At 43.7% G+C, this 144,179-nt stretch overlaps 1 long non-coding RNA gene across 1 annotated transcript; it reads left to right on the top strand.

The window, feature by feature from the left end:
* Window positions 1-40,250: 40,250 nt before the first annotated feature.
* On the top strand, window positions 40,251-99,518 carry LOC146798207 (uncharacterized). The gene is made up of 3 exons (XR_014969127.1): window positions 40,251-40,344; window positions 77,100-77,169; window positions 99,349-99,518. It is a non-coding gene; the product is annotated as an uncharacterized LOC146798207 (long non-coding RNA).
* The last annotated feature ends 44,661 nt before the right edge of the window (window positions 99,519-144,179 follow it).

Genomic DNA, 144,179 nt, shown 5'->3' with positions numbered 1-144,179 from the left:
TTGTTGTTTGGAGTCGGATCTAGAGAGATGCCAAAGGGAGGCTTTTTCTCGGTTTTTGGTCCGTGGGTATGAACATTCTAATTTACTAAAGGCTTTGGACAAAGCCAACTCTCGACCACAGGACCTCTGCCTTCAAACTACGAAAAGCCTTAATGCTATAACTCTCAGTGAACCTACATCTGAACATGTTCAAACAATCCGTCTAATTACAACTTTCAGCAAACAAGAAAAATGTATTAGACACATTGTATATAAACATTGTCCCATTGTTCTGATGGATTTAACACTCAAATTTCTGTTGCCAGCACTCCCCAATATAACTTTCAGGAGGGCACCTTCTATGAAGGATGCCCGAGTTAAAACATGCCCGGAAGTTATAGTAAAAACGAATTGGCTATCCAAACCTGGTTTTTTCAAATGCTCGTCATGTCGAGCATGCAAGTTCGGCTCAAAGATGTCCGAATATTGTACAGCCTTCAGTGACACTCCAATCCGTATAAAAGAACATTACACTTGCAGAACTGATTTTCCTGTATGTCAATTACAGTGCACATGCCAGTTGAAATATGTAGGCAGCACTAAGCTTTTAGTTTTTAATCGGATTCTCCAGCATTTGTGAGCAATTGTGAATTCAGATGAGACCTATCCAGTAGCGTGACATTTCAAAGCAGTTCACAATAACAGATTGAGTGAACAGACATACTCTGTAATTGGGGCTGTCCCCCTCCATTTTCGGGGAGGCAACAGGGAGAAAAAGTTAAGACAGATGGAGACTTCCTTCATACTCATGTTAGATACACGTATACCGCATGGGTTAAACACCAGTGAAGACTTACATCATTTTTTATAACAAATTTGAGAATAATAGATTCTGTCTCATGTACAGAATTTAATTTTATGAATTTATCAAAGAGCTTTTTGCATATAGAGATTGAGCTGTTAGTAGTAAAGTGTTAGACTTTTGTTTGAGGCATTATCGCCTTTTCTTTCTTGGTTTTATAGATGCTTGATATGCATTTTGAACAACTTAGGGAATAGATTTGATATCCGTTAGCCATGTCACTTTGAAAGGCGATACAAGGTATGAGCAATATTCGCAGTTGATGCCCTCTGCTGCACTACCATTTTTTTAACTGTTTTTTATCGTTCTGGGATATATTTTTGCACAACTTTAGCACTTTGCACAATTTGTTGCACATGGTTTTATAAAGACATGGAACATATAAGACTGTAATAATGATACATTTTTCATTCATTTAAAAAGTAATAAAATAATATTTTGGCATGTTTTAGATTTATACCATGATTGCCAATCATTAGATCGGATGTATTTGCATCAACAGTAACATATTTGCAGTCTGTTAGTATACAATGATCAATAGGCAACATGAATCAGCAGGCACTTGCCTTGTATTTCTTTGGAAAATGCTAGCCGAGATATGCGCTACTTGGGACATGAATCAATGGGCACTAGTCGTATTATTCTTTTGTTGCCACAATTTCATTGTTGACAGCTAGATGATTGTAATTTAGTGTATAACCTCATCACTATGGCTCTCAAAACTGTACATTGTGACTAAGAAAGATGAGCATGGTTATAACTAAATAACGGTCCCCATTTCCAGGATTTGCTAGCAAGGGCATTTTTGTCGTGTACCCCACAATGCTTACCTCGGCTTGTGGAGTGATCCCGCAGAGACGACAAGAGCGCCCGCCCCTGTACCCACCTACCCCTTAAGGACAGTATAACCCAGCGGGGATGAGATGAACGCAGGGAAGGGAGCCAGTGGGAAAGCAGAAGGCGGTGTGTTGGGTCTTTGGACGGTGGCTGGAAGACAGGGAAAAAGTCCTAGTTAGCAGGTAACCCCCACTACCTCTTGTTCCACACCCCGTGATCCACACACAAAGAAGAACCCCATGTTTCCTCTTCTGAGGACTCACCAGAGCTGGACAGGCTACGGGCTTCAGTCCTTTATGCCGCTCAGGACGAAGAAGGTGAGGGGCTGTAACGCTTGTCACTCCCAATTGCCCTCCAACTGTACCTCGCTTCTGAAGGCGCACGACGGCGCTAGAGAAACAAGTAAGAACGGGCACTTCTCCTTAGGTTGTGGTGAAGCTAGAGGATCCTTCAGCGCTCCTGCGCGGTGGATACAGAAGGTCTACCTGTAGGGCGCATGCAGCGCGAAGCAAAATAAGTAAATAACCAGAAAGCGCTCCTGCACGGTACTAACAAAATAACTACGAGGCGCTCCTGCGCGGCTCTAACAAAATAACTATGAGGCGCCCCTGCGCGGTGATAAAAAAAAACAACCTGAAGGCGCTCTTGCGCGGTGAAAGCAAGCCCCGCAACACTCCTGTGTCTGCAAGGCTCCAGGTGTGAGGTAGAAGAAATACCTCGCCTCGATGTTCGGCGTCGGGCTGTCAGAAGGCTTCCCCAACGGTTCTCCAGCAGGAAGGGTCGGCTCTTGATCGACGTGGCTGGGCTCCGGAAACAATCCCCACTCCTCGGGAATCATGGAGGAATTCGAAGCAGTGAGTCGGCGGGAAGACGCGATGATATGCGTTTTCCCCGGAAGTGTTTCCCATGACCTTACGTCCGTGGTGAGGACTAGACCGGGACCCTACTTCCAACCGGAAGTGAGTCTCCCGATGGTTTCTGTGTGTGTGGATGCGGGAGCGCCGGCAAACGCCGCGAACACGACAGCACCCCCCCGAAACAGGTCCCCCACCCGTACCTCCGGAAACCCAGAAAGAGGAAGCAGGACGGGGGCTCAAGGGGTGACCCAGATAGAAAGCACGGACTAGATCGGGAGCATGGCGAACATGAGACAAAGGCTCCCAAGACCGCTCGTCCGGGCCATAACCTTTCCAGTCCACCAGGTAGTACAGCTTACCCTTTATACGACGGGACCCCAGGATGGCCCTGACCTCGTACTCAACATGATCCTCCACTACCACCGGAGATGGAGGAGAGAGAACAGCGCCACCCGGACGGACCGGCTGAAGAAGGGACACATGGAAGACTGGGTGGATCCTCATGTGCCGAACAGAGAGCCACACCTGATCTCCTACGCTGTACACAGGTTCTTTTTGACGATGAGCGTCAGCATGAGTCTTGTATGTGTCCTTCGCCTTGGCCAACTCAAACCGTGCTTGCTGCCAAAGGCTGCGCAGGGCATCGTGGTAGGCACGCACCATCGGCAACAAGCTGGCCTGGGGTACCTCCCATGATGAGGTGCGGGGGTGATGGCCGTGGAGACAAAAGAAGGGCGACATGCCGATGGCTGAATGTTTTCCGTTGTTGTAGGCGTATTCCGCCATCCAGAGTACTTCGGACCATTCCTTCTCGACCGTTAGTAGCAAACAACGGAGGTACTGCTCCATGGTGTGATTCGTTCTTTCGGCCTGACCGTCGGTCTGGGGGTGGTACGCAGAGGACAAGTGCACCTCCATGTCGAGGATCTTGCACACCTCCCTCCAAAAGCGGGACACAAATTGCGAACCCCGGTCCGTTATAACGGACGAAGGGATACCATGGAGGTGCACCACCTCCTGTACGAATATCAAAGCCAGCTCCGCCGCTGTGGGTACCTTTGCCAAGGGCACGAAATGCGCCATCTTTGATAGGTGATCGACAATGGTGAGTACCGTGGTGTGCCCTGTCTTGGTGAGGGGTAGGTCCACCACGAAGTCCATGGAGATCGTGTGCCACGGGTATGGTGGCACAGGGATGGAACGCAGAAGACCAACCGGGGGTTCTGATCTGTTTTTACTCAAGAGACAAATGGTACAGTTCTTTACATGGTTCTTTGTGTCAGACACCATAGACGGCCACCAGAACTGTCTCCGCACGAGCTCAAGCGTCTTATGGAAGCCGGGGTGGCCTGCTAAGACATGATCATGGCACAGACTGACTGCCGTCTGCTGGCTGGAACACCCAGGAAGGTATAACCTGGCTCCTCGGTACAGCAATCCGTCCACGCACGTTACCCCATCGCGTTCTGCCACCAGAGCTTCCCGGTTTGACTGCTCCGTGTCCTTTTCCACCTGAGCCAGAAACTCCGAGGATGTCACAACTCCCTGGATGCGTTCCTCCGAGAGTATGGGACCCGGCTCGATGTGGTCGGACTCCCCTAGGCGTGATAGGGCATCGGCTTTGGCGTTTTCCCTCCCGGGGCGAAATGTGATGACAAAGTCGTATTCATTGAAGAATAGGGTCCACCGAAGCTGTCGGGCAGTGAGGGCACGTGCTGATCGTAGAAACTGGAGGTTCCTGTGGTCAGTGTAGATGGTTAGCGTGTGTTTTGCATCTTTCAGGAAGTGGCGCCATTCCTCGAACGCGGTCTTGATAGCCAGAAGTTCCCGGTCGGACACTGTGTGGTTGCGTTCCGCAGGTTGGAGTTTCTTGGAATAAAAAGCCACCGGATGTAATAGTCCTGTGCTGGTGTTCCGTTGGGAGAGGACCCCATCTAAGGCGTCTTTTGAGGCGTCTGCTTCCACCACGAAGGGCTGTTCGGTGTCAGGGTGCATCAGAACAGGGGCTAGGGTAAAACGTCTCTTTAGTTCCTGGAACGCGTTGTCGGCTTCCTGATCCCAACCAAACGGCACACCTTTGCGCAACAAGCGTGTAATCGGGGTTACCATCTCCGAGAAACCTGTGATAAACCTCCGGTAGTAGTTGGAGAAACCGAGGAACCGTTGAACCCCCTTTACGGATTCAGGAGGAGGCCACGAGAGGATGGTGTCCACCTTCTTGTCGTCCATATGGATACCCGCAGGAGTGATGATGTGCCCCAGGAACTCAACAGAGGTGACATGAAAGGCGCTTTTTTCCAGTTTGACGTACAAACGGTGTTTCCTCAGTTGTTGAAGGACGGAACGGACATGCTGGACGTGTTCTGCGGTGGACTGGGAAAAAATCAGGATGTCGTCTATGTAGACAATACAGAAGATGTCTATGAAGTCCCTCAACACCTCGTCTATGAAGTACTGGAATGCTGCGGGGGCGTTACAGAGTCCGAAAGGCATGACCTGGTATTCGAACAGACCAAACTTCGTCCGAAAGGCGGTCTTCCATTTGTCACCCTTTCGGACTCTGACAAGATGGTAAGCACCCCGCAGGTCAAGCTTCGTGTATATGGTGGCGTTTTTCACCTGTTCCAGTAGGTTGGTAATCAAAGGCAGCGGGTAACGGTTTTTCACAGTAATGGTGTTCATTGCTCGAAAGTCAATGCAGGTTCTTAAATCACCCTCCTTCTTTGACACGAAGAAAAGAGGAGAGGAAACCGGGGACCTGGAATGGCGAATGAACCCGTTGTCCAGATACTCGTCCAAGTACGACCGTAGGTGGAGATTCTCTTTCTCTGTAAGGGAGTATATTCTGCTGCATGGCAGCATAGAGCCGGGAATCAGGTCTATTCGGCAATCGAATGACCGATGCGGTGGCAGAGTGTTGGCCCCCTTTTTGTCGAACACATCGGCTAGGTCCAGGTATTCCTCTGGTATCGCTGCTTGGGACACCACCCCCATACCTTGTAACGGCAGCGAGCGTGCTTGTATGGAGCGATCTCCCAGGATGTTGTCCGTAGCATAACAGGTTCCACAACAATGTTCTGAATCCAAACGTATCACTCTGGTCACCCAATCCATGCGGGGTTGTGTTTCACCAACCATGGTAAACCCAATATCACCTTGAATTGAGGTGCGTCAATGACGTCAAAGCTGATGGACTCAGCGTGGTGATTTGCAAAGGACATAGTCATGGGCTCGGTTTGATGTCTGATAGGGCCAGAGGTCAGGTCCGTTCCATCAACCGCCTTAACGTTTTCGGGTTGGGCCTTCGACACCTTGTTCATGCCCAAAGCCCTCGAGTAAACGGCATCAATAAAACAGCCCGTAGCACCGGAATCCACCATAGCAGTTACCTGCCAGGTTCTGCCCGCCTGATTCTGTAATGAAACTTCCACCCCCACGTGGTGGCTACCGTCGAAAACGGCAGGGATCGCTATGGAGCAATACTGAGAACCCAGAGGACGGATCCCTCTGTCTACTGGGTTACCTCGTTTCCCTTCTGGTCGACCTATGTGATGGGCAGGGCAAAGGGCCTTCGACCCCGAGGTTTTGATGGCTTTACGGGACATTCCCTGACAAAATGTCCGCTTTTGCCGCAGTATAGGCATTGGTCCTGCTTCCTCCTCCGTTCTCATTCTTAACTAGTCAAGGGCCCTCTTACGCCCCCGATCTGCATGGGTTCCGTCGCCTTTCCCTGGGGTACGGGTTCCTCTCTGGTTTTGTCCGTTCCTCTGTCTCCAAGGGCCAAGAACCGATTGTCACTGCCCTTTCCCTTCTCTGATCTTCGTTCCTGGAGTCGGAAATTCATTTTCACTAGAAGATCGATGAAGGGGCCAATTTCGTCCGGTGGGTTGGGTAATTGCGAGATGAGATCCTTCAGGTCATCGCGTAGTCCCCGATAGAACACCGATACCTTTTTATCCTCAGGCCAGTGGGACTCAATCACCAGTCTGCTGAACATGGTGATGTAGTGAAGCAAATCCTGGTTGCCTTGCTTTAGGTTCAGCAACTCATTGTCCGCTGCTTGCACGAAGGTGTGACGAGCGAACATACGTCGCATGGCTTCCTTGAACGTTGGCAGATGGTGTAGCATGGGATCATCATGTTCAACCAGCGCTATGGACCATTGAGCAGCGTCCCCTCCCATGTACGACAGGATGTAGGCTACCTTGGACGTGTCATCAGGAAAGGCTGCGTTTCTGGCCATGAAATGAAGGTGGCATTGATGGATGAAGATACCATACTTGGTGCTGTCACCGTAGAAACGTTCGGGTGGTGCCAGCTGTACAGGATGTGTGGCGATGACTTGAATGGCACTGTTCGGGTTGGTGGTAGTGGAGGACCCCCCAAAGGAGAACGTGGGCTGTCTCAAAAGTCCTTCTTGCATGACCCTAGGACTAGGGGTGGTTCCCCACGGGTTGGTGACCCCAGCTGCCACCTGGCCCTGTAGGGCGGTCATGTCTTGACGTAATTTGAGGTTTTCTGCCTGCATGGCAGCCAGCATAACGGCTATGTCGTTTAACGTAACCTCCGGGCCGCCCATGGCGTCCAGGCGGAATGGTAAACGTGGGCTTCAAATTCTGTCGTGTACCCCACAATGCTTACCTCGGCTTGTGGAGTGATTCCGCAGAGACAACAAGAGCGCCCGCCCCTGTACCCACCTACCCCTTAAGGACAGTAGAACCCAGCGGGGATGAGATGAACGCAGGGAAGGGAGCCAGTGGGAAAGCAGAAGGCGGTGTGTTGGGTCTTTGGACGGTGGCTGGAAGACAGGGAAAAAGACCTAGTTAGCAGGTAACCCCACTACCTCTTGTTCCACACCCCGTGATCCACACACAAAGAAGAACCCTGTGTTTCCTCTTCTGAGGACTCACCAGAGCTGGACAGGCTACGGGCTTCAGTCCTTTATGCCGCTCAGGGCAAAGAAGGTGAGGGGCTGTAACGCTTGTCACTCCCAATTGCCCTCCAACTGTACCTCGCTTCTGAAGGCGCACGATGGCGCTAGAGAAACAAGTAAGAACGGGCACTTCTCCTTAGGTTGTGGTGAAGCTAGAGGATCCTTCAGCGCTCCTGCGCGATGGATACGGAAGGTCTACCGAAGGCGTAGCCACACCACTGTAGGGCGCATGCAGCGCGAAGCAAAATAAGTAAATGACCAGAAAGCGCTCCTGCGCGGTACTAACAAAATAAATACGAGGCGCTCCTGCACGGCTCTAACAAAATAACTATGAGGCTCCCCTGTGCGGTGATAAAACAAAACAACCTGAAGGCGCTCTTGCGCGGTGAAAGCAAGCCCCGCAACACTCCTGTGTCTGCAAGGCTCCAGGTGCGAGGTAGAAGAAATACCTCGCCTCGATGTTCGGCGTCGGGCTGTCAGAAGGCTTCCCCAACGGTTCTCCAGCAGGAAGGGTCGGCTCTTGATCGACGCGGCTGGGCTCCGGAAACAATCCCCACTCCTCGGGAATCATGGAGGAATTCGAAGCAGTGAGTCGGCGGGAAGACGCGATGATATGCGTTTTCCCCGGAAGTGTTTCCCATGACCTTACGTCCGTGGTGAGGACTAGACCGGGACCCTACTTCCAACCGGAAGTGAGTCTCCCGATCGTTTCTGTGTGTGTGGATGCGGGAGCGCCGGCAAACGCCGCGAACACGACAATTTTCCTAAAAAATGAGTTTGTTTCCTATTAAGCTTCTAATGAATGACATGTTTGCCTTTAAAAATACGATTTATTTGTAATAAGTGGCTAAGAAGCACTAGGCAGCCAAAACATGATTTATTTTTATTTTTATAAATGAGAATAACAATTGTATAAGTCTGTTTTCACAACATTTGTTCCAGTCTGCCTTTCGTTTAAATGTACGTTGGTTTAATTGTTCTCACAAATTCATTGGCTGTATCTCATTTAAAAATGGGAATCCGTCACCGGCGCTTCAGGTGATCAAGATCGTGTATGCGATCGAAACGCGTCCGGGGCGGACACTTGTCTGCACACACTTCGGTGATGTCAATAAATTGGCAATGAAGAAGTAACCCCTATCTCTTGGACATTTATTTGTAATTTTGAAGACATTGGTGGTTCGTACCTGTTTTATCTCTGGCATAAATTTTATATATATATATATATATATATATATATATATATATATATATATATATATATATATATATATATCCAAACAACAGAGCAGAGGCCCAATGCTGGAAACAACTGCATTTATTCGTGGCTTAGCAGCACAGAAAACGCCTCCGTCTCCTTACGCGTTTCGGCGGTCAAATGCCGCCTTGCTCACAGGTGGAGGCAATATCACAGGCAAGGTGCAGAAGTGCATGCTTTAAAACAATGAATCACATGACCAGTCTGTTGAAACTTCAAATCCCATAATGCAGGTAGTTACGTTTTTTGAAAGTAGGTAGGAAAATCCTGGTCTTACTTTGCTTGCACTATGTTGGAGTGGAAAATTATTCTAAATGCAACTGATCACGTCCGTTTATATTTTTGCATAGTGCTCAATTGTTTATAAAAGTCTTGAAAAATTGCCTGTTTCCAGCACGATCAGAAGAGAGAGTTCTCCCTTCCGAATCCCTTCCAAGCGCTCTCTGTATTTGCTTCAGTAGCACAATCCTTGGTAGGTTACGAGATAGCAAGTGGGTCATGCTCCTCATTTAGCATCCAACGAACATCCTCTGATTACTGGAGCCCCCAACCCTTCAGGGCGGCCTCTAGAAACGATGAGCACGGAGCAGCCCACCCAAACAATCCAAACAACAGAGTAGAGGCCCAATGCTGGAAACAACTGCATTTATTCGTGGCTTAGCAGCACAGAAAACGCCTCCGTCTCCTTGCGCGTTTCGGCGGTCAAATGCCGCCTTGCTCACAGGTGGAGGCAATATCACAGGCAAGGTGCAGAAGTGCATGCTTTAAAACAATGAATCACATGACCAGTTTGTTGAAACTTCAAATCCCATAATGCAGGTAGTTACGTTTTTTTAAAGTAGGTAGGAAAATCCTGGTCTTACTTTGCCTGCACTATGTTGGGGTGGACAATTATTCTAAATGCAACTGATCACGTCCGTTTATATTTTTGCATAGTGCTCAATTGTTTATAAAAGTCTCGAAAAATTGCCTGTTTCCAGCACGATCAGAAGAAAGAGTTCTCCCTTCCGAATCCCTTCCAAGCGCTCTCTGTATTTGCTTCAGTAGCACAAGGGTTGGGGGCTCCAGTAATCGGAGGATGTTCGTTGGATGCTAAATGAGGAGCATGACCCACTTGCTATCTCGTAACCTACCAAGGATTGTGCTACTGAAGCAAATACAGAGAGCGCTTGGAAGGGATTCGGAAGGGAGAACTCTCTCTTCTGATCGTGCTGGAAACAGGCAATTTTTCGAGACTTTTATAAACAATTGAGCACTATGCAAAAATATAAACGGACGTGATCAGTTGCATTTAGAATAATTTTCCACTCCAACATAGTGCAGGCAAAGTAAGACCAGGATTTTCCTACCTACTTTCAAAAAACGTAACTACCTGCATTATGGGATTTGAAGTTTCAACAGACTGGTCATGTGATACATTGTTTTAAAGCATGCACTTCTGCACCTTGCCTGTGATATTGCCTCCACCTGTGAGCAAGGCGGCATTTGACCGCCGAAACGCGTAAGGAGACGGAGGTGTTTTCTGTGCTGCTAAGCCACGAATAAATGCAGTTGTTTCCAGCATTGGGCCTCTACTCTGTTGTTTGGATTGTTTGGGTGGGCTGCTCCGTGCTCATCGTTTCTAGAGGCCGCCCTGAAGGGTTGGGGGCTCCAGTAATCGGAGTATGTTCGTTGGATGCTAAATGAGGCGCATGACCCACTTGCTATCTCGTAACCTACCAAGAATTGTGCTACTGAAGCAAATACAGAGAGCGCTTGGAAGGGATTCGGAAGGGAGAACTCTCTCTTCTGATCGTGCTGGAAACAGGCAATTTTTCGAGACTTTTATAAACAATTGAGCACTATGCAAAAATATAAACGGATGTGATCAGTTGCATTTAGAATAATTTTCCACTCCAACATAGTGCAGGCAAAGTAAGACCAGGATTTTCCTACCTACTTTCAAAAAAACGTAACTACCTGCATTATGGGATTTGAAGTTTCAACAGACTGGTCATGTGATTCATTGTTTTAAAGCATGCACTTCTGCACCTTGCCTGTGATATTGCCTCCACCTGTGAGCAAGACGGCATTTGACCGCCGAAACGCGTAAGGAGACGGAGGCGTTTTCTGTGCTGCTAAGTCACGAATAAATGCAGTTGTTTCCAGCATTGGGCCGCTACTCTGTTGTTTGGATTGTTTGGGCGGGCTGCTCCGTGCTCATCGTTTCTAGAGGCCGCCCTGAAGGGTTGGGGGCTCCAGTAATCGGAGGATGTTCGTTGGATGCTAAATGAGGAGCATGACCCACTTGGTATCTCGTAACCTACCAAGGATTGTGCTACTGAAGCAAATACAGAGAGCGCTTGGAAGGGATTCGGAAGGGAGAACTCTCTCTTCTGATCGTGCTGGAAACAGGCAATTTTTCGAGACTTTTATAAACAATTGAGCACTATGCAAAAATATAAACGGACGTGATCAGTTGCAGTTAGAATAATTTTCCACTCCAACATAGTGCAGGCAAAGTAAGACCAGGATTTTCCTACCTACTTTCAAAAAATGTAACTACCTGCATTATGGGATTTGAAGTTTCAACAGACTGGTCATGTGATTCATTGTTTTAAAGCATGCACTTCTGCACCTTGCCTGTGATATTGCCTCCACCCGGAGGCGTTTTCTGTGCTGCTAAGCCACGAATAAATGCAGTTGTTTCCAGCATTGGGCCTCTACTCTGTTGTTTGGATTGTTTGGGTGGGCTGCTCCGTGCTCATCGTTTCTAGAGGCCGCCCTGAAGGGTTGGGGGCTCCAGTAATCGGAGGATGTTCGTTATATATATATATATATATAGATATATATATACACATCTATTATATATTTATATAAAATATATATTATATATGTATATATGTGTGTATATATGTATATGTATATTCACTGAAAAAAACATAGGTTTTAGGCACGTTATAGTTAGGAATTAGCATTTAAAAAACCTTAGAAATTCACTGAAAAAACATAGGTTTCAGGGGCGTTATAGTTAGCTGGACTTTTCACTCGTACAAAACCATTGAAATTCCCCCGTTATAGTTAGTTCAGCTAACTATAACTCGCACCCCCGCAATGCACTGCTGATGACGTCACATATTACATCACTCATGACATGGTCAGTGACATCACTCATAACATCACAGATGACATCTCAAATGACATCACTGATGACATCATCCAGTGAATGTGTGTTTTTCTGAAAATTACATATGTTTTATATATGTATATCTCAAGGTCGATGGAAGAATAAATGGGTATACAAGTGTCTAAATGGATGATTTGTTTTTGAAAAATTGATTGTATAACTGACTGATTAAGTGTATCTTAGTGAATACATGGCTTAGTGAGTAATGTTTAAATATGTAAATATCTATATCAGTCTCTCACTTTGTGTATAAGTGGCTGCATGGGTTGGTGAGTAGCTACATGAGTGTCTATATAGGTTATTAGTTGTTTTTTTGAGTATCAGTATGAGTGTCTGAGTGTCTGTATGGTTCGGTGGGGGTATTACGTAGTGCATAGGTGCATGAATGAGTGACTCACTGTTTGTATGTGTTGAAGACAGCATGTGTGCAGGACTGTATGGGTGGATGAGTGTGTGCATGGGTGTGTTAGTGAGTGAATGACTGTCTCAATAGTGTCTTTATGAGTAACTACATATGTTTTAAACTAGTATATGTGACTATAAGTGAGTATATGTGAGAGTGAGAGATTGAAAGAGTTCCTGTATGAATAAGTATGTGTTTCTATAAGTGATTGTTTAAAAGACTAAGTATGTGTAAGTTTCTGTAGAAGTAAGTGTGGTGGTGTGTGTATAACTGTATATGCAAGTAAATGGATGTTTGATTCTTTATTAGCATGAGTGACTATGTGTGTGAGTAGCTTTATGGATGAGTGGCGTTGTGTAACAGGATGTATAGGTGTATGAGTACATATGATGAGTGAGTACATGTATGAGTGACTGTTGGTGAATGAGTGTATGTGTATGTGGATCTTAGAATTACTGAATAGGTTGTTGTAATTGATATTGGTATGTCAATTGTTTTGAAAATTCCTAACTATAATGTGCCTAAGGTTTTTTAAATGCAAATTTCTAACTATGCCTACAGAGATGGGACATGTGAAGAAAGAAGAAAAAACGAACAGAAAGAAAAAAAGAAATGCAGAAAGAAGCAACAGAAGTCCTCAAAGATGAAGAAAAGTGCAGGAAGAAGGATAACGTGCAGAAAGAACAAACAGAAGAGCAGAGATAAGCCTTGTTGCAAAATCATCCTGTACCCTCAACTTTTTCAGACGGATACTGGTGGTAACTGAGTCTGACTAACCAGTCCTAGAGCCAGTGCTATGTTAAAAGACACTCAGAATACAGTGAAACCACCAACATACACTAGGGAACACTATGCGTTGGGATCGCCGTGTGATCAGCATGACCTCCTCTGTAAGCCCCTAGTATATAATAGGGCAGGGGATTAAAACTACCTCTTAAAACGCGCCACAGGGCGTGTTTGCACACGTCACCTCAGGCCCCGTCCCCTCCCTTCACCACTGTGTAAACGCGCCCTGTGGCCGTTCTGAGTTGAGAGATTAAGTCCCCTTGAATCCTAAGGGACCCTAGGGTCAAACTAGCCCACTAGGTACCTCCAGTAAGCGCCACAGAGCTGCGTTGCATAGAGGTGTAAAAAGGGGCGTGGCCTCAGAACACCTGTCTGCAACGCAGCTCCCTGGAGCATACTGGAGATACCTATTGTGCTAGTTGGCCCTCAGGGACCCTCAGTATTGAAGGGGAATTAATTCCCCAACTTACAACTGGCCAGGGAGCGCGTTTGCAGAGTGCTGCAAGGAGGGGACGTGGCCTCCGGCGTGATGCCGGTCTTTTATTTATTTTATTTTTTAAGAAGGAGGGCTGTATGGCCCCCCTTCTTTTTCTAATTTACTGGCCCTGGGGACCCCATCCCCCAGGGTCTGCACCCTAATTTAATTTGTTGAAAAAAATTAATTTGGCCCTCCCAAGGTCTTAATCGGCCCCGGGGTCATGGCCTTTTTTTTTTTTATTCTTTAGGAGGGGGCTGCGTGGCCCCCCTCCTCAGGCCACTTATGGCCTCGGGGACTCCATTCCCCGGGGCCGGCTTTTGTTTTTTATTATTTAAAAAAATATATATATTTATAGAAACACCTAGGACATGCTGGACAAACCCTATGTACCTATCACCATGACGATTTGCGTGATATTCATTAAAAGCCGACTATGCATAGAATGAATCCACATGGAATGTATTTACACCGCTAGTGAAGCTCTGCCGTGTCTGACGACCCACCGTGCCGAATCCCGGCGTCCCCGCCAGTGGGAACTCTCCAAGTAGACACCCTTGTTGTTTATTTATACAAACATGGATAGCTATTGACGGGCATATTTAATATACACGCACACCAAGCCATTCAAAGGGGATTCGACAACAATTCGACAAAACTATGCAAGAAACCCCCCTCACGGTTAATAAAATACACATCCACCACCAGATGTGTAATAGTTTTTATTTTACTCTCTGGAAAGGAGATGAATCTCACTTGAGAGTCACAGCATGCTCCGGGCTTAGCCCAATGCAGTGTTACACCCACCAGTGCCCACCGAGTGCCTCACACCTCTAAGTTGTATTCCACCAGGTAGTGCGTATGCTATGACACTCTCTAGCCCATGTGCACTGTAACACCACCCCGTGAATATGTCATGCCACACATGCCTTCGCACGGGTTATATTGCACCATCTAACGTGCCTTCCTCGATGCCTATGTTTTAACGCACAGCGCTATGCCATACATATTACAATCTGGGATCCATATCTTTGTCACAGTGCATATGCAACGTTGCACTCCCCAGCACATATTTTATATTACAACTTTAGAGACTAGTTAGGTTACACAACACTGCCCTGTGCATATTACACTCCAAGGCGCATATTGCATAGCACACGCTAGTGCCTGTGCTATCTCGCGCTCTCCAATGAATCTGTCATTGCGCACAATGTATTGCATATTATATTTCAAGCCCCGGTTCATCTTATATCACACTTTTTGGTGCATAGTTTATACCATATACTATATCTAGTTTTCATTTCCAATCGTGCTCTCAGGACTATGTTCTATATAACACTGCGTCCACCTACCCTTTTCACGGGCATTACATTTTGCGATGGGGGGTGGAGGGTCAGGGGCTGTTTCTGCCAAGTGAGCCCGGAGTCACAGTCACAAACGTCCTCCTCTTCCTGAATAAAAGTGAGATTATGCTGCATACTTGTTCATATTTTAAGTAGTTCGCATAGACACACATTTTAAAAACAATAAAGTTCCGAATGCCCACCTTCTCTGAACAGTTAGCTTGCTGCCCCATCCACCTCCTCCCTATCCTCTGTTTTCTGAATCCATGGACTAGCCTCCTCCCTCCTGCCATGCATGGTCTGATGTGCTGCCACTGCCCTCGATTTAGCATGATTTACCAGTCCACTCCACCTGCCCTCCATTGCCCAATTCTATGGCCCATCATTGACCTCCTGCTTAGCCTCTGTGCTTAGCTTGCCGCCCATATTCTCCTTCCCCCTGCCCTCCGATGTCTTTGTGCATGCCCCTGCTCCATCCTTTTTACCCACCATGTACCTTGGACCTGCCACTCCTATCTACTCTGAGTGTTCTGTTGAGCTGCCACTCCCCTCCCACCTACCTAGCATTGTCAGATGACTGTAACTTGTCCCTGCCACCTCCACCCTGCCTGTCCACATGCCATGCCCCTATCCCCTTCCTCCTGTCCTCCAAGGTCCATTTTACTGCCTCACCCTTCTGCCCTCCCTGGTCTGTTGTGCTGCAACTGCACCTCCTGCCTGCCCCGCACAGTCTGTTGAGAAGCCCCTTGCCCTGAACTCTCTTGTCTGTGCCAGGTCCTGACCCTCCCTTCTATCCTCCATGGTCCTTTGTGCATGCCCCTGCACCCTCCTTCCTGCCCATCATAGCCATTGTGCTGCCACTAACCCTCCTGCTTGCCATGCATGGTCTTCTGTGCTGCCATGGCCCCTCCCACCTTCCCTGTGTGGTCAGCTAGCTGCCCCTGACCCCCTCCCACCTTCCCTCCATGGTCTGTGTGTATGCCATCATAGTCTCATTGTTGCTCTCCATGATGTGTATTGTTTCTAGTTGCCCATCCTGCCTGACCTCCATGGTCATCTTGCTGCTCCTGCCCTGCCCCCTTGCCCCCAGCCCTCTGTTTCCATGTGCAGACCCCTATTCCCTCCCTCCTGGCTTGTCTGTTCCATTGTAATGCCCCTGATCTGTCCCTCCGCCATTTATGGTCTGTTATGCTGCAGCTTTCTCTCCTGTCTGTCCATTATGGTCAGCTAGCTACCATTGCCTCTTTCCCCTCTGTTCTCTGTTGTCCATGTACATGGTCCTGTCCCCTCCTTATTGCTTTCTATGGATTGTTGTGCTGCACTCCCGTCCCGCATGCGCTGTGTGGTGTATTGTGCTGCTGCAAACCCTGATGCCTGCCCTGTAGGGTCAGTTTGGTGCACCTCTCAATGTCCCTCCTGTCCTCTGTTATCCGAGTCCATGTCCATGTCCCTACCCCAACTCCTCCTGCCTACCATGATCCAATGTACCATACTTGCGAACATTTTGAACTTGGTAAGAGGGAGATTTTGAAAAAAACTGGGGTATTGATTTTCCCCTTTGAGTTACATTGAAAAGGAGGAGATTGTAGACAGGAGACCGATCAAATAAAGTCCATTTGAGCTTAAAAACATTGGACGTTTCCTGGCTGAAACGGGTCTGTTGGCATGTATGGTTGTACTACCACTGCCTCTTCCTTCTGCCCACAATGGTCTATTATATTGCCACAGCCTCTCTTGCAAGTCCTGTATTGTTGGTTTGTTTGGCCCTGCCCCCCTTTCCACTGCCCTCCAGAGTCTGTTGTGCTGCCACTGCCCTTCCTGCCTGCCCAGTGTGGTAAAATTGTTACCTCTGCACTCTCCTACCTGCCTTCAATTTTCAGAGTCCGTGCCCCTGGCCTCTGCCTCTCAACAGTATCCCAATTAAACTAGATTGCTAACATTCTATATTTATTACAAAAGTGTGGAACGCCTGACGGCATCTTGCTGTAATCAAAACTGTAATACCTAGAGTATTTCCTTTAGAAATTACATATATGAGAGGGTCTTATTTGCATCAAAATTATGGTTAGTGCTCTAAAAAACTAAAATGAGGACATATTTTCTGAGTTTTCAAATAGCGACAAAGAACTTTTAAATTATTTGTAATCTTTATGTTTTTTTATCCAGTTGACCACTTGATTAAATGTTGCACCTAGGGGAGAGGATGTGGTGTTACTTCAAGAGCTGCAGACTTTGCAACTGGGGAACCAGTTTGGAGTTTCTGCTTCAGCTCAACATTCTGTGATTCTGGTTAAATCACTTGATCTCCCCATGTCTACAACCAAAATGAATTTGATCTTGTGTGATGTAACCAATGCTCATGTAAAGGACTCCAATACCTGACAAGTCTGCACTATATAAAACTGCAAATACACAAAAAATAAGTGTTTTGCACACTTCTGTCATTGGGCTACATGTGGGCTACATCTTAGTGATGTTTGTGCTGCATTTGGGCTCTTTTGTCTCTGGTGGCCAACTTGGGAGATTTATTTGTTATGAAGTTTTAAGTGTTACCAGTTTATTCCAATCAAGATGGCTTCAGGTGCGCCATACTTTTGTCATAAGTAAGACAGTAAGCGCTCTAGTTGTTCTTAAGAACACTCTGGGACATTCTGTCATCGGGCTATACTTGGGCTACATCTGAGTGATATTTGGGCTACATTTGGGCTCTTTTGTCTCTGGTGGCCATCTTGGGAGATTTAGTTGTTATGGAGTTTCCTAATTTCCTCATTTACTGCAGTCTCCTCACTGGGAATACTTTCATTTTTTTATTTTGGTCATCAAGAAGGCATTCAGATGTGTCACACATTTGCCATAAATTCTGAATGTTAGCACTCTAGTTGCTCATTAGATCACTGTAGTAAAACTACTGCTCACCAGGGAAGTCTGCTGCTGGTATTCAAAGTGCATGTGTCAGTCTGCATGTCAGAATTTGTTTATGAAATAGAAGAGGATTCCAGAAGTCAAAATGTGCCCTAATTTGTTTTTCTGCAGAACTAATCCTAATTTCTATTGCAAAATGAACCCCCTCATTTTGTTCCTTTGTAAATTAAATGTTTTAAGTGTTACCACTTTATTCCAATCAAGATGGCTTCAGGTGTGCCATACTTTTGTCATAAGTAAGACTGTTAGCGCTCTAGTTGTTCGTTAGAACACTCTGGGATATTCTGTCATTGGGCTATTCTTGGGCTACATCTTGGTGATATTTGAGCTACATTTGGGCTCTTTTGTCTCTGGTGGCCATTTTGGGAGACTTCTTTGTTATGATGTTTCCTAATTTCCTCATTTACTACAGTCTCCTCAGTAGGAAAAACTTTCAGTTTTTTACTTTGATTCCATTAAGAAGGCATTCAGATGTGTCACATTTGCCATAAATTCAGAATGTTAGCACACTAGTTGCTTATTAGATCACTGTAGTAAAGCTACTGCTCACCAGGCAAGTCTGCTGCTGGTATTGAAAGTGCATGTTTCAGTCTGTATGTCAGAATTTTTTAATGAAATAGAAGAGGATTTGAGAAGTCACTCAAAATGTGCCCTAATTTTTTTTTCTGCAGCTCTAATCATACTTTCTATGGCAAAATGAACCCCCTCATTTTGTTCCTTTGTAAATTAAATGTTTTAAGAGTTACCACTTTATTCCAACCAAGATGGCTTCAGTTGTGCCATACGTTTGTCATAAGCAGGACTGTTAGCACTCTAGTTGTTCTTTAGAACACTCTGGGAAGCTGCAGTAGAACACAAAGGAATCAACTGACAGTCTCTGCCCTTGTTGGATGTATATGTTTTATTGAGAATGTCAGACTTCATTCTCACGTGACTTAGAAAGATAATGTGAATTTACAGAAAATATATTCTCAGTTTAGCTTCTAGATCACCTTCCAAACCTCTGTGGGAAAAGCATGAGAAAATAGTTTTATCTCAAACATGATTCATGATATCAGAGCAGAAGGCTTTTTCACATGGTAAAATCGACCTTAGAACACACCACAATGCCTAAAATGAGTATGGTACCATCAACAAATGATTTATAATGTAACTAAAGTCTTAAAACCTTCTATTAACTGCAATGCTTTTTAATGAGGTGCTATCATGTATATTGGTCCCAAGATGGCTGCCAACACTTCTTGGATGAAGTGCTGACAGCCCAGATATATATGTGATTTTACTTTTGATTTCCTCAGGAACTACTGAACAGATTGATACATTATATGCAAAAGGCACATGCCTGACCTGAGGACTACATCTTTGCCAAATTTCAAGTAATTCTGGTTAGCCGTTCGGGCCGTACCTTCGACTAAAGGTCCTATGGGAAAATGCATGGGGAAAACGCGTTTTGGGACCCCCCTTTTTTCTCCGCCCCCGCTGGACGAATCACCCCGAGACTTTCAGGGTAGGAGCTGAGCGGAGCGCCCCATTAGTTTTGAAAGTTTCACGAAGATAAGTCAACCGGCGCCAAAGTTATTCAAAATAGAATTTTCAGATTTCCTATGGGAACTCGGTCCTAACTATAACTATCTATCTACTGGTGACCGCCAGTAGATAATATATACATATATATATATATATATATATATATATCTTTTTTTTTATTCCATACGTTTTATTGAGTTATATAGAATAAGCAATCAAGAAAAATCCATGTATATGCGATACACATACACGGATACATTCAATGTCAATATTATACAATAGATATACATCACATCAGTAACAAAGATTGTAACGTAGCGCTACAGGAACATATAGTGCATTCGATGTTTGGATTAATGGGTAGGGAGACAGAGATGAACACGAATGGTCCCGAGAGAAGTGGTGTAGGAAACAGTATAGCGCTAAAAGAGAAATTCTGGTGAAGACAACAAGTTTTGATCAGCCTGTCAGAGGAGGAATGTCCCTGTTTGATCATGGATAAATTGTGTTCATCAGACTGAATAACGTATATCAATGTGTGTACCGCATTCTATACCATTGGCTGGGGGGGGGGGCGATGGTGAGGAGGGAACCCATTACAGAAAGAGCACTTTGCGGGAGTGCTGCTCTGATTTTTTTGATGGACAGTCATACCACTTCTAAGCAGGGCTGCCATACCTTTTATTGATGGTAAAAACTTTCTCGCCAGGCCTGCAATACTTTCTGTGAACTGTACCAATGCGTCTCAGTGAGGCTGCCCCTTTAAATAGGCAGTGAGTTACATGCGTCCCACTGAAAATGTGTTTATTCTGCTCTGGCGCTGGATCAAACCGAATAATAACTGTGATTGGTTATGATAAATGTGTATGAATATGCTTCATGCATATGTTTTGACCAAAGTGTTATGTAAATAGCAGATTGTTGCTATGACTTCTTTTTAAGTCAGGTTTGAAAAGCTGCTTTTTTCATTAAGTCATCAATCCCACACTTCCTTTAAATCCAGCACAGGGAAGAGCATGATCAGAGGTCACAGAGCTCCATTTTTTGACGAAAGACCTTATTACTTCAATCTAAACAACAGCATATTTATGTAGTAGAAAGTACCAATAGTTCCTTAGGAATGTCTTCAATCCAACACCTCTGCCAGCACGTGGATGAGAGTGAAGCACAGGAGCTGCATTGTTCATGACAAACAATATGCTTATACAACCTTATTGGAAAAAAAAAGAAATTTGAAATGTAAAGTTCCGAATAGTCTTAAGAAGTTTTAAGTGAGAAGTTATGAGTACTTCCAAGCAATTACCTTCTCTATATCAATGCTTCAGCCCTCTTATCCAGCAACGGAAATATGATCTGTCCTCTGAAATACAAGAGAAATAAAGATTTAAAAAAAAAAGATCAGCACACAGGGAACCCATCGATACGCTGCACTCCAACATCTTCAGAGAAAAATTTATCTGGGGGTGTGGCCAGGCAAGGTGGCCAGGTAGACGTGTCTCCCAGTTGCTCCCAGGGTGGAGACTAAAATCCCGCGATATTCTGTGATATTTAACCTGCTAATGTCCTTGCAACTATGCCTTTGTTTCCCTGGAGTCTAGCGGTGCCTATTATTTCAGTGACTGACCCTGCATCAGGCATCATAGCTGAGGGGACTCACGTGAGGTTCGGGGTTAGGTGACTCAGGGAGCCCGCGCTGGGCACATAGCAGGCCTGGATGGCACTTGGAGCAGGGTGATTGTGTGCCCACTGGAAGTGCAATGGACTGGGTGCCCCCATGGGGAGGACAGCCCCCAGAATGTATAGCAGAACGAAGCCCAAGAGAGGAACCAACAATTGGCGGCGGATGAGTCACCCAGTGTGCAGTGACCCATAGCATGATGGCCGCCTGACACTCGAAAGTGAGGCGCCCGGTGTGTGGAGATGTGAATGCAGGAGTGGACAGCAATGCAAAACAGTGCTTGTTTGCGGCTGCCACCCGAGTGGTAAGGCTCCCGGCCCAGACGGGGTACCTGTTGACTTGTATAAGTCAAACATCTCCCTCTGGGTCCCAATAATCGTCCAGGTAATTGCTGCTAGCTGCTGTACCCTGTTTTTACCTACCTTGGTGGAATCCACTATAGTCTCTATTTTTAAAAAGGGAGACCAGCAGGATCCAGGATGTTATAGACCCATGTTGGATGCCATGACAAAAATAGTAGAACGTATATTATTAGAATGCCTACAGGACTGGGCTGAGAAACTCAGTTTTGTCCAACCTACAAGATGGTTTCTGTTCAGGCATGGAACGGTAGAGCAGAGTGAAAATCTTTCAATTCTAGTGGGGATATACACTAGGGCAAAGAAGGGTAAGTTGTTTTTAGCGTTGTGGACCTCACAGCAGCCTTCGACTGCGTGATCCATAGTAAACTCTGGTCAACATTAGAAGATATGGGGGTTGATGTACAGAGTATCTATTTTTTGAAGAGTTTTTATATTGAAGCACAGGCTCGTGTATGTTGTGGTTTACAGGGCGAGTGCTCGGCCCCGTTTTCAATAAGAAGAGGGGTCAGGCAGGGATGTGTCTTGGTCCCTTTTCTTTTTAACCTTTATATAAATGGTTTGGGCTAGGCACTCCTGCAAGGAAATCAAGACTTTCCCCAAGTAGCTGGACACCCAATACCAGCACTTTTATACGCAGACGATGCGGTATTGGTGTCCCGTACACAAGTAGGCCTTCAGAGGATTTTAGATACTTTTTCTAGTTTTATGGGAGACCTAGGATTAAGACTGAACACCTCAAAGACCTTTATTTTGTGGTGTGGCAAAGGTAGCAAGAAGTGCAAGGATAAGTTTGAGGCAGGACAGAAGAGCAGGGTCACTAAGAGATTTTCGTATCTCGGAATTCTCTTTGACCAAAATGATACCTGGGCACAAGCAGTTTCAGCCAAACAATTGGTGTTTTTAAGATCTACAAATGCCCTGACTAACTTTCCTAAAAATCTAGGTAGAAGACCAGCAGTTGAACTGATCAAGATCTACGAAGCAAAGTGTGTCTCCTCAGTGGCTTATGAGGCAGGGTCTGGGGATTTGCTGACCTGCTTCCTATTCAAAGGGCTGAAAATTCTTTTTTAAGATACATCCTATCTATCCCGAATAGTACTTCATCAACTATCTGTCACGCAGAGCTGGTCTTCCCTTTATTTCTGATCTAATAAAACTCGAGCCAGTTTTCTTATGGCACAGGCTCTGGACCAGGGATGAAACAAAGTTAAATCAAGATATCCTGATAGATACTTTAAAACTAGAAGGGGCCCTGAAGATACCATGGCTGAGATATGTCAGGAGCTTCCTACAAGATTTAGGTCACCTAGAATATTTTAATAGTCCAAGAACTATTGACATAAGAAAGGAACTGAAAAAGGAGGCTCTGAGGCATCTGGATACTATCAGAATATCCTCAGGGATTATAAAGCCGACCGTTATGCACAATCAGCTGATTTTAACTACTCTGAATATAATTCAACCCTATTTAATTTTTGTACCATGCGTTTATGATAGATGTCTGTTGACTAGATTTAGGCTGGGGGGTTTTCATAGACTCGTCACTAGCCTCAAAATGAACGATTGGGAAGAAGATCTTGATCTGTGTACCTGTGACAATCACTCAGCACAACCCACGTCACATGTTCTACTTTTTTGTAAATGTTAACAAGATGCGCAGAAAGTCTGTTTATTACCAATTTTGAAATCATTGGGCCTTCAGCAATGCCGACCGGCTTTTCTTGCATTACAACGGCTGGACAACGTGCACAATGTTTTTAGGATTTTAACTTTTTTTAAACGAGTCTTGAGACAAAGGAAATGTATGTCAATTTAATCTCTTTTTATCTGTAACTTGAAACATGATCGATCTCACTATGTACAATATTTGCTATCATTTATGGTTGAGATTTTATCTATGAACTTGTGATTTTTTTTATTGTTTCATATGGCATATGTTTTCTATGGCAATAGAATGGAGCTTTCCTTGACTTGACTTGAATGCAGGAGTGGACAGCAATGCAGTGCTTGTTTGCGGCTGCAGCTGCTGTCAGCAAAGACTGCGGGGGTAGCCCCTGAGGCCGGGAGGAGAGGAGCCGGACAACTGAAGACACCAGTTGTGGGTGGCTGCCAGGGCCCCATGGTGAGAGTAAGTGTCTGGGTGGTGGGCCTAAAAGCTGTGATCCTTTCACCCAATACCAGCACCTGCAAGGTGACGAGGAGTGCCCCTGAGGAACTTTGGAGCTGTGGTGGGCAAAGAGAGCTGGGCCTTGCTGGGTGTGGCTAGCCGGGCGTGGGCATCTGGCAAAACAACAGCCTGCAGCTGCACCGCACCGTACTCTGAGAAGGTGTGAAACTCTAGGGTGGGGGAGGCACCGGCTGCAGCTGCGGTTCCTATTGCAGAGCAAGCGTACATTGGATGCGCCTGGTGGAGGCTGAAAACTCCACCTGCGGCTCCGTTAACCTGGTTGCCCCAGGGCCCCTCAGGGGGCTGCGGCTGACATATGCTGGCTGCGGGGGCTGCCTTACTGAAGTGGAGAAGGTGCGGGTGCCCTGCTGCAACATGGGACACCCGGAAAATGATTATGCCCCTTGCCACCCGCTGGTCAGTGCACAGAAGTAATGGAGTTTCCTGGATGGGCCACATTGAGGCATACATTGAAGCTGGTCCCTTATTGCTCCTCGTGAGCAGAAATCATTGAAGACACTGGACTGGTGCTCTAGGCCCAATGGATGGCATACTGATGAGGTGGAAGGCCTTGCACTGCTGTGACAGCCTGCTGTGTAGAGGCAATGTCTGTTGCAGGCACTAGGCTGACGCTGTGGGCCCACTGGATGGCGGACTGCTGAGGTGAGTGGCTTTGCACTGCTGTGACTGCCTATTGGTTAGAGCCTAGGGGAGGCGGACATAAGAATTGTGTTGCCATGGACTTTCTGGGGAATGGTGGTTATAAATAGTCACATTGCATCCACAATGGACAAGGAGAAAAGTGCAAAGGCTGCAGAATCAAATAAATAGACCAATGCACTGTCACTCGGACTGAGACCTCGGCACCTGAGCCTGAAAAAGGAATGCAGACCTGATACACAGGAACAAACTCCTGCCACGGTGCAAAGATTGGCAGCTATACTGCGGTCCCACTGTCATGTTGCACTGGAGGGCAAGATGGACTGGGTGGCCATTCTAATGAACCATTTTCTCGTGGACCTGCGATAAGTTGCCGACAGAGTCACAGCCTCAGAGGAGGATGGGGATGAACTGAAAAAGGAGATCAAGGCCCTTAAAGCTACTGTATCAGGTCTTAAATGTCGAGCTACACATATGCAAGAGAACTTGGATGATGCTGAAGTGCACTTCAGCTGGAATAATATATGCCTTGAGGGCTTCCCAGAGCACTCAGAGGGCTCCTCCATGGAAACATTCCTGCAGGACTGGATCCTAAATATACTCAGGCCCAGACAGCTCTCTAGGTTGAAAGGGTGCACAGGGCTCTAGCTACAGTCCCTAGACCTAGGGCACTGCCTAGGGCACTATTAGCTCATCTTTTCAATTATCGTGACGTGATGTAATATTTCAACATGTGCGGATGCATAGCCCCCCTAAGATACAAAGACAGACAAATATTAATTTTTTGGGACTACACCCTCAGGGTGCAAGATCTCAGCAAGAATTTGATACCAGTTAAAAAGAAATTGAGGGAGCTTAACATTAAACACAGTCTGATGTTTCCCGCCAAGCTCAGAATTCAGTATAATGGTTGAGTCCACTTCTACGAATTGCCACAAGAGTTCAAGGACTGGCTCGATTCCCTTGGAACTGGCCACCATTCAGGATCCCCTGGGAGGAGGACCTGGGGAAACTCTGAGCACCTATCTAGTAGGAACAGCAAGACTCCAGCTGCCTCATCTCAGGTCCTAGAGACTGCTGCTGAGGGCCGTATCATTGCCTGCCCTGATGGAACTTTGCAAATCGTCATGCTGGATACCACTGAGCAGAACTCTTTTTCGCACATCCAAGTGGTCCCTGATACCGTGAGTCACAGCATGGATGCTGGTTAGGCAATCCTGGACTCATCAAGAGCAAATGGATTGTATTACAGGGCCTGCTTGGAAATGATTGATGAGCGGGTAGAATGGTTCTCAGATAATAGGATCCAGTGGCCCCTAAAGTCCTATCTAGGTGTCATTTATTCCAGGTGGCTCTGGCCCCCAATGAGGGGGGTCTGGGCCCAGAGGGGGCAAGTCAATCAATCAATCAATCAGGGGCTTTATATAGCCTGCGACTCAACAGCGAGGGTCTCCAGGTGCTGGGGGGGGGGCAGTGGCTCCAGGTCAGTCGAAGAGCCAGGGCTTGAGGTCCTTCCTGAATGTGTGGAAGGTGGGGGTGCGTCTGATGTTCACAGGGAGCTCGTTATAGGTTTTCGCTGCGATGTAGGAGAAGGCTCTCCTGCCGGTTCTCTTTCTGCGGATGCGGTGATCCACTGCCAGGGCGAGGTCGGCGGAGTGGAGGTTCCTCTTGGGTACGTAGAAGGAGTCTTTTGTTGAGGTAATTGGGTCCAATGTTGTTGAGGGATTTGTAGGCATGGGTGAGGAGTTTGAAGGTGACCCTCTTCGGCAGGGAGCCAGTGGAGGCCTCGTAGGTGTTGGGTCATGTGCTCGTGGCTGCAGCGTTCTGAATGATTTGGAGTTTGTGTAGGAGAGTTTTGTTGATTCCAGTGTAGAGGGCGTTGCCGTAGTCCAATCTGCTGCTTATGAGTGCATGGGTGATGGTCCTTCTGCAGTTGGGGGGATCCATTTGAAGGTCTTACCGAGGATGCGAAGGCAGTTGAAGCTGGTGGAGTCAACGGCGTTGATCTGGTGGCTCATGGAGAGGGAGGAGTCAAGGATGATGCCGAGGTTCCGAACGTGGTCTGTAGGCGTGGGTGGACTCCTGAGGGTGGAGGGCCACCAGGTGTTGTCCCAGGCGGTGGTGGAGGGTGTAAGGATGAGGACCTTGGTTTTCTCTGAGTTTAGTTTCAGGCAGCTGTCCTTCATCCAGACTGCCATGTGCTTCATTCCTTCCTAGAAGCAGAGTCTTGTGCCTTTGGGATTCTTCGTGAGTGAGAGGATGAGTTGGGTGTCGTCGGCGTAGGATACGATGTTGAGCCCATGCTGTCTAACGATGGTGGCGAGGGGGGCCATGTAGATGTTGAAGAGGGTGGGGCTGAAAAATGATCCCTGGCGTACTCAGCAGCTGATTTACGTGGGTTTGGAGAGGAAGGGAGTAAGTTGAATCCTCTGGGTTCTGTCGGAGAAGAAGGATCAGATCCAGTCGGCGGCGGTTCCTTGTATTCCCGCGTCGTGAAGTCTGGCAGTGAGTGGTGTCGAAAGCTGCAGAGAGGTCTAGAAGGATGACGGCCTCGGTTTGTCCCTGATCCAGTATCATGCGGATGTCGTTGGTGGCGGTGAGGAGGGCGGTCTCTGTGCTGTGGTTGACTAATGAATAAAGGGTCAGAGAAACTTGACTTTTGACTAGTAAATAAAACCCTTTAAGAATACTCATAACTCTCTTTATTGGCTTAAATATTAATTACATTTTAATTTTTCATGTTTATGTAAAGTCTCCTGGATGTGATAACACTGTGGCAAAGGTCCATTCACTTTTACAGCGGTAAACTAGAGGTAAACAAGGTTTTGCATTGAGAAATTACCATGAAATTACCGCTGGATCAGCTGCGGAATCCAGACTGGGAGGCATCCAGGATAGAGTTCTCTTCTATGAAGGTGGTCAGCTGAGTGTTTACGATTCTCTCGGTGACTTTGGACACAAAGGGGAGGAGAGAGATGGGCCGGTAGTTTTTCAGGTCGTAGGGTTGACTGTAGGTTTTTTGAGGAGGGGTTTTACCTCTGCCCATTTCCAGGTGTCTGGGCAGATGCCTGACCTGAGGGAGGCGTTGAGCGTTGATCGTTCGTCCTAGTTCGGGTGTGATGGTGGCGGCGGCCCTGTCGAATATGTGCGGAGGGCAGAGGTCCATTGGTGCTCCTGAGTGGGTTTTCTTCATGGTAGCTTTGATGAGGTTGATGGTAATGGGATCCCAGGACGTGATGGTAGGTATGTCGGTGGGGGTCAGTAGGGGAGTGGTGTTCGTCATTGGTTCGCTGAAGTTGTCGTAGAGGGCCTTGATCTTCAGATGGAAGTAGGAACTGAGCTTGACGCAGAGTTCCTGGGGGGGGTGTGACATCTGTGGCTTCGCAGGTGGGTATGGTGAACTGCTGTATGATGTTGAACAGTTCCATGGCATTGGATACGTTGGTATGAACTTTGTCTCTTATGAAGGTCCGTTTGGTGTCTTTCATGCGTTGGTGGTAATCCTTCAGGGCGCTCTTGTTGTTCTGTGATTCCGTCGTCTCGCTTCTTGAAGTTCTGCGGTGAACCAGGTGGCTTTTAGAGGGCATTGTCTGCCGGGGGGTGGGGGGCAGAGGGGTGCGAGCTTGTCGGCACAGCAGGAAACCCAGCGGTGAAATTCTCTGGCTGCAGAGTTGTTGTCGTCCATGGTGATGGGAGGTTTTGGCGGAGGGTGGTGCTGAGGTGTTCCTCTGGCACCTTGCTCCAGTTCCGTCATGGCGGGTGCGGGGCGGGTTTGGGTGCGGTGGTGGGGTTGAAGGTGAAATGGACGCAGTGGTGGTTGGTCCAGGAGGGTTGGGGTAGTGTGGCTGAAGCGGATGTTAGTCTGTCCTGCGAAAATGGGGTTGAGGGTGTGTTGACGAGCTGCTTCAGTCCAAGGTTAGCGAGGTTGTCGAGGACAGCGGTCAAGTCGGGGTTGTTGCCGCTGTTGAGGTTGAAATTCAGGTCCCTGAGTAGAATGTAGTCTGTGGAGGCAATGACGTGGGGGGCAGTGAGCTCGGTGATGGGCTTGCTTGATGAGTGCGAGGTCAAGGCGGTCTGTAGATGAGGGTGCTGCGTAGGTCCTGGGGCTAGTCTGGATCAGGAAGTGGTGGTTGTTCTGTGTTGAAGTGGGGGTCGCTCGTGCTGCATGTGGAGAGTCAGAGGGGGGTCTTGTGTGCGATGGCGAGTCCTCCTCCTGAGCTGTGCGGATGGTCTTTTCTCTGGATCTTGTAGCCGTCAGGGATGGCGGTGGCAATGTCGGGGCCGGAGGTGGTGTTGGTCCAGGTTTCCTTGAAGAATGCGACATTGGGTGAGAGGGTGTCGATCAGGTCCCAGATCTCTACAGCGTGACAGTGCAGGGAGTGCACGTTGAGAAGATGCAACTCTGGGTATCGGTGATGCATGCATCGGGCGTTCCTTCGGTTGTCGTGGGTGATTTGTCGGTGGTGAAGGATCTGCGGCAGGGTCTGCATGAGAACTGCCCGTGGGTGGTGTTAGGTGAGGATATCGTGCAGTCAGCGTGTCTTCTGGGGTGGCGTGGAGGGTGGTTGAATCATAGCGGTGGGGTCCAGGAGGACCAGGAGTCCTGGTGCTGGTCGCGGTCGGGTTGCGGACGGGCGCAGACGTGCTTGCCTTAGGCGCACCTTTGGCACGCCAGCGGCACGCCCGGTGGGCGCGTCCACTGCGAGACCGTGCAGCAACCGCCATTATGAAGGGGAGGGGGGAGAGACGAGCAGCTGGGAGGCGGGAGCAAGGTGGTAGGGGGCAGAGTCACGGGTCAGCGGCGGCGGGAGCGGTGAGAAAATATACAGAAGGGGCACAGTGAGCACTCCTACGGAAAAGACACAGCAGCCCAATCAACAAGTTAGCAAAGTAAAATTAAGCACACATTAGGCACACAATGCTCTACCAGTGGGCACCGAGGTCAGGGTAGGCTTGAACCCTGAATCGAAGTGACAGGCTTCAGAGGCAGGCAGGCAGGCTTCAGAGGCGACGCAATGCACAGCCGAACTGCCGAGTAGAGTGAGCTCCTAGGACCGAGGTTTGTGGACTCAAGTGTCACTGAGCCATACTACTATAGCTAATGTCTTTCCTTTACGGGTGAAGTGGCCTCCTAAAGGGCTATTATTGCTGTCAAGTATGCAAGGATCCATTATGTCATCAGCTTGTAAAAGGTTTGTTTTTTCCACAACTGGGGTTTACGAGGGCCCGACATCCCTTGGATTGCTGAGTGCCAGATCTGGTCTCACGGCCTGCCGGGTTACGGTACCTTGGCTTATGACATGACTACTCCTAGCGTTCTTTAATGGTGCACTGGTTGTGGGAGGAAGGGGAGTGGGGTGGTGACTGGTACACTTTTGGCCGTTGGTTGTGCCGGAGGGAGTCCTGTATTCTCTGCCTAGCGGTGGGAGGATGAGTGGGAGACAGAGGGACTTTTACGACCTGTTGTCGTGCTACGTTGGGGTGCTCCACCTATAAGTTGGCAATATGGTGTCACACAGTGGAAGGCATGGCCCGCTAGGCGGGTCCTGATATCTGACAGCTATAGATGTGATAGACAGGTACAGGTTCCTCTCCTGTAACATACACGGGCTGAATAGACCAGAAAAGCACGATAGAGTGCCTACATATTTAAAAAGATATTGTGTCTCTGTTGCATTACTGCAGGAAACACATTTGTTAGAAGACTGTTTTGGTTGATTAAGGGAAAAATGTAGCGGTCAAATGTATACCTATTCGGGATTTGGGTGGCAGGGTCCTTCTGTAGGTAGCTCCCAGAGTCCCATTTCGGATGATGCATGTCTGGGTAGATCCGGATGGGAGGTATGTTATCTTGAACGGCACCTTTGACTCCCACTAAATTTGTCTCATTAATGGTTATGCACTCAATGTGGATAGTAATGATTTACTTTGGGATGGATCAGCAGCACAGGGCCACATGCCAATGGACGTTTTCTTGACTGGTGACCTTAACTGTGTTGTGGATGGGGATGTAGATAGGACCCCTCCTAAGCAGGACACTAAGCTAAACATAATGAAGTGCTTTAACAGACTATGGTATGCATAGGGCTGGTAGATATATGGCAGATGCAACACCCACAGACACTCAGGTACTGCTGTTATACCCCATTGACTGGCACTCATAGTAGGTTGGATTATTTTCTAAAACAGCCAAACGCTGCACAGAGAGTGATTGACTGTATATTTTGCTTGATACTTGGTGGACCACTCGCCCCTTCTGATTACTTATTTCCTAGCTAGACTAGTGCCTCGAGAAGAAGCCTTAACTGACTTCTTTGACAATAACTGGGGTAGTACACTACATGGAGTGGTGGAGTGGGATGTGAAAATAGTGGTGTTGAAAGGAGTGTGTATGGTTACTTCTACAGGTATGCAACAAACTTTAGAGAGAGACCTGACACTTCAGTAGGAGAAATTGGCTGCACTGTTGGCAGCTTTGTCAACTAATCCGGGAGCCCTACAGGAAAAGGCCCAGTTGGCAAAACATGTGCTACTCTTCTACGGGCGGAGACTGCACATCGTATGCTGGCTTGATTTGTCAAAAATGAGAACTACACACAGCAAATTCAGTCTGTTAAAGATAAGATGGGACATGAAGTCTATACCCAACAATCCATGAATGGCGTGTTTGCAGAAGACCTATGAGGGGTCTATACTCCATCCGGGTCGGCCAATGAGCCCTCAATTACAAACTACTTTGCTGTGCTGCTGCTGACATGGCTTAGCATGCTGAAGTGTGCAGAGCTCGATGTTCCGCTAACTAAACAAGAGATCCACCGTGAGATAGACTCTCTTTTTTACGACTGCTAAGGTATCGGGGAGATGGGCTCCCGGTCTGGGTACTCTGGCTGACAAACTATTGACGGTTTATATGGAGGCCTTGGGGAGGGGAGTGCTCTCGGACTCCAAGGGGGAGGCCCCTATTGTTTTGGTTTCAAAACCAGGGTAAGACTCTTTAGATGCCATCTTCTAACCCTAATTTTCAATGGTAAATGTAGATGGAGCCCATGGCGTGTCGACTTCATCAGATGCTGCTTGCCTGGGAGATTCCTGTGCTGATGATGCGATGATATATCTGCATCAGCCGGCCACATCTGTCCCGATCCTCCTGAATGCCGTGAACGGATTTTGGGACATTTTGGGGCTACATGTTACCGATTCAAAATCTACCTTGTTCCCACCTGGACAGTTGAAGGGTGTTGTGAGAAACGTTACAGAGACCACCAGACAATGGAAATCTTCTAAGTAAGATAAGATTTATTGAAGCATGCAACCTGTTGTTGATTCACTCCAAGGAGCCAGGTCATAACCGACCACCTTCGAACACTCAACACCTTACATTCTAAAAGTGCTTACGTATGCATATACCTTACATCATAACACATCCCCTCCCTTCCTCAATAACAACATGAAATAATGGAAAATATTAAATATTCCATTATGGAAAAACACAACTAATAAGGTGAGTAGAAGGAACAGTTTTCATTAAAAAGAAAGTAAACTAATAAGGTGAATAAAGAGGTACTGTTCCAAAAATTAATGAAAACAAATTACTATATAAGACATGCCAAAATCCTGGGAAAACTGGATTTACTTGCTCCTCAAATTCCACAAAATCATACACAATGTGTAGAAAAAGGTCTTATACAGACAATCATGATCTTAAAATATCCTCTAAATTAAGGGGGTGGTCTGCAAACTTGTGTTTCTCTAGAGACCCTTGAACAACTAGCTTCAACATCAACTTCTCCACCATTGATTTCTTCATCTTCCATCAACATAATACCTGAACATTCATAATTTCTTTTCTCAAACATTCACCTCTTTTTTGATATAAGGCCACATTCCTCAAATTCCACCTTTCTCTTCCTTCCACCACTACAAAAAAACTTACCAACTTTCACAATTCGAAAAGGACCCCTGAATTCAGAAATTCCTCCTTTTACCCTTTCAAATTTTATTTTGATGCAATCACCAACTTTCAATTTGATGCCATCTTTGTCCTTTCCCCATACTGCACTCTAACCCCGACATGACCCATTCTTACAAACAAACAAGAATTAAATTGGGCCCAGGTAAACACCCTTGCATCTGCTGGAAAGAACATTTCTGTGTGACACTATGAATGGTGGTGTGATACGCCATCATTTTATTTGCTCTGCACCATTAGCTTAAGCCAGTTGAATGGTGCCTTTGACTAGCATGTTGGCCTGTTCTGCCATACCATTCTCCTCAGGTTGATACAATGAAGTGAGAGAATGATTTATTCCACATTGTTCCAGAAAATTTACCATTTCACATGATGCTAACTGTGTGCCATTTTCAGTTATGAGACAGGAAGGTACACTTTCTTGCTCAAACATTTTCTCTAAAATCGCTATGGTACTCTTAGTGGTAACATCTTTCATACATTTTACAATCAACTCTCTGGAATTAGGATCCACAACTACTGCAGCAAACCTGAACTCAGATTGAAATTCCAACAGGGGACTTATAAAGTCTAAAAACACTGGGGCATATGTATAAGGGGAGAACGCCACCGGAATGTCACTTTTAGAGACGTTCTGGTGGTGTAATCCCCTTGTCCATATTTACAAAGCGGCGTTAAGCCACTTCTTGTGGCTTACCGATGCCTTGTAAATAAGGCCCCTTAACATGAATCATTTAGTGTGAAAGGGGCGTGCAATAGGTGTTGCTGTGGGCGTTCCACTGCAACACCCATTGCTTTTTGACGCTACCCCAGATTTGAAAGGAGATGTAAGTGTGTGTCAGCACCAAAAACTAATGCCATGCAAGAGCAGGCGTTGGAATGGAGAACGAGGAGAAATGCTTTTATTTCTCCTTGTTTTTACTTTTTCTAAGTGTACTGCATTGTGCAGCGCACAGACGAAGAGCAAAAAGTAATTAATGATTGTTAATGTGCAGGAAGGTGCCCCTTCCTGCACATAAACAATCATCGAATAATGATGCTTTGCTACTTCTATGTGTGCTGCACAATGCAGCACACTTTGAAGTACAAATAGCCATTATGAATTATTTATGTGCAGGAAGGGAGACCTTCCTACACATAAACATTAATTCCCTGCAACATATTGCACCCTTGCCCTATGGTGCAAGGGTGTCTGCGTTGACGCTAGGCAGTTAAATTTAGCACCAGCACTAGGGAAAATTCAGGGGCAGCAGCCGCTTTCCTTGCAAAAGATGGCGCTAGGAAGGGGTGCAGGCCTGTGCCTTGTTTTCAGAGGTGGAGGTGGCAGCGCTGGCCTTTTATGTCTAGCTCCACCTTCCCTCCACCCTGGCGGCAGGCCTGGGTCCGGACTCACGGAGCACCAGCAGCATTGGGCGAGTGTGCACCGGGCAGTGATCAGCTGCTCTTGGGCCTGCAGCACCGAGCAGGAGCTGATGCATCGGTGGTCTGACGTCCTGGACTGAGACCAGGACCTGCGGTACCTTGTAGGAATGGAGGTTGCGGGGCTTTGTGAGTAATTATTATTAATATTAATTATTTGTGTTCTATGCTATTGCTAATATTTTTTTCCACAAATAGCAAGCATGCTGGACACATGCAGGTAGGTTAAGTTTACAAATATTATTTGTTTGTTATTCTAGTCAGGTGCTCAGCACTACCTAATCGTACTTGTTGGTGCTCGCGTGGGTTGACCCTTTGTCCTGTCACTAAGATAGTGGTTGTTAGCATTAGCAATTTAGCGGCACACGTCCTCTCAATTCAGTTCTTAGAGCCTTTTTTGTAGCTTGTACAGTGGCAAGCAGCACATTTTGTGTATATTCATGCATCCATCTATGCATTTAAAGAAGAAGGAAGACTTGGTGAATTGGCTCATAAGAGGGTGTTGAGATTGGGATTGAGATGAGAAGAGGCAAACATCATTCTTTGGACCAACATTTGCCTTGCTAACTAAGAGCGGAGACTCACCGGACACACCTCCACCTCACCTCCACCTCCCTGACGCTACTCCTCGCCGGACCCGCTTCGCGGGTCCCGCTTCGCTGCTCCTGCCTCCTGGACATTTGCTGCGCTCCTGTAAACGGCGGCTGGGCTTGTCTGCCTCCTGTGCCTTCCACGGACCTGCGGCGGTGTAGCTGGCGTGACTGCGCACGCACAAGCGGGACCACAGGGCTGCGAGCTGACCCGCAGGGACTCGGTGTACCAGGAGTCCCTGCGCGAGGTCCAGACCCGCAACACCTGGGTCGCTCTCCCTGCCTGCCCCGCCCACGCTACAGCTTATTGCTGGCCACTCTTCCCGCTGCGCGGGAGCGCCCGGGGCTAAGCCCGGGCAAAGGGCGGGCCGTCTGTGGCCGTCAGGGGCCAAAGGAGGCCGGGCTGGGCCATATCCCTTACTTCTAACTTTTCAATCTGACTAAGGTGATGCCCTCACCAGGTCCGCGTGAAACTCCATCAAGGGAGGGGGGTTGCAATAAAGGGCCACTGGACAACTATTTTAAATCTGCTAAAGCGGACGCAGACAAAGAAAATTCCCTGGAGAGACGAAGGGCGGTGCGGCGACGCTCCATTGAATCTATGAGGAGCAGACCCTTGACGGAGATTATCCCGCATCCTTTGTCACAGGAGGAAGGTACGCCCCCTAATAGTTTAAATCCTCCGACCTCCGAGGACATCCTCCTTTTACTTCGGGAAATCCCAAGTTCCTCCGGGATGATCCCTGGTAAGATCACAGACGCAACTTCTCCAAAGATATGTACCACCCCCGTCAACTTGGTTACTCAAACGCCCCCTGGGAATGCAAATAAGAAAAGCAAGCAAAAACAAAGTGTTGTGTGGGAACTACTTAGGCCCCCACCAAGTAAACGTAGTAGGAAGTCAATGGGGGGAGGGGGAAAGCCAAACTATCCCATCTAGACTTTGGCAAAAAAAATACAAACTTACTTCAATCTGGGAGGGTCTCTGAGACTGTGCCTACTGCTTCTCCCTCCAAGTCCCCCGGCTGCAATATAGCTGTTGATAATAACGGCCCAGTGGACAACACACCTAGCATAAATCCCCCCATCATATCCATAGGGAGTATAAAATCCCTACTTTGTTCCCTCCTGCAGCCTATTAGCGATAGCCTGAAAAAAGTGGAGATTAGGCTCACTCTGTTAGAAACATCCCTTACTACCTTGAACACCTTAGTTAGTAAGCAATCCAAAAATATGGGACCTCATCTCCCTGTGGGTGATACTCCCAAAATAGGAATCCCACAGGGTGCTAATAAGGTTCCCTCTCAGAGCGCCCCCACTGTCCCCCCCTTGCAGCCACTAATGGCTATTCCAGTCCAGGCACCGCGTAGTAACTTAAACCATAGGCTTCCTCAACCAATAGACTATGTTCCTCAAAGTTTTCAGGTAGGGACTAACGGAGGCCAACAAGAATCCGGTAGCGCTCCTCTAAACTCCCCAAGCTGGCAAACTCCAAGACCACGGAGACCAGATCTGCCGCCAGAGGCTAATAGTCTAACGGTGGTCTTAGCAGGTGCCCCCCAGTTAAGATCAGGGGAACATGAGGACTACCAATCTCTAAAGAAAAAGGTCATTAAATGGCTAAATCTGAACCGACCCCTACCACCCCGTTTTAACAATGAGATTATCATGGTTAGAAGGGTCCCTTGGCTAGGGAAGACCAGAAAAACAATAATAGGGGACTGCATTTTGGTAAGCTTTAAGGATCCGGGCACTGTCTTGCACATCTGCGAAGGAATAAATAGATAACTGGATTCTACTATTCAGACCCTTCCAGTATCCTTCTTTTTCCCACCCAATCGCATGCACCATGTCCCATTACAGGATGAGTGGATAAGGGTGGAGCACAGACGTAAACACAAGGATTATGTACAACGTCCAAATACCCAAATGCAGGATGCACCCTATTTTTATTTCAACCGCTTTAATTGTTTGACTGATCTGGATGGGGTTGATTGACTTTCAGCTTATGCGCCAATGACCCAAGATTGTGGCTCCTGTAGTCTCCCTAAGACACCCGCCCCGACTATTGGCAAAATGCATGAGTCACTAAACAACTCAGTGCTCATGGATGATTTATCTGCCCACAATGTTGTTAATGCCCTTGGAATTTTGAACGAGCCAACACCTGTGGAGAACTGCCCCAGTGGACTCTCCGAATCTCCGTTCCGTAGTGTTGGTAATGCGTTAGAACTCCCGATTGCATGTGAGTCTGGAACCATCTCCTCTAACCTGCCAGGTACGGCATCTAAAACTTCTAATCATCTGAAGCTGATTTGCTGGAATGTTGCCGGGCTGGCTAATAAACTGGCTGACCCGGACTGGGCAAATTATATTGAGTCGGGAGACATATGTATGTTCCAGGAAACATGGGCCAGAAAGGACTATGGTCACCAAGGTTACATGTCATTCTTCATTCCAGCAAGGTGGGAAGGCAAAGGCCGTCCGTCAGGAGGGCTTACGACTTGGGTCGCATCTCATCTGGGCTGTGTGGCCATGCGCTTACCGGTTAACTCTGAAGATATCCTTGCGATTTCCCTTTTATGGCCCAACCAAGTTAAACTTGTGTTTATTAACATTTACTCTAGGCCAATGGGGATTGCTAAGGAATCACCGACCATAGATGAACTCTCTAACTTTATATCTGATTTATCGAGTGATTCATTCTATGTAGTGGGAGGGGACTTTAACTCTCATTTTGAGCCACTCCCTGGCCTTCTAGAAGGGTCATCTTCGGACGAAGAGGCCAGATGGGCAGTGCCTTTAGTGGAAGCTCCGCCCCCGAAGGCTTGGACCCCACTAGCACTACAAATCACAGCCCTCACCCTAAAATTCGGAATCAGAGCTTGCAATGGCCGAATGAAATCTGACATACCAAGTAAAACCACCTACAACAGACCGGGAAGAGAGTCCCGTCTGGATTATGTCTTGGCCCAAATAGTGAAGTGGCCGAAAATCCAGGATTTCAGGGTAATGGAAAGGACGGATAGCGATCATAACGCGCTTGAGCTTGACCTTGATTATCCTGGCCCCCAATCTTCCGCGAATAACGAGCAAGGGAATATCCCTGTGCTTCTCCTTGACAATAATAGGAGAAGGGTTAGGTGGGAGCACTTGGCTACAAGTAAGAATGAACTCCCTAAGCTTTATGATGGGTTAATTCCAATCTTGGAAACTGTGGGGTGTATGGACACTGAGGCTAACAATAAAGATTCCCAGGGTAAATTGTTTAAGGCCCATGAGGACCTGATAAAAGCTGCGGTTCCTCATTTTACTTGTAGTCTACAAACAATAAAAGGGGGACGTCAAGGCAAAACATTATGGTATAACCAAGCCTGCAGAAGGGCAAAAACAGAACTCCTTAGAACAATTAAAGAGGGTTTAGGGGGGGACAGCATTAAAAAAAGTAGGCAAGCTTACAAGAAACTTATTGCCCACGCAAAGGTAGAATGGGAGGAAAACCAGTGGGAAAAACTCACCAAGGCCCTAGCGACCCAAAACCCTCGTTTATTTTGGAGGATTGTGAACGGGGGGTCGGGGAACTTAAAATCGGCACTAGAGCCCAATATCGCCCCAGGGCTGTGGCAGGCTCACTTCCAGACCCTATACAGCTCTGAGCCGGGAGAATCTTCACCTCCTGTTGAGATGGGCTGGCCGGACTATGCAGGGGACCCTATAACGCTGGGCGAGGTTACCGCTGCCATCTCAGGACTGGCTTCTGGAAAGGCGCCAGGACTGGATGGATTACCAGGCGATATGTTTAAACAGGAGCCCAGAGTTTGGGCACCTTACCTTACCGCCCTTTTTAATGGAGTTCTTGGAGGCATGGAAATCCCTAGTACTTGGCTGGGGGCAGAGGTGGTCCCCATCTTCAAAAGGGGCTCGCCTCTCCTCCCAGCCAACTACAGACCAATCAGCCTGATAGACGTGGCACAGAAGCTGTTTGGTAGGGTGTTGCTGAACAGGCTCCAGGACTGGATGGAGGAGGTGGGTGCCCTTAGTCCCTACCAGGCGGGATTCAGGAGGGGAGTATCCACAGTGGACCAGGTTTTTAGATTGAACCTGATCTATTGGAGGGCAGCAAAATTCGAGGGCGGTAGTCTGTACACAATTTTTGTGGACTTACGGGCCGCCTTCGATTTGGTGCCCAGGGGGAAACTTTGGAGCGTCCTGGCGGGGATGGGTCTTCCCCCGGACATCCTATTGATCCTACAGAGGCTGCATCACAATAATTATGCCCGAGTGAGGTGCGGGCGCTCGGGGGAATTGACTGAGAGATTCCCCGTTGGCCGGGGGGTAAGACAGGGTTGTGTGTTAGCACCGACCCTGTTTTGCCTCTTCGTCAACGGGGTAATCGCCCATTTGAATGCCACTAAATATACTGACGCCCCGAAATTAAATGGCAGCAGGGTGCCCGCAATTATGTTTGCGGATGACACCCTGCTGCTATCTAAAACCCCTATGGGTATACAGAGGATTCGCGATTCCTTTGTGGCCTTCTGCACTGACAGGGGGCTAGAAATTAATGCGGCAAAAACCAAATTCATGGTTTTGAACCCGAGACAAAAATTGCGACCAAATCCACAATTGGGAGCTGTACGGCTCGAGAGAGTGGCCACCTTTGAATATCTGGGTGTGACCCTCAACAAAACGATGACTTGGGGATCCCACCAGAGTAGGGCCAACCTTAAACTTATGCAAACTACTGGGGGTATCACCCGGATGATGACTGGTTCGTCATACCGTCCATTGGGGGCACTAATCCAGATATACAAGGCCCAGGCCAGGGGAGCGATAATGTATGGGGCGGAAATATGGGGCCACACGCCTTGCGGGAGCCTCTCAATAACGGAAAATAAGTTCATAAGACAGATAACCGCACTCCCCCCCAGCACCCCGCTCCTCCATCTGAGGCTTGATTTGGGCCTACGACCGTTAGCTGATGAAATAAGTCTGAGACCCATAGCATTCTGGCGCAGGCTGTGGAGCAGTAACGATCTTGCAGAATATCGGGCGGAATTGGTCGAACTCTTGAACCACCCAAAAGTGCTTAACATCCCTTGGGTCAAAAATATCCAAGCCACTTGTATGGAGATAGGGCTCCCCGATTTATGGACCGATCCAGCGAAAGCAGCACCAAAAATTTCCAAAAAATTCCTGGCTAATGTATATCATGAACACAAAATAGCCAGGACCCAAGCCACTCAGGCACAGGGGTCCTTATCCGTCGTGTTTCTGCAAAGTAAGGATTCCTACAGGTTCGAGAAAGTATTAGACCCCATTTCCCCTGTACTGGCGCGGAAGCTGTTTCTCCAATGGAGATACAGCACACTGCCTTTCCATTCCTTCACATGCACATGGTCAACGGCTCCTACTACAATGCAGTGCCCGGCTTGCGATGCTAAGGAGGAAACTGATTTGCATGTGGCTTTCTTCTGCCCAGCCTATAAGGCTGCACGAAAATACTGGCTTCTTCCGCTGATAAGGAATATGGGCTGCAGGGAATACGCACCAATGTATAGGATTTTGAAATGTGATGTCTCTGGTCCAACTGTCTTTGCGCTAGCAAAATTTCTTACCAGTGTATGGCATACATGCAACCGCATTCTAAAGGCGTTGGGTCCCTCTTAGTGATTGAATATGTTTACTGTTCATTGTTGCTACTTTGATAACTGTTGTTTAATAACTTTTTATCTAAATGATGATTATTTATGTATTTTATGTTTATGTAAATATTTTATCTGTGCTTTTATGGTCATTGACCGAAATAAAGCTATCAAAGTAAGTAAGTTCTTTGCAATTTATTAGTAATTCCAAAATCTAGTTTACTAAATTTGGAACAGAGATAGGTAGGTTTAGGAAATTTGGAATAGGATTGGATGGACCACGATATTACTGGTCGAACTGATTTAGAACAGTTCCATGGTATTATGATTGCCTGCCAACAAATATTTTTGGAGAGATTATTTATTTATTATTTATTCACCTACAAGTTTTTTTGTCTTTCTGTTTTACATCAGCATCCAGGTGCAAGAAGGTTGCAGAAGAGGGTGAGGGAGCTGAGGTGCCTCCCAGTCCCTAAGCACCTCGGCCGATGGCTCTGCTGGCCCCAGTAAGTCCACCTGTTGTTAATATGAATATTTAATTCCTTAACTTTTACTGCTCCTTATTGTGAATTAATATTTCCACCCGTTTCCTAATTTCTTCCAAAATTCTCTTTCATCTACCTATTTCTAAATTATTGTTATCCCTGCGCTATCCTATTTACTTATTTTCTACATTTCACTTTTCTGTACTTTACTTCAAACTGTCTATGTACTTCTCTGTCTGTAGTTTCCTTTCTTCTGCTTTGTCAGTCAGCTTTCTCCCTCCCCTTATATATTTTGTGGACTGCCTAGTGGTGGTACTGGAAGATTCAGAGAACCCATTGGTCACATACTACTACTCTGCTGTTAAGGTTGCATGCCCAAATAAGGTATTCTACACATGTTTGTTGAGATGAGAAGGCGTCTTTTACTTGCTCATGCTCTAGCAGTAAAACAAGAGAGTGGCCATGGTCACGTTGGACACCCTCATGTTGTGTCTTAGCTAGGCCTAGTATTATTAGCAGAAGTTGGTGAACTGATGACCGTGCACCATGGTTGGAAGGAAGCATGAGGAGGACAACCCCATTGCATCTGCCAACCACGAGCATATGCTCAGTTGTCCACTCTTTTATTTCTTTTAAAAAACTTAGATTCATGAATAGCTCTGCCACTCCATTACAGTTTGTATTGAGGCTTTTCAAAAATTTCCACCAGCAAAACCCCCAACCTGATATTTTTGAGAGAAGATGCTGAATTGTAGTGATGAGTGTGGTTGTATTTTTGCTAAATTGAATTAATCAAAACAATGGTGAGCTAGTAAAAGTTGCAAAATGAAGTCGACTCAAGCTACAAAGTGGACAAGGATAAGCTTTGATGCAATACAGTGTCTGAATTTTGATGATGGCAATGATGTCCCTTTGAAAATATCTAATACTGTTTTTTATGCTTGGGTGGGAAAATAATAAATATGGCCAGTGTGGGCTATGCTTAGAGTTGAAGATCCTCACCCTGCACTGAATTTGTGTTGCTTTCACCACACCTACCCCACTAAGTACCTGATCAATTAATGGTGTAAAATATTAAGTCGTGCCACAATAAATCACACAGCCTGGAGGAAGAGGGTTAGGGGTCTGATGAATGGATGGGAAGGGGGATTTTGGTAAAGATTTGACAAAGACAAACACTACACAAGGACAACATTCATCTTGGCAATGAGCCGCCAACCATCATACATTTGTTATGTGAGGAAAAGGAAAACAAAGGATTGAAGAGTACAGCTAACCCAAATTGCAATCTAACCCCAGAGAAACCCAAGTTACATTATATATCTAAATGCTCTGTGTTGCTGAGATTTGAAAGATAACAAATATATTACAAATTGAATTATCTGTAGGGGTCAAGTATACAAGACACAGTTCTAATGAATACTAAAAGAACAAGCATTTGCAATGCAATCGGTCTCACCTTTTGGGACCTTATATGTATTTAGCTATGTAGCACATTAGCCTAGGAACTGAAATATCTACTGTTCTTTACCATGGAGGGAAAGTAAGCACCAAACTGCATGACACACCAGGTATTCGAACACATGGAAAGAGATATTGCCTTTCAGTGGAAAATGGTATAGTGCAAAGCCCTGTTTTTAGTATAAAATCAGGGCCTTCGTTGGTCATATCACTGGAAATACAAGTTTTGTAAAAAATATTATTGTCTACGGCTGCTCGTGGAAGTCAATTTCTATGGACTGGAATCTAGCGAATACTAAATGATTCTGGTATTTTACTGACCTTTGCTGGTTGTTTTCTATCAAGATAGTTAAATAGAGGCAGTTGAATGAAAAAAATGGCCCTAAGCGGAAGCAGACAAGGCCCACAAACTACAGACACATATAAGTATATATTAAAGTACATACTAAAGTATATACTAGAGGTCTCGAATGCTCCACCTAAAAAATTATACTGTATTGCCAAATTAGGAGTTGCATCTGATTTCCTCTTGGACTCTGCCTCAATCTTGGGTGCCTGGCAGTTGCTGTTCGGTGAGGTAAGCTTGAGTGTTATGTTGGTTTTCCAGTTTGGCGCAGGGTAAGAGGGCAAACAGATTGAAAAACAAAAATGATATTGTAGAATCAAGGAGAAAAAAAGAAGTTAAACTTCATCGGAAGTGCACCGAGAAGACTCAGAGGCAGCGCAAGAGAGAAGAGAAGAATAGTCCTTTTGCAATCATTCAATTATGCTTAGTGTATGAACAATCAGGTGAGGGCAATTTGCAACAAATAGAAATCTGTAAAAAAAAGTAGCCGCATGTGGATATAGGTATCAGGCTGATCAAACTTGCAACTGTCATCATGATGATCAATTCATCATCATGAATCATATAACAATAATATGTAGCCTAACAGCACATGCATAATGTGATCATGACTAAATGTCTGTCTCCAGTTATCTTCTACCACAGGCCCCCGACCGAACCACCACTTAGCTTCAAATTTGAGCCAGACTGCACTGAGCACATACACACCCGGCAACACTGCATTTTTCCAATCAAGTAAAATCAATGCACCAATGTCACCACTCACCACCACTACATAGAGTTGGATAGGCCTGTTTAGGCCACTTTAAAGTCATCACCCAATCGACTGGTTTCAATTAAGTTGAGAACTTCCTTCTTCTGGTGGCAGTTCTTGAAATAGTTACACCCATGCCCAGAGTTATTCCGTCACCACTGATCCTCCTGACACTGAGTAAGGTGTCCAACTCCGTACTGACTTTGTCCCGACTTAAATGCAATGCATCAACATGTAGTCCAATTTTATTGTTGCACAACAAGAGAAACATTGAGTCATTTTGTGTGTAGACTAGATGTGTGTTTGCGTTACCTATTCTAAAGGGACTGGCAAGGGTTGACTCTTTGAGGAGTTTAAAGTTGAAAACAATTAAACAAGGCAGCGTGCAGTGTACCCGGTGAAGAAATCTTGCTATCTTTCAAAGGGGAAACAAAAAAAGATCACCTTCGTGGGAAAAATCATCAGCCGCCGTTAGGCCACCAACATTGTGAATCATCACAAGCACATTTAAGCGTAATAGTTACAGATAAACAAACACCCAGTGCCACTGGCTGCCATCACATGAATCATCTCAACACCATCACAAACAACAATCACTCAGCGTGCACTGCACGTCATTTACCTGTTCTTCTAATTCAGGCGTGATCACCATGAGCGTGGTACATTGCAAATCCATTGTTCAAGCAGCAGACATTGGTCAGTCTAAATCAAATGATGTGGGGCAGTCTTGCTAGGGTAATAATAAACTAGGAAAAGATAGATAGTCACTGCCCAGGGTAGGCGGCAGGCACACATTTGTTTGTATCTCTCCATCAAATGTCCTTGAGAGAAATAGGTGGGGGGGACTTCTTCAGACACACTGTTTCAACTCCAATCCAGCAATAAAATGTGGGGGTGAATTAGTCAATCAGACACAAACAAATGAAAGTAACCATGTCATATCTTTTTTTTCCCTTTGGCGTCAAAGAAAGAAAGCAGACCAGTGCTAGAGACCGAGAGAGAAAGTTCTATGTTTGTTAGACCATGCCTAGTAGTCAGGGAAGTAGGGCTAATCCTCAAACACTTATGGTTCACCCAGAGGTGGGCCATCTAACATACTACTTCCATGACCTGGTTCAGGTATGGAGTAATCGGGTGGAACAAAGTGCTGATTTATTTTAATTATGGTTACTCTCTCCACATTTTGGGGTGAGAGACTGAACGTTCTCACTGTGACAATGGCACCAGCAACACTTAAAATATGCTCAGCAGAGACACTGGTTACCAGGCAAGCCAGATCGTTTATTGCCAGCCTGCTGAGCACTGGCCATTGGAGTCTCTTCCCATACCAATGCTCCAATGGGTTTTGATCAAGGTAGACCTCTTTTGGGTCATCCAGAAAAGTCTTGACTATCCGCTCAATGGTCATTGCTGCTCCACCTTAAATGACCTCTTTTACCTTTGCCTCTACAGTGGAATTAAGCTCTACCAGTAGAAACCATTCTGTTGCAGGTTTGGGGGCTGATGCTCCTGTTCTTGTTGATGGTGTTCATGGTTTTGGCTGCTGTGAGCCACCAGCACTGCACTCAGGCTCTGAACTTGAAGGCTGCCCCACAGAACTTGTGCCCCTGAGGAGTGGGGGCCTCTAATACCCTGCCATTCTTTTTCTAGCTCACTGACTGGCTCAGCTATCCATGTTTTGTATTTTGCAACATCCCCGCCTGAAAAAGGAATGAAAGTGGACAGTAATGGTTTGTACCGTGGATCAAGAATTGTGGCACAGATGTAATATTTGGATGACACTATGTCTCTTTTCACCCTTGTATAAGCGAAGTATTAAGCTCTCCACCAAGACGTGCGCATCTTAAATTTTCTCTACACCTGCGCACATTGCAGACACCTCCTTCAACTGTTCCTGTAGAATGTGCAGCAACGGAATAGCTTGGCCCATGGTACTGTCCTCCTTGCTGACTTCCCATCTGAACACCTCAAAAGTGAGTAGCATCTCTGTCAGGCATTTGACTAGGCCCCATTGGTCCATCTCAATGATCGTGCTTTTCACAGTTGCATCCCCTCTTTGCATGGCATAATCATTGATAGGTCTGTCCTGCTCAAACAGGCAAGCATGTTAGAAGTTGAGTTCCAACATGTTGGCACATGCTGTAAGAGTGCTTTGACTGGCATTCTATTATCTTGCTGAATTACCCTCAGCTGTTACCAGGCTTTAAATGAATGGCTGAAATGAGTGCGGATTCTTCTGCAGGTGGACAGTAAGTTGCTTACTTGGTCTTCTTTTTTGAGAAAGTCCTGTTCAATGATGTTGATGCAGTGCGCCAAACACAGGACCCTGAAATAGCCACCATCGGCCCTGGCCTTAACTATATTACTGCCATTGTCCGTGGCAACAAATCCAATTTTAAGCCCTCTTTCTTACAACCATCCAAAGGTCTTGTTAAAGTCTTCCAAAATGTTTGCAGCAGTATGGGATTTCTCTATGGTGAACACTGTCACATGCTTCCATGTGGCATTAAAAATCTCAACAGTGTCAAGATCTGCAGATATCTTTTCCTTAGCCCCCACAAAAGAGATCCAGGGGCAGATTTACAAGCCCCTTGCGACACTTTTACGGTGCCGTTGCGTCACTTTTGTGACGCAGCGGCGGCGTAAACCATGCGCCACGTTGTGACTTATTTACAATGTGACGCATCTAGGCAGATGCGTCGCGTTGTAAAGCCCTACGCCACATGAAACCTGCGTCAGGTTTCATGTGGGCGTTCTGTGGCAGGGTGGGCGTTCCCTTGCAGGAAAGCCCCGTAAAACTGACGCAGTCAAATCTACAAGATTTCACTGAGTCAGTTTTAAGATGCTGCTGCATCAAATCCTTAACCACCTGCTTGAAGCAGGTGTAAGGAGTGACGCACCACGTGAAGTATGGGTGGCCCCTGTGCATTGCAAGAGTTGCGTCGTGCTTGCAATGCAACTCCAGCAATGCGCCGCCCGTACGCCACAAGATGTGTCGCACATCTTCCCCTCCTTGCACCATGGTGCGCCACATTGTAAATGCGACGCATCCGTGGTGGGGCAAGGGGGGGGATTACGTGATACATCTGTTCTGGCGCATCCCTGCTGATTTGCAGAGATGTGCCAGAAGTTGTAAATATGCCCCCCAGTGTGCAGTGATGCACATGTAATCAGTGGCTTTGCATCTGGTCCACCTGTCTGTCGTCAGGTGGATAGTGGGAACAGCACTCTGCTGCAAAGCTTGTCCAAGCAATTCCAGAACATCGTGATGTAGTGCTGAAACAGCAACTCTGGCGAAATAGGACTGACTGGGAACCTTCCATTTCGGGCAGATGGCGGCCACAAATTCAAGAAAACCCACCTCTTCCACAAAAGAAAAAGGGAGTAGGTTCAGCATTAACATTTTAGCTAGCTTTGCGATGGGTCGTTGCGTTCATACTGCCCCTCCGGCCTAAACATGCCAGATATAGTAACCTGGATTTTTTTCTTTTCTGGTGCCACTGATGCAGGTGACGACTTTAGAGCAGACAGTGGTAGGCTAAATATGCTTTTCAGTGGGGCAGTCACTGTCCTCTCAAGCCTTGGTGTCTCAACATGAGTTTTGTGCAATTGAGATGTTGCTGATGTGGGTGATACAACTGTACCACTGGGGAAAGAGCTTCTTTGTTTAACAAAAATGTCTGCCTCTTCTTCACCTTCCACCGTGATTGGATCAGGTTCCCTGCTCAGCCTTTCACCAACAACAAGTTCAGTTTTTTCATCGCTAAGGTGCTCCTCCCACTGGATCATATGGTGCTTTATCAAATGGGTTATTTGGCCCCCGGTACCATCGTTTTTATCAAGCTTACCCCAACTAACACTTGCTCCTCAAAGGGAGCATATGGCAATATGCACCTCCTTCTTGCTAACCGTAAAGAAGTCCCAAACTGGGGAGGTCAACTTTCTGATGCTGGTGCTACTTCCAATGTCTGATGAACTGGCAGTAGATGAGCGTTTTGACCTTTGACTCTATACAGTACCTAATTCTACTGAGATGGTTGTGGATGTAGGTTACTACCGGACTGTGCAAATATGGCAGCTGGCTGTAATGGTGGTGGTATCTGTGATGCCACATCCCTCCCAGCAAGTTGAAATGGGGTAACGTTTGCCTCCACTGGGGCTGGGCTAATATCAATGATGACTGGCTCATTATCCCCCTCGTCTAAATCTGCCTCCATAACTCTAAGACTTTCAGGAACCTTTCATTTTTCCTAGCCTTGTCTCGTGGTGTGTCTCACTCTCAGACTCAGGTGGGATCCAAGTGGTATCTAGATCATCAGAAGGGGAGCTTGGAGAAGAAGATGATGCACTAACCCTCCTTTTTCTAGCCTGAGATCTGGAAGATAATGGATCTTCTAAAAGAGCAGCTTCCTCTCCTTCCTAAGCATGAAGCTCAATCTCCTGAACTGCTCCTGCTTTGAGAGGAACTACTATTGGTGGTTGCAGCTGTTGTTGTTGTCCACTTCTCTGAGTCTCCTGCAACAATTGGGTACTACTTTGCAATAGAGATAAGTCAATTTCAACATCACGCTGGTCTGTTCTCCCATGATTAGACTGCCTGTCTCTTTTACAAACCTGAGCTTGGGCCTAGATTGGTGTCAGTTCACTGATGTGGTGGTGCTGATTCCAGCTTGCTCCCCATAGGCCAGTGCGTAGGCACAGTTTTCTTTTCCCCCAAAAAGTCTGAGTTGAGATACTAGAAGTGGGTGAAGCCGCGATTTGAGTCATCTGAAGTTCTGAAGTGTTCTTCGCCCGGCACCTATGGAAGCTGGCTCCTGTTGGATCGTGTATACGGCAGGCAGCCCTTTCGTAAGAAGGGGAAGGGAAGGTGAATACTTTCTGCTGGCTTTTGCGCGGTGTGGTGAGCTTGCCAGGTGGAAGTGCACCTCTTAAAACAAAGGTTCCGGCCTAATCTTCGTGGTTGCCTGCACTGGCCCTCTGGATAAACGGATTTTCTACAGGGACTCCAGGTTTCTCTCCAAAAAGGTGCTAAGTGAATTTTTCCTTGCCCATTTTGGTTGAGGGTCGCTGGGAAGGTCCCCCTTTTTTTGTGCCTTTTTTTGCAGTTTGTGGCTGACGGAAGACTTTGTAAGTGAGACACTATGAGGAAACCTATTAAAGGGGCAAAGGGGAATACTCAGGTAGAGTCTCCGACTTTAGGTTAAAAAGTATTAAAACGTGCTGTCCAGGCTATGGCGCGGTCTAACCACACAGCCACTTTTAGGAAAGATCTTCCTCGTCCATTAGATTATGTTGAGATGTCGGATGCTGACGCAGCTAACCACGACCATCGTGAGGTAGCACTGGCAGACTCAGACTCCTCCCCCAGTCCTAGTGAGATGGTTTCACTAAGGGCAGACACACCAATCTCCGCTGCCACAGCCAAAGAGACTTTAACTGGGGGAGTGAGGGAATGTTTAGGGACTAGGAAGTACTCTATCTTCTTTAAATCTAAACAAGGTGGGCCTTCAACTGGAGTAGAGCCAGAGCAGGAGCAGGTGACGGAAGGCAATAACCTTTTAATAGCTGGAAATCTTTCTGACTCAGGTCCAGAAACATTAAGCTTAGAGTCGAGTAATCACCCTTCCGTTTTTTCCCCTCCCTCGTCAGGTTTAACAGGTCCATCAATCGGGGGGGGGGCCCATACTGCATTCTATGCCGGCGGTCTTAGAAGCCTCTATGTCAACTTTACTAGAGGTCCCTGCTCTGACTAATCAAGAGGGTCCCCAGACTGATGACAGGCCCAATGTAAATCGGATTGTTCCTCCGTTTCGCACTGGCCCTTTCTCTATGCAATGGGATGCAAAAACCCTCCTCAATCTGATTCTGGAAGAAATTCGCGATTTGAAAACCTCTCAACTGGCTGAGATCGCCGCAATTAATGCTCGTTTGACAAAGATAGAAGAAACCGTGGCTAAGATCCCAACGCGGCTCTCAGAAGCTGAAACTAGGATATCTGAATTGGAAGATCAAATGTCATCCTTGAATCTTAAAGTTGCCACTTCCCAGTCTCAGAGATCTGCGTTGGATCTTAAATTGGAGGAGTTAGAGAACCATTCTAGACGCTCAAATCTCCGAATTTTGGGTATTCCGGAGGGAGGGGATCGAGGGACAGCAGACATAATATTGGATCGATTCCTTCTTAAAGAAAAATGTCCTCCCAGAATTCAATGGGGATCTCACAATAATGAGAGCGCACCGGGTTCCAGCTCACCTCCCCCCCCCCCAATGCCAAGTTTCCACGGACAATTTTGGTTAATTTTGGAGACTTTAGGGTCAAGGAACAGATTTTGTCAAGAGCTATTAAACAAAGACAGTTTTCTTCCGCAGAAGTGCCATCATGTCGTATTTTTTCAGATATGTCGGCTTCCGCAGCCAAAAGGAGAAAGGAATTTGTTAAAATGCTACATTTGTTTAAGGCACAAGGGGCGCAAGCAATGATAGCCCAGCAGAGTAAGCTGAAGGTGCTAGTCAAAGGCAAATTTCATATTTTCTGCAATGTTTCAGAGGCACAGGAATTATTACATCAGATCTCGACGGTTAAATCTTAATAGTCATGTAATGAGTTAGAAAGCTCTCCTCTTCTTTCATTCATTAGAGTTTACTTTTGCTGTATTCTATGATTGAAATTTTTCTTCATAGAGATGTTCATTGCAGGTAAAAATTGTTAAATCACTGTTGGTGTTATTTTGGAAAGGGGAGGTGGGGGAAGGGGTGGGGTCAATCAGCTGCACTAGGCACCAAGTCATTGTGCCTGTAGAAAAGTGGGTGGGGGGACAGGTTGTTGGACTCTGAGCAAGGGCGGCCATCTGCTCGGGCAACAATGGGTCAAGGAAGGAGACATGGGGGGGATAGGGAGCACTGAGAGAAAAAATGAAAACCATATGTTAGATTTTTATACATCCGTTTATCCTTACTTAGAAAGGAAGAAGGGAGGAAGAAGGGGGGGCAGTCACATTGCTGGTCGTCAGGTGTACACTGGGTGTTTAACTGGGAACTCTATTATTAATATATTTTCTTAAAGGTAAATGGCAAGATGGGAACATGATAAATGGGAGATAAGTCAGCTTTAAAGGTAGTTTCCTTCAATGTAAACGGCCTGAACAATAAGAGAAAAATAAAATAAGAGCCATCGAAATGTGGATTAAGACGGAGAACCCGTCAGTTATCCTGTTACAGGAGACCCATATACCAGCAGGGAAAATAGCCGACTTTTCAATGTTTAAATCATGGGCGGCATATAGGGGCTTTTCTTCATCCTCTGTAGCTCACAGAGGAACAGCAATCTTCCTTAATAAAAAATTCCAGGCTGAGGTAGTCAATTCAGCGAGCGATCAAAGTGGTAGGTGGTGTTGGGTCACCTGTAAATCAGGAAATAGATTATTGACTCTCGCCAGTTTATACGCCCCGGTAGAGGATAATCCCACTCCATATGAGGAATTCTTTCAATCTGTAATTGAGGTTTCAGGGGAACTAATAGTGGGAGGGGATTTTATTCTGCTGATGAATCCGAAATTAGACTTTTCATCTAAGGTGAAAAAACAATTAGAGCAAAAATCCTTTAAAGTGGTTCAAAGCTACAGCTCAATGTTGGATATAGTTGATCCTTGGCGGGTGGCATTCCCCACTAAAACTTCTTATACCTGTTTTTCAGGGAGATTTCATACTTTCTCACGTATTGATTTTTTTTTGGTTTCTAGAAGTTTGGTTTTTAACTCTCCAAAAACTCTGCAGAACGGGCTTTCGGATCACGCACTGATCGTTTTAGAATTGGAATTGGGTGAATGCAAGAAAGTTACTAAAAAATGGCAGTTGAATCGACAATATTTAGGAGAGGAAAACTGGGTATCTAGTACTAAAATCGAGATAAGTAAGTTATTTGAGCGTAATTTTGGCTCTGCCCCATTAGATGTTGTATGGGATTCATTTAAAGCGTTATTTTTAGACGCCGAAAAGGCATTCGATTTGGTTATCTGGAAACTTTATTTAGCATTTTATCGAAATTTGGCATACCCTCTAAAATTACTGGGCTAAAGACACGGGGAATTCAAGGGCCAGGAAGGAAGAAAAACATTTATTGGAGCAAAAAGTGCAAAGGTCCCTTGATAGATTCCTCTCTAGCCCCTCTATGGCAAACCGTCACCAGCGCGATCAGGCTAAACGGGACCTGGCTAATAATTACTATGTTAAGAGTGATTTCTTATTTCAGCAGACCAGGCAAAAAATTTATGAGGAGAAAAATTATACTGGTCGATTTTTGCCATGGCAGGCAAGAGAGCGGGCTGCAAAGAATCAAATACTCGCACTGAAATGTCTCGATTGGAGGATATAGATGCTGTTGGAAATATTATGGTTCAACATTATGAGAGGATTTATGGCAAACTTCACTCCATCGATAGGCCATCTTTGGGGGAGTTCCTTCATGCAAATGAATAACTGCATTAGCAGAATTAGATAAAAGGAGTATGGCAAGACCATTTACAAAAGAAGAGTTAGGGGAAGTTATTAAAAACCTTCCAACTGGGAAAGCCTGTGGCCCTGATGGCCTTCCAGCAGAGTTTTTTAAGACGTTTATGAGTGAAATTGAGGATTTTTTTCTTTTATTGGCAAATTCAATTGTTGAAGGAGGATCTATACCTCTCTCTTTCAGAAAAGCGAATGTAGTCAGTTTTCTAAAAAAAGGTAAAAATAGTGAAGACCCTAATTCATATCGCCCGATAACGCTTTTAAATTCAGACTACAGATTAATTACCAAACTTATAGCCAATCGTTTTAATAGGATAGCTTCACATTTAATACATTCTGATTAGAATGGTTTTATTGCTGGGAGGCAGCTTGGAACCAATACACATTTTTTAGTGGAAGCACTAGACTATTTTGAGACCCGGAAAATTCGAGCATTAGTATTATTTTTAGACGCCGAAAAGGCATTCGATTTGGTTATCTGGGAAACTTTATTTAGCATTTTATCGAAATTTGGCATACCCTCTAAAATTACTGGGCTGATTGAGAAGTTATATATGAACGCAGAGGCCAATATCATTATCAATGCCGCTCAGGTGGGCCAAGTAAAAGTCAAAAGGGGATCCCGGCAGGGATGCACGCTTTCCCCCGTTTTATTTGCTTTTTTTATTGAGCCTCTCGCGATTGCAATTCGGAACAACGGAGACATTCGTCCTCCACTTTCAAATATGAGCAAAATCAAATTATATGCAGATGACATCATGCTCATTTTAAAACCAGAAGATGAAGTCCAGGTTAGAGCTTTCCAGATGTTTGATCTTTATGAGTCATTCGGCGGCTATAAAATCAATAAAAGAAAAACAGAGATTATTTTATGTGGCTGCGCATCTAGGGTTGTGCATCCAGACATTTTCTCGTGCCTTAATTCTAACCCCAAGAGATATCTGGGGATTTATTTTTCGTCATTTATTTTAGAATTATATGAGTTGAATTTTGTTCCATTGTTACAAAAAATTCAGGATTTATTTGCACGATGGAGCTCTCTCCCTTTAACCATTCTTGGTCGGGTTGCCTTGATCAAAATGTCGGTGCTTCCACTGTTTAATCTTCTTTTTTCGACAATTCCTTGTGTGTTAGTTAATTCTTTCTTTTTGAAAATAGAGTCATTGTTTACATCATTCCTCTGGGATAAAAAAATCCCTCGTATTGCACTTAGCACCTTATATGAAAAGTTGGAAGATGGTGGCCTTGCCCTCCCTAATCTGAAGGAATATTATTTTGCGTATTTTGCACAATATATGTCGAGATTTAAGCAGGGTTTACAGTCAGGTCTTTTTATTAATTTTTTTATAAATTTAATATGTAAGGAAAATCAGATTCACTGTCCATTATCAATATTTAGATCTCCAAAATTAGTTAGATATAAGTGTATGGACTGTTTTTTTCACAAGCGTCAGGCATTTTTTAGACGGTATTCTTTCCCTATAATCAATGCCATAACCCCAATTTCAGATCTTTTTATTTCAGTAGGTATTAGAGATTCACTTTTGTCTATACAAAACTGGACAAAGGCTGGGTTTCACAAACTTTAAGATTTTCTTCAGAATGATAGATGGTTGACTATAAGGCAGATGTCGCAATTAGTTCCCGTCAACTTCCTTCTCCTTGGTTCTTATAATATTATCATAACATTTTTAAGCAAGCTAGATCTCCGTCAGATTATTGGTCAGAAACAGCTAGTATTAGACCTGCTGGAAGAGAGGGTAGTTAAAAAGCCGGGGGATTGGAAAAAATGCCTAGCCGTAATTAAAGGGGCACACTTGGCGGATAAGGCCGCAACAAAATGGGGTAAACATGAGGACCTGGAAATCTCGGTAAACACATGGACCACAATTAATAAACTAAATTTCAGTGCAGTGAGAGGGGCCAACTGGAGGAGGATGCTATATTTTAGCAAGTGGTTATTATATAGAACCCCTTGTTTTGTAGCTAAAGTCTATCCCCATCAATCGGGACATTGTTTTTGGTGTCATACTCACCCTGCAGCCAATTGGACCCACATCATTTTACATTGCCCCAGGATCCAGAAGTTTTGGAACAACATCTTTGAATATCTGGCTATAGAATTTTCAATGTCTATTGGATTTAATGATCGACTAATAGTTTGGGGCTATGATTCAGATCTAGGGCTCCCCATGAGGGTGATTAAATTGTTATATATTTGTATGGCAGTTGCTCGATCACTCCTTCTTCAAAGGTGGCGGACTGATTTAATACCAACTAAGATCGATTGGGTTCGGAAAATGAGACAGGTTAAAAGAAGTGAACGAATTTATGCTTCGCGGATAGGAGGACTGAAGCAATTTGAGAAGATCTGGCAATGATATTTTGATTCTGATTCTTAAGTCAGTATTTTATTGTTTGTATGTCATGGACTGTAAAGGATGTATATTTGTATTTAATGCTATTTGATATTCAAAAAGTCAAAATGGTCTTTATTCGGATAAAAATATCCATAAAAGTACAATTCATCAACACCAAAAGAATATAAATACAGCTTAAAAACAGTAATAAAAACAAGAGCAATTTCAAAATTCTAAGTGCAGGTATAGGCAGAGAAGTACAGGAGGAGCAAATAAAGTGCAAGTATATTCAATGCGTGTAGCATGTAAACATCAACAGTTATATCATTTTGGCAAGCAACAGTCAAAAACATGTTCTAAATATATTAGTGCAAGTTGTCCACCCAAATTCGAATAAATCAAACTTATCCAGACATATAATCAGGGTCATGAGGAGATGTACAGACTAACAATTTCAATAGATGTGCCAGGCATGTGGTAATCTAACGATGGCCATAGGTGAACAAGGACAACTGATGGATGCAGTCTTATGTAGTAACCATCGTATTCCGCGAGCGTATCGCCGACTGCAAAAATGAGCTTGCTCTGAAAATCATCTCATCGCTTCCTAGCTGTAATATTTCGATATATGCCAGTTTATGGTCAGTGATAGCTTGTGACCTGAAATAGGGGATAAAATACTGTTTTGTGCATCGAATGTAAAAATTACAAAAAAGCAAAAAATGTATGGTTGTTTGTTTTAAACCATTACCACAGGGACAGGGCAAGTGTTCAAGATTTTTATTAAAACCAAGTGGAAAGCAAAGTGAGTATTTTATGCTCCCATCCCTAAGGCGAAAGAGAATGCTCCTGTTCCATCTACCGATATTTCTTTTCAAATATTCCTGTGGGGAGGTTATGTTATATCCCGGACAGGACAAAATGGAAATATATCTAATTATTGATGGTTTAGGAAACTCTGAGCGTTCTCGATCCCTTCGGAATGAGTCATATAGTAGCTCTCTCACTGTCTTGATATTCGTGCTCTCTGCATTGTGGTGATGGTAGAAGATGTGTTCCAAATCCACACTAGATAAGCTTTCTTTTACAGCATTCAACCATGGTATAGACCTACCCCTATCGCACTTAAGGCAATCACTGATTATTTTCTGTGTTAAGGTTGCTGCCGGGTTTTGCCAAATCTACAACCAGAAAAGAGCTGGCCGGGATTTGATGAAATCCTCAACATAGTGCAGATTTAGCTCTTTGTGGCAGATGTAGGTGGGCGAAGATATTTGGGCCCCCAGAACCTTCCTACAAAATCTGTTTTCTTCAGTTTGGATGCCACTGCTATTGGCGTACTATTTGATATTGGTTTTCAATAAAAGAAAAAAAAAAGAGATACTAGTGGTGGTAATAAGCTCCTTCTTCTCCACACTGGACACTTTCTTGGTAGCACCTTTCTTTGGGGCCATCATGAAACTGTCAGTTAGCAGTGGCACTTAGCTTCACACCAGTTGATGTGTGGGTCATGTGTCACGTCGTGCACAGGCCTTCTGTCTGGAAGTACTGTGAGTGATGTTGTCTCTTGTGCACCTAAAAGAAAAGAAGCAAGAAAAACATCAGTGAAATGTGGCATTGTTGCAGTTCAATTGGTAGTACAAACAAACAATATTATTTAGTGTGGTCACTGGTTACTCTTATTATACATAATTACCAATACAGTTTAGCCATTCATAAAACCGAAAACCACACCAACATAAACTTTCATGGTGACTGACTGTACACTCAAGAAGGATAATAAAGAGCAACAACAACAAACAGATGTAACTGTTTGCTCTCTGTACACCACGTGGGATGTGGCATTCAGAGAGGTGCAGCTGACAAGTGACAATGGAATAATCCTTAGATAATGAATGCTGTTGTACACTATAGAAGACATGGGGTTTATTCATTGATACCAGATGTATTGAAAATGGTTTAAAAACATCTTTTAACAAAATTATAATAATTTAAAAATGTTCAAATAAGTTTCAAAACATTAATTAAAAAAATAATAATTAATAAAGAAATTCATATAAATACTAACATGGAAAAACATAAAAATAAAAAATATATAAGTAAGTGAAGTTATCCTCAAAGATATAATAATAATTTATTAAACTGCTATCTCATTGCTCAATCATCCATGCAAGCATAAGGCATAGCAAAGGGCCACACTGGCTAGATGCACAAAATCGTCACCTGCCATTGCCACATGGTCAGCAACAACAACGCTGAGCAAGAAGGCATTGGGAACAAAGAGAAGACATGCAGGCCTATGACAAAAGCTCCCTGACTGGCTACACAAAATGGCTGCTAGCCACATGGTCTCAAGCAACAACTAGCAAGAATGGATAGGGAACAAATTAAAAAGAACACTTGCAGGGCTATGGGGAAAGCTCACTGGCTGGCTGCACAAAATGGTCGCCAGCCACATTGCCTGTGGTCACACAACAAAAACCAGAACAACAAACAGCAAGAAGGCATGCCGACAACAAAAAAGACATGCAGGCCTATTGCAAAAGCACACTGGCTGTCTACACAAAATGTCCGCCAGCCACATGGTCATAACAACAAGCTGGAGGCCTGGAAAACAAAGAACACATGCAGGCCTATGGACACTGACAGTTATAGAAAAAGGCCCCCTGGCAACATGGGGAGTAAAGCCAAATGGTGGCCTATGGCAAACACACACACCCACGGGTCAGACTAAGGAGACACTGGCAACACAGGGAACACAGTATTAATTTAGCAATGCCAAAAAAATGTCCTCCGGAAGCATTACCCCACCTAAACACTGTTTGAAGGAAGAAGAAAAAAATGTAAATGCCACTACATTTTTTATGTATTTTAATCCAAATCCATCCATGGCCTAAGTGATGTTTCAAATCAACAGACTCCACAGAAACAGTTGTCATGCACCCACAACTAGCACTGGGCCTACGTGTAAAATCTCAAAAACAAAGTCCTTAAATCCAATGGTGTATGCAGCAGACACAAAGAGTAATCCTTCCAGCTCCAAATCCAACTGAAAAGTGACCAGGAGATGGACAAAGCACTGGGAGGAGCATGCTGGACAGTAACAGGAAGTTGGAGACTCTGGGACACTTCTTTCCAGTTGGGAAAAAAGATTTAAAAAAAAGAAAAAGAAAGGACTCCTCGCACAATAAAAACAATGCCAAATGTCCATTTGAGGTTTTTAACTCCAAATTGTCATTTTGGGAAGATTTTAATGCTTCTCGAGGAGAGAATCTTCCCCAGATTGCAGCCATGGTAGAACCTGTGCTTTCCGGATCGCATACGGCAGAAAACATTCCCCAGAAGTCGCTGGCACATGGCGTGTTGGCGACCGCAAAATCTCTCAGGTGAACTTTCTGTCAGCTAGCATATCTCGTGGCACCCGCAAACAGCTATGAAAATCTCGTGGGCAATCCTGATTGCCCGGCAAGTCACTCCCGCACACGTTCTGGAGTGCGGAGCTTATCGGTAACTCAGAGTTACCAAATTTCGCAAACTCTGCAGGAGAAGCAGAGTTTTATGCCCAGACCTAGTTTATTTTCCATGATTTACCTACAAACATGTCCTGTGGGCATTTGGAATTACCGTTTTTATTTTAAAAAAGGAAATCACTTGTGGTGTATAATAAACCAATATTTTTTACTTTGATTAAGCTCTTTTGGGGTTTCCAGGAGTGTTTCTTTTTTAGAAACAATTTTATGAGGTTCTTATGGTTCTTAGATACTTTAATTTGCATTGAGGGATGTCTATTGGATTCATTTCATTTTGCATTTTGGGGGTCTTTTTTGGACACATTTGTTCCCATTTTTGCTGGATTAATATTTTAGACTACATGGATACAAAGGAAGATCTGCAGCTACAGAACAGTAGGTCTTATTTATTTCAATTTTATTTCCTTTATTTCGGATTGGAAATGTTATATTTTATAGATTGTGAATATATTATGTGATTTTTATTTGTTTTGTGTGGTTTATGGCTTGCATTTATTGTACATGGTGGATTGAGTTTGTTCTTTAAGAGTTTTGGTTAGTGAGCTTTACATTTTTTCTGTAAATTATTTAGGGGAGAGGAGTTGGCCTAACGGCAAGGGCGGTCGATCTCAAATCTGGGGAACCAGGTTCAAGTCTCGGCAAGGACGCGCAACATCCTGTGATTTTGGGCAAAACACTTAATCTCCACGTGACTAACGAAAATGAATGTGTCCTCATGTAACGCAACTGGTGATCATGTAAAGTGGTCTGATACCTGATACCTTCGAGTCAAGTTTGCGCTATATAAAACTCTGTAAATAAAAATATGTTATTTTATTATCTCAGTATTAATTAACATTGGAGTTGTATTCAATTTTTAGACTGATGTTATAAATATTATGTTTATTATTTGTTCAAGAAATGATTTGTCATGTTGTTTTAGATTTTGTTACAGTTTTTGGGGACTTCTGTATGTTGTTATTTATTTTATGATATGCTTTTGGCCATTATTTCTGAGTAATCTACTCCTTTGTTGTTTATGAAGAATTTGACTGTAAATTGTAGCATGTTGTGCATTCTTTTGGTTTATTTGCTAAGTTTAGGTGCAATTTGGCTGACAGATTGCTCCATTTATATTTACTGGTAGATTTGTTCTTTTTGTAATGCTTCTATAAATTTAAAGCATTTAGTTTGGGTTCTGCCTAGTGTGGATTGGAAGGCATTGTGCCACTCTTGCACTGCATTCTTTGTTTTGGCTTCCTATATCGAGGTGCTGTCATTGACATTACACCATAGTATTTGCAATTTTGTTTGGTATATTTGTATGGAGGGATGCAGTCTACCAACTCAATATTTCATTAGGGGGCTTAGTTTGTCTTCGTTTTGTTGGCAGGAAGGGCTTTTTATTAGTAAACGGTAGTTTTGTTATGTTATGTTATGTTATGTTATGTTAGCAGAAATTTCTAAAGCGCACGGACACCGAAAGGTTTCATGGCGCTGACTTTGGGCAGTGTCAAGACGGAGACGGATTACGCGTGGGCTTGCTCGAACAACCAAGTCTTAAGCACTTTCCTGAACCCCAACAGGTTATCACAGGACCGGATCGCTAGTGGTAGGGAGTTCCAGAATTTACGGGCAAGATAGGAGAACCTACACCCTCCCTGGCGTTTGTGCTTAAAGGCAGGGGTAGTCAGTAACTGAAGATGGGCTGACCATAGGTTGTGGTGTGGGTCATTCCTTGCAATAATGCCACTGATTAATTTGGGGATCCTGCAGTGCAGGACCTTAGAAATTAAGCACCCTGTCTTGAAAGCTGCGCGTTGGGCGATAGGGAGCCAGTGAAGTTTAGATAGCAAGAGTCTGGCAGATTGCCATCTAGGTTGTCTGTGGATTAGTCTTGCAGCCTGGTTCTGTACCATCTGGAAATGTTTGAGTAAAAACAATGGCAGGCCGCGGTAGATGGAGTTAGAAAAATCGAGACGAGAGAGGACCAGGGCTATCACAACCTGTATGAGAGCGGAGTGGGTCAGCAGGTGGGCAATCTTCTTGATTTTGCGCAATTGGACGAAGCAGGTAGAGACGACTGCCCCTACTTGTCCTCTAAGCGAGAGATTGGCACTTATGGTGACCCCAAGGCTCTTCACGGAGGGGGAGGGAGTGGGGGGAGGTCCTAAGTCGGTCGGCCAGTAGTGTGGGCCCCAAGAGATCTTGCTCTTCCCTGGCAAGACTAATTCGGTCTTGCCTGGATTGATTTTAAGGTGGTTGAGGTCCATCCAGCTCTTGATGTGGATCATAGTGGCTTGAAATTCATGGACTGAGTCTGGGGAATTGTCCAAAGTGAAAACAAGCTGCAGATCATCAGCGTAGTTAAAGGTTGTTACCTTCCTGTTTCTTAAGGAGTGAATCAAGGGCAGAAGGTAGAGATTAAACAGGTGTGGGGATAAGGACGTACCCTGTGGGACCCCGCACATGGTGGCGATCTTAGGGGCAGTAGAGGGGGCCAGTCGTACTGCTTGGGTTCGACCTTCGAGGAAGGACCTAATCCAATTGAAGGTGGTTTGCTATCTCTGTGACAGGGACATAGGCTAGTGCTATCTTTTTTTTAATTTCAAAGGCAAATTAGCTGTTTAAGAATATTTTACACTTAGAGCTCGATTACGAGTCTGGTGGTCCACGGACGACCAGACTCGCGGAGCGTGGCAGTCTTCCGACCGCCCTATCACAATTAGGGTGGTCGGACCACCATTGCCCCATCGCAGCCACCAGGGAACCACCATTCCCTGGCAGTGTAGAGGCAGCAATATGCTTGGTGTGACTGCTGAGGTACCACCAAGCTCATTTCAAGTTACCTCTCTGACACAATTTTCATGCGGTTCCTCCTCCATTAAAAGCGTGGTGGAAAGGAAACAAAGGGGGCCATGCCTCTGGGCCATGGAGTGTATGCAGGGGTGCCACCCTTTGTGCATGCACCCCAGTTCCTCCACAGCATGGACTTTAAATGGTTAACATCTCTCTCATTGGTCAAAAGCCTAGTTTCGCTGCAAACTTAAAAACCCCATGAGCCCTTTGATTCATTTTGGATTGAACGTTTGTGATTTCATAAGACCATGACCCATTCCTGCAAAGGTCACAAATAGAAAAAGGAGTCAACAGTAATTACCAGGGTGTTATCAATATAAAAGGTTTTGCATTTCCTTGGCTTAGGCCCGAAGACCATTGTATATGTCTTTGATTTATTAACTACAATTTCCTTGCCGAAATAAAATCCCCAAAAGTATTAATTAGTCGCTCTAAGCCCACTGGGGTGCTAGATAGCAAGACAGCATTGTCTGCATCAAGCAGCACTGGAATAGGTCTTTCGGAAATTTGTGGGGCATCTGCTTGAACTCTGTGTAGGACCTTGTCCACCTTATTAATAAATAATGAAAAATATAGCAGAGCAAGGATACAGCCTGGTTGTATACCTCGTTTCACTTTGAAGTTCATCGTGAATTTGCCCCGTGGACCAAATTCCACGTTGCTTGACAAATTCTCGTATAACCTTGCAAGGAAAAATATAATCGGGCTAGGTAGATAGGATCGGCCAGAGAATAGAGTGATCAACTAGATCAAAGGCACTACTTAGATCTGCAAAACAGAGGTCCAATCTACCTCCTTTAGCACACGTGTATTTATCTATTAACAGGTCCAGATTCACACATTGCTCTATGGTCCCCACCCTGTGTCTGAAACCAAATTGCACAGGGGAAAGTATTGTGTTTTCACATAACCATTTTTCTAATCTCTGTAATAGCACTTTACTCATCACTTTAGCTGAATAATCCAAAAGCGATATTGGGCGATTACTCTTTGGTTCTGTTTTATTACCCTTTTTGTGAATGGGTATAATAACGGATGTCTCCCTCGATGGGGGAATCCAGTCTACTACTCCTGCGTTGAACACCCTGGTTGAAATTGGTCTCCACAAATCAACCGCAGCTTCAAAGACGTCCACTGGGACTCCATCATGTCCCTGGGCTTAACTTCCTTCACATCCCTTCAGTGCAAACCAAACCTCTTCAATCGTGATGTTAAGTTGTAGGGGGGCCAACGCCTCTCTAGTTCACTTAGTGAGCTCCTCCTGTTGCATCAGGTAGATAAAAAATATCTGAAAAATAGGCTGCCCAGGCTTTGCACATGGCTTGGGATAACATCTCAGGGGAGGAGTCACTCTTTAGAAATGGTGAATTGAATGTCTCCCAAAAACGTTTCTTAGCTGCGGAAACCGCAGCTATGGACAATTTAGCCCATGCTGCCTCTTGTAGTTCTTTTTTCAGATGCAGAGGGCTGTTTTATAGTTAAGCAGAAGGGTCTTAACCAAGACATTATCTCTGGGTTGGGAAAGTAGGGCCTGTTTCAGTTGATGGGAGGCCGAAGTACATAAATGATCGAACCAACCTCCATGTTGGCCATGTTTAGGTTTACGAGGGAAAGATGAACACATCATTGTTTGCATCATTTATTTAAAATAAAAACTGATTAGGAACTGGGTTGAACTAGCTTCATCATTAAGACAATATCAGCAAGGCATCTAGAAATGATATCATATAAGGTCTTTGAGGGATCAACTCCCACCCACTTGATACATACCCTATTCAGTCTTATAGGAGCATTATTAGCAATGGTACTCAATGGAACTTCAATCATCTTGCACAAAAAGAGGACAGTCAAAATAATACAATTATGGTCACTCAGCGTTGGCTGAGCAACCCTTGGTGTTAGACGCTGATTGCTAGCACAGTAGCTGAGATCAATACGTGATCGATAATGGTTGAAGCATTTCTTCCTATGAAGGTTCGGTATCAGGTCTCCGTTATTGTCCCTGGTACATTGTAACAACTCTAAGTCATACTTGGTATTCTTTTAATTCAGTGTACCCCCCCAATAATCATTATGAGGAAATTGAATATACCCCTCTCCATCTGGATTGTCTTATTTTATTGGTTAAAGTTGTTTTTAGTTTGAATTTGTTGGTAAGTTCAGTTTTTGTAGGATTTATTTTCAGTTATGTCCTTCTGTGGTAAATGCTAATATAGGTCATATTTCTAATGTATTATAGATAGCTTAATAGTTTTGAATATAATTACATATATATATATATATTTCCCAGACAAACCGGGAAAACGGCTCCGTAAGTGGCGTTGTCCAAAATGGGGAGGGTCCCGTGTGCTGGTCGTACGTTGCCACTCGACCACAATATATCAGTTCAATTGCATCCCTGGCAGGGCAGCCTCCTCGTAGCCCCCGCGCAACAACACAAACACGGACCACCTTCTTTAGTGCAAGGAATTTATTCGCTCAACTGCTTGATGTCGCCATAACGTTTCGGCTCCCCTTGAGCCTTGATCACATGACAACAAATGAAAATACATCACTTCCTTAAATAGGAGGAACCTTGAAAAGCACGTGATATCATTAGGGTATAGGAATGGAAGACAGACTTGAGTTTGGTATGTTGCTATGAACCAAACGATATTTACATTTTGATTTTTGTAATAAACACCCAAAGTTGTTTACTAATTGGATTAATATCCACGAAAAATATCCGATTTTTGTATATATTATTATAAAGTCAGCTATCGGGATAAATCCCACATCATCCTCCAAATATAATTCCTAATGCCTTCATTTAATATTCATTTAACTGCAGCTCCCTGCGGTCGTGCTTAAGGTTTGAGGTAGTTAGCTGAGTGCAAAATTTATGCTAATAAATTAACACAGAATTCAATAATTTAACACTCAAATACAATGCATTAAAAAACAGTTATACATGAAAAAAACCTTAAAATCAATTAAGATACGTTAATAAACATTGGCAATTTCATAAAAAACAACTCTGTGCAATGTAAGTGCTAATGGGGAAAAGATGGCCTTAGCTGATCCCAGCTGTCAAATTGTTGTTGATTGACCTCGGACCTGCCTTCCCGGTCTGTGATACTGGATACAATGCTTATGAGTAGTCCAGATTATTGATTTAGAGTGATGGAAATAATCAACATCATGGGTTTGCAGTATTTAAAGATATCAAAAAGAATAGGCTGAGATATACCTAATGAGAAAAGATGGGCGAGTGCATTCCATATATTAGTACATATAATTCAACATACCATCAACCCTAGGGAACCTAATTGGTGATGTGGTATGTATTGCTGCGCAATCTTATTGATATGATTCTGGCATAATTCATCCCAAGGAATGGTGACTTTGTTTGTTCTTTTAAAACAATAAATAAATTACAAAAAGGTAAAAATAATAATTTCCCCCTTTAAAATAACCTCTTAATACAAACCCTCAATGGTTTATTATAGTCCCAAACCTTGGGCCAGACTTCATTCATATTGCTACTAACGATTGCACTCTATTAGTTCCAATAAATATTTGAATACATAAATAAATAAATATGTGTCCTGAGAAGGGTTTAATGTAAGATAGTATGCAAATCTTCAGTGACGTTAAGTCCAATGGGGGATTTCGAGTTCAGCTGGAGTATATATCTAGTTTCCATCTGTCTCAACCTCGCTTCACGATTTCCCCCACGTCTACTCGGTGGCACCGAGTCAATGACAAAAAAAGATAGGTCCTTGTTGTTACTACGGTGTACCTCCTTAAAATGTCGTGCCACCGGGTAGGTGTTGTCCTGATTTGTGATCGCCCTCAAGTGCTGGAGGATACGTTTGTGTACCTCCAGTTTCGTACTCCCTACATACTTAAGTGCACATGTGCATTGAAGCACATATATCGCGTATTCAGTTTTGCAAGTTGCTTGGGACCAACACCTACCCCCTGCCTGGAGGCGAGGAATTTAGGTGTCTGGTTCGACTCCGATCTTACCTTTGGCCCCCAGGTCAACCGGGTGGTCGGCACCTGTTTCGGGATCCTTAAGACTCTCAGGAAGGTTTTGGAGCTCCTTCCCGTTAGAGCCCGCCGAACATTAGTGCATGCTTTAGTCACGTCCAAGATGGACTATGGCAACCTTCTCTATCTAGGTATCCCCGAGAAGAATCTGAGCCGCTTACAGGTCCTGCAAAATGCCGCTGCTCGGCTAGTTCTCAAACTTCCTAGAAGATCAGCCTCCAAAGCCGCGCTCCAAGCCTTGCACTGGCTTCCGGTCAGGAGCAGGGTAGAATTCAAGGCCCTCTGCACCTGTCACCGGATCATTAATGGCAGGGCACCCCCTCCTCTTCAGGGTCTCCTGACACAATACGAGCCATCCCGCGCGCTGAGATCCTCTGGTTCAGGGCGCCTAACTATCCCAAAGGTGTCCAGAGCAAGGATGGGTGGCAGGTCCTTCAGGTACCTCGCCGCATCATGCTGGAATAAACTTCCAGTAGCACTGCGTCTGGAACCATCAGAGCTTATCTTCAGAGCCAAGCTGAAAACATATCTGTACACCAGATAGTGGCCCTCCCCGCAGGACTCCCTCTGAACACGCTCACACTCTCAGCGCGGGGACACGCCGTTGTGCGTCACCATTGCGCTCTACAAGACCCATTATTATTATTATTATTATTATCAAGTTAAAACCTTCTCTATATTATATTTCTTGTCACTAAAACCATCTTTAAAATACTTAGTGTTGACCCCATGTGTGCAAGCTTTGCACGTTTTGCATCTAAAAAATCCTCCATTTGATTGGAGCCAACCAGTTTTTTCCATCACCTCCGGATTGGTATCTACAATAAGATCTTTTAGGGAGGATGCCCGACTGAAAGTTATAGTAGCTCTGCGAGGTAAAGTTGGACCTATAATAGGGTCACTTAGCAAAATGGGCCAATTGCGATTGAATATGCGATAAAGATCAGCATGTTGTTTACTATATCCTGTTATTATCCTGAAAACATTTTGAGGTTCAGATTGAGATGGGTTAAAGGGCTGAGTGACCTTAGTTGTGTCATAATTATTGAGTAGATCTTGTCTAGATTTCATTAGAGATCTGCCAATGGCCCCCTCAATAGTTTTAACAGAATACCCCCTTTGCAAGAATCTCGATTTACTGGATTCTTGGGCCGCTTTTAATTCAGTTTCGTCACTGCAGACCCTTCGAATTCGAAGCATCTCACCATAAGGTGTGCTCATGATGAGATGTTGGGGGTGTGCACTAGTCGCGTGCAGGATAGTGTTGCCAGCTGTTTTTTTTCTAAACAGTTTAGTTTCAATGGTCCCATTCTGGATATACACTACAGTATCCAAAAATGTAACCTCGGTCTGACTGAGATTCACCGTGAAATTGAGATTGTAATCATTGGTATTAATTAGATCCACAAAATTGACAGCTGCTTCTCTAGTGCCGTCCCATACCACAAATAAATCATCGATGTACCGATACCATGCTATAACATTTGTGTCCATTATGGCCTTATATTCCCTTCTGAGGACCAGCTCCTCCCAAGCCCCCATGTGTAAACATGCGTAGCTTGGAGAGAAGCTGGCCCCCATGGCTACTCCTTGGAGCTGTCGGTACATCAAATTATTAAACATAAAGATGTTGTTATGTAGACAGATTTTCACCATTTCTAAAAGCATTTTGGTATGGTCAGAAAAGTCATTGTCCCTTTTAGATAAATAAAAATTAATCGCTGCCAAGCCATCCTTGTGTATTATGCTGGTATAAAGGGACGATGCATCCAATGCTAACATCCAATACCCTGTTTTCCATTCAATTTTTTGGAGTTTCAATAAAAAATCACCCGTGTCCTGAATGTAAGAATCGAGCGACTTGACATAACCTTGTAAAAAATAGTCAATATATACAGAGGTTTTTTCCAAAAGGCCTCCCCTGGCTGATATGATAGGCCTGCCAGGGGGATTGATCATATCCTTATGTACCTTTGGAATGAAATAAATGAATGGAACTCTAGGAAAGTCAGTTTTCAAGTATGCATATTCATCATTGGATAGGAGAGATTTATTTTTCCATTTCAGAAGATTCTTGTGATATTCCAATTGTAAGGTCTTCAAATCGGATATGTTGCATCGTTCATAGTGTTGTCGATTGTTTAACTGAGAATATGCTTCTTTATCATACAGTGCTCTGGGCATCAGCACGATATTTCCTCCTTTATCACTGCCCCTTATAACCATTTTTTTATCCTTTTTTAATTTTTCCTCAGAAGGGAATATAAGGCCATAATGGACACAAATGTTATAGCATGGTATCGGTACATCAATGATTTATTTGTGGTATGGGACGGCACTAGAGAAGCAGCTGTCAATTTTGTGGATCTAATTAATACCAATGATTACAATCTCAATTTCACGGTGAATCTCAGTCAGACCGAGGTTACATTTTTGGATACTGTAGTGTATATCCAGAATGGGACCATTGAAACTAAACTGTTTAGAAAAAAAACAGCTGGCAACACTATCCTGCACGCGACTAGCGCACACCCCCAACATCTCATCATGAGCATACCTTATGGTGAGATGCTTCGAATTCGAAGGGTCTGCAGTGACGAAACTGAATTAAAAGCGGCCCAAGAATCCAGTAAATCGAGATTCTTGCAAAGGGGGTATTCTGTTAAAACTATTGAGGGGGCCATTGGCAGATCTCTAATGAAATCTAGACAAGATCTACTCAATAATTATGACACAACTAAGGTCACTCAGCCCTTTAACCCATCTCAATCTGAACCTCAAAATGTTTTCAGGATAATAACAGGATATAGTAAACAACATGCTGATCTTTATCGCATATTCAATCGCAATTGGCCCATTTTGCTAAGTGACCCTATTATAGGTCCAACTTTACCTCGCAGAGCTACTATAACTTTCAGTCGGGCATCCTCCCTAAAAGATCTTATTGTAGATACCAATCCGGAGGTGATGGAAAAAACTGGTTGGCTCCAATCAAATGGAGGATTTTTTAGATGCAAAACGTGCAAAGCTTGCACACATGGGGTCAACACTAAGTATTTTAAAGATGGTTTTAGTGACAAGAAATATAATATAGAGAAGGTTTTAACTTGCAAAACTGAATACGCGATATATGTGCTTCAATGCACATGTGCACTTAAGTATGTAGGGAGTACGAAACTGGAGGTACACAAACGTATCCTCCAGCACTTGAGGGCGATCACAAATCAGGACAACACCTACCCGGTGGCACGACATTTTAAGGAGGTACACCGTAGTAACAACAAGGACCTATCTTTTTTTGTCATTGACTCGGTGCCACCGAGTAGACGTGGGGGAAATCGTGAAGCGAGGTTGAGACAGATGGAAACTAGATATATACTCCAGCTGAACTCGAAATCCCCCATTGGACTTAACGTCACTGAAGATTTGCATACTATCTTACATTAAACCCTTCTCAGGACACATATTTATTTATTTATGTATTCAAATATTTATTGGAACTAATAGAGTGCAATCGTTAGTAGCAATATGAATGAAGTCTGGCCCAAGGTTTGGGACTATAATAAACCATTGAGGGTTTGTATTAAGAGGTTATTTTAAAGGGGGAAATTATTATTTTTACCTTTTTGTAATTTATTTATTGTTTTAAAAGAACAAACAAAGTCACCATTCCTTGGGATGAATTATGCCAGAATCATATCAATAAGATTGCGCAGCAATACATACCACATCACCAATTAGGTTCCCTAGGGTTGATGGTATGTTGAATTATATGTACTAATATATGGAATGCACTCGCCCATCTTTTCTCATTAGGTATATCTCAGCCTATTCTTTTTGATATCTTTAAATACTGCAAACCCATGATGTTGATTATTTCCATCACTCTAAATCAATAATCTGGACTACTCATAAGCATTGTATCCAGTATCACAGACCGGGAAGGCAGGTCCGAGGTCAATCAACAACAATTTGACAGCTGGGATCAGCTAAGGCCATCTTTTCCCCATTAGCACTTACATTGCACAGAGTTGTTTTTTATGAAATTGCCAATGTTTATTAACGTATCTTAATTGATTTTAAGGTTTTTTTCATGTATAACTGTTTTTTAATGCATTGTATTTGAGTGTTAAATTATTGAATTCTGTGTTAATTTATTAGCATAAATTTTGCACTCAGCTAACTACCTCAAACCTTAAGCACGACCGCAGGGAGCTGCAGTTAAATGAATATTAAATGAAGGCATTAGGAATTATATTTGGAGGATGATGTGGGATTTATCCCGATAGCTGACTTTATAATAATATATACAAAAATCGGATATTTTTCGTGGATATTAATCCAATTAGTAAACAACTTTGGGTGTTTATTACAAAAATCAAAATGTAAATATCGTTTGGTTCATAGCAACATACCAAACTCAAGTCTGTCTTCCATTCCTATACCCTAATGATATCACGTGCTTTTCAAGGTTCCTCCTATTTAAGGAAGTGATGTATTTTCATTTGTTGTCATGTGATCAAGGCTCAAGGGGAGCCGAAACGTTATGGCGACATCAAGCAGTTGAGCGAATAAATTCCTTGCACTAAAGAAGGTGGTCCGTGTTTGTGTTGTTGCGCGGGGGCTACGAGGAGGCTGCCCTGCCAGGGATGCAATTGAACTGATATATATATATATATATATATATATATATATATAAAATCCAAAAGGCTGTCTCCCACTTCCAGTCGGCGAGGAAGAAGCACACGGACACCAGCTCGTGCTTCAAGGTCTTTAATAAAAGTCAGCACCCACACAGCACGCCATTACGCGTTTCGGCCACCAGATGGCCTTGATCACATGCAGTAACTGCCGCTTTTACTGGCCTTTATATTGAAAGAGCACTCTATGACCACGTGATCTTTGTGATAATAAACATAAAAGAAATATGCTGGTTTAACAAGGCAAATGCAGAAAAAGCTATACGTGCAAATACACTGGTAATAATAGCAGCTGAGGTCGAAACCATGTACAGGCAATAAAGGTTCCATAAAACATAAGAACACGCAGTTGGCTGTGCAAATACGCAAATTGTCAGTCTTTGAAGTGCAAGATATGCCTTTAAAGTGCGAAGAAATACAAAGTGCAAAATACGCAACAAAGATGCAAAAGATGCAAATACATACTGAATAAATATGCACATAGCAGCTATAATGTGACCTGATTCATTCAAATACATAATACAAGGTCTAAATTCATTATAACTGTTCAACAGGTGTTAAAAGTGTGTCTACTGGAGGAATCAATACATGGGACCCTAAAATCCTTTACAGAACATATGCCATTGTAAAAATCCTAAAAACTGGTCAAAAAGTGAGGAAAGTGAAAATACTAATAAAATAGCTAGGCAAACGGGAAAACGGGCACACGGAGGAAGAAAGAGGGGGGATTTAAGACACTTATCGTGTTTATACATTTGATCAGGAGAACTGGAACACCTCAACAATCAAGGAAGGAATTTGTGTTTTTTCTTTTTCTCTTTTTACTTGTTTTTTCTTTTTTTTCTTTCCCTTTTCTTTTTTTCTCTTTCCTTTTCTTACTTCCTGAGAAATACCCCTTTAGATTCGAAAGACACAGACAAAAACAATAACAACAAAGAAGACAAAGGAGGAACAGTTTAGTTCAAACGGCCAGTCAAGAAGTCTACTCTTAAATAAACACAGTATAAATCAGATTGATGAGGTTACAGATTAAGCAATTGGACTAATCTAACAGGTGTCATCGGTTAAAATGGTTTCTTATGCACTCATAACAAATCTTTAACAAGTATTGAAAGAGTAGTTTAAGATTGTTAAAAACCGAGTGACATACTGCTACTCAAATAAAATTATGTAAGTCCTCAGTGTTGTTCAACCCCATGGGAGCTTTGCTGTCGAACTCTAGTATATATCTCGTTTCGAGTTGTCTGAGAATTTTCTCTCTGTTGCCCCCTCTTCTCTGTATGGGGACACTGTCTACAACAAAGTATTTCAGGCAACTGAGATCATTGTTGTGTTGTTTCCTGAAATGACGTGCCACCGGGTAGCTGGAGTCATTGTTGACAATTGCCCTTAAGTGTTGTAAGATTCTGACATGGGCTTGTAATTTGGTGCTACCGATATAATACAAGCCGCATGTACAGAAAAGGGCATAAACCACAAATTCTGATCTGCAGGTAAAGTGGCCCTTAATTTGTCTGGGGTTTGTACTGAACGGGACTGAATATTCGGTGGTGTTATGACCGAATTTGCATGCTCTGCAACTGGTGCATTTGAAAAAAACATTTTTGGGTTTTAACCAAGAACTATTGGCCTGGTTCGCAGTGTTTGGTCTCGTAAGCTCCTCTTTCATAGTTCTTGACCTTCTGAACGTCAGTACCGGTTTGGGGGGTAACATTGGAGCCAATACACCATCAGTTAGTACAATGGGCCAGTTTTTGTTGACAATGGCCCTGATCCTATGGTGCTGTTTGTTAAATGTAGTAATCAGTCGGGGAACATTGGAGGTTGCGTTATCAGGTGTATCAGCTGAATTGCATTCAGTCGTTCTTGCTGATTTATCTTTGAGCAGGGTGTCCCTAGAAATGGATTCTACTTTCTCATAGGCTTCCCTGAGGATCCCCTCAGAGTAACCTCGTTGCCTCATCCTACACATTGCCTCTTCTGAGTATAAAGCTCTCTCCTCCGGAATACTGCAGATGCGTTTAATGCGGAGGAGTTCCCCGTAGGGGATGCTTTTTATGAGGTGAGGTGGATGGGCGCTGCTGGCGTGTAAGATGGAGTTGCCAGCGGTGGGTTTTCTGTACAGACAAGTTTCTATATGGTTCTCAACAATCGTGACTTTTGTGTCTAAAAATTCAACTGATGTATCATCAATATTAAAAGTGAATTTTAGATTAAAAGTGTTAATGTTTAAAACTTCAATAAAATTTGTCACACTTTCACGATCACCTTTCCAAACCATAAAAACATCGTCGATGTATCTAAACCACTCAACGATATTAGCTCTGAACACATCGGCATGGGTTCCCATGAGGACCTGCTCCTCCCACCAGCCCACATGCAAGCAGGCGTAGCTGGGGGAGAAGCAGGCCCCCATAGCGACTCCCCTCTTTTGGGAATACAAATCGTTAGCAAACATAAAATAGTTGTTGTTCAATGCCCAGTGAATAAGTTCTAAAAGCATGGCATTATGACTGTAAAATGTAATGGGTCTGCAGTCCAAATAGTGTTTAATAGCAGCAATTCCTGTGTCATGTTCTATACTCGTATACAAAGACTCTATGTCAAGAGTCACCAACAAGAAATCCTCACACCATTGAATACTCGCTAGTTTCCTGATGAAATCACCAGTGTCCTTAACGTAAGTTGGTAATTCACGGACTAGTGGCTGTAAAAAGTAGTCCACATACTTACTTGCATTCTCACTGATGCTCCCAATAGATGAAATGATGGGTCTGCCTGGTACCGGCTTCACTCCTTTGTGGATTTTGGGTATCAGACGGAACGAGGGAATGATCGGAAATTCGTTGAAGAGAAAATTGAATTCCTGGCTTGAAATTAATCCCTGCCTTTTGTAGGCATGTAGCATTTTCTTCAGGGATTCCTTGGAGGTATTATAGATTTTCATACTGATCCTCTCATAACAGTTGGTATCCGAGAGCTGCCTTTTAACTTCGGTTTTATATAAATATATATATATAACCTACTGGTGGTCGCTAGTAGGTAGTAATAGTTAGGACCTATTTTCCATAGGAAATCCGCAACATTCTACTTGGATAAACTTTGGCGCCCGTTGACGAATCTTCACGAAATTTTCAAAACTTTTGGCCAGCTCCTGTCCGCTGTGGTTGTAATTTGCACTTGCACTGTTTGGCGGCATTTGAGAAAGTCAGCAATTGACGAAACACGTCATGCCATGGCCGAATAAAGAGCTTTTTTTCAGTGATCCACGAGTGCTTCAGCTTCTTGGGTGTTCCTGAGGAGTGTGGTTTTGAGGTTGGGATGCGGCTACAAGCATCGAGGAGTACCCACCCCACTAAGTTGTTCGGTGGCTGTGTGGCAATCTTTTGGTAACATTAAAAACGTTTTGAAACAAGCTGAAACACCGCCTCTCCGTAACAGTGCCCTACCGAACATTGATTTGGACTGCTATCGCACAGGAGGTGAAGACTTACTAAAGTTGGCTCCAGGGGCTCTGTACGTGAGTGTATTCGGAGGGGTGAGGATCACAGAGAAACGCTCGCCAGCCACAGAAAAGAACAAGGAGGCGTGGGGAGTCAGCAGGGCCCAACCCACTGGGGAAGTACTTACGTTAGAGGGCCTGCTCTGTTTGGACTCGGAGGTCTGAGTCCTGACACACCCCCTGCTAGACTGCACCGATGCCTCAACCAATCGTAGCGGGACATGAGGTGTTTAAATGTGGTTGTAATTTGCACTTGCACTGTTTGGCGGCATTTGAGAAAGTCAGCAATTGACGAAACGCGTCATGCCATGGCCGAATAAAGAGCTTTTTTTCAGTGATCCAAGAGTGCTTCAGCTTCTTGGGTGTTCCTGAGGAGTGTGGTTTTGATGTTGGGATGCGGCTACAAGCATCGAGGAGTACCCACCCCACTAAGTTGTTCGGCGGCTGTGTGGCAATGTTTTGGCAACTTTAAAAACTTTTTGAAACAAGCCGAAACGCCGCTTCTCCGTAACAGTGCCCTACCGAACATTGATTTAGACTGCTATCGCACAGGAGGTGAAGACTTACTAAAGTTGGCTCCAGGGGCTCTGTACGTGAGTGTATGCGGAGGGGTGAGGATCACGGAGAAACGCTCGCCAGCCACAGTAAAGAACAAGGAGGCGTGGGGAGTCAGCAGGGCCCAACCAACTGGGGAAGTACTTACGTTAGAGGGCCTGCTCTGTTTGGACTCGGAGGTCTTAGTCCTGACACACCCCCTGCTAGACTGCACCGATGCCTCAACCAATCGTAGCGGGACATGAGGTGTTTAAATGTGGTTGTAATTTGCACTTGCACTGTTTGGCGGCATTTGAGAAAGTCAGCGATTGACGAAACGTGTCATGCCATGGCCGAATAAAGAGCTTTTTTTCAGTGATCCACTAGCGCTTCAGCTTCTTGGGTGTTCCGGAGGAGTGTGTTGATATATATATATATATATATATATATATAACCTACTGGTGGTCGCTAGTAGGTAGTTATGGTTAGGGCCTATTCACCATAGGAAATCCGCAAAATTCTATTTGGATAAACTTTGGTGCCCGTTGACGAATCTTCACGAAATTTTCAAAATTTTTGGCCAGCTCCGGTCCACTCCTATCCTGAAAGTCTCGGGATGATTCATGTAGCGGGGGCTGAGAAAAAAGGGGGGGGTCCCAAAACGTGTTTTCCCCATGCAATTTCCCATAGGACATTTAGCCGCAGCTACAGCCCGAACTGCTGAACGGAATTACACCAAATTTGGCAAAGAGGTAGTCTTCAGTTCAGACTCATGCCTTTTGCTTAAATGGTGCAAATCCGTTCAGTAGTTCCTGAGAAAAAGATATTTAAAAGTACATATATATCTATGGCCTCGGAGGATCCGCATACCGTATGCGCACCCAGCGCGCACCCTGCCGTGCATGAGCTGCTTTCTAATTGGCTGTCAACACTCCAAATCAGGAAGTGTTGGCAGCCATCTTGTGCATCAGTAGAACCGAGGCACAAGAAACCCCACAAAAACACCTCGCAAAACGCGAAAAAGGGGCAGGGTAGAAACACCCTGCCCACCCTAAGCCTGCTCAGGGGGTCCCACAAGGCCCCCAAGGCCCAAAAAAAATATATATATTTTTTCAAACGGGTGGATGTGTGCTGGAGGCGCGCATCCTGCCGATTTAAAAAAAAAAAAAAAAAAACCACGCTTGTTAGGTATTTAGCCCGCGGGTGGCCAAATCCTGGGGGCAATGATCATTTATGTAAAGGGGGGCCCCTCTGGGCCCCCCAGCCCCGGGGACCGCCACCCCCGGGGCTTTTTAAAATTATGTATAGGGGGGGATGTCAGGCCCCCCCGCCCCGGGGACCGCCACCCCCTGGTGCTTATTAAAATTGGGTGGAGGGGCTCTCAGGCCCCCCCAGCCCCAGAGACCGCTATCCCCTGGGGCTACTTAAAATTGGGTGTGGGGGTGCTGTGAGGCCCCCCCGCGCCCTGGGGACCGCCACCCCCCGGGGCTTCTTGCAAATGTGGGAAGGGGGCCACATAGCCCCCCTCCTGGAGCCTTGTACAGGCCCTAGGAACCGCCACTCCCCAGGGCGGCTCCTGCAGTGTCCCGGGGTGCCCACCCCCAGGACACTGCCATTTGCAATGACAGGGCAGGAGCCTCGCGGCTCCCACCCTGTCATTGCAAACTGCTTTGCTATTTGGAAGAGAGAGCAGGAAACCTGCTCTCTCTTCCAAATAGCAAACCAGATTGCTTTTCCACATGGGGAGCAGCATGTTAGCTGCAGGATGCTGGGAGCCGGCTGGGACAATGGGGGGATTGGGGATCCCCCACAGTCCCCAACGGAGTGGGCCAGCCCCGGGGGATGGGGTCCCCGGGGCCGTAAGTGGCCACAGGAGGGGGGCAAGGCAGCCCCCCTCCAAATAAAAAAATAAATAAAAAAAGGCCCATGCCCCGGGGTATGGGGTCCCCGGGGCAGATTATGGCCTTGGGAGGGGGGCACACGGACCCCTTCCCAGATTTTTTGTTTTAAAAAAAAATGAGGGGGCAGGCCCTGGGGGATGGGGTCCCCAGGGCCAAAAAATTTGAAACAGAAGGGGGGCTACAGAGCCCCCCCTTCTTAAAAAAATAAATAAAAAATAAATGGGATCGCGGACAGAGGCCACCCCCCTTCATTGCACCACTCTGCAAACGCACCCCCCGGAGGTACCTGGTGGGCTAGTTGGGCCCCAAGGACCCACAGGATTGAGGAGGAGTTAATTCTCTAACTTAAAACGTGCCAGAGGGCGTGTTTGCACACATGTGAACTCAGGCCCCACCCCTCCCTTCACCACTGTGCAAATGCGCCCCGTGGCGCGTTCTAAGTTGGGGAATTAATACTCTTTCAATACTGAGGGTCCCTGAGGGCCAAATAGCCCAACAGGTATCTCCAGTATGTGCCAGTGAGCTGCATTGCAGACAGGTGTTCAGAGACCACGCCCCATTTTGCACCTCTCTGCAACGCAGCTCCCTGGCGCATACTGGAGGTACCTGGTGGGAAAGTTGGCCCCCAGGGCACCTCAGGATTGAAGAGGAATTAATTCCCCATTATATAACGCGCCACAGGGTGTGTTTGCACACATGTCACCTCAGGCCCCGCCCCTTTCCTTTACCATTGTGCAAACGTGCCCTGTGGTGCATTTTGAGTTGAGGAAATAATTCCTCTTCAATCTTGAGGGGTCCCTGGGGGCCAACTAGCCCACCAGGTACCTCCAGTATGCACCAGGGAGCTGCGTTGCAGACAGGTGTTCAGAGGCCACGCCCCTTTTGACACCTCTCTGCAACACAGCTCTGTGGCGCTTACTGGATGTACCTAGTGGGCTAGTTTGACCCTAGGGACCCTTTGGATTGAAGGGGACTTAATCATTCAACTTAGAACGGTGATAGGGCGTGTTTACACAGTGGTGAAGCGAGGGGACAGGGCCTTACGTGATGTGTGCAAACACGCCCTGTGGCGCGTTTTATGTTGGGGAAAAAATTCCACTTCAAACCTGAGGGGCCATGGGGGCCAAGTAGCCCACCAGGTGTTTCCAGGAAGTGCCACTGCGCAGTGCTGCGTTGCAGCGGTGGTGCAGGCCGTGCCCCTTTTGACATCTCTCTGCTACGCAGCTCTGTGGCACTTACTAGATGTACTACGAATTCCGATTTACTCACTTGTTATCAGGAGAGACCTCAGTGCTGCATCTTTGAGCCCAGTACGGATCCTGAAAAGTAATTCTAACCATACTTACCAGTAACTTGAATTTCCTTCCATAGGCTAACATTGACTGGTTTCACTTGGAAATTCTTGTGTGTGTGGAGTTTTGGAACTTTAAAATCTTCACCTAAAATCATCCGAAGAACGAATTCCGATTTACTCACCTGTTATCAGGAGAGAACCCAGTGCTGCATCTTTTAGCCCAGCATTGACCCTGAAAAGTAATTCTAACCGTACTTACCAGTAACTTGTATTTCCTTCCATAGGAATCCATTGTCTGGTTTTCAGCAGAAAAGTTTCTAAGTGTCTATTTTCACAAACTAAAAAAAAACCTAAAAAATCACCTGTATGACTTAAACGCATTCTTTCAACTGTTTACAGGAGATGCACCAGTGCTGGATACAGGATCTACCACTGAGTAAGAAAAAGTAATGATAACACTACTTACCTGCTAAGTGAGTTTCCTTCCATAGGGTAACATTGACTGGTTTCACTTGAAAATTCTTCAAAGTGTGGAGTTTTGAAACTTTAAAATATTCCTATAAAATCAGCAGAACTACGAATTCCGATTTACTCACCTGTTATCAGGAGAGACCTCAGTGCTGCATCTTTGAGCCCAGTACTGATCCTGAAAAGTAATTCTAACCGTACTTACCAGTAACTTGGATTTCCTTCCATAGGCTAACATTGACTGGTTTCATTTGGAAATTCTTCTAAGTGTGGAGTTTTGGAACTTTAAAATATTCACCTAAAATCATCCGCAGAACGAATTCCGATTTTGTCACCTGTTATCAGGTGAGAACCCAGTGCTGCATCTTTTAGCCCAGCACTGACCCTGAAAAGTAATTCTAACCGTACTTACCAGTAACTTGGATTTCCTTCCATAGGAATCCATTGTGTGGTTTTCACCAGAAAAGTTTGTGTCGATTTTCACAAACTACAAATATTCTTTAAAAATCGCCTGTATGACTTAAACACATTCTTTCAACTGTTTACAGGAGATGCACCAGTGCTGGATCCAGGATGCACCACTGAGTAAGAAAAAGTAACAATAACACTACTTATCTGGTAAGTGAATTTCCTCCCATAGGATAACATTGGTGATTCGATGTGAAAAAGTTTCTAATTGTCAACTTTTAAAATACAATAATATTCCTTAAAAATCACTACTGTAACCAAAATGCTTTTACTCTACTGTTTACAGGAGATATCCCAAGACTGAATCTAGGATCCAGTCCTGTGGTTAGAAATTGTGTTGCCCATTGCAACAACTGTAACTACTGTACTTAAAAGTCTATTGCCTATTTGCAAAGTATTTATACTAAAGTAATTTGTTCTGAGAAAGTATATGTTGTAATGTAATGTATAATGTAATTGTTGTAAATACACTCCGGAAACGGATAGTGAAGAAGTTCTAGTTTATTCGTGTGGATCCTACGGCCTCTCATGTGAGATGCCAACATTCTAAGAGGAGCTTCAGCTCCAACATTCTAAGGATGGGCAAGCCCATAAGGCGAGGGAGAGAAGGGGGGAAAAGGTGAAGAGGGAGACAGGACCAAATTACAACACATCTCCCTGCAAGGCAGAGAAAATACACATGACTTAGAATTTTCAGATGGACGTACCCCATAGCCAAAAGGGCAGATGGGGGGAAATATATAACAGAACATTTTTTCCGCAGACTAGAGCACCTGGAATAGCGTTCCCCCAAGTATAAGGTTGGGTAGAGAAGTACAAAAATGCAATCCCACAACAGTTCCCCGCACCTGAAGGCTATCTAACCCATGAGGAATGGGAGGCTGGGACGTGGGAAAATTAAGGTCCCATTTTGTAGTCTGATTGCCAACTTGGAGGTTTACGTACCCTTGCCACTTTGAGTTCCCCACTATTGGACGTTTCAGGACTACGCTCTTTCTCATCAGTGTGTTTGGAACCAGTAGTGCTTGGACAACTAGCTATGTTGTCCATACTCCACGTGCCTCCGTCTTCCAGCACAACTGAATTGTTGTTAACCCGTGTTATCCTCAGTGGTTTGGAAAATGAGGAGATCTTGGATTTAGACAGGGACGGCCTCTTAACGACCACCCACTGGCCTTCACTCCACTTCTTTTATGAGACTCCCCAATGACTGTCGTACCTGAGCTTGTACTCTTGTTGATGTTTGTGAGTTTTCTCCAACACAGCGTCTCTATCCACCCACACCAGAGTTCCTCCATTTAGCCAGTTAGGAGTGAGTTTGGAACCCAGGTTCCTGCCTTTGAGAGAAACAAATGGTGACACTCCGGAGACAGCATTGTGCGATGTATGATATGACCACAGCATTTTCCTAATGCCTTCCTCCACCGGAACCTGGGAGCTCAATGCTAGTTGGATGGTGTCCTTTAACATCCTGTTCGCCCTTTCCACCAGTCCATTGGCTTTGGGACAGTAGAGTGGGGCCTTGATGTGTGAAATGGACAGCGTGGACATGAACTGCTTCATTTCCTCTGAAGCGAATTGAACTCCGTTGTCCGTTATTATGACACCAGGTATGCCTTCCTTGGAAAAAGTGTCCCTCAAAAAATTCAATAGCGACGCGGTGGTGATGGAAGATACCATTCTCGTTACAATCCAATGAGAGTGGTAGTCTATAAGAACAAACATGAACCTATGAAATTGGTTCAGTAGGTTTAAGGGACCAATTATGTCCAAGCCCAACTTTTCCCATGGTACGGTGGGCACCTCCACAGGGATTAACGGTGCTTTGCGGACAACTTTGGTTTTGTCACAACAACCGCAGGCTGCGCAATTCTTTACTTGATCTTCCACTAGAGAATCCATCCCGGGGAACCAATAGTGTTGCCTGATTTTGCTTTTCGTCATGCTCCTCCCTGGGTGGCCCTCATGGGCAATCTGTATTATTCTTTCATACATGTTCTTCGGAGGAATGATCTTACTTCCTCTGCAAATTTAGTTCTCAACAATAGATAATTCATCTTGCACCGGCCAAAAATGGCGCATAGACTCCGGCACCTCCTGCTTGTCAACAGGCCAACCCTTTCTAAACAAGTTCCTCAGTGTAGCAAAATCACTTTCATCTCTTATGGATTTCTCCCACTCCTCCCGATTGATGGCTGGAATTTCAACCAACAGAATTGTCTCCTCCGGTGGGTTTTGCATCGGGTTCCCATTGGTCATTGGTAGTCTGGAGAGACAGTCCGCTACCCTATTTTCACTTCCTGGGACGTATATCATGGTGTAGTTGAACCCTTGTAGACTCAGCACCCATTTCGATATGCGTGGAGTGGTATTTTCCAAGCGTTTAGTGGAGAATAACGGTATTAAGGGTTCGTGGTCCGTCCTCAACACAAAAGGGATGCCCCATAAGAAATACTTGAACTGGTTTATGGCCCAGTAGCATGCCAAAGCTTCTTTTTCTATAGTTGAGTAGTTCAGCTCGGCATCTCTCAAAGTTCTAGAAGCAAAGGCGATCACTGTCTCTTGACCGTTAGTCCTCTGCGTAAGTGAAGCTCCCAAACCCTTCGCGCTGGCGTCTGTGGTGAGAGTTGTTCTAGCATTGGGATTGAAAGCACTCAGAATGGGTGCATCAACGATGGCCTCCTTGATGAGTTGGAAAGCTGATTGGTGATCTTGCTTCCAATCAAATTCGGACCCCTTCTTCAGCAACTCTCTGAGGGGACGCACCTGATCCGCAAAGTTTTTGACGAACTTTGACATGTATTACGCCAGCCCCAGGAATGATTTGAGTTCCTCCTTGTTGGTGGGTGCAGGGGCTAGTTTAACGGAGTCCACCAGACTGGATTTGGGTTTGATTCCTTCGCTTGAGATGGTGTGACCTAGATAAACTACAGATTCCACCCCAATTTTACATTTGTCCTTCTGAGTGGTGAAACCTGCCTTACTAAGTCTGGTCAACACTGCTTCCAGGGTTTTATTGTGTTCTTCTGCTGACGAACCGTGAATCAGGATGTCGTCCTGGAAACAGAGAACTTTTCCCAGACCTTGCAGAATGTGTTGCATGACGCGTTGAAACACTGCTGCCACAGATGCCAGGCCGAAAGGCAGTCTGGAAAATTGATAAGCTCCATGCGGGGTTATGAAAGAGGTGAGGGGCTTAGAATCCGGGTGGAGAGCGACTTGGTGGTACGCCGATGATAGGTCTAGCACTGTAAAAACTTTGGCTCCATGGATGGCAGACAGCATTTCATTGAAGTTGGGGAGGGGATGTCGGTCAACCCAAATGTTGGAGTTCAAGTCCCTGAGGTCAACACACAGACGAATCCCTTTGTTACCACCTTTGGCTGCTACCACGATGGGCGCCAACCATTCAGAGCTCTCAATCCTCTCTATGATCCTGCACTCTTCCAACCTGTCCAGCTCCTTCTTAAGCGGTTCCCTCGTCAACAGCGGGATAGACCTAGGTTTGTGGATGATAGGTCTGGCATTGGCTTTAAGCTTGATTTTGTGGAGGAAGCCTTTTAGGAGTCCGAGTTTGTCTGTGAACACCTCTGGGAAACGATTGCAGATTTCCATTCCGACACAGGCCCTGTCGATCAGGTACACAGGTTCCGGCACGTTGGGGTCTAGTTTGATTCCTAAATCCTTTTGGTGTTTCCACCCTAGTAGGTTGGAACCATTCCTTGTGATGTAGACTTTTCCCACGGTTGATCTGTCCTTAAAGTTAATGTTCATGAGTCGCATTCCAATCACAACTAATCACAAAATACCAGTGATACAACCCTCTGTGCAATGAAATAGAGGAAACAAATACAAAAATCCATAACTTGCGTGAGCTGAGCCTGTCAGCGATAAACTCGAAGCAGGCTGGATGATGTTAGAAAAGGTTGGATTGTTCAGTTAATGTTTCCCCCAGCAGGGGGAGCAGTACTGGAGAAAGCAGAGAGCAGTGTCTTGTCACGGAGCGGCCTCCGAGGCGTTCAGTCAGAGGAAGGGCGGAAACGCTGGCGATGGAAGTATCTCCAGAGAGGAAACGAGGAACGACGTCGCCTCCACGCTGACAAGATAGGGACCCCGAAGGCAGAGACACCACCGCTGAGGAAAAGCAGCCCACAAGTACCGGTACACAGCTTCGGAGACACCACCGCTGAGGAACAGCAGCCCACAAGTAGCGAACTCAGGAGCGCCGATCACCACAGCTGCCAGGGACCCACCAGCAAGGAGTCGCCAAGGAAAACAACCCCAGGCAATGTCCCAGCAACCAGCGACAGCAACCGCCAACTCGGGGAGCCACGCCTAGAAGCTTGACAGGCAACTCTCCAGCACGGGGTCAGCAGCGTATGCAAGAACTGATCCCCCTTTGAAACGGTCAGTCTTAAAATTGAACGGAGGTAAGGGGGAGAGACCACCGCCAGGCAGAAGGCACTGGGGGAAGGATCCAGACCGTCCCCAGCACGGTAAGATATCTCGTCGCCAAAATTGATGTTGTAAATACACTCAGGAAACGGATAGTGAAGAAGTTGTAGTTTATTCGTGTGGATCCTATGGCCTCTCACTGTGAGATGCCAACATTCAAAGAGGAGCTTCAGCTCCAACATTCTAAGGATGGGCAAGCCCATAAGGCGAGGGAGAGGAGGGGAGAAAAGGGGAAGAGGGAGACAGGACCAAATTACAACAGTAATTATATAATGTAATTTAAAAAATAAAATATCTAAAAACAATGTTTTAAAAAATGTAGGAAATCAATATAAAAAAATCAATATAACAATTAATACATTTAACAGTTGTCATTTACGAAACCTTTGAAATTCACTCAAAAAACCATAGGTTTTAGGCACGTTATAGTTAGGAATTGGCATTTAAAAAACCTTAGAAATTCACTGAAAAAACCATAGGTTTTAGGGGTGTTATAGTTAGCTGGACATTTCACTTGTACAAAACCATTGAAATTCCCCCGTTATAGTTTTTTTTTTTTTCAAGTCTGTTTATTCTTTTGAAATACAATACATCTCGCTGTCATTTTTAACATCGTAAACATAAAGAACACAACGTTTCAACAACATTACAGTTCCAGATAGATTTATGGAGCTCAGAGTGCACAACATGAACACAGTGCAGGCCCTGCGGTAACCCCACAGCAAGTACAAACATATATCAACAACAGCAGCAATATAAATGGTGTACAGAATCAATCGACATCCACAGATGTTGACCCTGGAAGGAAACTTTGAGCGGCCCCCATATATCCTTCGGTTGGGAAGAGATAGGTAACTCTTCTGCATATAGTTCCAAGTTTTCCCTACAATATTCCATATCCGACATCCACCAATTTAACTTCGGATGCGCTGCACTGTCCCATGTAAACAAAGTGTGCCGTTTGGCCAACAATAGAGCAACCCTCACAAATCTGCCCGCGATGCCTTTCATTTGAGGTACATAAGTCAGCAGACACACCGTAGGCGTACAGGGAAGCAAAGCCCCCGTCATTATGTGAATGTGGTCCAGCACCTCTCCCCAGTACTTAAGCACCGGTCCACAGCTCGCGGCAAGGAGCAAGAAATCCGCACCCGACTGTCTACATCGTTTGCATTGATCTAACTCCCTCAGACCCATTTTGTGTAGTTTGGATGGGGTGTAATATACCTGATGCAGGAATTTGAAATGAATAATGTGTAAGCTCCCATTAGGAGTGAGGCGGCCCGTCAACTGACAGATCCGCTCCCACTCCTCTCCCATGAGTTGGGGGTCCAGCACATCATTCCATTTTGCATGACTTTTATTGTGGCCACTAACCGTCTCCTCCTGCACAGCCCTGTATAGTTTAGTAATTAGTTTTTTCTTAGTTGGAGTCACTAGCATTAGCTGTAGGGACTTGAGCATTGGAGGTTCAGCAGGAAAACATGGGTAGTGATCTCTCATGGCGCATTTTAGACGGTGGCAAGTGTACAAAAACAGAGATGTGGGGTTCTGTATGTACTCCAAATCGCTCTTTTCAAGATAGCGTCCTTGATTATATAAGTCCTGCATATGAATAATGCCAGCTTCTTTTAATGATTTTAGGGGACCTGCCTCCTGGGTAACTGACAGGGCAGCATGATGCGCCAATGGCAGTGCCGGTGCATACAGCGGTAGTTTGTGCGCCCTGCGTCCAATCGACTGCCAGGCGTCAATAGTCACATCCAGTGTGTTAATTTCCGTGTGTGGCTTGTGCCGGGCAGTATGCGTAAGTATTCCTCTAAGTGGGTGGGAGGGGCATCCCCATCCTCCACCGCTACATGTGGAACAAAGTCGTGTGGCCTGAACCAACAGTACGCATACTGGGCTTGCCCTCAGAGATAGTATACGTAGAAGTCTGGCGCCGTGAACCCCCACTTGTCATATGACAATGTTAGTGTTTTCCAGCTAATTCTAGGATGCCGTTCCCCCCAAATTAATCGCAGCAGTTGGGTACGCAGTGTTTTAAAAAATTGTAGTGTCAGTTTGACCGGTATATTGCAATATAGATCTAGAAAGCGGGGAGGATGACCATTTTTAACACGGCGATGCGATCCGCTAGGGACAACGGGAGATGCAACCATCCATCCACCTGTCGCACCAGTGTGTCATAGGCTCTGCCATAATTTTCTCTGATCACAACCTCGGGATCACGATGTACCCATACCCCGAGATACTTGACTGGTTCCGTCCATAGTAATGGGTATTCCAGTTGGGGCTGGGACGTAATCGTCGTCAGCGGTATAACATCCGACTTGTCCCAATTGATCGGGAGTCCCGAGTACAATCCGAATTTAATATACTCCCGGAGGATTGGGGATAAATGTGTTTGGGGATCTCTTATAAACAAAACCATGTCGTCAGCATACATCGATATGCCGACTGGCCGGTGGTTAAAGTTGAGGGCTGATGCTCTATGACATTGTCAAATCTTGCAAGCAAGGGGTTCAAGGACAAGGGCGAACAGAAGAGGGGACAGCGGACATCCCTGCCTCGTACCTCGCTCAATCCGGAATGGCGCAGATGTATGGCTACCCACGCGCACTCTGGCTGATATCCAAGTGTATAAGATCCGTATCCCCTGTATTATGACCTCTGGGAAACCTATTCTGCATAATATGTGAAACATATAGTGCCATTCTATGGAATTGAATGCTTTAGCAGCATCGAGCATGACAGCGGCCGCTTGCAATAGAAAAAATAGTGCGCAAATTGTGGGAGGTGGATCTTTCAGGCACAAACCCGGACTGATCGGGGAGCACTAGGCGGGTCATCAGAGGTTGGATCTTTGTGGCTAGTATCTTAGCCAATATTTTTGCGTCTAGATTAATCAGTGACAAGGGGAGGTAGGACTCACAGAGAGAAGGCGGTTTGTCCTTCTTAAGAAGGGCTATGATTATGGCCTGTCTCAAAGACGGGGGTAGGGTGCCTGCCTCGTGCGCTTCAGCATACATGTCCAGTAAATGTGGGATTAGAAGGTCTGCATAAGCCTTATAAAATTCTGCCATTAGGCCATCTGGTCCCGGTGCATTATTGTTGGGGAGGGAGATAATAGCATCTCGGACATCACTCTCACCTATGGGCATAGATAAGTATTCCCTGTGGGCATCCGAGAGCCATGCACATGCTATGTCAGACAGATATTTCGTCATGGCATTCCCATCCACGTTGCCCTGTGTGGTGTCGAGCGTCTTATAGCAATCCCTGAATTGGCCCACAATGGCCTGTGGAGTGAAGTGTTCCATCCCATCTCCATCCACAATCTTGTCGATCTGCTGGTAGTGAGCTCGAAATTGTAATTTGGTGGCTAAGTTTCTACCGGGCCGACCCCCTCGCCATATGCTCTAGCCACATATCTTTTCCCCTTATACTTTGCTTCTGTGTCCGCTAATTTTTCATACTCCCTGAGTAGTTTCTGTATGCGTGCGAGCGTGGCATTAGATGGTGCTGCGCAGTATTCCCTTTCCAACTCGCCAAGAGCAGTCTCAGTTTTAGCAAGCTGACCTCTAATATCTTTCAAAATGCCTGAGGTGGTACTAATGCAAACTCCCCTTATTGTCACGTTGAACGCCTCCCATAAGGATGCCTGACTATCCACTGATCCCGTGTTTTCAGCGAAATAATTCGTGATGGCAGTTCTAATGGTGTCTGTATAAATAGGGTCTCGCAATGCCTCAGCTCGAAAGCCCCATGTGAAGGGGCAATGCGGATTAGTAGGGATTTGCAAGTGTAGGTACACTGGGTTATGATCTGACAGGGTACGGGGTAGACTGCTGACATGAATCACCCACTTGTTCGCATCTTCATTTAATAACCAATAGTCTAGGCTGGACCAGCTGTTGTGGGCAGGTGTGATATGTGTGCCTACATGTGCCTGCTCATTCCGCAACCTCCAAACGTCCACCTATCCTAGTTCTGTCATAGCCTCGCGGACACATTGGGCCACCTTAAGCGTATGGGCGCCTGCTGGGTTCGATTTGTCAATCTGTGGGTTGAGATGTGTGTTGAGGTCACCCCTCCAAAGAACCGCTGTGTCTGGCAGGAGCGTATCTTAGTAAGCATCTGTATAAAAGGTGTTGGGTCATCTACTACCGGACCATACATATTAATGATCGTGACATAGGTCATGCCTAGCTTGCCCTGCACCATAGCCTAGCGCCCCTCCGAGTCCGTGTAAGTTTGTGTAGGCAGAAATGAAATACCTCTTTTGATCAATATAAGTACACCTCACGCATAAGCGGAATAGGAAGATGCAAGCCGAAACCCCGCCCATCTATGAGCCATCTTAGTTTCCGTGTGTTTAGTCAGATGCGTCTCTTGCAAAAGAGCAATTTGTACATTGTGCCTGTCTAAATAGTGTAGTACTTGTCGTATCTTTTTGGGGGTGTTAAGTCCGCGTACATTCCATGTCAGGAACCTATATTCGTCACCCATTATCTTTGTGTGAGGGCATTGCTTTAGACCCGACTGTCTTCATCCGCCCCTCATCGTACTGAGTACCCTGTGTCTTTTCCATGCCGAGCACTCCGACCATATTCCCCACAAGCACCTGGAACCGTATCGAACACCCTCCCCCCACCCACTTTAGCAATCCAATTTTGCCAAAGACAGATCCCATTAACATATTAAAAAAAAAGGAAACATAACAGAAAACAAACCCACAACACATCAGTGAGAAATAGAAGTGGGGAACACCCAATGGGGGGACGTAGCGGCCTCAACCACCTCCCAAACTAATGGGGAGGGGGCCGCCGTTCTGTGTCTAGTGCTCCTATCGGTTAGCCCACCCAGATAGACGCCCAGCAGTTACAGAATGTACAGTTCGGTCGCTGTGATCCCATTAGCAAATTGACGCCATATAAAAGTCAAATAATGATACACAGCAACTTTGCCAGCTCAATAGTAATCCGGTTACAGAAACAACATTCACTTAATATCTATTAGGTCCCTGTAACATCATTTCTCATTTATCTCCAGTATGATATACAAATCTGTCTACATCGGGTTATATCGGAAAACAGCGCACATGCATCTCAGTAACTCAGTGATTATCACAATTGAACCATCAGGAAAACGACCAACAGCAACTGTGCGCAGTCTCAGGTTACCAGTCCTCAGCCTGGGCATCACAATAGCCAACAGCAGAGTGAGAGCCACAATCAGTCATCAACCCCAGAGGTTGGCTGGAGGACCGCTGCCTCCGTCCCAGCGACCTGGCGTGGTCCATGGCCACTTTCGGGTTAGTGAATATCTTGGTGTCATCATCAGTACCAATGCGGAGGCGTGCCGGATACAACATTGCAAAGGGGATTCTTTCTTTCATAAGGAGTTTTTTGACTCCTAGAAATTCTTTGCGCGCCGCTTGGACCGTGGCGGTAAAGTCGGGAAAGAAAGAGAGGACATTGCCTTGCTAATTGATAGTGCCCTTCTGTCGAGTGATACTGAGCAGTGCATCCCGATCTCTGAAATTCAGAGCGCGTAGCCAGAGACCTATGGGCGCGCTCAATGGTGAACATGGCTGATAGATTCTTAGGCTCATAGATGTCTCTTATCATAGCTTCGACATAATCCTCAAGTCTTCTCACATTGGTGAATTCGGGCAGGCCCAAAAGACATATGTTATTGCGCCTAGAGCGCGCTTAAATGTCCTCATTTTTCGCCTGTATCACCGCCAGTAGCTGCGTGATATCTGCGGTTTTGGCAGCGAACTGTTTTAGACCATCCTCATTATCCGATATGCGCTGCTCCGCCTCACCAATCCTCACTCCCTGCTTGTCTAACTTTGCTGAAATGTAATCCATGCAGCCATTGAGGGCCTCAATCTTCCCATCAATAGATTGCAGGCTGGCTTGAATTGCAGAAAGTGTTGCCTCCAAGGCCATAGGGGTCGGCGTGTTAGAGTCCAGCTCTGAGTCCGATGCCCCAGTTTGTGAGGTTTTACCCCCTTTGCGTGCTTCAAACGTTAGCCTTGGTTGAGTTTTATCAGGTTTGCCCATGTCTGAGGCACTGTCTCTACAGGTCTTTATCCGGAGAGTGCAAGGGGATATTCAGGGGTCGGGGTGTAGCGAGGTGTAGTCCTGGCAGTCCCAGTGTGCACCCAGTCTGGTCCGTAGTGTGTGGAACACCGGGTAACAGTAATCCCACAGTCCTCCTCAGTGATGAGAAGAGCTCCAGCGAGAGGAGTACCCAGGAGAGGGGGCAGAGTCTGAGCGCCTCAGCTGCAGATCCCCCCGGGTTATGGTCGCAATTGGAGTAGGCCCCAACAACGCGCCTCGTGTAATTCCAGCAGATTTGCGTGGCACCGTCTCTAAGGGTCAGTTCCGATCAGACCCCCCACCTCACCGACAGCAAGGCAGTCATGCGCGGCCTGAATCAAAGGGTCTCCCTAGACCCACGGGCGCAGAGTCCAGCGAGGTCCAGTGCGCCGCCCCCCATGTAGCACATCCGTGACGTGATCTCAGCCGCAGTCAGCTCCCCTCTCAGGTCCCTCCCAATGCCCCGCAGCCATCGCATGTGTCTCCCCCGGAGCCCCGGTGTCAGTGCCACTCGTCGCTGCTCCTGTCCGCCGCCATCGCCCTCGGCCTCAGCACGAGAGACAACGTCGCGCCGAGCTCCACCTCGGAGTCGGCATGAACTGCTCCTCCCCCTGCTGCAAGCATCCAGTATGGCGGGCGATCTCGGCAAGCTCGCCGTTCGTGTTCTTGGTCCCTTTGGCTGCCCACCGAAACCAGCCTCCGACAGCTCTAGTCCAGGAGCATCAGATTACCATACTAGCGTCCGGTTATGGGCATCCGAGGAGCAGGATATTGTAGGATAGTTAAGGCGGCCGGCAGAGCAACACTACAGTGCGGCCATCTTGCCGTGCGCCTAGCAACGCCCCCCTCCCCGTTATAGTTAGTTCAGCTAACTATAACTTGCGTGCCCGCAATGCACTGCTGATGACGTCACATATTACATCACTCATGAAATGTCCAGCTAACTATAACACCCCTAAAACCTATGGTTTTTTCAGTGAATTTCTAAGGTTTTTTAAATGCTAATTCCTAACTATAACGTGCCTGAAACCTATGGTTTTTTCAGTGAAATATATATATATATATATATATATATATATATATATATATTCACTGAAAAAAACCATAGGTTTCACACAAGTTATAGTTAGCTGTACATTTCACTCGTAAAAAACCAATGAAATTCCACGTTATAGTTAGTGCAGGCAACTATAACTCACGCGACCGCAATCCTCTACTGATGCTAATACTGTATTTAGACACTTATTTGCCCATGTCTTCTTCCATTAAATTTTAGCTATACATATATTACAAATATTTTTTTTTCATAAAGACACATATGTCATCAGCAGAGGATTGCGGTCGCGTGAGTTATAGTTGCCTGCACTAACTATAACGTGGAATTTCATTGGTTTTTTACGAGTGAAATGTACAGCTAACTATAACTTGTGTGAAACCTATGGTTTTTTCAGTGAATTTGCAAGGTTTTTTAAATGCTAATTCCTAACTATAACGTGTGTGAAACCTATGGTTTTTTCAGTGAATTTGTACGGTTTTTTAAATGCTAAGTTACTTTACGCCGTTCGTGCCGTGCGCGCCCACTTCACGCAGTTCATTCCGTGCGCGCACCGTGCGCACACAGTAAGCACGCAGTGCGATTCGCGCACCACCCGCCCACTTTACGCAGTTAGTGCCGTGCACGCACGGTGGGCACGCGGTGCGCTACACGCACCGCGTGCCCACGTTACGCTGGATGGGCCATATACGCACGATGCGCTTAGCGCACCGTCCGCACACGGAGGACATATTATGCGCTTCGTTGTGAAAGGTTATCTATTAAATGTTCGGGTGTTTAATATGCCATGCACAAAAGGTGCCCAGCTGGCACCTTTTGCACACGGGGGAGGGAAAATGTGGATTGTTTTTTTTTAAATAAATTTTTTGCCGTACGCGTACGGTAAGCGCATTCGGCGTTTTTTCAAAAAAAAAAAAAAATTCTTTTTGCCCTTGGGGGTCCTTCTGGGACACCCTAACCAAGGCTAGGTGGTTAGGAGCTGTCTAGCCTGCCCCTTTTCATGTTATCCAACTGTTTTTCCTCCCCCCCTCAGAGTGCGAGAGAGAAAATGGCGGCCGACACTTCCTGGTTTCGACCGATTCGAATGTTTACTTTGATCTAACAACCAATCAGAAACGCGCTCGCGCACGGCACCGTATGCGTACGGTAAGCTTACCGTAAGCGCACGGTAAGCGCACGGAGCGCTGCCACAGATATATATATTGATTTAAATGCTATTTGCTCAGGAACTACTGAACAGATTTACACCAGACCTACAAAAGGCACTTCCTTGACCTTATGGCTACCTCTCTGCCAAATTACAAGTAATTCTGTTCAGCCGTTCGGGCTGTAGCTGTGTCTAAAGGTCCTATGGAAAAATGCATGGGGAAACGCGTTTTGGGACCCCCCTTTTTTCTCAGCCCCCGCTTGACGAATCACCCCGAGACTTTCAGGGTAGGAGCGGAGCGTAGCGCCCCATTAGTTTTGAAAATTTCGCGAGGATTCATCAACCGGCGCCAAAGTTATTCAAAATAGAATGTTGCGGATTTCCTATGGAAACAGGGTCCTAACTATAACTACCTACTGGCGACCGCCAGTAGGTAATATATATATATATATATTGCTCCACCAACTCCGGTAAAGAACCAAGGGCTGTCACGGGCGGTCCGAGTCAGGATACCGGAACTCCTCACACAAACTCCACACTGTCCCCTTAATGACAAGGAAACACTCGGACACTCCGTAGAAAGTAAATCCTTTCATCAAGCAAGCAGAACGACGCGTTTCACCATTATGGCTTTATCGCGCTCATATAGTCGACATCACGCCATGTTTAAATATAACATGAAAGTAAATTAACAGTAAAAACGGACTTCTCTTTCAAGTATAGCACAATGAAGGTGCTAATAGAGTGGCCATTTTGCAATGTTACATATGTGTAGAAATGTAAGCATGCTAATCCCAAGTCAATGCAGAAAACAGAAATTAATAGATAGCTTTCACTCTGAATTCATAATAATTTGATTGAATTTCAAAAATCGGCATTATGATACAGCGTTCATTACAAAAGTGTTTTTTTTACAAATGTAAAAACAAATACACATTGCAAACACTGGAATTGTTGCGTTACCGGATAAGGGCTGTTAAACCATTAATAAGTGGAAAAATAGACGAACCACATCGTAATCGTCGTCCCAGTGGACAAATTAACAGATCAGCTAACCGGCACCTACTGCATGATTAACATAGTAAACAATGGCCACACAGATTGCGTATATAGATCTAAATGTCGGAAATTAACCAAACAGTCTCTGGAAAATACTTGTCAGCTCAATATGTATCAACGAAGACACAAAAAAGGGGGGGTTTTTTCAACAAAAACATTTTTTTTTACCTCACACCTCAAAACTAATGAATTGAATTCGCCAAGGAGATTTGCAGTTTTAAAGCTGGTTTAATGGACTGCACACACAACGCGTTTCAGCTTTCGCCTTGTTCACGCTAGAGCAAAGTGTTTTCAATAAAGTTAAATACAATTCATTATGCGCAAAATACACAACCAACTTCTTACAACAAAGCAATGCAATGCAAGAGAATGGTAAAATGGCGGCCATCTTAGCCTAATGCGAATCCCACATAATATTGGGCAATATATCATAGAAACTGGGGAATATGAGCATGGTAACAAATATAGAGCTCAATTATCACCAAATAATTTGTGTAGCCAATCTAGTATTGAGTAAATTGTGCAAACTAAGTCATGCTGCACGGGCTACCAATGGTGATAACAGGTGTTTGAGCATACACCCATCAAACACAATCGTTCAGCCCTAGTGGGCACAGCTCTAATGATCTTAATTCTGGGGTAATCAATATACACCCCACCGACTTTGTAATCAAATGGAAAACCTTGCCCAAAATAAAGCCCCAGTGGGCATAATGGAAAGAGTGCAACACTCTGACAATTTAATTAAGCTTGACTCGAAGTCCCAGTTTATCAAAGGCCACAGCATATTTTTGATACCAATCCCTGAAAAATATAATAAAATAAACCAAATTTTAGTATAACGAAATCATAGCCACAGTATATACAATATCAATCCTCAAACTTAGTTGTGTAAATGTACAGATAATTCTTCACTAGAATTCAACCCTTTAGGGAACATTGTATCGAAGTCCACAATATATCTAGACTCCAATTGTCTGAGGTGGAGCAATTTATTACCTCCACGTACAGTGTCAACGACAGCATCAATTACCACCATCTTCAGCAGTCGTTCATTTTGAGCATGCTGTTCGAAAAAGTGTCGTTCAACAGGATATTGTTTGTTGTTGTGGCGTAGAGCCCTTACATGTTCTAACACTCTTTTTTTCACACGGTGAATTGTGCTGCCAATATATGCCTTGTTACATGGACAGGGTAATGCATAGACACAGTACGTCGTGTTACATATCAGAACTTTCTTGTTGGTAAACTTTTTGCTCATACTCGAGAAATGTACCTCTGTACAATCCACGCTATTTCTGCAAGCCTTGCAGTTTTTGCAACAACAAAATCCTGGCCGACAACTACTCTTAAGGGTTGTCAGGCTGGTTATTACATTGGGACTTAACTCATCTCTCAGAGAGTTACTCCTCTTGAACGTAACTTGCGGATGATTAGTCAAATGTTTTTTGAGATTATTGTCAGTTAGCAAAACATGCCAATGTTTATCCAAAACCCGGCGCAAATCATGCGCTTGTCCTGAATACGTATTAATGAAACGTAGACTTTCCATATCCGATATTCGTTGCACAGGGTGCAGCAGCTCATTGCGTGCAATGTCATCTACCTTCCTACATGCCTCTTTGATGGTACAAGGATGGTAACCTCTCTCTTTAAAGCGTTGTATCATATTGTCTTTTTCAATTGCATAACTGCTCTCCGTGCTACCGTTACGTTTCGTGTGCAGTAATTCCCCATATGGGAAAATGCACACCAACTTGCGAGGATGAGAGCTGGATGCACTCAAAATACTATTACCGGCGGTCTTTTTCCGGTAAAGGTATGTGTGCATGGATTGTTCTTTGATCTCCACAGTAACGTCGAGGAACTCAACAGAGGTCCTACTGACATGCTCAGTGAAGACCAAGTTGTATGGGTTGTCATTCAGTTTTTTAACAAATGCATTGGCAGAGTCCAAGTCCCCTTTCCAAATTAAAAAGATGTCGTCAATATATCGGAGCCACAGGACACAGTTGGAAAATTCGTCCAGCTGTGAGGCCACCTGCTCCTCCCACCAGCCCATGACAAGATTGGCATAGCTGGGGGCGAAGCAGATGCCCATCACTGTGCCCTGTGACTGCCGGTAGACGACATCATCAAATAGAAAACAATTGTTCATCAGACAATATTCGATCATAGCCATGATCATCTCTGAGTGACACAGGAGAGAAATGGAATGAGTCTTAAGAAAATGTTGCACAGCTCTCAAACCCAGTTGATGTTGTATGCTGGTATACAGGCTGCCAACATCCAAGGTGACCAAAGTATAGTCTGGTTCCCAGTGAATCCCATCAATGATAGTTAAAAAATGGGTAGTATCCCGTAAATAAGCTGGTAACGCAATTACGTAGGGTCTTAAATAATGGTCAATGTAGCAAGAAGTATTCTCCAATAGAGACCCAATGGATGAAACTATGGGTCTGCCAGGCGGATTAACCGGGTCCTTGTGCAATTTAGGGAGTAAGTATAACACAGGTATCCAGGGGTAAGGGCATCTCAAATAGTTGAATTCCTCCCACTCTAATAACCCCTTCTCTCTCCAATCTACTAGGAGTTCCCCATACTTCACATTAGATACTGATATGGCCCTTCTGTCAGAAATCGCATAACATGTCTGGTCACTCAGTTGCCTGAGTCCCTCACGCAAATAGGATGATTTGTCCTGGATCACCACATTACCACCCTTATCCGATTGTCGGATATCGATGGTATTGTCTGCCTTTAAGTTTTCTAGTGCTTGAATTTGACACCAGTTAAGGTTTTTCTCAGACATCGGGATTTTACCATGCCTCATTCTCTTTAGGTCATTTAAAACACCCCTCTCAAATACCTCAATGGCATCACATTCAATGTTCGGCAGAAACACAGATTTGGGTTTAAAATTACTGCCTGGATTAATGTTGGTGTCAATCGAAAAATCATCCAAATTCAAACATTCATCAACATCACAATTTTCCAAATTAGACATGGTAGATATTGCATGTAAGACCTCAATGTCATCAACATTGAGGGTATTCAAAGGCACAATCACAGGTGTTATATCTGTTTTGTTGTGTTTGGTTTCAAACCATTTCTTCAATTTTAATTTGCATGAGAAGTAAAATAAGTCAATTCGTATTTGAACAAAATTAAAATTGGAAGTAGGGCAAAAGGACAAACCTAGGCCAAGGAGGTCTCTCTCATCTCCCGATAGAGATCGTTGGGAGAGATTGATGACAGTCATTGTTGAACTTTTTTGCCCCTTGTCATCATTCCCATTGGGCTTCCTACTTCTTTTCTTGCTCCTCTGTTTGGGCTGTTTGTTCCTCTGATTTTTCCTCTGCCGCCTCGCCCTCTGCCTCGCTGACCAGTTTGGTCTTGATATTGCTCTGTCCGTCCCTGGTTTAGCATTTGGAACTGGGCTAAAAAATTATTCGACTTCTTTGGAAGATCTTGACTAGCCAGACTTGTAGCCACTGACATGGGTATATCCGATAAGCTGCCATCTGAGACGTCACTCTCAATAATATCTACATTAACAGATGCTGTGGATGGTGGTATGGACACAATTCCATTTATATCAAATAAATGATCATATTTTTTATGGAAGGTAAGGGTCCGGCCCGACTGATAGTCCTTAAAGTCTCTTAAGAACTTACGTTGTTTTTTGGCCGTAATCTCTTCCTCTAATTTGTCCATTCGTTGCAATAGAGATTTCATAAAAGTCTCCAATACATCTTTGGCCACCAATTTTTCAAGTTGGGCAGATAACTGGTCAATCTCTGCCAATAATTTGCTACGGTCTTTTAGTGCAAATTTGACTAAAATACGCATCATAGTTATGGAACAGGCAGCAGAATTATTGGACCATTCCTCCAACATCTCCGGATCAGGGTCCTCATAAGTAGGAATGGTAAAAATGCGCAGCCCTCGAGGCACTCGGGCTACATCTATATATCTTTGTAGGGACTCTGCTTCCCACTATTTGGAGAGTTCTTTTTTATATAATTTCTCCAACTGAATATAAAGTTGCTGGATTTTTACTTCCTCCGTAATAACAGTGGCTGGGCTGGTTAGATCCCCACTAGCATTGCTTTGTGCAAAAAAGGTTTTATTTTGGGTAAGGTTTTCCATTTGATTACAAAGTCGGTGGGGTGTATATTGATTACCCCAGAATTAAGATCATTAGAGCTGTGCCCACTAGGGCTGAACGATTGTGTTTGATGGGTGTATGCTCAAACACCTGTTATCACCATTAGTATCGCGAGCAGCATGACTTAGTTTGCACAATTTACTCAATACTAGATTGGCTACACAAATTATTTGGTGATAATTGAGCTCTATATTTGTTACCATGCTCATATTCCCCAGTTTCTATGATATATTGCCCAATATTATGTGGGATTCGCATTAGGCTAAGATGGCTGCCATGTTACCATTCTCTTGCATTGCATTGCTTTGTTGTAAGAAGTCTGTTGTTTATTTTGCGCATAATGAATTGTATTTAACTTTATTGAAAACACTTTGCTCTAGCGTGAAAAAGGCGAAAGCTGAAACGCGTTGTGTGTGCAGTCCATTAAACCAGCTTTAAAACTGCAAATCTCCTTGGCGTCCGTGTATACTTTCGGAAGAGAAAAGTGTGGTGTTTCATAAGTGGAGCTGCCGATTACCCCAACACGGACCGTCCTGCTAGACAGCCTTCATCATTATCGGGATTGTTTGTTGATTGAAATTGAACGAAGGCTGACCTCGTCCATCTCCCTTGCCATTTCCGTGCCGATCTACGTTGACTCTGGTATCACGGAGGACACTGTGATGGTTACCGAAGCACCGCTTATTTGAAATATCGTGCGGTGAGTGACTACGGCATTGTAAAAGTTCTTCTGATATCTGTGAGGGACTGTGAGGTTCCACTTTACCCGAGTTGCTGATTCTTTGTGCTAAGGTGGCGGAGTTCGTTCCTCTAACGAACAGCTCTGTGGCGTGAGTTTCAGCTCCGGTCCGGGTTTTGTGGTTACCGCGTTACCTACGCAGCGAGGTGTGTGCGAGAAGGGAGCTGACTCGATTTTGGAACTAACAAGTCTCAATTTTTTCAGCATTGGAGATTTCGAGCAAAACAACTTGGTGATTATGGCTGCAGCTTTAGAAGCAAAGCGCAAAGTAACGGCCAACAGACTCTTTTTTGCACAAAGCAATGCTAGTGGGGATCTAACCAGCCCAGCCACTGTTATTACGGAGGAAATAAAAATCCAGCAACTTTATATTCAATTGGACAAATTATATAAAAAAGAACTCTCCAAATGGTGGGAAGCAGAGTCCCTACAAAGATAACTAGATGTAGCCCGAGTGCCTCGAGGGCTGCACATTTTTACCATTCCTACTTATGAGGACCCTGATCCGGAGATGTTGGAGGAATGGTCCAATAATTCTGCTGCCTGTTCCATAACTATGATGCGTATTTTAGTCAAATTTGCACTAAAAGACCGTAGCAAATTATAGGCAGAGATTGACCAGTTATCTGCCCAACTTGAAAAATTGGTGGCCAAAGATGTATTGGAGACTTTTATGAAATCTCTATTGCAACGAATGGACAAATTAGAGGAAGAGATTACGGCCAAAAACAACGTAAGTTCTTAAGAGACTTTAAGGACTATCAGTCGGGCCGGACCCTTACCTTCCATAAAAAATATGATTATTTATTTGATATAAATGGAATTGTGTCCATACCACCATCCACAGCATCTGTTAATGTAGATATTATTGAGAGTGACGTCTCAGATGGCAGCTTATCGGATATACCCATGTCAGTGGCTACAAGTCTGGCTAGTCAAGATCTTCCAAAGAAGTCGAATAATTTTTTAGCCCAGTTCCAAATGCTAAACCAGGGACGGACAAAGCAATATCAAGACCAAACTGGTCAGCGAGGCAGAGGAAAAATCAGAGGAACAAACAGGCCAAACAGAGGAGCAAGAAAAGAAGTAGGAAGCCCAATGGGAATGATGACAAGGGGCAAAAAAGTTCAACAATGACTGTCATCAATCTCTCCCAACGATCTCTATCGGGAGATGAGAGAGACCTCCTTGGCCTAGGTTTGTCCTTTTGCCCTACTTCCAATTTTAATTTTGTTCAAACACGAATTGACTTATTTTACTTCTCACGCAAATTAAAATTGAAGAAATGGTTTGAAACCAAACACAACAAAACAGATATAACACCTGTGATTGTGCCTTTGAATACCCTCAATGTTGATGACATTGAGGTCTTACATGCAATATCTACCATGTCTAATTTGGAAAATTGTGATGTTGATGAATGTTTGAATTTGGATGATTTTTCGATTGACACCAACATTAATCCAGGCAGTCATTTTAAACCCAAATCTGTGTTTCTGCCGAACATTGAATGTGATGCCATTGAGGTATTTGAGAGGGGTGTTTTAAATGACCTAAAGAGAATGAGGCATGGTAAAATCCCGATGTCTGAGAAAAACCTTAACTGGTGTCAAATTCAAGCACTAGAAAACTTAAAGGCAGACAATACCATTGTTATCCGACAATCTGATAAGGGTGGTAATGTGGTGATCCAGGACAAATCAGCCTATTTGCGTGAGGGACTCAGGCAACTGAGTGACCAGACATGTTATGCGATTTCTGACAGAAGGGCCATATCAGTATCTAATGTGAAGTATGGGGAACTCCTAGTAGATTGGAGAGAGAAGGGGTTATTAGAGTAGGAGGAATTCAACTATTTGAGATGCCCTTACCCCCGGATAGCTGTGTTATACTTACTCCCTAAATTACACAAGGACCTGGTTAATCCGCCTGGCAGACCCATAGTTTCATCCATTGGGTCTCTATTGGAGAATACTTCTCGCTACATTGACCATTATTTAAGACCCTACGTAATTGCGTTACCAGCTTATTTACGGGATACTACCCATTTTTTAACTATCATTGATGGGATTCACTGGGAACCAGACTATACTTTGGTCACCTTGGATGTTGGCAGCCTGTATACCAGCATACAACATCAACTGGGTTTGAGGGCTGTGCAACATGTTCTTAAGACTCGTTCCATTTCTCTCCTGTGTCACTCAGAGATGATCATGGCTATGATCGAATATTGTCTGATGAACAATTTTTTTCTATTTGATGATGTCGTCTATCGGCAGTCACAGGGCACAGCGATGGGCACCTGCTTCGCCCCCAGCTATGCCAATCTTGTCATGGGCTGGTGGGAGGAGCAGGTGGCCTCACAGCTGGACGAATTTTCCAACTGTGTCCTGTGGCTCCGATATATTGACGACATCTTTTTAATTTGGAAAGGGGACTTGGACTCTGCCAGTGAATTTGTTCAAAAACTGAATGACAACCCACACAACTTGGTCTTCACTGAGCATGTCAGTAGGACCTCTGTTGAGTTCCTCGACGTTACTGTGGAGATCAAAGAACAATCCATGCACACATACCTTTACCGGAAAAAGACTGCCGGTAATAGTATTTTGAGTGCATCCAGCTCTCATCCTCGCAAGTTGATGTGCAGTATCCCATATGGGGAATTACTGCGCGCAAAATGTAACTGTAGCACGGAGAGCAGTCATGCAATTGAAAAAGACAATATGATACAACGCTTTAAAGAGAGAGGTTACCATCCTTGTACCATCAAAGAGGCATGTAGGAAGGTAGATGACGTTGCACGCAATGAGCTACTGCACCCTGTGCAACGAATATCGGATATGTAAAGTCTACGTTTCATTACTACGTATTCAGGACAAGCGCATGATTTGCGCCGGGTTCTGGATATACATTGGCATGTTTTGCTAACTGACAATAATCTCAAAAAACATTTGACTAATCATCCGCAAGTTACGTTCAAGAGGAGTAACTCTCTGAGAGATGAGTTAAGTCCCAATGTAATAACCAGCCTGACAACCCTTAAGAGTAGTTGTCGGCCAGGATTTTGTTGTTGCAAAAACTGCAAGGCTTGCAGAAATAGCGTGGATTGTACAGGGGTACATTTCTCGAGTATGAGCAAAAAGTTTACCATCAAGAAAGTTCTGACATGTAACACGACGTACTGTGTCTATGCATTAACCTGTCCATGCAACAAGGCATATATTGGCAGCACAATTCACCGTGCGAAAAAAAGAGTGTTAGAACATGTAAGGGCTCTACGCCACAACAACAAACAATATCCTGTTGCACGACACTTTTTCGAACAGCATGCTCAAAATGAACGACTGCTGAAGATGGTGGTAATTGATGCTGTCGTTGACACTGTACGTGGAGGTAATAAATTGCTCCACCTCAGACAATTGGAGTCTAGATATATTGTGGACTTCGATACAATGTTCCCTAAAGGGTTGCATTCTAGTGAAGAATTATCTGTACATTTACACAACTAAGTTTGAGGATTGATATTGTATATACTGTGGCTGTGATTTTGTTATACTAAAATTTGTTTTATTTTATTATATTTTTCAGGGATTGGTATCAAAAATATGCTGTGGCCTTTGATAAACTGGGACTTCGAGTCAAGCTTAATTAAATTGTCAGAGTGTTGCACTCTTTCCATTATGCCCACTGGGGTTTTATTTTGGGCAAGGTTTTCCATTTGATTACTAAGTCGGTGGGGTGTATATTGATTACCCCAGAATTAAGATCATTAGAGCTGTGCCCACTAGGGCTGAACGATTGTGTTTGATGGGTGTATGCTCAAACACCTGTTATCACCATTGGTAGCGCGTGCAGCATGACTTAGTTTGCACAATTTACTCAATACTAGATTGGCTACACAAATAATTTGGTGATAATTGAGATCTATATTTGTTAACATGCTCATATTCCCCAGTTTCTATGATATATTGCCCAATATTATGTGGGATTCGCATTAGGCTAAGATGGCCGCCATGTTACCATTCTCTTGCATTGCATTGCTTTGTTGTAAGAAGTCTGTTGTTTATTTTGCGCATAATGAATTGTATTTAACTTTATTGAAAACACTTTGCTCTATTGTGAACAAGGCGAAAGCTGAAACGCGTTGTGTGTGCAGTCCATTAAACCAGCTTTAAAAATGCAAATCTCCTTGGCGTCCGTGTATACTTTCGGAAGAGAAAAGTGTGGTGTTTCATAAGTGGGGCTGCCGATTACCCCAACACGGACCGTCCTGCTAGACAGCCTTCATCATTATCGGGATTGTTTGTTGACACATATATATATATATATATATATATATACATTATATTCACACACACATATATATATATATATGTATTTCTTTGTATTTAGATTGTTGTCTAAATGTTTTTAGTTAATGCAAATATATATTTGGGTTGTATTGTTATGATTTTAGTTATATATATATTCACTGAAAAAACCATGGGTTTCACACACGTTATAGTTAGGAATTAGCATTTAAAAAACCTTGCAAATTCACTGAAAAAACCATAGGTTTCACACACGTTATAGTTAGGATTTAGCATTTAAAAAACCTTGCAAATTCAGTGAAAAAACCATAGGTTTCACACACGTTATAGTTAGCGAACATTTCACTCATAAAAAACCATTGAAATTCCCCCGTTATAGTTAGTTCAGCTAACTATAACTCGCGCCCCCGCAATGCACTGCTGATGACGTCACATATTACATCACTCATGACATGGTCAGTGACATCACTCATGACATCACTGATGACATCTCAAATGACATCACTGATGACATCACTGATGACATCATCCAGTGAATGTCTGTTTTTCTGAAAATTAAATATGTTTTATATATGTATATCTCAAGGTCGATGGAAGAATAAATGGGTATATAAGTGTCTAAATGGATGATTTGTTTTTGAAAAATTGATTGTGTAACTGACTGATAAGTGTATCATAGTGAATACATGGCTTAGTGAGTAATGTTTAAATATGTAAATATCTGTATCAGTCTCTCACTTTGTGTATAAGTGGCTGCATGGGTTGGTGAGTAGCTACATGGGTGTCTATATAGGTTATTAGTTGGTTTTTTGAGTATCAGTCTGAGTGTCTGCATGGTTCGGTGGGGGGTATTACGTAGTGCATAGATGCATGAATGAGTGACTCACTGTTTTTATGTGTTGAAGACATCATGTGTGCAGGACTGTATGGGTGGATGAGTGTGTGTATGGGTGTGTTAGTGAGTGAATGACTGTCTCAATAGTGTCTTTATGAGTAACTACATATGTTTTAAACTAGTATATGTGACTATTGGTGTATATAAGTGAGTATATGTGAGAATGAGAGATTGAAAGAGTTCCTGTATGAATAAGTATGTGTTTCTATAAGTGATTGTTTAAAAGACTAAGTATGTGTAAGTTTCCGTAGAACTAAGTGTGGTGGTGTGTGTATAACTGTATATGCAATTAAATTTATGTTTGATTCTTTATTAGCATGAGTGACTATGTGTGTAAGTAACTCTGTGGATGAGTGGCATTGTGTAACAGGATGTATAGGTGTATGAGTACATATGATGAGTGAGTACATGTATGAGTGACTGTATAGGACTGTTGGTGAATGAGTGGATGTGTATGTGGATCTTAGAATTACTGAAGAGGTTGTTTTAACTGGTATTGGTATGTCCATTGTTTTGAAGATTTTAGTCTCTATTTTTGAATGTGTGTATCAAAGGTTATATTAGGGTGAGAGGAGGTCTGCCACTCTATCACAAGGATGATGTCATCAGTGATGTCATCAGTGATGTCATTTGAGATGTCATCAGTGATGTCATGAGTGATGTCACTGACCATGTCATGAGTGATGTAATATGTGACGTCATCAGCAGTGCATTGCGGGGGCGCGAGTTATAGTTAGCTGAACTAACTATAACGGGGGAATTTCAATGGTTTTTTATGAGTGAAATGTCCGCTAACTATAACGTGTGTGAAACCTATGGTTTTTTCAGTGAATTTGCAAGGTTTTTTAAATGCTAATTCCTAACTATAACGTGTGTGAAACCCATGTTTTTTTCAGTGAATTTGTATGGTTTTTTAAATGCTAATTCTTACCTATAACATGTGTGATTCCCATGGTTTTTTCATTGATTTTGTATGATTTTTTTATTATAAATTCTTATATTAAAGGTGTTTTTTTTTAAAAAAAAGCAAGTTTTTTTTTTTACTTTATATTCTCTTAAAACACTATGTTTATTTTTTTTAAATTCTGCAATATATTAATTTTTCTCTGTTTTGTTTTTACCAAACAGGTAAGATATATTAGTATAACATATAAATTCTTTTTTTCCTTTTTTTTTTTTTTTTTTACTTTATATTCTCTTAAAACACTATGCTTAATTTTTTTTAATTCTGCAATATATTAATTTTTCTCATTTTTTTTTTACTAAACAGGTAAGATATATTAGTATAACATAAAAATTCTTTTTTTCCTTTTTTTTTTTTTTTTTTTTAAGTGCGCGTACGGTAAGCTTACGGTAAGCGTAATGTTCGTAATAATACTACTCATTTTGCGTATGGTTAAGCAATTTACGTAGCCGTGCGTACTGCGTATGGGGCGCGTAAGCGTGTACGCTACACGCGTACGTTACGCGGAAGTGACTGTTATGCGCATGCGCGCGAGCGCGTGTCTTTTTTACGCGCATGCGTACTTTTACCGTAAGCGCACCGTAAGCGCTCCGTAAGCGTAACGTAAGCGTAACGTACGCGCACGGTGGGTCATGTCATCATGAAACAAAACTTTTGATTGGTTCAAAGTAGTTTCAGTTCTAGAACTCTCCTACACCACACCCATTCCCCTCATTTCTGCTTGTGATCCCTTAGGAGAAGGAGCTGACTTGTCTTTGTGACACGATGGCAGACCAGCACTCTTCTGCTGAGAGTGAGGCTAGCAGCACCACCATCAGGCAGAGAAAGAGGAAACAGAAGAGCTCTTTTATATGGGAGTATTTTAGTTTTCCTGAGGGTGAGAAAAAAGTCAATGCTGCTTTGGTGACTTGTAAGCTGTGCCAGCGTGTACTTTCAAGAGGTAATCCCAACAAGAAGTATTCCTTCGGGAATCACACTATGTTGAGACACCTTGAGGATGTACATCCTAGGACACATGCACGACATACTAGAGGCAACCCTTCATTAAGTCGAGCAAGCACATCCACAGCAGCTCAGCCGAGTCCTTCTTCGGAAGCTCAGCAGAGCCCTTCATCTGTGGGGGCAGATTCACCTTTTTCTGATCCTGTGGAAACGAACCATCGGTTTGCGAGGGTTACAATGCGGTGTTCATTTTGCCATGGTCTAATTGTTCATAGGGAGACCAGTCTTCCCCTCATTAACAACAAAATAGACCAGCACATTTGTCCTACCAGCTAATGTTCCCATTCTTCCTTTCCTCTGTCCCTGCATGAACACAACGGCTCTTTTAAGAGCCAACCTTACCTCTCAACTTTTTTTTATTTTTTCTTTAAAATTTTTTTTTTTTTTTTTACCGTACCGTAAGCGTAATTTGTTTTAAAAAAAAAAAAAAAAAAAACTAAAAATCAATTACCACATTTCAAGATCCTTGAGGGATTAATAACTAAATACTGAAAATCTGTTTGAGGAGAAGTGGAAGAAAGGGACCATCTAATTTCTGACTTACCTGACCCACCCAACAATTTAATTTTTAATTAAAATTTAATTGAAATTACTTGTAAAAATGGTTGTTTTTTTTCGAAAATATTCTTTCACAATCTGAAAAAAAAGAAAAAAAGTATTAATATTTAATAAATCATTATATAACACAGTACACGTATTTACATATTTTCCAAAAACAATTTTTTGCCTTTTTTTTGCTGTTTTCAGAATATATTGCATTTCACTATAAATCGTGAAAGCAATTGCATTCATCACTTAACAGCGGGCAAAAAAAAAATAACAATCTCAAAGATTGTTTTAAAAAAGCCCAGAATCTCTTTTTACTTAAACATAACATTATAGAAATGCATAATATTCTAAAAACATATCATCTAATAACAATAACTATTTCTTTAAAATACTGTCTGACAATTTTGGAACAGAAGCATAATCTCAAAAATAATATATCTCAAATAACTCCACAATACATCTGGTTACATTTCCTTTAGGCCAAATAGTAATTTTAAAATTCTTTTTTGATTAAATTTCCAATGGTAATCTAATAAAATTCCAAAATTTAAATTGTACAGATGTTACCGATTCTCTCTAACATTTTGGTTTCCGAAAGATTAATTAATAATTAAATAAGTCCACAATACAATTGGTTACCTTTCCTTATGGCCAAATAGTAATTTTAAAAATCTTTTTTGAATAAATTTCGAATGGTAATCCAATAAAATTCCAAAATTTAAATTGTACAGATGTTACCGATTCTCTCTAAATTTTTGGTTTCCGACAGATTCATTAGGAATTAAATAAGTCCACATTACAATTGGTTACCTTTCCGTTAGGCCAAATGGTAATTTTAAAAATCTTTTTTTTTTTAAATTCCAATGCTAATCCAATAAAATGGTAAAATTGTTTTGTACAGATCTTGCCCAGTCTCTCTAAAATTTAGGTTTCAGGAAGATTAGATAGGAATTTGCTAAATCAAAAGGCAAACGTTGCTTGAAAATCAATTGGGAATCATTACACAGTGTCCAGCCTTTTTCACATTTAAGATAAACTGTGTAATGTCCAGAAGTTACAGTAGGTCCTTCATGGAAAATTATTGCAACTGTTACAAAAGTTTTTCCTGAAATTGATAATTGCTGTCCTATAAACTTCTTTATTAAAGTATCCAATTTTGAACCATCAGCTTTACATCGTTGCATCATTAAAATTACATACTGTCCGTATTCCTTTAAAATTAACGTTGAAAACATGTCAGATTTACACTCACCGCATTCCATGCTATGATTAGTATCTTTAACTAATTTAGCAAAAGTGACTGTTTTACTGTCTGGCAATGTTAAATAAATAAACCTTTCAGAATCAACATTAGAGCCACATGTATTGAAACAGTTTTCACAACTATGTTCCCATTTATAAGGGACACCAAACATATTTTCAATTGGCACCCCTTCTTCTTCCAGTACCTGAAGAAAATACATCAAGAATTCCTGTGCGTCTTGCTGTACATTTTGAGAAAACTGTGTTCGTCCTGAACATACATCTAAAAGTTTTCTAATTTCAGTAGCACTTTCTATTTGAGTTTTATCATTACTCAGCTTTTGAAAAAGGAGACTCAACTCAGAACAGAATCTTTTTCTCTGATTTACTATTATCTGCTCTTGCAAACTTTCCAGATAAAATGCAACATTCAGCACTACATTAGCGTAGCAGTTGACACCAGAGCTATTTTCAAAATGACATCCTACAACCTCTTCAACATTTTCCTTTTTCTTTTTGCTTGCAATTACATCACTCCTCTTTTTTTTCCTCCTCTCTACATCCTCATTACAGATATTCTCAATTCTCCTTTTTCGAGAAACTACACATTTCTCTAACACAGGATACTGACCTAAATGAGGAGCATAGGTTCTTCTTAATCTATTATACTCCTTTACACAGTTTGTATCAGCACTAACTTTTGAATCATCAAAGTCTATCATGAATAAACCAGATAATGTTTTCACTCGTGACAAAGCTACATAAGCCATACCTTCTTTGAACACAGTTTAACCAATGTTTACAAATGCACAATCTACAGTCAATCCTTGAGACTTGTGAATAGTTACAGCATATGCTAGAGAAAACGGAAACTGTTTCCTTTGTACATATAAGTCTTTCACAAGCATGAAACGAACTGTACAACGACAAATGTCTATAACTTCTTCTATCTGATCAAATTTTATTTTTAAACATTCAATTCCATCTTTTTTCTGATAATTAATAAACCCCACAACTCTTCCCATAGCTCCATTAACTAAACCTTTTTCAACATCCAAATTTCTCCTTAAAAATACTCTACAGTTCATGCAAACATATAGATTTTTTCTAATCCAGCAGTTTTGGAAATGTTCTTCTCTAGTGAATCCAATTTATTTTTCAGTTTGCCTGTTATTGTGATAGTAATTCTTCCATCCTGAATTTTGTCCACTGCTTCCAATTTCCTGATATCTTCCTTTTCCAATTTCAAAAGCTCCTCATTGAATATTGAGCATTCACGTAGAGTTGGCATTAAGCAGATGACACTTTTCTTTTCTGCAATGTTCTTGTATATCTTCTCTGCAACTATTTCTTCCTTTGGAAATAAATTATGTAGCAACCGACTCTGTAATGCTTTTGTGCCAGCTTCAGTGAGTAGTCCAATTCTGATATCTTTCAGAATACTTCCATATTCTTCATCGTTTGCTTGCCTCATATTAGTAGTAAGTTCCTTGTACTCAAAGAAGGACCAAATATTTGCATTACCAATGCTTCCCAATGACTTCTTTGTGTCTTCATGTGTCACAGTATTAAACACTGGTTGTCCTTTAACTGGAGTAAGCTGTAGAAGATCCCCAAAAACTATGACATGTTTTCCACCAAATAACACGTCATAGTCTGTCCTTAGAATTTGCTGCATTCTTAAATGCACAAAGGCAAGCATTAAGTTTGATACCATGCTCACCTCATCAATAATGAGAACTTGCATCTTCTTCAATACTCTTGAAACTTCCAAGCATGCTTCTCCAGTTAGCTTGTGGTATTGTATTTTGTTCTCATGCTCCACTGGTAACATTAGCAAACGATGTAAGGTGATTCCTTTTATGTTGTATGCTGCTAACCCAGTTGGAGCAGTAACCACACAAGACAAAGTTGAATCCGTTTTTTGCTGTAGGTAGCTTCTGATGACTTTTATTAAGAAACTTTTTCCAGTTCCAGCTTGTCCGCTTACATACATCCTGATTGGATGAAATGATGTGCATGAGCACTCTTTTTTTTCATGTAGTAATCCGTGATCAATTTTGTTTCTGATCTCTTCATAAATTGGTTGCTGCTCTTCATTCAGTTGTATTTCCAAATTTGGTAAGTCTATAAATTCTTCTTGAGCTTGATTCATAGCCGTTTCCACTTCATTCATGGCTATTGCAGCTTCATTTTCTACGATCGGTTGTCCTAGGGGATCTTGACTGAGTGTTCCTGAACTTTGGCTGTCTTGAGAACTGTCTCTAGCTACTTCAGCTGCAATTGTAGTTTCCTGTTCAATTTCTTCATTTAACATTTGCACATAATTTGTGAATGTACTGCATTCTATGCTGTCTTTGCAAGCATTAAATGAATCTTCATAGCTTTGAAATTCTCCCAGTAGTTCATCCTCTGTACGCCATGGTTTAAACAGCTGTAAAAGAGCCAAGTAGTAAAATTCCTTTTTGTCAGTAGTGCCGCAACTCAGCTTCCAGTGATTTATCAAACTTCCTTTTGTTTGCTTCACCAAACATCCTTCCTCACCAATGACTTTATATTTTCCATTGTTGATGTCTTCTGTGGCTTTCCGTGAATAAATGTAGTTCTGCAGCACTTCATACAGACACATGTTTTCTAGATGAAGACTTCTCTTGGGATAATATGTGTCCAACATGTTTGATTTCAAAATATCTGTACTTTCTGGGTCACTCTCGGCCAAATATTCAATTTCTCCAACAGATTTCAGTACCCGATTTCTCATTGCTGCAAGGCCTAAACTTACCCAAATTATTCTTCTTGATTTCGAGTAGAGACTTGCAGAAGATAACCTATCTGAACATTCATAGGATCCAATTTCTCGATGCGATAACATCTTTAAACTGAAACTGTACAGCTTCTTACTGACAGTCTTCTCGTGAGAAATCTCTTCCCACATTTCTTTCAATTCAGTTTTTTCTGATTTAGTAATGTAAGACGTTACATATCGAGCAACAGCAATGGAATTGTCAGCTACATACTGTATATCCATGTTAGCATTCCACATGGATAAAATGACTGGGTTGTAGTCATTTATATTTTTTGATTCTTCTTTTCTTTTAAGGTTGTAGGTATTCTTAGGTGATTTTCTTGTAATAGTATGTCTCACAGATGACATAAAACTGTTTACTCTTCCATTTGAAAGAACAGGTCTAGGAAATCCAAATCGACATTTAGTGTAGTATTTATCTTTGCTCTTGTATTTCCGTCGACAGTATTTTCCACACCGATGACTTTGGAAACGTAAAACTTGCTCCTTTAACTTTTTCTCTTCTGTGCTTTTCGGTATAGCACATGTTGCATATTCTTCAATGAAAGATAACACTGCTTCATCAGTATCTGTTCCAAACTTTGGGGCATCCTTGATCCACAACAGCATATGAATATGAGGAGCACCTCTTGCCTGGTACTCTTTTCTCCAAAAGAAATCCACTACTTCTCCAAGAGGTGGATTTTTTTTATTGCAGATGAAGGACATCATAGCCTCAAATCTATGATTGAAATATCTGCAAACATTAACCGGATCCAATGAGCACAGTTCTCCTGCTGTCTTGTATTCGATGTTTTTAATGTTTGAATTTGCCTCTCGTAGAAAATCCAGTAAATCATCCCAAGCGTACTCCGCACAGCTTAGGGTAAGGAACCATGTTGGTGTTCCTAAATTCCGTAACATGCATTTTAATTCACCGTGGCGTCGGTACCAATATTCATTTGTCCCACGCTGACAAGCCATCAGATTGATCAGTTGTGTTTCCAAATGATCATATCGGTGCTGCACTTTCTCCATAAAATCCTTAGCAGACACATTTGGAAATGTACTCCACTTTTTAAAATGTGATTTACTGCATATGATAATGCAGACAAGTCGCTTTCAAATAAAAGATGGAACAAATAAGGAATACTTTGTCGAAATCTGGGATCTTCTGCATATAGTCTTGTAGTTCGATACTCAGAAGCTGGAATCTGTTCTGGACGTTCATCGTATCGTCCTCCTTTTCCTGTAGGAAACAGCTGGGGAAAACATCGAGCTTCTAAGCTCTCCTCCCATACACTCACGGGAGTTCCTTTTGCTTTCTTCATCTGAAACAGATCAATATTGTCTCCCATAACTTCTTTTGAATGAAGAGGAAGTATGCTAAAATGTTCATAAATTTCTTCTTCCTTTGACTTGTCCACTTTTTCAATTTGTCCAGTTGGTGTTTCTGTGTCTTCTTGTAAATATTCTTCTTCTATATAAATTGATTCATACCATTTGTTATTCCTTTTCAAATACAAATTTGCTCTTTGTACTTTCCGTACATCTACCAGCTCCTGCCAAATCTTCTTATTCTTTGTAGGTACACCATTAACCAGAATAACTAATGGTTCAGTTTCCAAAGTATCTGCATCAATAGTTTCCATATTTTTTTTCAAATCCAAGGGCAAATACATCACTCTACCTTTTAAACCTCTCAGTAAATCTGAAGGAGGTAATTTACCAGTGTTGGGCTCCATACGTACTATGGTCTGGAACGGATGAACACATTGAATAAGTATAGACTCATATGTATTTAATTCATAAAGTTCAGCAGGAATAGCATCCAATTCTAAATTATTATGTACAGCTCTGGTGGGCATTCTATTTTCCTCTAACTTGTTGTAATAGTATTTACAAATACGCTTATCTTCACCCAATTCAAAACAATTTTCAAGAAATATATATGTGGCAAAATCCTTCCACTTATAATTATCCTCATTTTCACTTTTTCTGTAGAGATCAACATTCCTGGTTTGTTTTCTATAATGAGTTCTGCGGCAACAAATACAAGTAATATTTGGTCTTTCATTAGAGATTATTGCAAATTTTGTTATGTGATCATTAAATGTCTTACTCACAGAGGGTTCTACATTCTCTTCCACTTCTTCCTCATTTACTGTGTCCTTTTCTGCACTGTCTTGTTCAGGACCAAAGTAACAAAACTGAATTTCATCAGTAACCTTCTCTACATCTGATACCGATCCACGGAACAGAGCCCTATTCAATTCATCTAACTTTATTGCTGGACTTTTAGCAAAATACAACCGTCTCACAAACTTTCTCATTTCAGTATGATGAACAGCCAGCATCCTAAAATGATGAAAAACACTTTTACACACTTTTCTAGACAAGCCAGAAAATGTCCCTGCAAACCAGTATTCTCTCTCACTCTGCATGGATCTAGACTTTGAAGCACCTTAATCTTCTGTTTAACACTTTTTTTACTATATTCTCTTAGAAACTCACAAAATTTATCAATAGATTCCTGACGCACAGTGCAAATACTACTACAATTCCAAGTGTACACTGGGGCTTTAGGACGTCTCCCCATAGCCTCATCCGCCATCACTTGTACCTCATCTCTTGGAACCATTTTCTCCTTCTCCATTATACAACCATTTTTCACTTCATAAGCACGACCTCTGGTGTCAACTGCATGCAGCAAACTATTACTTTGAAAATAACTCTCTTCATTAAAAAAAGGTTCACTACTTGAACTATGCATCCATTCTCCTAAAAACACTTTACAAAAGTTTGTTCTTTTCACTACTCTTTTCCTTTTGCTTTGTGATTTCAGTACATTGACCATTTTATCTAATGTACGCATCCTATTCAAAATTAAAATGAATAGTTTCCTTTTTAATTCTAATGCCTTTGCTGCAATGGCTTCAATTTCTTTTTTTCTCTTATAAAATTTAGCCTTTTGCTTATTTTTCTTCACATCCTTTATCAAATTGGACATAACTCTTCTCTGAAACATTTTTCTAGGTATCTCTTTAAACGCTGTTTTTCTTTTTAAGTTAATCTTTATTGTTTCTGAAGGTATATTTGCATTAACTAAATGCTCAATTTTTTCCTGTTGTTTTCTATTTAAAACATTCTTTCCAGTACAGACATTTTGTACATTTTTCCTTTTTTTGGAAATGTTGTTTAAAAAATCTTTTGTCTGCTTACCAGAAGACTTACTCTTTTTCCCAACATGAGCATCTCCAACTAACTTAGGTCCTCCAGTTGTCTTCAAATATATATATTTTTTTGTGGTTTTTCCTTAGTCTGGATTAAAAAACTAAAAAAAAATTCCTTTATTTTATTTAAATATATTACTACATTTTTTATGATCTTTTCAAATCTTAAAATACTATGTACCCCTTTCCTACAAGTGAAAATCACAATAACACCTTCACAAATTAAATATCTAAAAACAATTCCTGTGTGCACACAGAGTCATGCTTTGATATTAGTCAGAAAACGAAATTTCTTTACCAATTTGAAAGCACACTTACTACTCTTTTTTTTGGCAAGTGATAAGTACTTTTACAGTCTGACACATTTTGAATCCACTTTTCAGATTCTGTAAAAAGCACATGTCCAAACAGCTTTTTCAGACCAGAAACATGTGTAACCTGGGTGACTGACTACACTCCAGCAAGGGCAACCAGCATTAGTGATGCTGAATGTATTTGCATTACAGACTGCAACCTCAAACCCCACTCAGTTGTGAATACTGTGCATGATTCCACAGGATAAGCAGCTGGGTGTGTGCTAAGAGTCTGCTTCTGCAGAAAAAAATAGCTCCCCCTTTCCATCTAATGCAAATGTAAAATTACCAGAGTAATACGCAATAAATCTCTTTGTGTAATTCCTCTTTGCACACAGAGTCATGCTTTGATATTAGTCAGAAAACGAAATTTCTTTGCCAATTTGAAAGCACACTTACTACTCTTTTTTTGGCAAGTGATAAGTACTTTTACAGTCTGACACATTTTGAATCCTCTTTTCAGATTCTTAAAAAAGCACATGTCCAAACAGATTTTTGAGACCAGCAACATGTGTAACCTGGGTGACTGACTACACTCCAGCAAGGGCAACCAGCCTTAGTGATGCTGAATGTATTTGCATTACTGACTGCAACCTCAAACCCCACTCGGTTGTGAATACTGTGCATGATTCCACAGGATAAGCAGCTGGGTGTGTGCTAAGAGTCTGCTTCTGCAGAAAAAATAGCTCCCCCTTTCCTACTAATGCAACTGTAAAATTACCAGAGTAATACGCAATAAATCTCTGTCTATAATTCCTCTTTGCACACAGAGTCATGGTTTCATATTAGTCAGAAAACGAAATTTCTTTGCCAATTTGAAAGCACACTTACTACTCTTTTTTTTGCAAGTGATAAGTACTTTTACAGTCTGACACATTTTTAATCCACTTTTCAGATTCTTAAAAAAGCACATGTCCAAACAGCTTTTTCAGACCAGAAACATGTGTAACCTGGGTGACTGACTACACTCCAGCAAGGGCAACCAGCCTTAGTGATGCTGAATGTATTTGCATTACTGACTGCAACCTCAAACCCCACTCGGTTGTGAATGCTGTGCATGATTCCACAGGATAAGCAGCTGGGTGTGTGCTAATAGTCTGCTTCTGCAGAAAAAATAGCTCCCCCTATCCTACTAATGCAACTGTAAAATTACCAGAGTAATACGCAATAAATCTCTATCTATAATTCCTCTTTGCACACAGAGTCATGGTTTCATATTAGTCAGAAAACGAAATTTCTTTGCCAATTTGAAAGCACACTTACTACTCTTTTTTTTTGCAAGTGATAAGTACTTTTACAGTCTGACACATTTTTAATCCACTTTTCAGATTCTTAAAAAAGCACATGTCCAAACAGCTTTTTCAGACCAGAAACATGTGTAACCTGGGTGACTGACTACACTCCAGCAAGGGCAACCAGCCTTAGTGATGCTGAATGTATTTGCATTACTGACTGCAACCTCAAAGCCCACTCGGTTGTGAATACTATGCATGATTCCACAGGATAAGCAGCTGGGTGTGTGCTGGGTGTGTGCTAAGAGTCTGCTTCTGCAGAAAAAATAGCTCCCCCTTTCCTACTAATCCAACTGTAAAATTACCAGAGTAATACGCAATAAATCTCTGTCTATAATTCCTCTTTGCACACAGAGTCATGGTTTCATATTAGTCAGAAAACTAAATTTCTTTGCCAATTTGAAAGCACACTTACTACTCTTTTTTTTAGCAAGTGATAAGTACTTTTACAGTCTGACACATTTTTAATCCACTTTTCAGATTCTTAAAAAAGCACATGTCCAAACAGCTTTTTCAGACCAGAAACATGTGTAACCTGGGTGACTGACTACACTCCAGCAAGGGCAACCAGCCTTAGTGATGCTGAATGTATTTGCATTACTGACTGCAACCTCAAACCCCACTCGGTTGTGAATACTATGCATGATTTCACAGGATAAGCAGCTGGGTGTGTGCTAAGAGTCTGCTTCTGCAGAAAAAATAGCTCCCCCTTTCCTACTAATGCAACTGTAAAATTACCAGAGTAATACGCAATAAATCTCTGTCTATAATTCCTCTTTGCACACAGAGTCATGGTTTCATATTAGTCAGAAAACGAAATTTCTTTGCCAATTTGAAAGCACACTTACTACTCTTTTTTTTTGCAAGTGATAAGTACTTTTACAGTCTGACACATTTTTAATCCACTTTTCAGATTCTTAAAAAAGCACATGTCCAAACAGCTTTTTCAGACCAGAAACATGTGTAACCTGGGTGACTGACTACACTCCAGCAAGGGCAACCAGTCTTAGTGATGCTGAATGTATTTGCATTACTGACTGCAACCTCAAACCCCACTCGGTTGTGAATACTATGCATGATTTCACAGGATAAGCAGCTGGGTGTGTGCTAAGAGTCTGCTTCTGCAGAAAAAATAGCTCCCCCTTTCCTACTAATGCAACTGTAAAATTACCAGAGTAATACGCAATAAATCTCTGTCTATAATTCCTCTTTGCACACAGAGTCATGGTTTCATATTAGTCAGAAAACGAAATTTCTTTGCCAATTTGAAAGCACACTCACTACTCTTTTTTTTGCAAGTGATAAGTACTTTTACAGACTGACACATTTTTAATCCACTTTTCAGATTCTTAAAAAAGCACATGTCCAAACAGCTTTTTCAGACCAGAAACATGTGTAACCTGGGTGACTGACTACACTCCAGCAAGGGCAACCAGCCTTAGTGATGCTGAATGTATTTGCATTACTGACTGCAACCTCAAACCCCACTCGGTTGTGAATACTATGCATGATTCCACAGGATAAGCAGCTGGGTGTGTGCTAAGAGTCTGCTTCTGCAGAAAAAATTGCTCCACCTTTCCTACTAATGCAACTGTAAAATTACCAGAGTAATACGCAATAAATCTCTGTCTATAATTCCTCTTTGCACACAGAGTCATGGATTCATATTAGTCAGAAAACGAAATTTCTTTGCCAATTTGAAAGCACACTTACTACTCTTTTTTTTTTGCAAGTGATAAGTACTTTTACAGTCTGACACATTTTTAATCCACTTTTCAGATTCTTAAAAAAGCACATGTCCAAACAGCTTTTTCAGACCAGAAACATGTGTAACCTGGGTGACTGACTACACTCCAGCAAGGGCAACCAGCCTTAGTGATGCTGAATGTATTTGCATTACTGACTGCAACCTCAAACCCCACTCGGTTGTGAATACTATGCATGATTCCACAGGATAAGCAGCTGGGTGTGTGCTAAGAGTCTGCTTCTGCAGAACAAATAGCTCCCCCTTTCCTACTAATGCAACTGTAAAATTACCAGAGTAATACGCAATAAATCTCTGTCTATAATTCCTCTTTGCACACAGAGTCATGGATTCATATTAGTCAGAAAACGAAATTTCTTTGCCAATTTGAAAGCACACTTACTACTCTTTGTTTTTGCAAGTGATAAGTACTTTTACAGTCTGACACATTTTTAATCCACTTTTCAGATTCTTAAAAAAGCACATGTCCAAACAGCTTTTTCAGACCAGAAACATGTGTAACCTGGGTGACTGACTACACTCCAGCAAGGGCAACCAGCCTTAGTGATGCTGAATGTATTTGCATTACTGACTGGAACCTCAAATCCTAAAAGTATTCCTCATTTATACCAATACACCTTATTTTATGGTGAAAACATAGTCCATATTATTTTACATGTTCCTCACATTTAAATTTCTCCCAAAACACAAAACGATAAACACAACTTCAACAAAAGGAATTCCAATTCTATTATTCATTTCATTTTCTACCATATACATTCCCTCTCAAACTCATAACTCACCTTTAAAATTAGTTAGTTGTGAAAGAAATGTGGCACTCAAACAGCAGATTATCAGAGCCAGGATCTCTGTTCTGTACACCTCTCTCCTCTCAGCAGAACCAGATAATGGCAATGTTTCCCTCTCTTTTTCCACACATATACATGTTAATTTCAAATCTCAGTGCTTCCCCCTTTTTTTCAAATGTAATCACACATTTCTATTGTTTGAAAACCAACCCTTTTCCAAAATTACCCTTCCCCCAACTTGACTTCAGCCTAGTACCCTTCCCCCAACTTGACTTCTGCCTGCTACCATAGCAACAGCTCTTGAAACACTGCTCTGTAGAGTTAGGTCAGAAGTTCACCACACAATGTTTCATTTCCAAAGAGCAGGAGTGCTTGACTTTTCAAACCTAACAGCAAATCCATAGTACTGTTCTTTGGTAACACATTTTTCTGTACCAATACAAAACATGCTTCTATAAATTTGCACATACAGCCTAGTTTTTAGTGTAGAATGGTATGAAACAGCCAATCAGTTCTTTTTTTTAAAAAAAAAAATGTATCCCTCCATTTCCAAACTGTCTTTCATTTTTTTTCCCATTCTACTGAAAGACACCTCCTGAGTGCATCCAGATCTCCTTTGAAGATGTTCACAGTGTGGATTGTAGGGCACAGCTATGTCTTCTGGAGTGAAAAGTATGCAGAGAAAACAGGTATGGTGAGAGACCTTGCTTTGCAAAATGTAGACATTAAATGGATTGGTCAGAGGGTTAAAGTGGCACCAATTGATGCCATTGGTGAAATCCTTCATGCAAATCCAACACCCTGACCTCATAATAGTGCACTGTGGTGGCAATGACCTAGGCACTTTGACTGGGGTAGGTCTGGAAATGCTTATGAAGGAAACATTTGCACAACTGTTTTCACTTTTCCCTAAAACTGCCTTTGTGTATTCTAACATATGCCAAAGGCAAAAATGGAACTGGTCCAATCATTTTTGTCCGCAGATTGACAAAGCAAGAAAGCACGTCAACAAATCTGTTTCTGCTTTCCTCCGAGACTATGGTATGGGTTCCATTTACCACAACAACTTGCGTTACAACATGCAAAACATTTATAGAGGAGATGGTGTACACTTCACTGATGAAGGGAACAGAGTCTTCCTCTTGAACCTTAGACTCTGCATCGGTACTTACTTGTAGGTACCACTAAAAAATCAAATCACTTCATAAACACAACGGCTCTTTTTAGAGCCCCCTAATATCTAAACACTTAAATCTGAATTTTATTTCTTTTTTTCTTTTTTTTTTCTACCGTACGCGTACGGTAAGCTTACCGTAAGCTTACCGTACGCGTACCCCGCGATTTTTTTTTTAAATTAATAAATGTTTTTTTTGTACTTTTCTGTCCTTCTTTGACCCCCTTTCAAATGTTAGGGGGTCTGTAACTCTCTTCCTTGCCCCCTTTTCAAGTTATCACCCTTTTTTTTTCTGAGTGAAACACACAAAATGGCGGCCGCCGCTTCCTGGTTTCGACCGATTCGAATGTTTACTAAGATCTAACAGCCAATCAGAATCGCGCTCGCGCACGTCACCGTACGCGTACGGTAAGCTTACCGTAAGCGCACGGTAAGCGCACCGTAAGCTGCCACAGATATATATATTGATTTAAATGCTATTTTCTCAGGAACTACTGTACAGATTTACACCAGACCTACAAAAGGCACTTCCTTGACCTGAGGACTACCTCTCTGCCAAATTTCAAGTAACTCTGTTCAGCCGTTCGGGCTGTAGCTGTGTCTAAAGGTCCTATGGAAAAATGCATGGGAAAAACGCGTTTTGGGACCCCCCTTTTTTCTCAGCCCCCGCTTGACGAATCCCCCCGAGACTTTCAGGGTAGGAGCGGAGCGTAGCGCCCCACCTATTTTGAAAATTTCGCGAGGATTCGTCGACCGGCGCCAAAGTTATTCCAAATAGAATGTTGCGGTTTTCCTATGGAAACAGGGTCCTAACTATAACTACCTACTGGCGACCGCCAGTAGGTAATTATTTGGTATTATATGATGTAATATATTTATGTTTAATTTAAACATGTGTATACATGTTTATTTTAAATCATTGTGTTACAATAAAGGAGTTTTTTATCATTATTAATTATAAAGTAATGTTTTTGGCAATATTATTGTAGTCGATATTGTGTAAATCAATATTTTTGACATAATATATGTTTATTAAAGGTGACAATATTTTTATTTCCCATTTTTGTTTTTTCAATATCTGTAAAAATAGATATTTTTAGCAACTATATTTGTGGTTTTACTAGTTAAGTATAGGAAGTTGGTATTTTTGAGAACAATATGTATTTTCTGATATTTTTGTTTTTCAATATTGTTTGCGTCGATATTATGTCAGTCAAGCGCACGAGAATCTTCCAGTTAGTCCATTAAGGCACCTCTCCACGCCATTCGAAAATGCCCTCAGCGCCGGACGGTCCCACAGTATGAATAGGAGGGCCTCCTCAGGTTTTCCCAGCCACAGTTGTCCCTTTTGAAGCCCCTGTTTTTCACCTCTGCCCAAGTGAGTCAGTTCTCTTTCATGGGCCCTCAAGCACCATCCATTCTCCGCAACTTTCTCCATCAGCAGGAGTGGTAGCAGAGTGGGTGTGCTGTGCCTATTCTTTGTTTTCCCTGTGGTCCACTACCTCTTTGCCCTGGGAAACTCTGTCCGCAGTGGCTTCCACCTCCACCTGTAGCTGGAGAGCCATCCAGCCAGGTCCACCAACTTGTTGCTGCATTCGGTGGCAGTAGTGTATCCTAGTCTAGCGCCCTCCCATGACTCCTCCCTGCAGTGGCCAGCACACAGACTTCTCCTCTCCGCAGCCTACACAGCCGACATGGGTCACTGGCAATCTCGGGTAGAGTTCCCTGAGACTACAGTTGGGGTTCAGCCTGCAGCCCCCTGCATGTCCAGGTTTTTGTCCGACACCCCTGCTGACTCTAGGTCACTGAATTTCTTCAGGATCTAGGAGTGTTTCACGGTTCCGGGGGCAGCTCTTATCTAGTGTGCCGTGTTGCTTCGGCGCCTCATCGTTCCCCCCAAAGGAATCAATCTGCGTTGATACCTTCTACACTTTAGGAGCCTCTCAGCCTCCTGCCAAAGACATGGGATCCCAACTGGGGGAGATGTGGTCAGGTTGGAGGCAAATGGAGAAGCTGTAAAGTTTAGCCATCCAAAACCAAACCACCAATATAAATGAGCTATCACGGTAATCTGGGTTTATTGATAGTAGTAGAAAGGAAGACAAAAGCCTTTTCCTGACTGAAGCCCTCTTCTGAGTGGACTGACAAAACTAGGATTGGGATTATTCCAAATTTTGTACTTTCGGTTTCTCTGTTAATACCACATACCCAAGATTTGTCGCTCTGCAAATTTCACCAGGAAATGTCAGATAAAATGTTAATTGGAAAAATCTTTAGAATGATGGTTAGTGTTCAGAATTTAGGAAAGGGTACTCTAATTCCGCATGCTCATGTTTTTTCTGGGCACTACCCACGGAATGGTCTCAGGGTTTATCCCTGGGGCAAAATTTAATGCTACATCAGTCGATTTTCCTCAGGGTGAAGTTGCTGCATGGTAAACATGGCTGTCTCAGAATGAAGGCTTGAGTATTCTGTTGCCTGAAGCTGCTTGTTCTGATTGTGGAACGGTTGGCTGATCCTTCTTGATAAGCATTCCTGGGAGGAGGGAGTGGCAGACAGTAGTGCCTCATTTTGTCTTGGGTAGAGGGAAGGAGGAATTTCTCAGGAGGGGATGGGGAAGTGTGCAAGCATGAGACCCTCAGAGGAGAAGGGGAACAAGATCCCATCACATAGCTGAAGGAGGTGGCAAAGAGGGCCATCACCTGTGATTAGGGGGGAGCAGCTGGCAAGAGTAGCTGACTGGATGAGTATTGTGGGAACTTTCCAGCAGAGGAGCATAGTTCCCGCCAATGGGAGAACCACTGGCCTGGCCGTCAGTTTCACTTCCAGCAGAGGGATTCTTTTTCTGCACACCTTACTTGAAAGGCTAGAAAAGGGAAATTGTATACCATTTGCTATGCATAAACTAGGTTTGCTACACTTGAATATTAACAAGTTACTTAGTTTCTCCCTCATGATATGCCAAGGAGTCCCTTTTTCAGGAATTTCAACAGAAAGCTTCACCTCAAGGTGCTGCTGTACAATGCCACTGGGTTGTAACTTAAAAGGGAGGCCTGGCAGCAGTTTGAGCATGCGAATATTTTCAACTGTTTACGCATTGCAAATCTTGTTACTGCTTTAACAAACAGGTTGTCATCACTGTCTTGGATACAATGATCAAGCTACATTCAATGCACCCTATCTTGTCTTTACCTTCGATAACCCAAAAAAATAAATGCCCCACGCTAAATGGTGGGGTTTGAGATGGCAAGACTACCTTTTCACATTGCGCACAGTCTGTAGAAGGCCCACAATCCTACTGGTTTTTTCACAAGGTTGTTCCAGACGCACACACCTATCAGCCTTCAATTGTGGATGAATACATGCCTTATGCAAAATATCATGCCCAACTGGTGGAAACCCAAACAAGCTTATATCCCACAAGCCGCCATAGAAAATCCTAAATTAGAGTCTGTGCCTCAGCTGATCCTATGCAGTGATAAAGAGAACTGGACAGGGTGAAGATGTTGACACTAGGGGTGGCCGGAATTTGCGAAATTAACTTTCGCAAACTATCGCGAAAATGCTAAAAATCTCCGCAAACACGCCGGAAATATCGCGAAGACGCGGAAGTTTTTTTCCCGCTTGTTTGCGGTATTTTTTGCGTGATCGCAGGTCGACAACTTACCCATGCGGTTGCTCACGGGCGCGGCCATCTTGTTTTCATTTGTCCCGCCCTCTCGCAATGCTTACTTCCTGTTCCGGGTCGTGCAATGCATGTTCGCGCCTGTTTCGTGGTCGATATTTCCTGTTCGCGACCGCTTTTACTTGATCGCGTTGCTTTTTGCTTGCTCGGGAGAAAATATCGCGCGAACTTGCGCACGTGGTCGCAATGGGTGCGGCCATCTTGTTTTTCACTCTATTGCATGGTTCTGGGGCCTGATTTTGAATCCTCCCAAAATCTTTTCAATCCTTTGTTTATAGCCACTTTTTTGGATCTTTATTACTTATTATTTCTCTAACTATTTTCCTGCCTCTATATTTTTGGTTTTTGTGTACTTTTGTTTTGTTTTTAGCTACTTTTTCTCTTTCCATTGCCTGCTATTTATTTCCTTTACTCCTTTATTTATTTTACCTTTTATTTCCCGCCCCGTCCCCAGAACCATGTCCAAGGGTAGGGCTGTTCGCCGGCGCAGCCAGAGCCGCGACCGCCTACTTTGCAGAAGGCAGCGCCCACAAGGGGTGCAGGCACGGGCCTTATTTGGGGAGGTGGAGTTGGCTGCACTAATTTTCTTTGTGCAGCGCCACCTCCCCTCAACCCTGGCAGCAGGTGGCAGGCCTGGGTCCGGGTACGGCCTCCGGGAGCGTCGGCAGCGGTGGGGGAAGGTGCGCCGGGCAGTGTCACGCTTCTCTGGTTTTCGGCGCACCCAGGCGCAGCTGACACACCGGTGGTCCGACATCTTGGACCGTGAGCAGCACCTGCTGGACCTGCTGGGAGTGGAGGTCCCAGGGCTTGGTGAGTACCTATTTAATTATTACTACTTTGTGTCTGTTCTTCTGCTCTGTGTTATATATTGCGAATATCTTTTTTTTCTTCCAACCAGCTAGAATGTTGCTGCTTACATTCCAGGTTAATTACGTTTAAAAGTCTGTGATTTTTTTGACACAGGTGCTCTTCTGCGCTACTACTAATCTTACTTGTTTGCAGCTTTGCGTTTGCGCTTGCTTAGCGTGATTCTTTCCGAGTTCATTTTAGAGAAATTAAGTTACGTAATGCTACAGTGACTCTAGTCCACTCCTTACTTTGTCCTGTCACTAATAGATAGGGGCGGATTGATACTTCGGTTTAGGTACTTTGTATGAGCTTCTAATTTGTTAGTGGTATGCGTGATACTCCCTCACTCAGTTACGTGACGTGCTGGTAGTTCGGCTGTCTTTATTAGAACCTTTTCTAGTTTGTTCAATGAGTGGTGGTAGGCTTAGCAGTTACTTAGCACTAGCAGATCAGCATCAATCAATCAAACCCAAATTTGGTGTATACAAAGTATGTATTCATGTTCATGTGTCCTCCATGATTTGACCATATGCATTGTTGAGGAATACAGTGGAAATGCATACTTAATGTACAATTGGCATGCCTGGAATAGGTGGGCTAGGTTGGGTGGTACGCTGTACTTAGGCTTAGTTGTAGCTTGGTATTCTGGAATCAGAATGGAAGACTGGATTACTGTTGATAAATAGTAACTTAAGTAGTCGAACTGCGAATCCCCCGATATTACTTGTTGACCAGATGAGATCGGTCAATTTAGTTATTGCAATTGTTGTTTACATAATTGTTTTTTGACCGGTTTTGAAAAATATTGTATTTGTTTGACACCATCCATCAATGTTTGTCTCTTTCTTATATCTTTCCTGTTCATCAGCACCCAGGGGCAGACCGACAGGGACTGGGCAGTCGGCGGGACACACAGAACACCACCAGGAGGACACCGCTGAGGGCTCCTCTGCTGGCCCCAGTAAGTCTTCTTGTTTTTAATAATATTTCTTATTCCATAACTTGTACTGCCCCATATTTTTCCCGAACTATTGTTTGTTTCAAATGCTATTTTTTTTACCACCAATTATCCTTTGATCTGTACGGTTTCAAAAATCTTATCCCTGCCTCCGCTATGATGACTCTGAGTACTACTACTACTATATACTATCAGTTTGTCTGTACTGTAGTAGCTAGTCTTGCCCAGTTGGCCAGTGCCACTCTTTGTGAAAGGTTGTAATATAAAACTCATATTCACCAGTAGCTCGAGCCATTGAGTCCAATCCGTTGGGTCGTTGTCTTGTACTACTTTTACTCTTATAGATCTTGAGGTTTTGAAAATTCACAGCAACAGCCCTCCCAGATTTATTACTATTTTGATATGATACCCTATAGGACATACTACTGTTGTAGGGATCTTGCACATACACAGACATTTGCACCAGAAAATAGGATGTTGGTGATGGTATGTTGGACCTTCCTTGCACACCTCAATCAGAAATTCCGCACCCACCACAATTCCACTGCTTGACTATAGTACTGTCTTGTCATACCTATTAGGTCTCGGAACCCTCCCCCTAAGATACCCAACAAGTAGACAACCCAGAACATAACACACCCAACCTCTCAGTCGTGGAAGCAATTCACATGCACACCCTTACTTTAATTTGCTCACTCGTGTAAGTTAGTCCACACCAAATACCACCAAGTCTATGTAAGTTCAAAATGTTTATTTCAATTTGAGAAGGTCTGTACACTTGTTTTCTTATAAATGCAGCACCAACCGGAAAATCAATAACATTAAAACAATATACATTGTTACACTTATACAGTTGGGAATTAAATCATGATAACTGAACAGTGGTGGAAGGCAGCACCACCATCCCATAGCAATTTAGTTTATATAAATTCATAAATGAAGATGTGAGTGAAGGGACCCCTCACCTTAGAAGAACCTAGTACTGGTAGTTGTTGCATCATTCAGAAGCTCTGGTTCGTAGAAGGGAATCTCGCGTCTGTAATGCGAAAAAGGAAATGGTGTGCGTTAGTATATTGCAACTTGCAAGCATTTCTCAGCCGTGTAGCATTTATGGATAAGCAATATGGACTAACAGTAACAGGAGTACACCAGTACTTCCTAAAAAAGTGGCTTGTTAATGTTTGTTGACCGCTTGTACGCAGCAAGTAGACTAGACAGTAGCAGTGTGAGGCAGGTCATGTGAGCTCAAAGGTGTCTTAAGCTGCAAGGTAAAGGTAACGTCACATGTGCAAAAATAAAAGACACAAAGGTAAAATGGTAGCATAGCTAGGGCTAATTAAGCAAAGGTTACAATGATCATATATAACTATTAGTGTCTACTCTACTACTACCTGATTTGTACTAGTGATGTATGTTAGTATTAACTCATTTTTCAACCTTGCTACTGATCAATAGGGGGGAGGTGTATATGACGCCTAATAAATGTGTAATGTTTTCTAGGCGCACTACCGACCACCATTGCCGGGGCCAGCGAAGGCGACGCGGAGGGTGAGGATGCGGCAGTTGCTGCAGATAGCAACAGAGCGGTAGGGGGAGTGGCAGCACCAGTGGCAGGCGGTGGTAAGTTAGATTCATAATCCTTAACTATTGTTGAACTTGACAGTACACTCACTGCAAGGGTGTACTGTATGTATATGTATACTGTACTGTTGAGACTTAGGGCCCCATGAGGATGGCGGGCATATTGCCCCCGCTGGGCCAGCGCTATTCACCGCCGACACCACAGGGACAAACCTCCCACCATCCCTGTAGAAAAGAGTCAGACCCCCCATATGTCGACCAGGCCGAAATGGGTTCAATATGGCGGTGGTGTCTCTCTGAACACACCGCCAGCCATATAATCTGCATTTTGGAATGCCTTTGCATGGCGGCATTGCCGTCCGCCACGGAAAGGCATGCAGACATTGCCTATGCTATGGTACCCCCCCTGCCTTTCAAAGCAAAACGTGACAGGCTCGGTGCGGGGCCCATCATGTTGTGCTTGGAAAAGCAGCACAACATGTATTTTTAGCATTGCTTTCGGCACCGCCAACCAGAATGTAAAAAAAACAGGATGCGCCGCCACTGTGCCGGGCGCATCATCCTATTTAATTGTCCCCACGGGACCCCCACCCTTTTTAGCGAGAGGATGGCGGGCAGATAAAGTCTGCCCGCCATCCGATGTCGTAAGTAAGTATGAGTTGTTGGGGACGTTTGAAGAGTGAACTCGAAGACTAGAATCCCTTTAATTTGCATAGGAGCGGGAGTATTGAGTAACCAATGGCCTCATCTATCTGATTTCAACTCCGCTTTGAAAGTTTTATGGAGAAGAGCACCTGGTGCACTGTTCAACTAAAAAGTGAAAGACGGGTGGAAGTAAGAAGGACGGGCGAGATTTAAAATGTTATGTACCACCGTGCTTTATAGTGCTACTCTACCATGCCACTATGTGTATAAATAATTAACTTGTCTTACTGTTTTTCTAAGAGTATATTTTACAATTGTCTTGTTTTTTTCTTTTTTGATACACAGCTACTCCTAACCTAAACCGCAAGGAGTTGGCCGCCAAGGCACGGCGCCGGAAGCTGGAGGCAATCCAGCGAGAATACCGGCGGCTGGTGGTCTTAGCCGAGGAGGAGAAGGAGACTGCGGCTGCAATTGTTGAAGCCTCCTCCAGTGGCCCGGGCCCCAGCCACCGCCCTCCAGCGGTACGGCGCCACCGTCTGGCGACTGCCGCCGCCACCGTTCCATCTCCGGTGCCCCCCCCACTGTGGATGCAACTGCCTCACCCTTAGACGCCGCGTCGCCCGTTTAGAGGGCGAGATGCGCCAGATGCGCGTCCTCCTGGAGTCCCACCCCACCACTTAGTCCCCTCATCCTGTTCTGCCCCTTTTTTAATTCTTGTTTGGGTGGGTGGGTGGGAACTTGTTTGGGAGTTACGGACTTCTTTGGACATTGGTTGGGGTTAGGGAGGGGGGTGGTTCAGCTTTTTTGGGTTTCGTTTATTTGTTAGGGTAAATTAATATTTTTCTATGTTACATGCAATGTTGTTAATGTTTTGTAGGTGGGGGTAACTGTTTTACAGGACACTGTTTCCTTGCTGGTTCATGGCCGCCCATAGCCTGTGTTTGATTTCAATAATTGGCTGACTGTATAAGACACAGATAGATGCGACACACCTCACTCATTGACTGGTCCTTCTAGTACTTTCAGTCTGTCCTCTAGTCTATGCATTCTTTGTACTGGTGTGTGAAAATGAAATCATTGACAACATGTCCATTTTTAATTTTGCCTCCCCCAAACTTGTCTCTTACCGGTGCTTGATGTTTATGTCCAACTGTGGCACAGCACTGGCTGCATGGTGAAGATGGTTTCCTTTTTCATACATGCCATGATTGGGGTGGTGGTGGTGGTAGCAGCATAGTAGTAGTAGTAGACACTGGCAGGGCGGCAGCATTTGCAAAAAAAGAGAAGGAGACAGTCAATCGCCTTTGAGAGACCGTTAGGAGTAGTTGAATGAAGTACAGTACAGAACTTACCGAGCAACAATAATATGCTCAAATATTTGACAAAAAAACAGAATAGTGGTTAGGAGGATAGCCTACTAGACAGAGTTACAAACTATAGTTGTGTCGAGTCACTTGACTAGGCCTACAGCCTAACAGTTAGTGCTGTATATGAGGAATGACAAGAAACAAATCCAATCAATGCCGGCAATTCATGCTGAGGTATATGTTCCTTTGTTAAAAAAAATAACCTCTGAAATATCCTACTCATGGGTGGCCAAGCAGAAGAAGATCATCGCTCTGCCTTGAAATTGAAGTAGTGTTGCTTTCACCACATCCGCCCCAGCAAGTGTGTGATTAAGTATTGGTGTACATTTAATTTAGTTACACCTCGACAATAAGTCACACAGCCCGGGGGAAGAGGGTTAGGGTTTGTTGAATGGATGGGAAGGGGGTTTTTGGGAAAGGTTTGACATAGAAAAACAGTATGCATACATAGACAAACAAACGACAATCATTGAAGACTACCATATCCATATGTTAAGGGAGAAAAAGGCAATGCATGCATGATGATGAGAGACCCGTATTACATACACTTCTAGTTCTTGTTCTGTTGTTCCGGCCTTAATACTTTAACAGATAGCAATTAGAAATTTTAAATATTGGTAGGGAAGAATCGTAAACACAGTGCAAACCTAATGATGATTGATAATAACAACTCCAAGAACACACTGTTGTAAAGATTGTATACAAGATATTAATCAAATTATTTAAAAGAAGATAAAAGTGGATACTGTTACTGTCTTATCCTGGTCAAAAATGTGGACTGGATTTTTGCATCTCGGCATTCCTCTTGCTCCTCTCGTCCATCAATCTTGGGTGTGTCGCCTCACCACTCGCCACTGCCCGGCTGGAAAAAAAAACAGGTGATTGATTGGTAAGGTAATTAAAATGCATTGTAATGTTTTACAAAGTTTCGGGCAAGGCCCGGCCTGTAATTGTAGATTGAAAACCAAAGGGGATATTGAGAAAGAAAGTTAAAACAAATGCACAAGTGATGGTGTAGTGCAACAAGAACACTTTCCGAGGTGGCATCTATGCATCATCTCTACTCTAGTCTGTTTCCAGCATTGACCTTCAACAGTAACAGGAGAGAGCAGGCCCACAGTGCTTAGCATTAGCACATCTTACGTTAACACTTAAAATTCTTTTTTTTTTCTCTCAAAGAGTTGGACAAACGCAAAGCACATTATCCATTCCAAACATAGCATTTTACAGTTTAAGTTAGTAAAATCAATGCACTGCAGTCATCCCACCGCTAGACTCTATTCAACTTCTACACAGACATTTGGGTCTGCTGTGGTTGTTGTTGTTGAAGTGTTTACCTTTTGGATTTTCCGTTTTATGACACTCATGATGAAACGCCCTCCTGAGTCCTGACTTAATCATCATCATCTCTGATACTTTTACTGACTGACTGTGAAGATCGGCCTGCAGTATAAGTAAAATTTTTATGACACAACAAGAGTAGAAATATAAATATTACTGACTTGAGTCATTCTTTATTGTGTACAGAAAGATAGATTACTAGTACACTTTGATATCACTTTGTGCACAACAAACAACGCAAACACAAACACCAATAGCTTAGAGTCAGGTGTCCAATGCATGCCATTAATTGTCATCATTACCTGTTCCTTCTCATCTTAAGTTAACGGGCCGTCTATTTCGCCATCATCATGATGGACGGTGCTGTTGTGTCAATCATACTCATTGTGCAGATTGAGTGAGTCCCCTTCCTGTATTGAATTAAAAGCAATGGGTCACCAAGCTGCAGGAGAAGTACCAATTTCTTATTTGCAAGAAGGGGGAAATTAGTGTGTTCTGTAGAAAGTTGATTAGTGGCAGTGCACAATTACATAAATTCAGGAACAACAAACACAACAAAATCTAAATCATTCAGTCTGCGACTCTGCATCCAATGCATGGCATCAATCATTACCTGTTCTTTCTCATCTTAAGTTAACGGGACGTCTATTTCGCCATCATCATGATGGACGGTGCTGTTGTGTCAATCATACTCATTGCGCAGATTGAGTGAGTCCCCTTCCTGTATTGAATTGAAAGCAATGGGTCACCAAGCTGCAGGAGAAGTACCAATTTCTTATTTGCAAGAAGGGGGAAATGAGTGTGTTCTGTAGAAAGCTGATTAGTGGCAGTGCACAATTACATAAATTCATGCACAACAAACACAACAAAATCTAAATCATTCAGTCTGCGACTCTGCGTCCAATGCATGGCATCAATCATTACCTGTTCCATCTTATTTTCAGTTAATGGCCAGTCTCTCTCGGCTCTGAAAGGAGGATAGCTATAGTAGTCATCTGATTCATGGTCCACTTCTTTTGAAAGGACTAGGAAAGTTTGAATTTGTTGTTACCATCATCCAATCATCATTCATGAGGGAAATGGAATTGAGCAGGAGATTCAGTATGATGGAGCGGAGGAGCTGGATTCGGAGGACTGTACTGTCAAATAGCAGACACCTGAAACATGTATATTAAATTAGAAGAGTAGAAGACGGTGGTAATGGATTTGTTGTGATTCACAAGTTTATAACCGGAACAACAGACACGTAAACAAAGGGGGAAAAAAGGGAGGAAGACAGTAAGTGCGAGCCTAATTGTCAGGTAAGTATAGCTCGTCCGCAAACTCTGAGGGTTCAGCCAGTAGTAGGTAATCATCTGACACAATACTTCCGTCACCTGAGCCGCTGTCCTCATCTTCCTCCGTTGATTCATGTAATGTGTAATTCGGTGCTGATTCATTTTGATCATTGTTAACCTCTCCACGTTTTTTGGAGATAGACTGGTCCTTCTCAATGTTACAATGGAACCAGCAGCACTGAAAACACGTTCGGAAGAGACACTTGCGACAGGGCAAGCCAGATAGCTTATCGCCAGCCTGCTGAGCTGTGGCCATTCAGACCTTTTCCTATACCAATACTGCAATGGGTTTTGATCAACGTACACCTCTGTTGGGTCGTCCAGATAGGCCTGGACCATCCGCTCAATGTTCAGGGTTGCTGCTGGTAAGCTTTTGTGCTGTTTTTTCTGTGCATCAGCACTGTGCTTACAATAGCCCATCTTTACATACCAATCCTGTAATGATAATGATTGTACTTGGCCTAATGATCCAGTTATTGTTTCTGTAGTCGATAGTGATGGTGAGTGTTGTGTTTGTGAGCCAACCGTACTGCCCTCAGCCGACGAAGTTGCACTTGATTCTGCATGGCCTGCTTCAGTATCAGTATGTGTTGTGGGTTGATTTTGGGGGCTTTTAATTAGCAGCCTAGCAGCCATTCGTTTTCCAACTTACTAGCTGCTTCAGCTATACAACTTTTGTAGCGGGCAACATCATTGTCGGAAAAAGCAAGGAATGTCTTCAGTAGTCCCAATTTTGCACGTGGATCCAGAATTGTGCCACAAATGTAATGTTCTTGTGACAAAATTTTATTTTGTAACCTTACATTTTCAGTTAAGCGCTAGGATAAGCTCTCCACCAAGTCATGGGCTTGCCTTCTGTCCTCTACACCTTTGTATGATTCAGACACATTATTCAGCTCATACTCTAGCATTTGCAATAATGGGATAGCTTGGCCCATTGTACAGTCCTCCTTGCTGACTTCACGTGTGAAGCCCTCAAAAGGAGAAAGCATCTCAGTCAGGCATTTAATTAGGCTCCATTGCTCCATTTCAAGGATCATGCCTTTAACAGTAGCACTAGCATCCCCTCTTCTTTTCCAGACATATTCATGGAGTGACATGTGCTGTTCGTACAGACGATCAAGCATGTAATACGTTGAGTTCCAACGTGTTGCCACCTCCTGGATGAGTGCCTTGACTGGCATCCTAAATTCACATTGGATAATCCTCAGCTGCTTCCGAGCTTTAAAAGAATGGCTGAAATGAGTGCATATTCTTCGGCAGATGGCCAGTAAATTGCGGACTATGGGTTCTTTTTTCAGAAAGTCTTGAAATGTAATGTTTATGCAGTGCGCCAAACACGGAACCCTGAAATAGGAACCAAGTTCCATGGCCTTAAGTACATTACTGCCATTGTCTGTGGCAACAAAACCAATACGAAGCCCTCTGGGCCGCAGCCATTCCAAAACCTTGGTGCGAAACTCGTGTAAAATGTTTTCAGCCGTATGAGATTTCTCCATGGTGAACATGGCTACAGTTGCATGTTTCCGAGTACCTTCAAAAATCACAGCTGTGTCAACAACACCTCGGGCAGATAGTTTATCTTTAACCCCCACAAAAGAGATCCAGTGTACAGTGATGCACATGTAATCTGGGGCTTGGCAACTGCTCCACATGTCTGTTGTCAGGTGGATATTGTGCACAGCACTCTTCTGCAAAGCTTGTCCAACCAATTCCAGCACATCATGATGTTGTGCCGGAACAGCAATTCTTGCGAAATAGGACCGGCTGGGAACTTTCCATTTCGGGCAGATGGCAGACACAAATTCAAGGAAACCCACCCCTTCCACAAATGAAAAAGGAAGAAGGTCCAGCGCTAACATTTTAGCCAGCTTCGCATTGTACAATTGTGCCGCTGGGTGGTTGCGTTGGAACTGCCCCTCCAACCTAAACATGCTCTCAATGGTAGGCTGGCTTACTTTCCTTAGTGGTGCTGTTTTCATTAACCCACTACGGCTCAACGACACAGATTGTCTCATTGAGGTACTCGCCGGTCGCCTTGGTGTCTCACACAGACTCTGAGTATGGCTCTTACTGCGGTGCCACTCTGATGTTACTGAGGAGGATGTGGGCGTTACCACCACTGCACTACTGGGGACAGGGCTAGAAATGCCTCCCTCTTCTTCACCTGCCACCGCAATAATATCGCTCTCTGATTCCTCCTGACCAACTTCAATGGGTTGACTTTTTCTACTTTCTTTTAACTTAAGTAGGTGATCCTCCCACACGATAGTGTGGTGTATTCTGAGATGACTTGCTTGTCCTCCGGTACCATAATTTGTACCAAGCTTACCACGCCGAACACCTTGCCGACAAATTGAGCATATAGCAACGTTCTCCTCCTTGGCGCTAACAGAAAGAAGTCCCAAACTGGGGAGGAGAACTTTCTGACACTGCTGGATGTGCCACTTTCAACACCAGATGCACTTGAGGGGCTGTTTGAAAATGTGTGACCCTGTGCACCTACACTGTGACTTTTACTACCACTACCTACTGAGATCGTTGAGCTGGATGTAGGTCCCTGCCGGGCCTTGGAAAATATGGCAGCTGGAGGTAGTGGTGGTGTAACCTGTGTTGGTGAGATCCGTGCTACATCCCGCTCAGTAGCAGCCTTTCTGGATAGGGTGAGAATGTTGGTCTCCAATCCCTTTGGGGCGGGAGTAATGTGCGTGATGACTGGCTCGTCTTCATCAACATCATCACCCCCCTCTTCTACATCTACCTCCATAACTCTAAGTTTTTCTGGGAACTTCCTTTTCAGAAGCATTGTCTTGTGGCGTATATCACTCTCAGACCAAGCTGGTGGGACCCAAGTGTCATCACGATTATCAGAAGCGGGGCTTGAAGAAGAAGATGATGGACTAAGCCTCCTTTTCCTTGCTGGTGGTCAGGAAGACAATAGATCTTCTGAAACAGTGGTTTGACTTTGCTCCACTGTGTCTGCAGGAAGCTCGATTTCCTGAAATGCCCCTACGTCAGGAGCAACAACTACTATGGTGGGCTGTTGCGGCAGCTGCTGCTGTTCTTGTTGCGGCGGCTGCTGCTGTTCTTGTTGCGGTGGCTGCTGCTGTTCTTGTTGCGGCGGCTGCTGCTGTTCTTGTTGCGGCGGCTGCTGCTGTTCTTGTTGTGGCGGCTGCTGTTGTTCTTGTTGCGGCGGCTGCTGCTGTTCTTGTTGCGGTGGATGTACACTGATCTGCTGAGTTTGCGCCTGCGTTGAACTTGATTGTGTACTACTTTGCGGTAATGACATTTCTTCAACATCGCTGCTCGTTAGAAGACTGGCTACCTCTGCGACACTAAAGCCCTTGGGCCTAGGTTGGTGTGGTTGGACCACTGTGCTGCTCCCAGCTTGGTTCCCGGACAACGCTGCTGCAGGTGTAACTTTTTTGGTGCCAAAAAAAACATTGGCAGGCACACCACCAGTCGTGGTTAATGGCACTTCCTTTTTCTGTTCCTTCTTCTCACCGGCAACTTTCTTGGTACTGGACCTGGTACCTTTCTTTGGGGCCATCTTCTTCAGATGTCAGGCAGGATGCAGATGCACAACAAGTTCTGGTCACACGTGGACGTGATGCGCAGCAGGACTTCTGTCTGGCTGGCAGTACAACGGGTAGCCGGGTGATGCTGATGACACCTCCTACTCTGTCTTTTGTGCACCTAAAAGCAAATAAGACAGGAGAAGAACATCAGTGAAATGTTGCATTTGTTGTTGTGGTTCAGTTACTTAGTACTGTACTAGTGCAAACAAAAGATAGTCTAGCCATTTATGACTTTTTTTTTTAACTAGAGCTATGTTATACTACTGTGTACAGCCACACACTACACTCTCAGGAAGGATAGGAAAGTAAATAATAACCACCAAAATAAAAATGTAATGAAAGTGGGGTGGACCATTAAATTATTTGAGCATCTCAGCATCCATGGAGCTGCTGCTGGCAAAGGGGGTGGATGGATGGAAGCAGTAAGCCAAATAGCCAATAGGAAAACCATGCAGGCCTCTGGCAAAAGCAGGACACTAATAACTCACAGTCCAAACACAAAAAAAAGCCACCACCCACATGGACACTCACAAATCACAAACAAGCCGGGTGCCTGGGAAACACCAGGAGCTGACAAAAGGCCTATAAAAGCCAGGTAAAGGATGCATGCTAAAGCACACTGCTCTGCCTTTTTAATGCAACAAAATGGAAATACGAACATTCACAGGCCCCAAAAAGGTCTGCAGGGTGCATGCATTGCACACCAACACACCAGACACATACAACAAAAGCATGTCTTTAAGACAACCAACATCAGAAAGACCACCCCAAAAAACACACTTCCCCAACTCAATCCAATGCCATCCATGCCCTAAATGATGTCTAAATTCAACAGATCACATAGAAAACACTTGCTCAATAAAGCTGTGGCTACCTGCTCTGATCCTAGTGGATGAAAAAGCAGGCCTGTTGGCAGACAAGGCCAGGCAAGCTTGCAGGCCTAGGCTTCAAAATGGCCACCAGCCACATGGCCAGGCCCAACAACATCACATAGGCCACCCCCAAAAAACACACTTCCCCAACTCAATCCAATGCCATCCATGCCCTAAATGATGTCTAAATTCAACAGATCACACAGAAACCACTTGATCAATAAAGCTGTGGCTACCTGCTCTGATCCTAGTGGATCAAAAAGCAGGCCTGTTGGCAGACAAGGCCAGGCAAGCTTGCAGGCCTAGGCTTCAAAATGGCCACCAGCCACATGGCCAGGCCCAACAACATCACAAAGGCCACCCCAAAAAAAAAACACTTCCCCAAATCAATCCAATGCCATCCATGCCCTAAATGATGTCTAAATTCGACAGATCACACAGAAACCACTTGATCAATAAAGCTGTGGCTACCTGCTCTGATCCTAGTGGATCAAAAAGCAGGCCTGTTGGCAGACAAGGCCAGGCAAGCTTGCAGGCCTAGGCTTCAAAATGGCCACCAGCCACATGGCCAGGCCCAACAACATCACAAAGGCCACCCCCAAAAAGCACACTTCCCCAACTCAATCCAATGCCATCCATGCCCTTAATGATGTCTAAATTCAACAGATCACATAGAAAACACTTGATCAATAAAGCTGTGGCTACCTGCTCTGATCCTAGTGGATGAAAAAGCAGGCCTGTTGGCAGACAAGGCCAGGCAAGCTTGCAGGCCTAGGCTTCAAAATGGCCACCAGCCACATGGCCAGGCCCAACAACATCATAAAGGCCACCCCCAAAAAACCCACTTCCCCAACTCAATCCAATGCCATCCATGCCCTAAATGATGTCTAAATTCAACAGATCACACAGAAAACACTTGATCAATAAAGCTGTGGCTACCTGCTCTGGTCCTAGTGGATGAAAAAGCAGGCCTGTTGGCAGACAAGGCCAAGCAAGCTTGCAGGCCTAGGCTTCAAAATGGCCACCAGCCACATGGCCAGGCCCAACAACATCAGAAAGGCCACCCCCCAAAAAAAACACTTCCCCAACTCAATCCAATGCCATCCATGCCCTAAATGATGTCTAAATTCAACAGATCACACAGAAAACACTTGATTAATAAAGCTGTGGCTACCTGCTCTGACCCTAGTGGATGAAAAAGCAGGTCTGTTGGCAGACAAGGCCAGGCAAGCTTGCAGGCCTAGGCTTCAAAATGGCCACCAGCCACATGGCCAGGCCCAACAACATCACAAAGGCCACCCCCAAAAAACACACTTCCCCAACTCAATCCAATGCCATCCATGCCCTAAATGATGTCTAAATTCAACAGATCACATAGAAAACACTTGATCAATAAAGCTGTGGCTTCCTGCTCTGATCCTAGTGGATGAAAAAGCAGGCCTGTTGGCAGACAGGGCCAGGCAAGCTTGGAGGCCTAGGCTTCAAAATGGCCACCAGCCACATGGCCAGGCCCAACAACATCACAAAGGCCACCCCCAAAAAACACACTTCCCCAACCCAATCCAATGCCATCCATGCCCTAAATGATGTCTAAATTCAACAGATCACACAGAAAACACTTGATCAATAAAGCTGTGGCTACCTGCTCTGATCCTAGTGGATGTAAAAGCAGGCCTGTTGGCAGACAAGACCAGGCAAGCTTGCAGGCCTAGGCTTCAAAATGGCCACCAGCCACATGGCCAGGCCCAACAACATCACAAAGGCCACCCCCAAAAAACACACTTCCCCAACTAAATCCAATGCCATCCATGCCCTAAATGATGTCTAAATTCAACAGATCACACAGAAAACACTTGATTAATAAAGCTATGGCTACCTGCTCTGATCCTAGTGGATGAAAAAGCAGGCCTGTTGGCCGACAAGGCCAGGCAAGCTTGCAGGCCTAGGCTTCAAAATGGCCACCAGCCACATGGCCAGGCCCAACAACATCACAAAGGCCACCCCCAAAAAGCACACTTCCCCAACTCAATCCAATGCCATCCATGCCCTAAATGTGCTTGAAAATGAAATACATTCAAAAAACAACAAAAGGAACAGTTGCTTCATCATGCTCACACCCATGAGGCCATGCCCATGGCTAGCTCGGGCCTACTACTACTACCCACAAAATAAAAAATAAAAAAGGAATGATGATAATTAATTATCAAAAATAAATTGTAGTTACTTACAACAACTGCAATACCCACAATCAAACAGACACAACAACCACTTACTTGTAAAATATCCTATTCCAAAAATCCTCAAATCCAATTGCAATGATGCAGCAGACAAAAAGAGTGATCTTTCCAGCTCCAAATCCAAAGGCAGAATGTGCAGGAGATGGACAAAGCACTGGGAGGAGCCTGCTGGACAGGAACAGGAAGTTGGAGATTCTGTGTCACTTCCTCCCTCTCTCCACCTTTTAAAAAAAGGACTCCTTGCACAGAAAAGGACAGCCAAATGTCAATGTAAGGAGTTGTTTTCATCCAAAATCAGCATTTGCAGAAGGTTTCATGCTGCTAGAGCTGATATTCCACTCCAAATTGAACATTTTACATGTTCGAGTTCTCGAGCTTTACATTACTTCCGCCGGCGTGTCGAAAATGACATGATCGCGTTCTCTTTGTCCATGTCGCGTTGGATATGAAGTGTTTGGGGTCTCTATCTCCTGTTCGCGTTCTATTACACGTGCCCGCGTCCTCACCCTCTCGCTCGCGATGTAGAATGACGTGTTCGAGATGTCAATTGTCTCATACTCGCGCGGTTCATGATCGCAAGAAGAAAGACGTGATCGCGCGACAAATGATGTGATCGCGCGACAAATGACGTTAATGCGGCCGCGAACTGTCGCTAGACAGCGCAAAATGGCTACCAACATCCAACATCTCGTGGAGAACGCGACCGGGTCGGGAAAACTTGTCGGCGAACGCGGGGATTCAGGTAAGGCGATCGCACGCACGCGAGAATGTATTTTTTTACAGCGCGAGCAAGAAACAAATTATCGCTAAGCTGCGGAATGCGGAAATTTTGACATTCTCGTGCTTTCCGCGAAACCCGAAAATGCCAAAATATCGCAATTTCCGCGAACGGAGCGGAATTTTGGCCGAGGCCTAGTTGACACACAGATGCAGTCTAACAGAATTGAAGTCTTTTTAATATGAACAAGGTGAGTTAGCATGTCACTGGGATAGATTTATCTTGAAGGGAATCCTGTAGGTTATTCAAATCCCTGTGAGAATATGTTGTATACTTTGCCCCTAGAGGTCACTGAGCATGTAGATTTTAAAGCAAAGCGAGAAAATTAGTTTCCCTTCCTGCGTGATATTTGTTGATATGTTGGCTAGTTCTCTTGTGTGAAAAATCTCTATAATTTCTCCTCTCCTGAACCTTGGTCAAAGATAAATGGCATCAGGGACGAGGCAGCCATTGATCCAAATAATCACAACAGAAATGTATTTCCTTGTTGGCAGGAATGAATACTCTTGGGGCCAGATGTAAAACAAGTCCATTTTGCAGGTCGCAAATTGTAATTTTTTGTGGCTCGCAAATTGATACTCACAAAACGGAATGTACTAATGTGTCTCCGCACATTTAGTGATTCCCAATGGGGTCACAGCTGACCTAGAAGTAACAACACAAAAACCTAGGGTCTATGCGAAATGAGCACTGTAAAAAATAATAAAGCAAGTTATAATCTCAAAAATTAAAGACAAATCCCATCAACCACCGAAGTAGCATATATCATCATTTGGGATTCATTAACAGTTGTAATGCCCTCCAACAAGTCAGGGCTGCATACTCAGTGAGCAAAAAACTCACCAGTCTAGCAAAGATGAAGTCTATGCTAGAGTACTTCTTTCATAACATGAATTCTTGTGATTTAACAATGCAAATGTAATTGGTGGTGATGGATGCAGTGCAGGTGAAAAAAGTGCAATTGTTAAAATTATCTACCGGGACAGAAACACCATTTTAATAGACACAGTCCGGGTGACAAGATTAAAAAGCCAGTGCAAATGCAGTTTGAAAAAATAACTGCTCAAGTCCAAAAGAAAAATGTCTACATATTTCAGCATCCAAATCAACTTTGATCAGGCTTTCGTCAGGACCTAGAAAAACGTCTGCTACTGCAATCTGTGTATCAGTGATATTTCAAAAGTAAATAACACAAGTGGTGCAAATTATAAGACCTACTTTACTCTGGGGTTTTCAGAGACTCTCAGAAAGTTTTTCAGGAGTATCAACCCAACTCCTACAAAAAGAAAAAAATTATACAATAACTTTGTTAAACCTGCTTAACTATTCGAACAAGTGCTCAATGTATACTAAAACATCTGTTATTAGTATAAGATGCTCTTCCGTCATCTAATGTACCGCAAAACATGTACCAATAAAATTAAGTATACTCTTACCCGTCTGTGTACGGGAGCTCTCCTCACCTCACCTGGCATCCGCTCTGGAAAATTAGCCCCCGCTCTGTATAAAGGCAAATGGGTATGACACAATTCTTATATTAAAACCAAATGTCTTTATCTCTAATAATAACATGCACATCAGTATCAACATGCTACAGTATGATATGGCTGTCCCGGAATAAATTGTACGTCTGTAAAGCATCATCATATACATAGGCACTGGGTCTTAGTGTGCCTATTATAACAAAAATCTATATTACATGCACAGCTTGACTGCATGTAATCATACTAGATATCAGTCTAATATGAAAAAGATGTCACTTTATATTTGAATAACTGGCAGAAGTAGAACAAACAATGCTCATGGCAATGTACTAGTTGAACCTACCAATAATCCTAGTTTTATATACAATCCTTATGTTGCGTGTGGCTAAAAATGTATTAATACCCCGCGCCGGCTAAGCAAGATCTATAGTGTAGCAAATCTTAAGCACACCTCAGTAAAAATAGCCAATGGTATCTCCAAGGATAGCCGTGTTTCTATAAATCGAGCCAGCAATACCATGATCAAAATGTGCATCTTACAGATACATTTGTTTAGTATATAACTCTTTCATAGCGAATGGGTAAACACTTGAAAACAGGACGGTTCATGCAACAGTTTGAAATGTATTGTCAATAAAGTTATAGTGTACTTCAAAAGCTACTAAGGTCAACATATCGTAGTGAGTTTGGTTCTTGTAACTATTTTTCGCGGGCACTGGATTGCTTCTGCAATCTGAATAATGGTTAAAAATAGAGGCCATTTGGACACAAACCCGAAAAAACAAACCGGAAAGACAATGAAAAACACTGACGCTCTATTTCTTACTTGAAGATTCGAGTCTATCGCATCTCATCGTTATGAATCGCCTACCTGTCCGTCGGTACCTCGTTCTTTACAGAGCTGGATGGGAAGGTGCCGGCGCGGGTTTACTCGATGCTTAAATAAACAAAACCTTTAACGTTGTAAAAGCGTGCCAGGGCATCATGGGATATGTAGTTCGTTACAAGCTCGATTCGATTTTGTACATGCCATTGCTGGTAAAGATAGAAATGTACTCAAAAAGACACACAATTGAACTGATCAAATCAACGGAAAGACTCTCATATTAGATAAGTCGACCGTCTTCCAGCTAAAATAGAATTTTTCACTAGTGGGACGAGCGCTCATGGAATAAGATTATGTCTATAATGACTTGTATATGCCCCCTGGTGGCCGTTTCAAGATTATTTGTTCGAGAAATCTAATACTCATATCTTATTAATCAAGAGCATTTCGGAAAGATAAATGATTAAACACAAGATTAAGCAAAAAGCATTGAACCAGAATTTTTATAAACCAGAGAAAAATATATAGATATCACACTTAGCTGGCTATAGTTCTCATTTATTCTTGCCTATTACTGACTTATATGCAACATTGATCTAAAGTGATCTAAAGTGCTGTCCAAGGAATATCATCGTTCAGGCCCAGTATGTCGCTCTTGAGTTTAAAAATCAATTTTTGTTCTCTTCTAAACAGAAATCGCGCGATATTGCTTATGTGTGTGGGAATAAATGGTTGTTCTAATACTGTCCACCTTAGTTCTTCTGCTTTATGTTTGTGTGTGAGAAAGTGATTCGTAAGTCTTGTTACCTGTTTGAGTGACCATGGGCATGTGATGATGTAAATCACTCTCTCGGAATTGCAGTTAGTGTTTTTCGTTAACACCCATGGTCTTCCTGTACCTATATCTACCATTTTGAGTCTGTGGGCACGCCGTGCAAGAACCACATGGGAAGTGTCCCTGCACTGCTGGCAAATTCCACAACGTATCTATTCTCGATGGTGTATAGGTTTTTGGTCTGGTATGTACCAAACCGTCTCGTAAATTAGATCCTCTTTTATATGAAAAAAGGGGTGCTGGTATAGTTTCAGAGCCTATATTCAAGATGCGCCAATGTTTACGGATACTCTTTTGTACTTTGTTGGTAAGGGTGCTGTAGGTATGTACAAAGTTTAATCTAGTCAAAGGAGGTTTTTGTACTGGAGGCTCCAAGAGACCTTCTCGATTGGTTAAGAGGGCATGGAAGAGAGCCTCTAACAACAGATGTGATGGAAAATGACTATCACTTAGTTGTTCAGATAAATTCTTAGCATGTTTTTGAAAAATGGCTGTCTCCAAACAGTTTCTCCGGGCCCGGAGAAACTGGCCTACTGGCAGATTTTCTCGAAGTGCCTTGGGTTGATGACTTTCAAAAGTGAGTAGCGAATTCTTAGCCATGGGATTTTTATATAATTCGCTACCCAAATGTCCTTGTAAAGGGTATATACGAATATCAAGGAATGGCAAACTCTGTTTGCTATATTCGAGCGTGAATTTCAAAAAATTATTCTGGTTATTAAGCCAAGAATGAAATTCTAAAATGTCTGGTACAGTACCTCTGAAGACGACAAATATGTCGTCTATATATCTTCTCCACAGCAAAATCCAATCCCGGAATGGATTGCTGTGAATGAGAACATGATTTTGTTCAAACAAATGAACATACAGATTGGCTAGAGATGGGGCAAAAGTACTGCCCATTGAAGTGCCGGAGATTTGAAGATAAATATTATCTTCAAATCTAAAAAAGTTTCCTGTCATAGCCAGTCTTGCACATTCTAAAATAAAAGATACTGGTGTAATCGTATCCAGATCTTCTGCTTTGCTATCCAGCAAATCACGTACAGAACCTAAGGTTTCTTCTTGTGGAATAGAGGTGTACAATGATTCAATGTCAAATGACACTAAGAGATCCAAATCAATGTCAAATGCTGTATCAGATAATAGTCTTAGGATGTCTTTGGTGTCCTGTAGGTAAGACGGCATTGCTTTAACCATAGGTTTCAAAAAATGATCCACAAACGTGGACAAGGGTTCTAGCAATGAACCAATTCCCGATATAATCGGACGGCCTGGCGGTGGCCTCTGGGCCTTGTGAATTTTTCATAGGGTATAGAAATGAGGCATGACAGGATATTTTGTCATCAGAAAGTCAGCCTCATTTGGTGTTATCCACCCTTCTGTTTTAGCTTCTTCGACTAAGTCGTTGATTTCTTTAGTCAATCTCAGGGTAGGATAAATTTGGAGGAGGCGATAGGAGCGAGAGTCACCAAGTTGGCGGAGGCATTCTTCCCGATACGCCTGTGTCTTGAATCACAATCGCTCCACCTTTATCTGTAGGTTTTATTGTAATATTGGCATCATTAGCCAAAGTTCTTAAAACTCTTTTCTCAATGGAAGGCAGATTTTGGTAAGGTTTTTGCTGTGTAGCACAGAGATTAACCATGTCTTGTGTGACAGCTTTCTCAAAAGTCAACACTTGATCAGGAATCAGATGGTGAGGTGACCTGCCGCATCACTAATATAAGCCAGGTCACAATTTGAGACCCATTGGGAATGACCAGAACTCACAGGGATGGTGGCCTGCTGGGGACAGCAGTCCACCGTGTCTTTGACTGCTTTTTAAATAAAGCAGTCTTTTTTTTAAAATGCAGCCCGTTTTCCTTAAAGGAAAATGGGATGCATTTAAAAAAGAAAAATGAAACGTTTTTGTTTCATTTTTTAAGAGTAGTCAGTGGTCTGTGGAACCACTGCCGTCTCTCCAAAAATATTTTCGCTGCAAACATAAAGTCTTTTACGACTGGCTGGTAACTGCGATTGTAATGCGATCGCATTTGATTTGCGGTCGCAAAACTATCGTACATACCAGTGCGACTTGCTATTAGGAAGAGACGCCCTTGGCACGCCCCCTCCTAATAGTGACTCACAAACCCTATTTTGTGAGTCAGTAATAGGTTACCGACTTGCAGAGTAGGTCTATATATACCACAATCCTTTTCAACCCTTTTCAGCGGTCACAAACGGGCCGATTTTTGAGGTTATGGATGTTCTATGCACATCTCCTAATACCATTTCAGCCCTCAACAATATTTTCCCCACCTTTGGTATAATTGTGGTTGTAAAATCTGGTAACAGCCCTCAGTTTAACAGGGGCTTACCTGTATCCACGGACTTTAATCACAGGAGTGTCAAGCCCCTGGTGCTGCAAGAAAATGGTAATGTTGAATGCCTCATAGCAACATCAAAGACAGCCATTCGAGTTGCCAGCTCACAAATAACTTTGTATCTCAGGTACTGTGCTAAATATTTACAGATTTAAGGACCTCTCAGCACAGCTTCATAAGGAACAGATGAACCCACATTTTTCATGTATCCAGAAATTCAATAACAGGATCATCTGAAGGAGATAAAATCATAAATCGACTGCATAAGGAGATCCCAAGTGCTGTGCCACTGTCAAGGGCATTGTGTCCTGGCCACAATGAGAGACTAAGAAAAGGCTGTTCACTCTTCAGTCTTGTTTTGTAAATTGGCACAGGCATTGGTGAGCCTTTGCTCACAATACCGAGACATGACTCAATGTAGCCATGATCCATTATGGAAACATGACCAGTATAACTCAGAACGTTTTTATTTTTCTGACAGCTTAAGAGAGAACCATGTCAAGTGTCTTAGAAAGGTGAGAACACTGGCTCAGGAGGACCTCTTGAAGAGAACTCACGTACTGATAACTTTACCCTCATTACACTCCCCACCATCGTTCTCCTCAAAGTTCTTCCTGGGTTTCACTTTCTAGTTGAAATAATAAGACACCCCTAAGGACGTATCACTTTACAACCCAAAGTAAGGTCCCATATTGGTTCTTAGGGGGTAGAGACACAGTAAATTGTTATTACTTCAGATGCAGAACACTCTGAGAATGCATGAATCATAAGTAAGGGTGCAGAGGAAGACGGACTCAAGCTGGAAACTCAGGTGATCAGACATGTTCAAACCATCTCCCGTTTCAGAAGCTGCTGCTGAACTGCATTACTAACAAATGTCCTTATGCCGTTTTCTTCTTAGTAGTTAAGTATGCTGCTGATAAGAACTGATTTCTACAATTCATAATTTTAAAACACACTCCTTAGTCAATAATTGTTTTGTTTTTCCAAGACTTTGACTGGTTATTGAAGTTTTGAATGCCCTAATACTTTCGATGTACTTATAAGAGCAATTGACATTTATAGTCACATCTCTGCTGTTGACGCCATGTTGTTAGCATTGACCCTTAGTGATGAGCCTGGTGAAGAAAAGAGCCATGTGCAGGTTGACGCACATGCACCAGTGTAATGGACAGCAAAAGTAAGCAGTGGCCACAGCTACTGGTATTGACTGAGACTTTGCCACTCCAAACAACAACGCAGGACCTGGTCTCAAACTGCGTTCAGACATTCCACATTCAGCCATGAAAATGTGTCCTTCTTTCATTAAAAGAATCCTTTTTGCAATGAAATGCATGAAAAAATTAAACATTCCTGGCTGTTCTTCACAGGAAGATGGAGACGTTTTTGGAGAAGACTGATTGATAGTCAGTGAGGGCTTGATTTATGTCCCTGCTACACTTTTCATCCAACCCCAGATCTTCCACCAGGAACGTGCTTAAATTCACCTCAAAGACAAAAGACTGTATGGAGCAACACTGGAAATAAAAGGGATCCATATGGATTCCATATCTGCCAGTGCATGAAATTACGAGCTTTTGTATGGTATGCCCCCAAACTTTTGTTTTTTCGGCTGTAGAACTCTGTGCACTTTTTCCCTGCTAATCAATAGTAAAGTGCCTGTGCTCCCCCTTTAACATGATTAAATTGTAATACCCATTATTGACATACATAACTTACCTATAAGTCCCTAATATATGGTACAAGGTGTTCCCAGGGTCTGTAAATTAAATGCTGCTAGTGGACTGCAGTACCTATTGTGCCATCCAGTGGAAATGCAAATATGGCTTCAGGTCAACCACTGTAGTCTGACTGGAGCAGTTTAAAAACTGACAATTGACTGGTCATAATAAACCCTTTTGACAAGTCTAAACTGTTTTTGTAAATATGAATAAGCCACCCCTAATTAGGCCTTATAGCCCATAAGGTAGGATGCATTGTTTTAAAAGTAGAACATGTAGAAAGTTAAAGTTAAATATGTCCTTACAGTGATTGGCTCCTAAAAGCTATTTTTACTGTACAAATGCTGGCTTCTCGAAATGCATTATTAAATTTAATAATGTTATCTTTGGCTAGGAAACAGCTAGAATCTTCATTCTAAAACTCTTTGTAATATTTACTAAAAGCCCAATATACTTGTGATGTCAGATGTTTAATAATATATGAATGACCAAGTAGTTTTAGAAAATAAACTTTTCTCTGCTTAAAGCCTCTGGGCTTTAATTTGCATTAGCCTCGAGATGAAGCCCTGTGATTGCCCAAGCCCTGAATGCAGTGTGAAAACTGCTCTCAGTCAGAGACTAAGGCCTGGGTAGTGGAGGGGTGTTGTTCTCCTCGAAGGGTGAACTTAGGGGTCGATTAGAATGGCGGAAGGACCGCCACCACTGGGCCGGAGGTGGCGGTCCTTCCACCATCACACAGGATTTTCCCACCACCCAATTAGGATGGTGGTGGGTACCACGGCGGACGCAAGGTCTGTCCGCCACTTCACCGCCAAAGGCAATTGGTCCGATTGCCTGGCGGACGATGCAGGGTGCCCAAAATTGTGGCGATGCTGCCATGGAAAGGCTGGCGGGGATTGGGCTTGGGGGCCTGTTGTGGGCCCCCCTTATAAAGGGGAGGTGGGGTGCACTTGGGGGTGCCTATGGTACCCCACTACATTTCACTGCACCAAGTGGCTGGCACCGTATGGTGCCTGTCATGTTGCACAGTAAAATGCAAGACATGCGATTTTAACCTCGCGGCGGGTGCTGCTGTCAGCAGCACCCGCCGCAATGTTACAATGAAGAATGCGACCGCCATGGAGGAGGTCGCAGCCTAATTCGTTGCACGGACCGGCGCATGTCTGGCGGGCTGTCTGGAACACCACAACGATGGCGGGTGGACTCAGGTTTGCCCACCATCATAATGACCCCCTTAGTTTTCTTCAAACGAGACTCCCCGGGCACAAGCAGATGTCAGATGAAATGTGGACAGGCCTCTTCTCTTATTCCACCAGTCAGACAAGCACAAGTCCCGAACGGAGTGAGCTACTCCATAACTGGTTTGGAATGACCAGAGAAGATTGGTTGCTAATTTTCTAGGTCATTCCGCTGAGGTGTGCATGCAGGTTCTTCACAAAGGCAGAAGGGTTTCACCATCTGAGATTTAGGTGGAGAGCGGCACGGTTGGATTGTTTTCAGTAAGGCACACAGAAAATGCTGCTTAAGTGTGTAAGGCAGAGGTCTTCAAACTTTTGGATGCCGTGACCCCCCTGTCAAAAACTTAGAGGTAAGGACCCCCTCCTGAC

This window comes from Triturus cristatus, chromosome 9, assembly GCF_964204655.1.
Source record: "Triturus cristatus chromosome 9, aTriCri1.1, whole genome shotgun sequence".
NCBI classification, from domain to species: Eukaryota; Metazoa; Chordata; class Amphibia; order Caudata; family Salamandridae; genus Triturus; species Triturus cristatus.
Note: the sequence above shows the minus strand (reverse complement) of the source record. Positions and strands in the feature narration are given on the sequence as shown.